This window comes from Podarcis pityusensis, assembly GCF_964106645.2.
Source record: "Podarcis pityusensis genome assembly, chromosome: 6".
NCBI classification, from domain to species: domain Eukaryota; kingdom Metazoa; phylum Chordata; class Lepidosauria; order Squamata; family Lacertidae; genus Podarcis; species Podarcis pityusensis.
This window is the reverse complement of record NC_138030.1, coordinates 48,589,413-48,733,591: the sequence shown is the minus strand read 5'-3', so window position 1 is coordinate 48,733,591 and position 144,179 is coordinate 48,589,413. Positions and strand designations below refer to the sequence as shown.

The following is a 144,179-nucleotide window of genomic DNA, read 5'->3' as shown; positions in this document are numbered from 1 at the left end:
GTGGGGAGGCTGGTAAATAAGAAAGGCCTGTGATCACATGGAGGAAGCTGCTGTCCTTGGTGTTGATCCTTCCATCCAGTTCAGCATACAGTTATAAATTATTAGAGAGACTGTGTTAAAAAGATGAGATTTGTAACCAGCACAGTGCTAAGTAACCATCCCATTAGCGCAAGAATTTCCACTTGTGCAGTGGATAGCTTATTTACTTTTCTTGGACACAGAGGGAAGACCTGTGTGCACCCCACACCTTCCCCAAATTTGCTCAGGAGGTTGGAGGAACCCCTAGAACAGACTGTGCAAAGTCCCATTGTACAAACAGAATCCTTGTGCTGACAGGACAGTTACGTAGTGCTGCATTTGATACCGGCTTATCTTTTCAACACTAATGCTGCAATAGATGAGACGTTCAGCACCAAGGACAGAATTCTTTCTCCATGTGTCATAATTTCCTTCTTTTGGGACAATGTAAGCTTCCTGTTTTACTGCATGCAGGCCATATCAGAATATGGACTTTCTTTTGTTTTCTTTTTGCCATACATCTCCTCATATTTGCCAGTAGCCCATCAGAAAGCTTCACTGATCCCAATTATCAAAATATAAGCATAGTAAGCTTATTAGAATGACCTACATTCTTACCATCAGCTTGGTTTGGGAAGTCAACCGCCAATACACCTTTTACTACCATCAGATCCAAAAGACTGTGCCTGGATAGCTCAGTTGGTTACAGCATGGTGCTGATAACACCAAGGTTGCAGGTTTGATCCCCGTATGGGACAGTTGCATATTCCTGCATTGGGGTTTCACTAGATTATTCACAGGGTCCCTTCCAACTCTACAGTTCTCTCATTCTGTGCCAATATCAAATGAACTGTTTTGAAGCAAGTCTTGAATCAAGGTTAGATGTCATGAAAAGAATATTATTACAATATAGCTATATGCCTGTAGCACAATGAGCTACATGGTTATTATCCCATAAAACATATTCTTTGTCTTCTGATGTCATCTGTTCCTGCAAACTCCTCCTTCATCCTGCTGTCTGCCATGCCATCCCTCTTAATGATGCCATTGGCTGATCTGCTCCAAAGTCCACATGGGGCTTTGTAAGTGATGTGCCGTCAGTCCTCTGGCTGTCTTCAACTCAGCTGCTCTGATGTTGCAAAGACAGCAGCCTTAAACGATGCAGCTGAGGGCTAAAGAGAATTCAGCAGACACAGCTGGAACCCCAAGGCCCACAAGCAACTGCTGTTACATTCAGCTATGTACGGTAGGTGTGTGTTATCACCATAAAACATATGACTAAGGCAGATTGAGGGTGGGGGTGCCTAAGGCCACTCAATAAATTCATGTGAGAGCAGAGATTTGAAGAGAGTAGTTTCCCAAGGCATGTTACCCTTGCACCAACCCTCTGCATGCTCAGTAAAGTAGACACACCTGGGGATACTATAGTTTGCCATGCTCATACATGGCATCTGATGATCTTGGCAAAAAAGTGCTACTCCAAACTGGGTCAGCTTCTGTATGAGAGGCATTGTGCTATTGTGCTGGTTGGCATTCCCAGTCTTAAAATGAGTTTTCCTAGTGCAGTTTCTTGCGAGGTCAAGCCATGAGAGCATCTGCTTTGCATGCAGAAGGTGCCAGGTTCAATCCTCTGCATCTCCAGGCAGGACGGGGGGTGCCCCCTGCCTGAAACCCTGGAGAGCCACTGTTAGTGTAATACAGAATGGACCAATGGTCTGACTTGGTGTAAGTCAGCTTTCTATAGTCCCACTGATCCTAATTTCTTACACTGATGCTGCACGGATGTGAATAATAGAAATTAACCCAGGGAGTGAGAAGAAATAGAGTTATCCTTTTTCATTTATTTCAGGCACAATTCACAGGGGAAAATCTCCTCTGCAAGCAGCACTCACTGAAGTGAGTAAGACTTGCTTAAGAGCAGAGCCCACTGTCCAGCTCGCACTGGTGCCTTACAATGGATAGCAGAGAAGTATCACAAGAGACACACTTTGTATGCTAATATGTGCAATGTTAGCACAGGTTCTCTAGTCACACCTTCCAGCTTCTTTGGGGAGGGGGATTGTTCCTTATGCTGGTGACCTTTAGCGCACAAACCACCCACAAAACTCACCCCACATGGCCTTGTGTCTGAATGGATATTGCCAGAGCTAAGTATATCCTTCAATGGTGTGATTGTATCTCTCAAGTGCAAAAATGACACTGGGCACAAAATTCAGCACCCTAAAAAACCCCACAGCTTTCATATGGGGAAAACAGAGTTTCTAGCTCTCAAGAGGCGATGAAGACAAGCTTGGAAGTAGATGAGTGGCACTCCCCTATCAAATATCAGGAGGAGGGCTGAGCAGGATTTCTAGTGCCTGGATTTGTTCTGTTTTCCCCAGTAATAATCTAAAACAGAAGCAATTCTACAGAACATGCAACAATAGTCAAATTGGCCTGCTTTAAAAAATTACATCAGTCAGACAATTCAGGGGTGTGATTTTTCAATAAGAACTTGAGCAAAATTGGCGAAGAATTTTGTTGCTGCTGTTGGTTATACTGCCCTAAACATTGTTAACAATATAATGGATCTTCTTTCCATAGACCTGCTATCGGATGCTAAAAATGGGCCAATGCCCAGAATCTTGGACCTTAGAGACTTGAGATCAAAACCCTGCCGAGCCATGAATTCACTGGGTATTGGGCACATCACACTCTCTCAGCCCCAATTATTCCGCTGCAAAACATGGATAATAACAACATATGGCACAGGTTTGTTGTGAGCTGGAATACAGGGGTGAGGGTGGGGAAATAGTGTTTTTGCATGGTGGCAGAACAATCCTATTGGGGAGAGGGAAGGATTCTGCAGCGGAGCTAAAAACACTTCTTAAACCCCGACAGCTTGCTGTCAGGCAAGGGTGGGGGTCAGGAGACTGCTTTTTCTTACCCTTTTCTTTGCCATTTCCCACCACCATTGCCGTCAGTGGGAGGAAATTAACCATGGCAGTGTACAAGCTGGCAAAGGGCTCCTCTTAAGGCCATGTTACGTGAATGAGGGTGCTTAGGATCCTGTGCATCCTCAACACAGAGACACCCAAGGATCCCTTTTCCCCCCTGCCCTCCCCCCACTGTGTGGGACATCCCAACATCAAGCCTCTTTCCACTTGGCAGCAGAGAAGCACTTCTGCTGCATCTAAGAGCTGCTCGGCTGGTCTGGGGTCACCTTTAGCATCTTAGTGCTATCAGGTAGGATTCAGCTGTGTTGCTGCACAAGCAGAATGAAGTCCACTCACTGAACAAGAATTAAGCTGCCTCTCCTCCCCTTGTGCTCCCTAAATCTTTGCTCTGGAGGATGGGGGCGGGGTACCCAAAACAGGAGCATGTGGGAGTTCCCTTGCCAAGCAGACCTCATCCCACTCACAGATACCCCAATTAATGCCATGTTGAATTCCACTTGTAGGCCTTTATTATTAATAATTTTATTACTAGTAATAAAAGACGTCACAGCTTACTCAACAGCACTCTTATGAGGGGCTCAAGGCAAGACTTATTTCACAGCATTGCATTTGGGAGTCTATCAGGGAGAGCTAGGGAGTCAATTACAAAACACATCTCAACTCTTCGTGTCCCCACATCAATACTTTCATAGATGTCTCCATTTGTTTTCATATCTCAAAGGAGAGAGAGAGAGAAACTTTGCACCATCATTGGCCAGAAAATGAGTAAAAAGGGGCTATTCATCCAATACAGGCCATGTTCATTTCTTGTTTGGTATCATAGCAGCATATATAAGTTATAACAATATGACCCTGTATTTGAAGGCAGTGAAAGCCAGTAATCATATGACTCCCTTAATGATGTGAATGCATTCACAAGGTGGAGTTTTTCTATTTAGAGCCTGAGGGCAAATTGGTTCTTTACTACAAAAACAGAAGGCTAATCTTCCCATGGAAATCAGAAGCAGGGGACTCAAGATTAAAACTGGGGGCTGCACCTTCATGAAAGACAGCATTGCCAACATAAACTATATTCACCATCTTACTGTCTTGCAGCAAAAGCAACAGAGTCTTGTGGCACCTTAAATTAGGTCAACAAAACTTACAATGGCACAAGCTTTCGTGGACTATGGTTCACTTCCAATATGTACCCGCAGGAATACGGTTCACTTCCAATACATACCCACTTTCTCCCCTTGCTCTGATATACATTCCCCTCCCCTCTGTCTCTGATCTTGGAGGGTTGCTGTAGTGATAACAAAGAAAGGAGGCAAAAAAAAATGGCTTCGCTAACTCCCCTGGGAGACATGAAGACAGAGGAGGAGCAGAGCGATGCAGGTGTGAGGCCCAAAGCTGCTGAAAGGTCACCCTTGAGGAAGGGCAAGAGGAGAGGGACAGATGGAGAGATGGCACTGCTGAATGATGTCGGGAGGACCCCCCAGAGGCCACCAGCAATGCATTCTCCATGATTAATAATGGATGTGGCACTTCTAGCTGTGCCAAGTGCCTTGCCATTTTAAAACTCATTTTAAATCTCTCATCCTCCTTCTGCACACGCACACACACACACACACACACACAACCTTGCGAGTTCCATCACTGCTGGGGTAGTTTAGTCAGTAGAGCATGACTCTTAATCTCATGTGGGTTTGAGCCCCATGCTGGGCAAAAATATTCTTGCACCCTTGTGGTCCATCCCAACTCTACAATTCTATGATACTATTATTCTTGTCACATTAGAAATGGGGAGCAGACCCAGGGCCACACAGAGGCTAAGCTAGGAATGGAACCCTGAACTCCTAGACCCAACATTCTGTCTGAGAGTCCCTATTGACTCTCAGCATCAGAGAATAAGCTTTCTAGAAGACAGGCAAGCAAATGGAAACTTTATTATTCCCTTGAGAACATCAAGATGGATAGAGATGCCCTTCTAAAAGGATGCTTCTCTGCAGCTAAAAATAAGTCACAGGCTGGGAAGATCCATATGGGCTGTGCAACAGAAGAGACCCTGCTGGATTATCCGACAGTTTTATCTAACCTTAGGATCTGTGAAACATATGTCCGCAAACAGGAAGGGCCAAAACCAGGGGAAGGGCCATAGCTCAGTGGCGGAGCATCTGCTTTGCATACAGAAAGTCTCAGGTCCAATCCCTTGCATCTCCAGATAGGCCTGGGAAAGACCCTTGTATGAAGCCCATGAGAGCTGCTATTAGTTAGTGTGGACAATATCAAGCTTTCTAAGTTCATTATTAAGTTATAGTGGCATGCTGCATAGTAATTCAATGTCATTTGTAGAGACTATGCTAGCCTTACAATTAGGTGGTCGTGGTGGAGATCTAGGAACATAGTTAATATGGAACAGCACTTCTGTTGCTGCAGCAGAAGAGGAAAGGTACATCCTGAATTCTTGGCACATGTGCTTCTGCTGCTTATGCACAACAAGGAATGAACAGAGGTTGGAGGACCTGATGCTATGAGCAGAGGGAAGAGTGGTCTGAGGCTGGGTATGAAGCATAAATGGTTAAGAAGTCATGGCACATCAAGGCATTAAGTGCAGGGCATATTGGAGGAAATGGAAACCAGATAGTCCAATAAGGGGTCTGTTCATCCAGCTGCAGGACCTGGAATGGTAGTGAAGGAGGCCTTATCAGAGACTGACAAGCAAAAGGACCAGGTGAGGTGGGATAGGGGATGATCCTCCAGCAGCCTGAGGATGGTGCCATTAAATGGTGCAGTAAGCACCATTTAAACATTTCTTCTGGGGCACTAAAATACCCACACAACTTGCACATAGCTCCTGAGATAAGAATTTGATTCCAGATTCACTCTGGTTTAAGCAAAAGTGTTAATGGAGCTTTGCACACATGCTTCCAATTGCAAATGCAAATCAGGAACAAACACCATAAACATAATCTATTTTTTAGGCAGTTATGTTACAGTCAGAAGGCTATTTGGATCTGTCACTTTCCACTTCCAAACCCCCTTCAAGTACGTACGTCAATAGCTGATGACTTGGATTGTATTTTAAAAGGATTTATTGATCATTTCAAAAAGAGCATACTAAAAAGGAAGATTCCATGCATAGGATTTATATCAAATACAATGGCATCTTTCCCCCCCCCACCAAGGCTAAAAGCAGATCCAGAACTGGCTTCCCAATGCAGCCAACATTTTCACAAATGCTCAGGGTTTTTTTTAAAAAAACAAAACAAGACAAACCTCTAGCATCCTCTCCCCCACCCTAAACCACAGCTTAGGAGTCAAATGAATGCAGCTTCTTGTGGCCCATCTTCTATACCCCTAACTTCTGTGATGAATTGCCCCAGAGAGAGGTGGGGCCAAGCAAGCCAAGATTCAAGCGCCGGCGTTTCATTATTCATGAGGACGGAGTGGTTTCTGCTTCCTTTCCCAATGTTACAATCAAGGTCACACTTCAGGCTGCGTGGATTTCAGGATGGCCACTGACGATCTATATACCCCGCTCCCCACCCCATACTTACTTAAAATGTCAGCTCTCCAAGCATCTCTTCGGAAGGGATCGTGGCAATCCCTCCGGGCTTCAGAAAAAAGCGATTTGCTCGTCTCCCGCCCCCCCCCCCCATCTATCTCGCCCAAACGTGCCTCCTTCCGTTCCGCATCGCTGGCTATTTTTAGGCTTCAGGTGACGCGCCTCCTCGCCTTGCTCCCTTTCCCCTTTTCTACACCCTTGGTCCACCTGCCTTCCTCCTCCCCAGTTGCTAGGCGAGATCCTTTTTCCATCCTCGCCTAGCAACCCAGAGTTTCCTCTCTCTCCCCCCGTGTCCTTTTGGTAAAGCAATGGAAACAAGCAGATCCTACCTGCGTACCGGGAAGAAACAGAGGGAAGACGAAGGAGAAGGCGCGAGGAGGCGCTGCACCTACCCCAAAGGGCTCACTCTCCCTTACCTTCCTTACCAGTGGGCTGCCCGCCCCGTCGGCGCGCCGTCGAGGAACTCCTCCGGGACGCAGGACGGAAGGCGGCTGCGCTGGGCCGGGCGGACCTGTGACAACTCGCCGGGGAAAGTGCTCTGGCGGCTGGGCAATGGGAAGAAGGCAAAGCCGCGCGCCCTGACCTGACGCGCGCCCCGGCTTCCCCAGGTGGCCGCGCTGCGCTCGGGCCGCTCTTCGCCCAGTTGCTCCGCTGCTGCCGCTTCTCCTCCTCCTACCGGAAGGCTCGCTCTTTCTGCGGCTCTCTCAGGTCCGTCGGCTCGTCGCCGTCGAGAGACCACGGAGCAGGCTGCGTCGTCGTCGTAGAGGCGAGAGCACCTTGGCGCGGCTCGCCTTTCCCCAGGCAAGGAGAGCGTCTTTTGGCCGGGCGCGCGTGACGTAGGCTTGAGTCACTCGCCGACGCGCGTCAGTGGGAAAGCGCGGGGCTTCGGCTGGCAACGGGCTGGGCTCGCCGCCCTTCGGGGATCCGGCGGCGGGAGGGGGTCGCGGGGGAGCAGCCAGCCGCCTCTCCCCCCCCCCCACACCCGGCGCCCCAGAGCAGTGGCATGGGGGCCCGAGCGGGGTTAGACGCTGCTGCTGCTCCGCGGACCCTCGAGGCCCCTCCCCGGCAGGGCCAACCAACACCTGATGCTTGGGCGAAAGGCGCGCTTTTCCCGGCATGCCTCAGGCGAGCCACTTGGGCACTGCGGGAAAGTGTCCGCAATCGCGAGCAGCCTGTGGTGTGGATGGACGTGCTGCCACCTGGGAGATCAGAAGAGTTCCAACGCATATAGGCAAGGCAGTATTATCGAGGGCCCAGAGTTTGGGTCTAAAGAATCAGGAACTTCCCAGCTCAGAGAGCTCAACCTCTGGAGCAGTCTAAAGGCCACACAGCCAGGGCATCCTCACCACACAGACAGGGATCTGTCTAAAAAGTTGTGTGCTCCGAGAGGAAAGCAGAAGGGAAGAAGCCCAAACCAAGGAACTCGTGCCATCGTCAGCTCCTGAAGTGGCACCAATGCCCTGAGACCGCTTGTCCTTGTTTTGGTGTTTTAAATGGTAAAGCGCCTTTGGCAGAATGGCAGTATTATTCTGAAGGATGCACTAAGCACATTGCATAAAACGATGCAATGTAAATCATGTTCCTAGCCACTCTTACACATTCCACTGCTCAGGTGGCATATCCTCCACTCAAAGTCTATTTTCATCTAGTCATGAGTGTGCCCACCCATTGACCTCCATCCCATCTCATTCCTCCCCCTCCCATTACTGGCAACTGATGGTTTGTTGTCCAGCTGTGAGCTTCTTAATCATTTTCCCCCAGAACTGGAGGCATTCAGTGACCAAGAGCAGGGAGGGAGAGCCAGCTGTGGCAATTGGTTCTGCTGCATGGTGGTGCAATTCTTACTCCCCCACCCCCCAGAATGGAGGTCTGCTCACTGCCGAAGGGCAGAGAGGGAGGGGCCAAGTTCAGCAGCAATCGATGTAATTAACCACTCATGGTTGACCAAATGCTACCATGACCCACCCAGCCATAAAACACCCAGTCTCATTCTGGCATCGCCCCCCAGTCTGCCAGATTCTGTATTGGTTCTATCTGATCCGCCGCCATCCCCAGTTTCCAGGGGAATGGCACTTTTGACATAAAAAGGTGGCAGCTCTGATTCCATACTGCTGTGCAAAGGACAGCAGAGCTTGTCCATAAGGCAAATATTCTGCTAATTGTGCTGCCAGTTTCATGCACCAATCAACAAAGGCAGACTACAAGCTTGTGGGTCCAACTTCCTTGTTCACTAAAAACCCTAAGGTCCACTTACCTTCAGCCAGATGCAAAGTAATAGTGCATATGGAGAGTGGAGTCAACTGCCTGCTGAGCCCCATGAGCTACGAGATAAGGTAAAGGTAAAGGGAACCCTGACCATTAGGTCCAGTCATGGCCGGCTCTGGGGTTGCGGCTCTCATTTCACTTTATTGGCCGAGGGAGCCAGCGTACAGCTTCTGCGTCATGTGGCCAGCATGACTAAGCCGCTTCTGGCGAACCAGAGCAGCACACAGAAACGCCATTTACCTTCCCGTCAGAGCGGTACCTATTTATCTACTTGCACTTTGACGTGCTTTCGAACTGCTAGGTTGGCAGGAGCAGGGACTGAGCAACGGGAGCTCACCCTGTCGCGGGGATTTGAACCGCCGACCTTCTGATCGGCAAGTCCTAGGCTCTGTGGTTTAACCCACAGCGCCACCTGCGTCCCTTTCTGAGCTACGAGATAGCCTGCATGTATAAGTACAAATCTACTACTGATCGGGAATTCTAAACCAACCCCTAAAACGGGTCAAAGGCAGACAAAGAACACCCTATTTTTTCAGTCAAGGAACACTGAAGCTAAGAGACAAGTGATTAGCCCAAGGCCAGCCATGGCAGATGATTCTGCTGCGTAGGTGCCATTTTTGTGCATCTAATAACACGCCAACTTCACTAATGTACGAAGTTGCTGTTGTTATTATAGTTTAAACACCCTCAGTGTTGTTCTGTACATAACAATATGAGGGCCGTCAATGAAATAACTTTATTTCATCTGTTTTGTAATCTATTAAAAACTGCAGCACCAGGAGCCTGGAGAAGGAAGCGAGTTCCTGAGCACTTTGCTTGCTCCCTGATGAGGCAGTTGGTAAGCGCTGCAAGGACTGGGGCAAGTGCCCCCTCCCTGTCTGATGCAGAGCTTGGAGAGAGGGTGCATTCAATCTTGCAGCCTCCTGCATGAGCTTCTGGCTGGTCAAGGAGCATAAAAGCTCAGCTCAACTGCTCGCTGGGACAGGATATTGCCAACACGTGAAGCTACTGGGCCAAGTTCCAGCTGCTGGTTTTGGTGTATAAAGCCTATGCAGCTTGGGACCAGGATATGTGAAAGATCACCTCGCCCCTTATATACCCAACCAATCACTGTGCTGTGCAGCTGAAGTCCTCCTGCAGGTGCCACATTATCAGGAGGGTCTGCTTCTCACAATTGTGTCTTAGTGCTATCCTTTAGAATTCCCTTCCCTTAAGTATTAGACAAGTGCCATCTCTGTTGTCTTTTCAGCACCTACTTCCAACAAGCCTTTAAGTCAAGATCTTTCCCAGTCTACATCTCTATAATGTAAGGACGTTTTATTGTTATATCAGTTGTTGGTTGCTGCCCTGGGCTCCTTCCTTTGGGTGGAAGGGCAGGATATAAGTTTAATAAACAAATATTAAATATAAATGCATTTGCACCCATATTGCAATAACCTCAATATGGGTGTCTTTCTTGATGGTGCTGGTATTTAAAAAGAAAAACTGCCTGCGGGTAAAGACTTCATCCAAGCACATAGCACATTGGTGACTCAGTTAGATTTTCATTATCCATTTTATCTGCTGGGCTGGGTATCTATAGATGGTTGTTACCTTTCCTTTCCCCTTCTTTTACCTCCACCCTGCCTGTCCAATAAAGTTATTTATATTTTGACATTTGGCTTCCTTGGTTTTTTAAATGGCAATTTATCAGAATTTTCCCTGTGTGCTTAAGACAGTGGGTTATGTCCCTTGAGACATCTCACAAAATACTGTCAAGTTCTGTGTCTTTGGAGACATAAATCAAATGTTCTCTTCTTGTTTATATTTTTTCTAAAGCAGTGTGGAAGGCAGGAGTCTGAGTTAGGGCAAAGTGCTGGGCAGCCTTAGGTGTGACAAGAGGTTCATTCTGTTTGGTGGGAGTCTTTTCTTTTCTCTCTTTCTCTTTTTGGTGGAAAGGGGATTATTTTATAAGTAAGAAAAAGGTCTCCACTAAAATACGTTCCAGCAGGGCTATCACCTTATTTATCCATTGTGCAGAACCTAGCTCATTTAGATGTTTAACAAATTTGTGATTCTACACTGACAATTTAAGGAAGAAAGGCTATGCAGCATTAAAAAGAGAAGCCATCTTTCCTATTGCTTCTCATGTCCTACTGAGCAGAGCAATCCTAGTCCCAGATATGTGCTGCAGGAGGGAGCCAGATGTTTCTCTCGGCTGGGGCACTGCTGCTGGTGGTGGTGAGGATCTGCTTCCACAAAAGCTGCTACTGTGCCCACTGATGGCACAAACTACTGATGACCTAAATCCTAAATAGGGTATAATGGGGGCAGGGCAGGGCTGGGCTAGCAAGGATCCACTGGATCCTAAGCTGGTCTAGCCTCCAGAGAAGAGTTCAATCTGCATCTCTCTGCTGTGCAAGCATGGAACTGGCAAAGCAAAAATTAAGAAAATAATATCCTGACACCTCCACCCATCTTTCCCCATGGCTGGTAAGTTAAAGCAGCAATAACCAGCAGTGGGTTAACTCTTTCCCCCTCACCCTCTCCCATTATTTTTCTGCTATAAGCAGTCCCCACCCCAAACTGTTATTTGCTCTGCCAAAGAAAACTTATGGATACTGCTAAGTTCTCCAGATCCAGATACAACTTTCTGCCTGCTGGATCACATTTTTCAAATTTTACCTAGGGGATAACAAAATGTTTAAGGTTGGGCTGAATAGATTATGTTCACCTTCTAAGAAAGGGGGCAGAAATGGGTACCTGTAGTTAGGGATGGGGGAGAATATTGATTCAGTTCACATTTAGAGGTGAATCCATCAGATTCTCACTTTCCAAAACAAGGCAAGAAACAAAACAGAACTAAACTTTGAAATTTGCACTCATCCAAATTATGTGATGCAGTTCCCAACCAACCAGTGTTTGCAAAATATCAAATATGCGGTTAAAGTGTGCATAAAAAAGAATATATTGGTGAAAATAGCAAACAAATATGCATCATATTTGGAAAGAATGTTTGCAAAAATGTGTACATCAGCTAAAATTTCGTTCAAAAATGTGTTTATTAGGAGAAATTTGCATTAAAATACTGAATAATTTTCATGACAATTTTTTTAAATTCAAAGATTGCTGCAGAAATGTGGTGAACTGAATTTAAGATTTGAAAAATGAGAAACCGAGCAACCAAAAATTCTCAGATTCAACCCTGTAATAGGTGATCCCACATCTCGCCTTGTGCTGGCTCTTGCTTCCTATTTGCATGGAAAAACCAAAAAGAAATCTCTTTGTTTAAGAAACGATCATGGGTTGCTGTATGGCTTTTTCATGGAGCAGCCATCAGCAGCTTATGTTCAAAGATGTGGTTTGACCTATGTATTGAGAAGTCTGAGTAGGTTTGTGAGAGGATCTCATGATGAAAAAATTAATGTGAATTTTAAACCAGCCTGATCTAAGCTTGCTCAGAGATTGTATAAGCTACTGAGAACCCTTCCTTCTCTGGATTAATTCATAGATTTGGGGGATTTGTATAATGCACGTTTGTAAAGAATAATGCCCTGGCCCACCGGAATCAGAGTGAATATGAAACATGATGCTCAAAGACAGATGTGATTCCATAAATTCACAAACAGCAACCTATAAATAACTTGCTGGTTATGCAGCCGCCCTCCTATGATCCTGATTCTTACATCTTACAGCTGCCATGTGTCTCCATGGTGATAGAATCACATGACCACCAGCCATTCATTCATAGCTGTTTCAAGCTGACGGAGAGGGAAGGTAGGATGAGGGCGGGGGGGGGGCACTAATTTGGAGAAATCAACATTTGGGTCTTTGTGGGAAGGAAAGTCAAAACACAAGGAGATAAAGACTGATCTTGGCAAGTATGGATGCTGATGAGAGAGGATTTTGCAGGCTGCTGTTTTAGGAAACAGGCTAGCATTCAGGAAAAAGGTGGTGTTTTAATAGTAACAAGACTGGGTCCGAGCTGAAGCTGCCATCTCCTCATCCCATGAGCCCTTTGAGAGTTGTATGCAGCAGGGAAATGCTCAGCAAGCGCAGTTTCTTTGGTTACGATGCAGACATCGTGACTGTCTGAGTTTTCTCTAAATTGTGCCTTTTCAGGCTTCAGCTGCCATCTTTAAGACCAGGAAGTAGCCCACCTTGTCAGGTCAGTAACCCATTTAGATGGCTGTCCCAGCAGCAGACACTGCTAGTGCTTTCTGAAGAAGCAACATGGTAAGTGGATGCCCCAGTGTGCTAGACATTAACACGCTAGGAATAAAATGTTATGCCTCCCTGCTCTGGATTGAAGCCCCTTTTCAATGGTACAGAGAGGAGGAGACTGGAAGCAAGGAAATAGCGTCCCCTTTGGAATCTGCACCCTCATGTTATTTTGTCTTTTAGAGATCCTGAGGATGCCTTATAAAATGCCAGTGAGAGTTGACAAAGATGATTTTCTTCAGGTTTCAGGTGTTTCTCTCTGAAGTTTCTAGAGGCAAGGGGAATGCCCCCTGACGCTAGTGTACATGCATGCAGTGCAACACTGGTATGCCGACATACAAAATGAGAAATAATTTGCTGCTACATAAAGGCAAAATGAGGAATCACTTTACACTTACAACTGGGGTGGTACAGAGAGTTACACTCTGAACATGAGTCATCATGATGCCATTACGGGAATAGCAAGTGCCGATTTATTTGAGAAGCACTAAGCTCAGAAAGATGTAGAAAACAATCGTGTAATGTTACTCTGCATTGACTACACTTCTAATTAGTACTGTGCTCTGTTCTAATTTTAGCTGAATGAAAAATGCAATAAGGTTGGGTTTACCCTATGGACAAACTAGGAAGAACTATTCCCTAGACTAGAGAAAAGAGCCTCTGTCTTTTTTTCCGGAAGTAAATTGCCCCCACCTTTGAATGTCCTGGATTTCTGTAGAGTTGTCTGGGGGCTCACTCAGACAACCATTTCTTACACAGGAAAGCCAAAACTACGCTAACTTTCCTGGCAGATTAAAGTGTATTCAGTGAATCCAGTGTGTATCCTGTTCACAATTCCTCACATCATGCATGGTCTGACTTACTTTCCACAATACTTTTCATGACATAAGTAGGGAGCAGATTCTGCAACAAGCATCAAAGCATTCACAGGACTAGTTCAGCTTCCCAAAGTTCATTATAGAGGCACATTACTGCTGCTGAAGAAACTACATCACACAGAATGTGACTGCAGGAACAAGCCCTACATTATCAGGGCAGATTTTAGCATGGCAACTTGCATGCAGATGTGGCACTGCCTTGCTCAGGGATTAGAATCTAGTGGCCCTCCAGTTGTTCTTGGATTCCAGCACCCACCGTTCCACACAGCCTGGTCAATAAGAAGGGGTGATGGGAGCCCTAGTCCAGCAACATCTGGAAGCCACTGGGTTCCTCACCCCTGGCTGGGTCAGAGCAAAAGCTCATCTTGCCCAGAACCCCAACAAACACAAGTCCAAAGACACACACACACACCACTTCCACTGTCAGAGGAAGTATGTCTCTGCTGGGAATCACAAATAGGGAGAGTGCTGTTGCATTAAGTTCCTGCTCACAGGCTTTCTACATACTTGTGGTTGTTCACTGGGGGTACAGGATGCCAGACTACATGGGCCCTTAGCCTGATCCATGAAATATCTTTTTGAGTTCTTATGTTCAAATGAGAGAGGTAGACACCACCACATCAACTACAGGCTCACAGCTTTTGAATATGATGATCCCATTTTCACTAGCCCTGTGCCAAGTCCTGCCTTTAAATTTCCAGATAATCATTATCTCTTGTGAAATAGGATGGTTTATCATATGCCTTTTATCTCAGGGTGAAATTCTAGGAACTTCTAGGTTTAGAAGAGATTGCATTTACTTACAAGTGGCTTTGGGGTGGGGAGGACATGAATTAATGTCCTCTTCCATGATAGAACCACCCCTGGGTGGCCTGTTGTCTTCCCATCCTGCAGTTCCTCAAAACCATATGTAGGGGCATTTGGGAAGGTTGCAGAGTGCAGACTACCAGGGAGATGATTTGGAGAATGAAAAAAAAACACTCACAGAAATACCCTCCAGCCACCTCAAAAGTAAGTTAAGTGCAGCAAAAACCCAGCACCCCACCCAGGAGAAAATCTTTCTTTATTTATTGATGGAGAATAACTGAAAAACACTGGACTTCCGGGTTAGCGCCACCGGCAATGGCGGGCTTCCTCTGATCTGGAGGAACCCGCTCCGTGAAAATTAGGGTCTGGACCGCCACGGCGAGGCGGAGACTCATCAAAAACCACAGGTGGGAGAATCCTGTGGACCTGGGATTTGGCTGGCACCTTTAGCGCCTCCCCTACTCGCGGGGAAACCCAACTACGGGGATCCGGAGTGACGTGGGGTGAGCAGCGCGGTGCTTCGAATCAACTGCTCTTTTCACGGAGTGAAGCCGCATTGCTGTTGTCGGAGAACGCTGACTTTTTTCCTGTGGACAATTGGACTCTAAACAAGTACCCATGAGTAGAACGGAAAATTGGATTACTAAACTTCGTAATCTGGCACCGGAGCGGGAAGGTCTAAACAGGAAGTCCACCTTCCGCTTTTGTAAACAGTTTGAAGCAAAGACATCGTAAGCTAGAGTCTGGAAAGTCGTTTGTAAAGGATTAAATTTTCATCATTTAAAATTACTGAACCCCCCTTGGAAGCAGGAGAAGAGGGGGGAACCTTTTTTAGACTGTTTAAACCTGCAGAAGAGAGAGTAAAGAAAGGTAAATTTCCACCGTCTTGAACCTGGGAGCGGGGTGTCAGGACAGACGTTTTGGGGAAGTTCATTGACTATGGACAAACGTTTTTGACAGATAGTCAAAAGAAGAGAAACATATTGACTCCATTGTTCCCTTTCGCATTTAAAAGGAACAAAATATCTGAAAAAGGAAAACTTTGTTGCTTGGATACAAGTAGAAATTGTTTCCCCTAGAGGGAGCTTGTGAAACTGTTTAGAATCGAACTGGGGAGCTTTGCAGCTGTAGAGATTAAAGATCGTGGGACCAGACTTCGACCTTGAACAAGAATGTGCTTAGAGGAGGCTTTGGTGCTTGCTTTTTGCAAGACAAGTGCTTTATTGGAACAGTTACATGAGAAGGTGGATTTGATGACTGTTGCGATTGGAAATTTTGGACAGGCAGTGGGTACCTATATAGAACCCACTCAGGAATTAGCCCAGGAATGTGCTTTGACAGGTCAGATAAAGGAGGAGGTTGTTGCTGAGCCTCAAGTGGCGGAGATGGAGAGAGCTGCGGCCCAGCATGAACATGAGTTGTTGGATTTGACGAATGAACCTGGAAAAAGTCAGATTTGGAGAGATGGAGTTCTGTTTGGCTTGGAGATGGGGGGTTAGATGGATCCCCCTATGCAGGGATGTTTTGACCTTTCGAGTCTGGCTTTGGGCTGGGGGGAGTTCGGAGTTGTGGGGGCCCTTAACTTTGGAGGGACTTTGAAACATGCTTTTAAATATCATATGGATTTCAGTGTTGACTATGGAAAAGGGGCTGACTTGTCGAGAAGGGACAAAGATATTGTCAAGTTGGAGTCTCCCCGAGTGAAAGGAAGGAAATTAAGAATAAGATCAGCAGAAGACAAAGTAAAGTACAGGTATAAACATGAAGAAGACCTGCGGAAGGGACATGGAAAAGACTTAAGAGCCTCGGATACAAGGTCACCAGGTTGATGGACCAGAAGGATGGGATAGAAAGGACTGACAAAACCCGAGACCAGGAAGAAGAGACGGTGGATGAAGATTGGAAGAAAGTTATAAAAATTTATTTAGGAAAGTATCGTAAAATTAATGAGTATTAGAAAAATGTTGGAATGAAATTATTTGGCTTTAGCAGAAATGTTAAAAAGAATTATGTATGAATAGGTTATGGTTAAAAGAATTTGGTATAAATAAGATTTAAGTTCTAAGCTTTAAGGTTTTTTATGGTAAGATAAGGTTTAAATAGATTAAGGTAATTTAATGAGAGAATATTGTGAAAGATGGAAAGGATTTGCTGAGATAATTAACAACTAGAATACAAAAAAGGGAGGTGTGAGGAGGTCGATGAAATAAGTTAATGAAAGTTAAGGATTTGGGAATAATGGATTTGTTTTTAAATTTTTTGTTTATTTTTGCTCTTTGATTTTGATGTATTGTGTGTTTTGTTTTTTCTTTTTGACTGTGGTTTTTATTGATTTGTATTGTTTAATTGTTATTTTTATCTACCTTTTTCTTTCTTTTTCTCTTTCTCTTGTTTTTTCCTTCTTTTTTTTTGTAGCTTTAAAATTCTTAATAAATATCATTTTAAAAAAAAGAAAAGAAAAACACTGGGAGGCTTTTTTTTGTTTGTTTTTTACACAGCGCTAATTCTAATGATTCTGGCTAAAATTCACAAAATATATAAGCCTTCAGCTAAACGAAGGGATAGATTTAATGTCAAGCCAATAAGCAAGCCGAGGCAAACAGTCCATAGTTAATTGCAAATAAGCAAGCAAGCTGAAGGATGCAGTTCTGAGCTCCATTCATCAACCAGCCGCAACAGCTAATAGGGGGCAGTCAAACATGAACCAGCAGCTGGTCCCTTCAATGCTATCCCTTTCCAGGAACTGCTCCCGGCTTTTATTTCATTGGCTGCCTAGCTGGGGCAGTTAAGCAAAGCAGATGGGGAACTGGTTAGCCAGCCATTTGTACAAAAAGGCCGTACACTGAATGAAATAATTCTGTTCTGGCTCCCTGGATGCTGCCAGAGCCTTCAGAAAAGGATGGAAAAGAAACAATGTTTTAGTAGCTGCAATTTTACTCTCCTGCCCTCACACCCTTTAATCTTCTGCCTAGGTTTGTGCTTCAAAAGGGCAGCTCATGTTTCACAACTGTCATGTGATTTCTTCCCTCAACCCGGGAGTATATTTTAAGCCTCTCCTTGACGTCACGCACTTCTCCATTTCAACAGGACCTTGTTTTGTCGGTTTTCAGAGATTAGACTATTACTGTCCGGCGTGCTCTCATTCTTCCCATCATAAGGCAATTAATGCTCACTAAACTGCAGTATGAGCAGATGGAGGGAGGGAGGTGATGTTCTTCTTCACCGTTGTCCTTCGGTGGTCATGAAAGCATCATTTCCTCCCGAATCACCCTAAATCAGGACCATACCACAGCAGCGTCTCTCAGCACGTGAAAAAGCAAGTGCTCAGAAGGGTGCTTAAGATCTATATTTAGTCAAACAAAATGACTCTCCCCCATTTCCCTCTATTTGTCTGTAACATCTGAATCCGGTGAGGCTGTGCAATTTCATACAAGCACCTTGGTGTATATAACGCTGGGTGGAACGAGGACCAATAAACTGAGACTGAATCCTGGCAAGAATGGGGCCCAGCAGCGGGTGAGCTGTTTGTGGTTCTGAGTGATAGATCAGTTGGCTGCTCTGGAAAGGACTGTTTTCCCTTAGCATCAGGTATATAGCTTGGAGGTAATCATCACTGGCCACCTCATTAGAAGAGAAGATTCCCTGGAAAAGACCCTGATATTGGGAAAGATGGAGGGCACAAGGAGAAGGGGATGACAGAGGACGAGATGGTTGGACGGTGTTCTCGAAGCTACCAGCATGAGTTTGACCAAACTGCGGGAGGCAGTGGAAGACAGGAGTGCCTGGCGTGCTCTGGTCCATGGGGTCACGAAGAGTCGGACACGACTAAACAACTAAACAACAACAATCATCATTGATCCATCATCACTGCTTGTGTGCCTTTTCTCACCTTTGGCTGGGACGCCAGCGACAACCATTCCTGGGCAGGAAAAGCTTGGACACACAGGGGTCTATGCAGCAGTAACCTCAACATTAGCTTACTGCAATGCACTCTATGGGAAACTGCCCTGAGGTCTGGTCAGGAAGCTGAAGCTGGGGCTGAAGGCAGCATCTAGTTAGTGGAGCAGCCTGTCGCCAGCATACAACAGCCCTGTTTGTTGAGGGGACACTGCCTGGCCAAAGCTCCCACTTTTCGTGTTCCTCATATAGGCACAGATGCAGACATATTAGCTCCAGTGTTGGCTATATTACTGACAGATTTTTCTCTCCCTCAGTCCTTTTTATGCGTTTCATCTCATTAAACAATTCCACCTTCCACGGCTACTTCAAATTTCATTCCTCTGGCTTTGGTGTTTACAAACAGAATTACTACTGCATGCTAATTAAGCACTTGGTTACTGCCAATTTAATTTTACCCCAAAGGAATGTTTGGTGGTTTGATGGGAACAGTGGAGGGCAGAGTGCCTACAACGCTGTTATTAGACCAGTGGTGCATGGTGCTGAGCTTGATTGTTTCAATGCCTAGGAAAAGCTCAATGCACAGCACTCTTGCTGTAACAGCCAGTATTACATAAATATGCAATCTTTGGCTCCTTCCCATATTACTTTTCCATATATGAAAAATCAATTTCCATGTAGCAGGGGTGGGAAGCCTGTGATCCTCCAGATTCACCTCTTATCAGTCCCAGCTCCCATCAGCCCTAGCCAGCATGGCCAAGGGTCAGGAATGAGGGCAGCTGGAGTCCAAGAACATCTGGGTGGCCATTGCACAATACAGGAAAAGGTGTGCATTTTGTAATGTATAGAGAAGGTGGATCCATGGGATGGGCAGTCGTGACAGACATGCATGTACCTGTTGCAAAAATGACACTCAGGCAACCCTTTATATATTACCAAAGGGACACTTTTTCTACATGGGCATTAATTTTCTCTTATGAAAAGACAGAAAATAATAATACCCTAGGGCTGGGAGACAAACTATGGTTCTGCAAACATAGTTGCTCTTTTTTCCAGTACTTAGTAGTAGTAGTAGCAGCAGATCATCCTCCATCTGTAGATCTCAGGGTGGTTTGATGACTTCTGCAGTCACTGAGTGATGAGAATAAAAAAGAATTAAGTTTTCTTGATTCTCTTCAGCAATCAATGTTTGGGCAAGCTCAAATGTTGTCCAAAATGTGGTGGCTGCAGACTTCATCATGCACTGAATCACTTCAGACAAACTATGGCTCGTCCTTTGATCTGAATAGCTCTATTGGAGCTGCTGGCACATATTACACCTTTGATTCAACATCTATACCTGAGCCTGGCTCTAATTATGGTCCATCACACTTTCTAAGATGGACTAAATTTACCATATATATGCCAGGTAAGAGCTGCAAGGAGACAAGGAGGTATTCTCCATGTCTATCTCTCAGCTGTGGAATATCCTTCCCCTTACGTGAATATAGCCCAAAAGCAATGTAAAACTCTTTTTTTAAAAAAAGGTTGGCTTTGGCTGACAAGAGATGTGGTGGCATGAAGATACCATTTTAACATTTGTAGGGTTTTATGTTTAAAGTATGTCCCTCCCCATGAGACAATTTGATGTCATGCGCATGTGAATCAAAAAAGTCAGACGAGACCTTAGGTCCTCGAGTCCAACCTGTTGCCTCAATGTAACATCTATAATGCAGGATGCAATTACAGCATCCATGAGAGATCCAGGCCCTGCTCAAATTCCTCTCGCAAAAGATAGCCAGCCGCCCCCCTCCCCAGCTGCCCACTTCTTGAGGCAGTCTGTTCCGTTGTTGAACAGCGCTTACTGTTAGGGTGTTTCTCCTCATTTTTATGCAAGATCTGCTTTGCTGCAATTTCCACCCATTGGCTCTGGTCCTGCCCTCTGGAGCAACAGAGAATAAGTCTGTTCCACTCTCTGCATGGCAACCTTTTAGATGTTTGAAGACAGCGATCTCATCTCCACAGCAGGGTGTAGCACTCTTCACAAGTCTGGTGCTTTAATTGCCCCACTACCTCTGTAGTGAAATGTCAGTTTTAATCTCCAGTTCTGAAAACATTCCTTCACTTCTGCTGAGTTCTTGGGTAGTTAACTCAGTGGAGGAACGCAATGACAAGCTGGGAACCATGTCAAAACGAGCATTTCAGAAGCAGCTTGCTGATACCAGCTTAGTATATGTGAAGAAACAACAACCCACTACTAATTGGGAGACTGCTTTCTTGGGAAGTGGAGTGGAATAGCTCTACTCGGAGGTAGGGGAACAGTCACTTTTCATGCAGAATCCAGTACATTTGCTGAGGGAAACATGTAAAATGGATCCTGGGAATGGTTCTTCAACTGTTTGCTTCAGCTCCAGAACAAAATTGGGAAGCTGCCACAGAAATGCTTGAATTCCTGCCTGTGGTCCTGGGAAGCCAGCCAGCCATATGCTCCCATATGACACACTGACTTTAAGAAAATGATGTTTGATTCAATGTACAGAGAGAGGGTGTACAAGGACAATTGTCCATCTCAACCAGGGCTTTCAGACTCAACCAGTTCATGTAGTCTTGCTGGAGATCTTCCACTGTTTGGACACCAGTATTTTAAATAGCCATGCCAAAGATGGAACCAAGGACCATGTATCAGTGAAGCACATGCTGCCTTACATGTACCTGGATACAAGCCTAGTTTGATGGTAGCGGGGGAGGAGATAAACCTATGATAGAGGCAGGTCTGAAACGGGGAGACTGTTTTCATAGGTGTTTTTGCACCTCCCTCAGAATGCCCCATTTATGGTGATTTTTCAGGGTGTGGCTCCCCCCCCCCAATAAAACCCTATTTGTGGGAGAAGACAGAACATATCAACCTGCTGCCAAGACAATGGTGCTGATGCATCCTGCCTTGCTGTGCTGTCAGACAATTAAATGGCCAGTGCAGTATGATAACACAGGGAGCACTGAGGCAATGCAGGCTTCCTTCACTCAAGAGTGAGTGTAAATTAGGGCTTCATTTGGCCTTAGGAAAATTGGACATCGCCAGCTCTGATTTGCTGTGTGGTGCCATGACATCACCACACTAGGAACAAGGCAGCCAGTTAGCTGGGATCACACAGCCAGAAATGAGATGCCTGGGGCGGGGTGGAGGGGGGGGGGGAATGGCACCAAAGCAGCAGTCAGTAAGGGTAAACACATTCAGGGGCTGTTCAGTGAACTTTTAGCCTTCCCTTTCATGCCAAAACTGTTTGCCTGTGAAAAATCTGGCACAGCACTAGTTTCAATACCAACTGAAGCTCTGGTCCTTTTAAAAATGGTCATCTTCATTTACTAAACCTCCTTCCTCCTTGGTACATAAAGACACAGCTCCATGTTCCATACACCATCACTATTTTAATTTTTGCTTAGACCTCTCTAAATAAGTCTACTCAAGAGTTCTTCCAGCACCAACTTCCTCCTAGCATTTCTTGTGGCTCAGTCTGGGTCGCTTTATCCTTCCTGGATTCAGACACTGGGGCTGTGGGGTGCCCCTTTTGCTGGGGAAGCTCACCTGTAGCCACCGGTTCACCTTCACCTTCCTCAGGACTTAGGAGGTCCCCTGCTAACTCTTCGATGTTTTCCAGGCTCAGCAAGCCAAGGCCTTTGTAGTAGTCGTTCAGCACCCGCTCGAGAACCCTCACTGCGTCGGAAGTTCTGAAATGTTTCTCCAGGACTTGCGAGAGTCGATACCACACTGAATGGGGCTGGGCAGCCGTCGGCTTTGAGGGCTCCTCAGGATGAGCTTGCTCAGGTTTTTTAATGACCAGATAGAGGATGGACTCTGGGCCAATGAGATAGTCTGATAATTTGTGCTCCCCCTCCAGCACTTTCCCCTGGAACAACAGGGTCTGCTGGTTCTCAGGGACATTGAGCTCTTCACACACCAGGCTTTTCACCAGAGAGATCCTCTCCTCACCAGATACCTGAAGGCGGCACTGCTGCCCAAGCAGCCTCTTCACTGTGAGCAGCATTGCCTTGTTCGATGGGCTAGTAAATCAAGCCCTGCCTGAATGAGGGAATGCGAAGGGACAAAAAAGGAAGGCAGCGATTGGCTGATTTTCCTCTGATGTCACAATTCTACCATGGCCGGTCACTGTGAACTTTAGCAGTTGAACAAAGGGGGGAAGTTTGGATGGGGGATAATTTCAATTCAGATTGCACTTTGATATGATTACTCCCTAATTTGCACTTCCTGATACAGCACAAACTGAAATCGATATTCTTTGAAATTCACACTTCTCTGCATTTTGCAATGCAGTGAAATGATGTGTGCCAAAATATATAAACATTAGGAGAAAGTGTGCATAGAAACGCACTATGTTAGTGAAGTGAGCATACAAAAATGTGTATACTGGGGAATGTTGCACACAAAACACTACATCTGGAGAAATGTGCACTAAAATGCTGATGAGTTGCCTCTGGGCCAAAGGAGCAGCCTGAGTGTGCCTTGTCTGCACTCCAAGTATTATTAGATGAATCAATTCATCTCTCAAAAACTGCTTATAAATTCCAGTCATCAATACATAATCTCTGGGCCTTTGCCTTTGTAGAAAACAAAGCAACTGAGGGGCAGGATCCATATGATATTAAGAACGTAAGGAGAGCCCTGTTCAATCAGGCCAAAAGCTCTTCATTCCATCGTCTTGTTCTCATAGTGACCAACTAAATACCTATGGGAAGCCCACAAGCAGGACATGAGTCAAAGAGCACTCTCCCCACTTGTGATTGCCCATTCTCTTGTATTATGGTGCATTTTTATCTTGATAGTACGTTAACTTAGGTATTTTGTAAAAAGGTAGAACATAAATCTTCATAATAAATAGAATAAACTCGCTGTCTCATTTCCAGAAAGGGGAACTGTTTCTTCTTATCTAATTACACTGCTATGAGACTCTTCTCGTTTTTCAACAAGGAAAACCATAGTCTGAGCAGCTTAGCAAGAATTTAACTTTGTACACTATTAGACCAATTCTGCTAGACACATTTCAGAAAGATTAGAGATCACACAGAAAAGGCATAAAACTGTTCATTGCCATTTAAAATTATTTCTGTTGAGATGCCCTGAGGTGTTGTTGGTGGTTTTTTTTTGAGGAGTAAGTAGGAGTAAATAATAAAAAACTGGGTTATCTAAAGTAACCCTGAGTAACATAACCCTCCAGCACAAGGATTTCCACTTGGCACAATCGGATCTCCCCTCTCCTCCCCTTGTGTGCCCCTTAAATATGTTCTAGGCCAGGCTTCCTCAGCCTCGGCCGCCCAGATGTTTTTGGCCTACAACTCCCATGATCCCTAGCTAGCAGGACCAGTGGTCAGGGATGGTGGGAATTGTAGTCTCAAAACATCTGGAGGGCCGAGGTTGAGGAAGCCTTTTCTAGGGGTTCCTGCAACCCCTTCAGGGCATGTGCAGGGGGTAAGTATAAATCCTTGTGATGATGGGACATGTTAGCTGGATACTGTCCACAGTTTGCAATTCCTTACTTTACCACAGAGCTTTCCAAACTGTGTCTTGCGACACATCAGTGTGTCGGCTGCAGTGTGTTGGCGTGTCACATGAATGCTCCCCACGCTGTTCCCGAGGCTAAAAAGAGGTTAAGTTTAACCTCTGGTTTGCTAGTGGAACAATTACTGTGTTGTGAAATGATGCAAAATGAATTTACTACATCGCAAAGTGATACCTGTCTAAAAAGGGTGTCACCAATATAAAAAGTTTGGAAAGCTCTCTTCTACCTGGTTAGAGTCTTCTATTAAAACTTTAAGTAGTGAACAAATCTACTACTGCAAGGGGACCGTGCTGGAAGGGATCTTAACTGTCTACATTCCTGGTTCATTTCTGTAGTACATAACCCAGATTGCTTGAAATGACCAAGGAAAATGCAAGTATCCTTCCTCTCCATCCACAGACATCAATGCACTTGTGGGGGAGAGGAAGGCAGCTTTCAAGTTTGCAGTCTGTCCCCATCATGCAGCTGTGCCCATCAGCGGTGTCACAGACCAGCAAGTGCTCACAGAATAATTTATCCATAATAGCTGGATTTCATTTTCACTGTAATTTAAACACAAAATCCAATAGTGTAGTGCTCCAGAAGGTAAAAATGGCCAGATGTTTGCCGGTATTAGAAATTTTACAGATAAGCTGAGCAAGTACATATGAAGGAACCACCATGCAACCAGGCCTCCCCCAAATACTCCCAATTCAACCTAGGAAGGCTAATCAGGTCTTCGCCCCCCATGTCTCCAGTTCTATCTCCCATTATGGTATAGAGGAATTGAGATAGCTGAGGTGTAAGCCAAGAGACAGGTTGACTGAACCCAGGGAAGAAGAGTTATTTATCTGTCAAGAGGCAACATCCACCCAGGTGCTAATTTTGCCACCAGGCTCTATGAAGTCTGTGAGTAGGAGGGCAAAGCCAGAAAGATGCTGTACTCACCCACTGAAGTCCCTAATTTCCAGTGAGCAGAAATTGTCTGGATTTCTTTCCAGGAGATACGTACAGATCTCAGGATTCATACACAAAAGTAGCCACTGTAAGTTGACAGGCGTTTTGTTGTTTTTAATGCTTGTTCATTCTTTTATGCGACCATGTGCTTCTGTTGCATGATCATGTCACCATCACACTGTTAACAATGCAGAGATGGGGAGGGGGGAGTCCTACGGTCTCAGTATGTTACACCTTGAAGAAGCTTGGAGCCCCATCTGTAGCTACGTTACAATTTGTGAGCAAATGTCTGCCTGGTGACATTTGCTCAAAACAAATGAATTGGCTTTGCTAAAACTTGATTCTTATTCTACGCTGACACTGTGTCTTGGTCCCTGCTGCTGTCTGCCTGAGAAACACTCTGTAACCTCAGTGATGAAAGTTAAACAGCTGGGAGTGTTTGGGGACAAGTAATCGAGGCTCAATGTGGAGTGCTGGAGCAGTCCCACCCACTCCCACAGTAGCATTTTAATGGCACCCCAGACCTAAACATATTTACTCAGGCGGTCTGTTCAATGGGGCTCTCTTCCAAATATGTTAGAATTGTAGCCTGAGCATGTAATCAGACTACAAAGCACAAACAAACAAATAGGAAAATGCATTCTACTGTATTGCACCTGGTGATGACCTACTGTACTTGCCTGTTCCTGAATGTTTATAAATACAACAGGCTACACTTAGATTTGGTTGTGAGTCTTCTCAGAGCAGATACCATCTCCTAGGGAAGTGAAAGCATCTACTTTATTGTCAGGTCCACTTATGTACTTAAAGTAAATGCCTTTACTTCTACCACATTCACAGTCCTGGTTTGCAGGAACCCAGAGACTAGGTTCTTACAAAACATCATTGGAAGTGGAAAACCTTTGTCTGGACTGACAGTACTATTCTAGATGGCTGTGGGTGTGACTTGCAGTGGGAAAGTCCAGACACAGGCTTGCCACTTCATCTTCTGTTTATGTGAACTAGACTGGGATGGAGCATCAAGGTAGGATGAGTTACTTGCCTGGGTCACCAACATCCAGACTGAGGAGACTAGGATTATGCGACATTTAACCAAGAAGCACAGGCACAAACAAGGTGCCCTGGCAAGGGGTCAAATTAAGCAAACTACATTGGCATGCACATCTGTGCAGCAAAGCTATTCAAAAATTGAGGCTTTCAAGCAAACGAAGGAAGAAAGAATGGCACATTGATGGAAATGGGAAAATGTCAAGAGTTTCTCTTTCCCTGGTGAAGCCTTCAAAACAAAAGATTGCTCAATGGAAAGAAATAGATATTAATATTCAATTATACTGGGACATGATCAGCAGTTGTTTAGATGTTTGGTGCCACTACAGGAACAAAAAAAGGTAACATCCCTGATCCAGTTAAATTGCCTTCCCTGTGAAGGGCCACCAGATGAGAGTGGAAGCAGCTGCTATGAACACATCCTATTCCCTGCTCCCGATCCTCTCAATTATACAAGGTCCCTACATGCACTAGATGGGACTCCAGATAGCTCCTTTTCCTATTAGTATGAACAACTGTATGCACCACCTATCTTTTCTCCTTTCATTCACACCACCATGATACTGTTTTCCATCCTAGCAGCTAACAGAGAAAGGGTTCTGTCCTTTTGGGATAAGAGTGGGGGCATAGCAGAAAAAAGCTGCCATACTACTTTTGGAACAGAACAGCTGGCCAATGTCAAAGGACAGAAGCCCAACAAGGATCACGTGAATAGCAATCAAAGCTGACAGTGGTATTTTGCTCAGCGTTTTTCAATTGATCCGAGTCTCAAAGTGAACTACTCTGAATCCATTTAGCACCTTCTAAACCAATCAGTAATTGAAGCAGCCCAAAAGATGTAGGAAAGCCATATTTGCTAGGACCTTGAGAGCAGTATAAATCCATGCCGCCACCTGGAGGAGAAGGAAAGAACGGCAGATTACAAGCCATATGAAAAACCAGTTTTATCTCTTCTCTCTATGCCCGGTTGACTAAAGAGAAGCTGACTTGTCCTTGGGCACACGTACTAGCTCCAATTCCCTCTTCTCAAATGTCATTGGAGCAATTCTTCCCAACAGATGGGTCTAGAAAAAACTTCCCTTTCCAGCCACAAGTCATAATTCATTTGGAAATCTTCAGGCAGTTCTACGCGCTGGCCCAGAACACTCTGCAAACAGTTATCCACAGGTAGAAAATCAGGATTGTTATGTGCCCGGTCGTAACGGCGAGAGTTGAAACGCTCTATGCTGGCACGCAGAGCACACTCCTCAGCCTGGAAGTCCCAAGGACGTGCATCCAGATCTGCAAAAGTCATGAAGCAAACAATCAGCTAAAGGAGCAGAAGAGCTCCAGTCATACCCCCACAATGAAAATGCCATACAATGTCATACAGGCAGTCCAGCATTATGTCATCCCATTTGGCAGATCTTTAAGAAATACAACTTCTAGGGATGAGATGCAAAGGGGCTTCCCAGCAGACACAGACATCAATAATATCTCACATTTCTATTCCAACCTTCTATGAAGAAGTATGGAGTGACTCCATCTTGTCCTTTATGGTCACTCTAGTACAATGGAACCTCGGTTTTCGAATGTAATCCGTTAAGAAGACTGTTTGACTTCCAAAACATTCAAAAACTGAATATCAATGGGCGGTCAGCAAAATCCATTGAAAAAATGGAAAAACATGCAGCAGAAGCAGTTCAACTTCCAAGGCGCATTTGAAAACAGAATCAATCACTTCCAGGTTTTCTGTGTTTGTGTTCCGAATCATTCAGCTTCCAAGATGCTCAAAAACTGAGGTTCCACTGTAGAAAATAGGTTTAAGGCTGAGACCCAGTGACTTGTCCAATACTACACTATATGGTTCATAGCAAGGATCTGAACATGTATTTATGAGGTCCAAGTTCAACACTATAGTTACTATACCACACTGTCTATCAAGCAACATCAATTTAGAAGTGGGGAAGCACATTCCTCAGCTTGCTCTGTTTAGGATAAGTGGAGCCATCACCATACGCTCCTAGCAATTACTGATGGGATCTGTTAACAGGAAGGCAGATGGGTGATTTAAGGGAACTGGCTTGGCATAGCAGTTAAAGGCTTATGAAAGACTTGGAGTGGGTGGAAAGAGGAGAGACAGATCCAGGACATACCATTGCCATAAGCCCAATCATCATTGAGCCGGTGCCGCACTTTTTGGTAGATTGCTGACATGGTCTTCATGTTGCTCTTCCTCCACTGTCGCCCCAAATACTTGGTCTGCACTTTGAGAAGCTTCAAAACGTAAAGCTGCATCATGGCTTGCTTCACTTTGAGGGCTCGTTTCAGAATGGGTGCAGACTTGAATACCACCAACATCTGAGAAAGCAAAGGAACACTCTCAGTTTTCCAAGACTTCATCTGTGCCTTGGTCACCATTCATTTGCTGAAGGCCAAAATGATGGTACATGATCAATAAAGCCTTAACAGCACTATGAAGAGGAGGCCCTTCTACTCACCATAGTCCTTGAGTGCTTCCACTTTGTTAATTTGTTCAGTATCCTAAGTAGATTAATGCAGGAAAACAGGTTTCGCCAGCAAAACTGATTGTTGTCTCCAGCTTCCTATAGGAAAAAAAGCAAAACAAAGGAAATATTACCAAGTAAGGAAAGTGAGAAATTGCCCCTTATTGACAATGCCATCTCCATCCCTCTGCTATATATGTTTCTGTCCAGGTAGTTTAGCTCACCAGACTCTCTGCAGTCAGCTCAGGCAGCTCATGCACCACACAGTATGGGTAATCCAAAACAGAGATGCTAAAAAACACAAAACACCCCAAACGGATCAGAATGGATGACCTATCTAGTCAAATATACCATGTCCAAAATGGTTGCCCCTGCCAGGTTCAAACATATGAGAAAAATGATTGTGACATCATCTCCACCTGCTGCTATTCAGTTGGCAACAACCAAGAGGCTTCATGCATGCACATCTTTCCATATCTGCCTATCCCAGATACTTACCTACTGCCAAGAAAAATAAGCAGATCAACCAACTGCTTAGTAATGTTTTAGCCCACAAGGGCAATGGTGTCTGTTGAGTCCAGTGACACTCATGGCCATGGGATCTACATGAACGTCACTCAATGTCTTTTCAAACAAGCACATTTTAAAGCTATCCATTTAACAGACAAGTAGTAGTGTTGGTGGAGATGAATAATTTCTCAGCAGGTTTTTTTTTATCAGCGGGATGAAACATATTCATTTCTGCAAGTTAAAATTGTGGAGGATAACTAGTTATTCTTAGATATCCCATCCGGATACCATCCAGGTGTCCCACTGCAAAAATAGTGTGTCACATTTCCTGTCACAGCGTTTTGGGATACAGGTGTGCTAGAGATATTCCCACCTACCTGTTCTTGGCAGTGATATATGACATGATGTTTTGATTGAAGAATTTCAGTATAAGGGGGATGCAGTTGGCAAACACTAGGTGCTGGGCCATGTATTCGAACTGGAGCAGGAAACAGATGTGGTAAGAATGGTTAGCCAAGCAAATTCCAGATTCACTTCCGTCTCTCAATTCCAATGCTGATTGCTCATGCCATTTCATGCTTACCTGATAAACATGGTTTAGCTTAAAATGCTTAAGCAGTAGAAGCAGAACAGCAGAAATGGCCTTTACAATTATTTCTTTGTGCCTATTCACATCAACGCCTAGTTTCATACTCTGCAACACAGTAGTTCTGGAAGGCAAAGCAGCAGTATTAGCTTTGACGGCCTGTGATGGTGACTGTGGTAGGGCAGATCTGTCTGTGCTTAATGCTATTATTTATATTTTAGGGCAATTTATATTAAAGGGCAATTCTCCTTTAAGTAGCACTTTATGGTCTCTCTTTTCTACAGGCCAGTGAAGAAGGTTGCTTTAATTTTAGTTAATATATGGGTGATCAAGGAAGAGATGGCAACTCCTCAATACTTTTCTCCAAGCCCTTCCTGACTCTGTTTAATATGTCAATAAAATGAAGAATTCAACAAGCTGTGTGTGGCTCCATTTGCCAACATAAGCACTTCGGGGTGTACTGTGCTGAACAAAAGTTTTTTTTTAAAAAGTACTGCCTTGAACCCATGTATGCTATGTGGCAGAACCTATTTACCAGTCTTATGAAATCTTTGTTGCTCCAGACATGGAGAAGTACTGTGCATGTATTAATGACACATTCAAATTCAGGAAAAAAAGGTCTTCTGTTGAAGCACAAGCATCACCACTTAAGCTGCCTTGAAGCTTCTCAAGAGATTGTTGATTTAACATCCCCCTCCATACTTAAGAGGCCTGCTATTTCTAAGGAGACCCATTTTAAAACAGCTTTCCAGGTCCAGTCCAAACACTTCTTTTCTCTGCTACCAGATCTCTTAATTCTAATTTTGCAAGGTTCAAGACAATCAAATGTTCCATCACATGAAAAGCATTTGAACAGCAGGAAAGGAATGTCTAAATATACAAATAAATGTCAGCCTGCCCACCCAACGCCCAACCACTGAATGTCAAGTAAACATCCATTCATTGCCTTTGCCCTTCATTCACCATATGCTTTCCCCCTAAGAATGAGACTCACGGCATCTCCTCTGGCAAAACATCTGCTAGGATATTAATGGAATCAGTCTTGGCCTTGGAGGTGGGTGCTGCAGCCAGAAGGATCTTCAGCAAGGCAATCTGTGGGTGAAAGTTGAGTGAAGCAAAGAAGGCTTTCAGAAGTGCCAAAGAACAGGAAAGAGGAGAAGGAAACTCATAACGGGAAGAGATGAACATGAAACATCAAAGGAAATAGCTTGTCACATACTGGCAAGCAAAGAAGAGATATATCAGAATGGGAGTTTGCATAAGCCAGCAGTGAAATGCAAACTGAGTCTAGCTATTTCTCCCATCTTGAAAATGGTAGAGAGGCTAGAGTTTATGAAATGGGAAAAGGGTGTGCTGAAGCCTTGGGAATGAACATTGGGAGGAAACTATAACTCACCATGTACTGTGGCAGGCTAGGAAGTAGACCCTGGTACAAGATTTCTGCAGGAACTTGTTCAACCTCCTCTTCCCCCTTTATTAACACAAAGAGATAATAGCATCATTCATTCCTACCTCAAGTGCATGCTAAGTTAGTCTGAATATTAAGAGCATTCATCCAGAAACTCAGCAAAAATTTCCTTAATAAAGAACTCCTTCCAGAGGCAGCTGCACAGCATCATACCACATAAGGGTTGGATCCTAAGTCTCTCTTTCCAATAAGAGTGTCTCATGGGCAGAGTTCTCATGATCCAAAGCCAATGATCTGATTTGCAGGTTAGGAATCAGGAGGGATCATCTCTTTGACCAACTCACAGCATATGCAGATAGCAAAGATCAGCCAAATGTCCAGTTCCAAATTAGAGATTCACACTTTTCCCCTTCCACTTTTTCATGCAGATGCTTTTTAAACCACAAGTCTTCCCCCTTTTGAACATTTGCCCTATGATACTTACCCCTGACAAGGGAGAACGCAGATACTCTTCTTCCATTTGTACTTGAATCTCAGCAATAGATGTATATTTGTGCTATAAAGAGAGCGGGCAAAGAAAGTTAACCTCATCATCTTGGCAGCACCATAAATTCAAGCACTTTTCCTGCTTAGGATATATTTCTTAGCCTGGACAAACAGTAAGTAATTAGATGAGATGTCTTCTACACATGCAAATTAAGAAGTCCACACAGTGAGTACTCACCAGCTTAAGAGTTTTGATGCTCTCATGAATGGGTCTAGGCAACCCCACGACTGTGTTAGTGTCACTAGAGGGGGTGAAAGCAAAACCAGTCAGCCAGTAAACATCATGAGTGATACAAATGAGCCATTTTGGTAAAATTGTGAAGAGAAAGCTAGTCAATCTGATTAAGAGATTTCACTCTTCTCTCTGTAATGCTTTCAAACAGCACATTTTATTTTTATTTATTTATTAAATTTCTATACCACCCTTCATCTGAGGATCACAGGGCAGCTTACAATACCTGCTAGGCATGTCCTGATAAATTGTCTAAGAAAATTTTTTTTCTTTCATTTGTGCAAGAGCTTCCTGCTCCTATTGAGCCAATAAAAATTGTTCATTAGTAAGTTCAGATATGATTCTCTCAGGCTACTAGCAACCTGAAAAACAGGAATGCTTGGAAATTATAGGAACCTTCCTCTCAACTTTAAAATATAAAAGCATGCTAGATTTTTAAGAATGTTCAGTTTGTGTAATTAGTTATGCATCAGGAACAGAACCTGAAATAAACAGGAGGATCTAATTGGATGCATCTAAAATGTAGGATTTTTTTCCTATTAAAATGCAACACTAATACATAATAAAGAAATAATTATTATTTCTTAGACTTGGAAAAAGTTTGGTTATCTGGATTCAATCTGTAGTTCATATGTACCCTCTGCAATATGGTTTTGTGACTTAGTGTAGCAGGTTTTCACCACTCCTATTAAGCTTTTAGTTGTACCAGCCAAAAGCCTGGAAAATGTCTGTTACCACTTGATATGCTAATTTATTTAGCAACTCTACACATGGTGTGTGACATGGTGGGTGTCCTAAGTCTTTTCCTGGTCCTATTCTTCATCTGTCCATAGCAATATTGCGTGTGTGTTTGCGTATACAGGCACACCTTATTTTAGTTGTTTAAGAATTTTAGTCCTTTTGGTTACTCAAATTACAACACAATACCATAAAACATTATAGCTGCATTTATAGTTTTGAGATGCATGCACAGACCTCCTGAGATTTCAGGAACTGACAAGATGGGCAGCAGAAACTCAGTGTCCGAACAGTATTACAGTAGTGGCTTAACACAGAATGAGAAACGATTATGTGAATGCTTAAAAAAATAACGAAGCCTGAACAGCTTGCTGTCTTTACTTTTTTTCAGGAAAAAGTCTATGCTGCCAGTTACCCAACACATTAACTGCATAGTAAGAAGAGATCCCCTACAAACAAGCTAAGCACAAGAGGCAACAAATTTCGGGCTCCATTAACTCACCTTCCCAAGGTGTAGCCAATGAATTTGCTCCGACTTGATTCCAGAAACATCTCAATGTCTTTTTCTCTGAAGAGAAGAGAAGAGAATCATATTCAGACAGAACTTTAGGGCTCCTCAAGATTACTGCATATTTCATTCACCACAAAGCCCTGGAGAGATGAAGTTCCTTTATATGCTAGACACACAAAAATGAGAATCGCTCTTCTGATCTCAAGCATCCTCAAAGACATCAAGGCTCCCAAACATCATCACAACGTCAATGAGAGAAGCCAGAGCACATATTTCATTATAGTTATAACATTCAGAAATCTATTAGGTGCACTAACCAAGTAGCTGAGCACTGGTTTGAGGCTGAAGATGAGAGCCTTCCAGTTCTGGGATTTTCTTTAGATACAACAATCCTGTATAGGTGCTCACCTGACCTTGGGTGCCCAAGGCAAACCTTTTGGGCAAGTCAGTCGGTCAGTCGGTGGGTGCTGGATAGGAGGGGGCATCACTTCATCTCTTTCAAGAGGGAATGTCTCTCCCTCAAGACTATTGTCATCATCATTCTCCTCCTCTTCTTCCCGGGAGTCATCAGCTTTGTAGGGATCTCGCTCATTGAAGGCATCTAAGTTATCCTGTTTAATAAGAGCCTGGAAGAATACACACACAGCAAATGATGTTATAGTCTGCCTTCTCCTTAAGTTCAGTGTCTTCCTAAACAAAGGACGATTACATCCCTCCCAGATTGTACCCTGACTTACCTTGTGCTCTCGACGACCCCGTTTTTGCTGCTGCTCAATCAAATCAGAAGCAGATGCTGGAGGGGAGGCAGCCCTCATGTTGCGAATCACTTTTATGCTATCCTCAGGAAGTGGGGGGAGCCCCAACATCTCCCTTTTCTCTGCTTTCATATCCTGGAGTTCCTCAAATCCTCCAAGGGTGCACTACGGCAAGAGGATAATTGCAGGTAATTCACTTCCATTATCTCTTTGGTCACTCATAAACCCTTCAAAAACCAGTTTGTTAAAGGCAAACCAAGACGGAGGAATGGAGGATTTGCTGCAGTTATAGGAATGTCCATCATTCTTCAAAAAACCATTTGTGTATATGGGAAGGCATAGCAGAGACCAAAGAACATAGCATTTTAAACCTGTCTTTGTGCTCATATGAAACATTTTCACAGCTAACTTTCAAACAAATGAAGTTAAAGACATTCGCTCATGAAGCTAAGAGCTCCACATTCCTAGCAGACACACATACAGTGGTACCTCGGCTTTTGAACATCTCCGTTGATGAACATTTCGGTTTTCCAACACGCCTTGGAAGTCGAACATGCCATGCGGCTTCTGCTGAGTGCAAGATCCTGAGACCTAGCTGGTGGCTATTGAATTTTCGGTTTTTGAACGTTTCAGAACTCAAACGGTCTTCTGGAATGGATTACATTCGAAAACCAAGGTACCACTGTATTTAGCATATCCTTCTCTTTCTTCAAGAAGTTCAGAGGGGCTTACATGAGACTTTCGGGCAATTCTCATCCACTCACTGACAGGGAAAGACCACCTTAGGTTAAACAGTAGCATATGATACCTGTCTGTGGTATCTGTACTATTATGCTCTTTACTCGGCAGATACCAAACAGCCAGAGGAACACCAAGAACTCTGGAAACGCCAGGTAGGCTTATCTGAAATAGGTGTGTTTAGCTGAGTGGCAGCTGGACCACATTGTACTGATCAGAGAAGTAGGTCCTTTGAAAACTAGCAACAACATTGCACTTTATTGATTTCATGATCATTTAGTCTCAAACAGCTGAAAAATATGTCCTTATCATCCACAAATGGATTATATTATAGCATCCTAGTTGTAGCACCACCGTCTTTAAACTATACATTTCAGCAGTTCAAAAAGAAAAAGAAAAAGCAAGCCAAATGTATGCATTACGAGTTTCATTATGGCACCAACTGGAATAACTTCTTTTATTCCTGTGCTCTTTTTAAAAAGATTATGCATTAGTGCACTGCAAGTCCATTTATTAACTAACCTGAGATACTTTTCTAATCAATATCCAGAAATCGTTTCTTTAAATATGAAAAATTAAAACAATTTGGTGTGGTGGGATAAACATTTCATAATTAAATAAAATTATGGACTGCCTGTTTTTCAAATTTAGGCCAGTAAGTGTGCTTCTTTGTCAGTCCTAGGATTCCCATGTAAACTGAACCTCTTCCTAAGATACTTTAGTTAGCAAGAAAATATTCATCTCTTTCTTCCGAGTTTCAAAATATCTATAAATTTGTTAATTTAAACAAAACAACCCAGAAGCCTCATTTCACATTAATAATGATTTTTTTTCCAATGTGTCAATGGCAGCTTGATTTGCTCAGGCTTGGATCCATGATGCCATCTGCTATTTTCAAGCAATCGAAAAGCCCTGAGGATACCCAGACTCAGCTAGCAGCCAGCATAAGAAACCAGCAGCACTGCTACAGGGATGTGCCAAATGGCATTATCAGGACATATATGAAAGGAGTTGAATAAGCCCAACAAATTACAGAGCAGCTCTCCTGTGTGTCTGTTTTGTCAACAGTGATGGAAAAGATCAGCAAGGGATTTTTTCCCCAAGTCACTATCTAAGATCCTGCTTCAACCCAGCACTGTTCATAGCTTGTAGGTGCACTGCACAGTGCATGAAAAGGGACTGGTCCTGTGCCTGTGGGTATAATATCCCCACCCCCAAAACTCCACTGCTGTGTATTGCAAAGTTTCCACGAGATTTTTCAATGGTGGTGACAAACTCAACCTAGGATATTATCATACAACACACAGACGTCCTTGTAGTGGTTTACATTTATTGGTTAGCTACAACAGAGCTTTTAATAATAAAAAGGACTCCGGACCTATGCACATCCTACAGCTTAAACGCTAAGCATGCTTGTCTCTGAACTGATCTCAGTCAAGAAATTAAAACAGCAGCACCACATCACTTTGTATAATCCTGGTTATATCCCAAGGGGACAGAGTTTTTAGTTACAGCAAAAGAAGCAATCTGTTAAAAGACCAATTATTCATAGGCAACAACCTCTTACCAGGACAGTCTTCCAGAGCAACAGCAACACCTTCTTCATAGGGAAGTGTGGGGCATGGCCACTGCAGAATTTGGTCACCATTCCAAAGAGCATCACGGAAAACGGCTCATTGTTATACAGAGGTGCCCCTGAAAGGCAATACATTGGCGATGGCCTTGTTACATGCAGATGCCTCAGTTCTAGCTGTATATATTCCAACCCCATCAGCTGTATATATTCCAACCCCATCCTCTGCTGTCAATTCACTAGTAGGTCCAACATAACAGCCGTTATATTGTCCATAACGACTGTATTTCTTCTGGTCTATGTATACACTGTCCCTGCTTCAGTTTAGTTCTAAACATCCTGCCCATTTAGCTCAAATGAAAAAAGATACCTTTCCACACCTGGCTAGGCAGTTTTTCTTGCAACAAAGTAATTGCACCTTACTGGCTTACTGATACCTACTTCAAATCAAGAGACTTATAAAACAGCCTTAACAAACACAAAATGGGCAGCAACAGAATCCTTACCTAGTTCTGCTCTAAAGGTCTGTCTCATGGTCTTCCACTCAGGCTTGTCTCCTTCACATTCCTGACGGACAGTCTCTACGATAAGGTACATAATATTCAGCAGCACCCTGCAAAAATGGATTGCAAAGACCAAGCAGGTTAGAAAGGCAAACTCTGACAATATGGCTCAGCTTATTCAAAACTGCAGGGGTAGGAGAGAGGGGGCTAGACTAGCAAAGTGTGCACAAATGATGTCCGTCCCCCCCCCCCCCGGCTTCATCAGAAGTAGCAACATTATATGCTTGGCACAACGAGAAGATGACAAGTTTTACTGAAAGAAGCCAGCATTTTCCTCCTGCTCCCAGTCTATATTGCCAAGGTGACTGTTGCTTAGCAACCTGTATTTCTAAAAAAAAAAATGTACTCATTCTAGTGGGTGTATCTTTACATAAACCACAAGCATCTCCTGGAAGAACTCGCCATTTTCCAGCTATAGAGGTTTCACTGCAAATGAGGTGATTATACTGTGCACCGCCACTAGCACACAGTGTTAGCTAGTACAGTGGTACCTCAGGTTAAGTACTTAATTCATTCTGGAGGTCCGTACTTAACCTGAAACTGTTCTTAACCTGAAGCACCACTTTAGCTAATGGGGCCTCCTGCTGCCGCCGCGCCACCAGAGCACGATTTCTGTTGTCATCCTGAAGCAAAGTTCTTAACCTGAAGCACTATTTCTGGGTTAGCGGAGTCTGTAACCTGAAGCGTATGTAACCTGAAGCATATGTAACCCGAGGTACCACTGTACACAGTGTTTCTTCCTAACATACTCTATTCAAAGCTGCGTTGGGTTTGGTTACCTATCTTTTCATACACACACCCAAGTCCATTAGATCAATGCAGACAACTTAAGGCACAACACTATGCTGCATCAAATCTATAAATCTCATTCTTGCACAAATGTCGGAGAAGTATTCAAGTAGATACTGAAAGCCAGGGTGGGCAACCTCAGACCTGAGGCCACATGCAGTTTCTCAGGCCTCTCTGTCAGGTACTCAAGTCTCTTCCTTAGCCATACCCCTCATCTGGCCTCTCCTTAAGTGTTTTGCCTAGCTGGAATATGTCCCTTGAACTCTGATCATGCTTCTTGCTTGCCTGGATGGAAGACAGAGGGATGTGTGTGAAGAAACTGCCTGGTATACAAAGGTATACAAATTCACATTAGTTGCTCTGCCCACTTTTTCCTCTGTCCTGTCCACTATTGGCATGTGACCCTCAGGCTGAAAAAATATTACCACCCCTGCTGGAAGGCTATGCTGTAGTTGCACTATATGGTGTAAAAGGTCCTTTCCACCTCTAAATGCCATGATTAAAAAAACACACAAGAGAATATGCAAATAGAGGAAAGGCTGCGGAGGAAAGGAAAGCAAAGCATTCTTTTAAACTCATGAGTCCTTCACAGGGAAATCTCATCACACCTGTGGCCTATATGCCAATATTCCTCACCTCAGATCGGTGCTGTCAGCCAGGGAGATGGCAGGCTTCCTCACAGCACTGCTGCAGGCAGCACTGTTGCTGAGAGAAAAGAAGCAACATCAACTTAGCTCTTGCTGCCTACAATCTGGGATCAAAGGCTTTTTTTACACATTAAGATTATAACATGAAAACAGCAGTGTACAGTTTGCATATCCTGTGGTCTTTCTCTGCAGCTAGGCACCACTCTGCACATGCTCTAATTCCTTTACATATCCAACAGCAGCTGCCCAAAACAGTTGCTATGAGATCTTACAAACTGGACTGAATTCAACTATGAGAGAAGCATCTGCTCCATAGAACCAAATTACTAGACATTCTATAACAACTTTGTGTTCCTTTTTTTTAGATAACTGAGTAGGAACATTTTTGATCCTACCGAGATCAAAGGAGTGGGCTAGAGAGGCATTCATCTGAATCCAGTATATACTAATCTTTCTATCGATCCGTGTTTAGTTTTTAGCTGCAAGAACAACAACGCCATCCTCAAAAGTAAGTGATTCTTGTTTGGTATTACAAAGTATTATAATATAGTATCATTAATAATATTAATACAATTATTATAAATGAATAATTAAAAATCAAATTATTCTAGATTACTTGTTTTATTTCCATTACCAGAAAGATAGCTTTTCTTAATCAGAAACTGGAAACGTAGGTGAAAAGAACTTGCAGTGTTACCCTACTGCCTTAATACTCCAGTCCTAAACTCTAGGGCTTTCTATGGAATCAGATAAAAATTGGATGAATACCAGAATGAATCTGGCATCTGATCATTCACAAGCTGTAAAAATATATACCCTGGTGGGGCAGATCATAACCAGGCTATCTAAACAGCCTACATTCCTCTCAGAGGCCCAACTCTGCAGCAACATGGAACTCACTCAATTTCCATGTTCAAAAGTTCCACCAAAGCATTGAATGTGCCAACTTCAAGCAGAAGGAAAATGTTGTATCGCATCCAGGACTGAACTTCAGCTTCAGAGCTGCACTCATCAAATGTGCCTGCAGCCACAAAAACAAAAATCATACCAATTTGCTCTCCATTTTACAGATAAAGCATGTTGTTGTTCTTCATAACTGATATGTTTTTCCTGATTCTTATGCCTAAGGGCAGAGAATTCACAAAATTAAAATAACACAAAAATTATAATACAGTACTATGAAAACAACCGGCTAGAATGTCAGCTTCCTGCAGCATCTGGAACCTGCTGCAGGACAGAGAACAAGAGTGTTACACAATTATAAAATGAAACATGGCTTCCAGTGGGACTTGATGGCACTTGATCACACCAACATCTCAATGGATAATCCCACCGAACAACCTCTGTTGCCTGAATATTTGGTGCAATGGAAATATGTCACTAATGCAATATCATGCATCTGTACTAATATGGAGACCATGCAAGCTCTGGACCACTGTCTGGACTTGGTGGTGGGCTGGATGAGGGCCAACAAACTGACTTTTAATCCCGGCAAGATGGAAGTGTTTTGGGTGGCAGGTTCTTAATAATTGGCCAACTCCCTACTTTGGATAGGGTTGTACTCCCACTTAAAGAGCAGGCTCATCTAGGAGTGCTCCCAGATCCATAGTTGTCAGTAGAGGCCCAAGTGCTCTTAGTGGCCAGGAGTGCCTTCTACCGGTTTTGGCCAATACGACAGCTATGGCCATTTCGGGACTGGGCCACTGTCACCCATGTGCTGGTAATCTGCAGGCTGAATTAATGCAATGTTTTCTATGCAGGGCAACCCTTGAAGTTAGTCCTGAAGTTGCAGGTAGTGCAAAATGAGATGGCTCGACTGCTCACTGTGGCAGGCTACTGCCACCATGTTACATAGCTGCTAAAAGAACTGCAGTGGCTGCCAATTAGTTACTGGGCTAAGTTCAGGGTGTTGGTTTTGGTGCATAAAGTCCTATACAGCTTGGGGCCAGGATACCTGAAAGATCGTCTTGCCCCTTATTTACCCAACAAATAACTGCTCTGTAGGTGAGGGCCTCATGCAGATAACTAACTGAGCATGGGGGTCAGTCCATTCTGCAAAATATAGGAATCAGATCTTTTGTGATGTGGCACCCACTCTTTGGAATTCCCTCCCATTAAATATTACAGTGGTGCCTCGCAAGACGAAATTAATTGGTTCCGCAAGTTTTTTCTTCTTGCGAGTTTTTCGTCTTGCGAAGCACGGTTTCCCATAGGAATGCATTGAAAATCAATTAATGCGTTCCTAGGGAAACCGCTTGCCAGGCTGGCGGTGCGGAGAAGGGCTTTTCTCCCCACCGCAAGCCTTCAGGACAGGTACGGGAACAGAGGGGAAGGCGCGCAGCGCTTTCCCTCTGTTCCCGGGGCTTGCGTGGAACAGATTTGGAACAGATTTGGCACACATATTTGGCAGAGAGGGAGGAGGTTTCATTGTACAAGTGGAAATCTCTGCACTAGTGGATCTATTTAATAGGATACTGCTCTCAGTCATTTATGCAATAAAGGTAGTAACAAACAAATTTCCTTCATCTCTGTTCTTTCTTTCTTTTTCAAAAAACAGGCTTGGTTTCACTCAAGTACCATGTTAATAAATATTCCATTAAGACATTACACAGCAACTAGCAAACATTTCATAACTAAGAATTTCCTCTGGCAGTAATAAAGGTATACCTTGTGCAACATAGAGGATGGCTCGGGCTACCCTCAGTCTTTTCTCCCGAGCAGTGACTTCAAGGCCATCAAGAAGCCTCATGGCATGGGTACGATGTTGATCGGTGTCCAACTCTGTCCATTTTTTATCCAGCACTGTAAAGTCAAACAGTTTGATATAAGGCTGCTTTCTGAAACTACAAAACAGACCCTCAAAGATCAGGGAGCTTTAGCCTCACAAGTCACAGGGCAACTTTGCTTTAGAAGAGTCTGGGAGGTCAGGCTGAATTCATAAGAACCCAAAAACCCTTACAATTCTTATGAGTTAAAAGCTGTGGTAAGCACCCTTCAGACTGGCACACTAGAACATTCAGAAAAATCATAAATAAGGATCCTATGCTATGATATCAGGCCCTCTCATTTACCTTAAATACCTTCCATCGCTTCCAAAAACTCAAGATTTGCTTAAAATGCAAACTATTAAATGGCTCAGGACCACAATACCAGACCCTGCAATCATCACCCGAGGCCCTTCTTTGTTTGCCTCCTCTATGAGAGGTCCAGGGTGGACACATGAGAATGAACCTTTTCTGCAGTGGCTCTCCATTTGTGGAATGCTCTCCATGGAGAGGTTTGCCTGAAGCCTTCATTACATACCTTTAGGCACCAGATGAAAAGGTTTCTCTATAACCAGGGCTATGGCTGTTGAAACATTCTATACCTTTTTAAATGTGTCATTGGTTTGGAGGGGTGCTATTGGTTTGTTTGGGGGTTCTTTATTACCGTATTTTTCGCTCTATAACACGCACCCGACCATAACACGCACGTAGTTTTTAGAGGAGGAAAACAAGAAAAAAAATATTCTAAACGAAACAGTGGATGTATGATTTTTGTGGTTCATGCTGTGGCCACAGACATGTGATCTGACAGTGAGTCTGGAGTAGCCCAATGCAAAAATCCCGAGGATCCATGTGGATCCATGCTTTGTAACCACGTTTTTGTACCACTGCAGCCCCAGGCAACAGTGGGTGTGTGATTTTTTTGGTGCAAGATGTAGCCATGGACATGCTATGTGATCTGATGGTGAATTTGGGGTGACCCAGTGCAAAAATCCTGAGGATCCATGTGGATCCGTGCTTTGTAACCACGTTTTAAGTGGGGAGGGAAGGAAAAGCACTCAAGGGACAAGAAGCATGTGTGGGGTGGGTGGAGAAGGATGCTGCTAATAATGAAGAAGAGGGGTATAAGGGGAGAAGGCTCCTCTCCTCTCCCGCGTTGCTCCTTTAAAGCAAGCAGGCTCTGCTTTTCTCCCTCCTCCCAGCTCATCCCCGGCTTAGCGAGCTGAAAAACTTTGCTGCTATTTAGCGAGCTGAGTGGGGAGGAGAGAGGGACAGAGAGCCTGCTTGCTTTAAAGGAACCAACCGGAACTGCTCCTTTAAAGAAGCAGGCTCTCTGTCCCTCTCTCCTCCCCACTCAGCGGCTCTTCTCCCGCTTTGCTGTTTCAAAGCGAGCCACAGAGGAGGGAAGGAAGGGGAACCATGGATCCTCTGCTCACGACTGCAGCAGATCCCCCCCGCCACCCGTAGGCATTCCCTCCATAACACGCACAGACATTTCCCCTTACTTTCTAGAAGGAAAAAAGTGAGTGTTATGGTGCAAAAAATACGGTATGTACGTTTTGTATTTTGTATTTTTATGTTGTGAACCATCTTTGGATGAAGGGAGGTATACAAATTAATAATAATAATAATAATAATAATAATAGATTAAAATAAAAGCAAAGTTTCATGGAAAGATGTAAGAACATACTTGATTTAGCAATCAATCCTTTGGTATTTTATTTCTATCACAAAGAGAAAGATCTTACATTTTGAGCACACAAAGATCAACTTCTAGAGCACACACAAAGCAACTCTACAAGACATTTTCACAGCAAAAAGACAATACATCACTCTTACCATGCAGTCTAAAATCTTCCTCAAAGCATTTTCTGTTGAGCTGGAATTCCGGACCTTCAGTGTAACTGTACAGTTCTGCCATGAGATAATAAATACACAAAACCAAGTTATATGTTATACCATACCTGAGCACGGTTTAAAGCAACATAACTGGAGACAGCTATTTGTCATGACAAGTGGAAGAATGTTCATAACACAGAGTGTTAGAGAAGATGGCATTATTTGAAAATTGCTACCATGGGTGAGCTTTCTCAAGCTAAGCCCTGCCCCTGTAGGGTGGGAACCACACCAATGAGGCCTGCTCATAACTTTGCAAGGGAAGATCCTGGAGATGCAGGGAGAACTAAACTGATTGATGTAGATGTACCATGGTTAATACAAAACATGGTTTACAAACCTACTTCAGACTCAGGACTTAACATAGTTTGCAGACAACCCTTAACCATGATGTAGGTATTCAGGTGTAAGCAACACTTAACTGTAGTTACAGAAACAAGCAATGGTTAAGCCTAATGGGTAGGATTCTGCATAGCGCTAAGGAAATTGTTCCATCAGTGAAAGGATTTCTGCTTGCCTGATGGAACCATCTTTCCTCTCCTCCCTCCCTGCACTGTTACTGGATATCTCCTATTACTGGATACCTTTCTGAGTGAATTTGGGAAGGTGCAGGGGGCTCACAGTGGAGGTGGAAAAGCCCCACTGCTCTAGCAGTTGTCCTTGCACTGGGTTTTACAAGCGGAACATGATAGATGAATCTGGGCAATGTCTGCACATCTCTCCTACTGAAGTAAAATAGGAACACATAATATTGACTGAATATTCAAAAGTACATATGTATACTTAAAGCAAAATCTAAGACACACTATTTATTTATAGCAGAATTATTTTTTTATTTAGAACACCTCTAACTTGCTCTTCATTACAAAATTATCCAGGGTGGGTCAGAAAATATAAACTGAGAGCTTTTATGTGGATATCACTTCCACTCGAAACAACTTTCCTCACACAGCGGTAATCACAAGATAAAACCTGAAAGCAACTAACAATGAATATAGGAAGCAGCAACTCAAACAAATCCGTTGAATTTTCACATAGGCTTGATTTTTACTTTGTAGCAACATCCATTATAATAAAATGAAACTGTTTCAAAACAAAGCACAATATTAGAGTAAAGCAGTTCACAGTTTACCTGACAGCTCAGCAGCCCACTTGTCTGTGTCTGCATATTCAAACTCAAAATCTGGAGATTCCGAATAACCCTGGGTGAAGAGGACAGTTTAAAATAAAACTTAGGCTCAGCATGAAAGGGCTCTCGACTTTCCCCACGCAGCTTCACTGTTACTATGGTAACTTGCAGATGACTACGGCAATGCTCCTCTCCCTGAAACCTGCTTTGCCACATTGCTCGGCAACTTCGCACTTTTAAGGCTTGCCTGGAACTCAAGTTTCGCAGACTGCCGTGCAACCTGGACAAGATCTGTTCAGAGTTACAAAACCCACGGAACTTAACTCCCAAGTAAATGTGTACAGATAGGACTGCCGATTTATAATCTTCCGGGTTGTCACCCTACAGGCAACCCTTACTCGAGCGTAAGAGCCCCTGGGCACAGGGCAGCTTACTTGTGAGCAAGCTTCTGCGCTGCAAACACCTTTGAAAAAGGCAAAAGGATGGGGAGGGTTTTCCCAAAAGTTGCACTTTTTGCAGGAGGAGGAAGCAGCTGCCTTGTGACCATGGCGGGCTCCTCTTCGTGATGGGGATGGGAAAGAGCCTTTATTTGGGAAATGGCTTCGCGTGAGTAAAGGAGGGGAGGGAAGCCAAGGCTTGGGTGGAGACTAAACATTGCACGTCCACTGTCAGCGCAGGGACATCCCGACCCCCCTCCCCCGTCTATTTCATCTCTATTTTTAAACCGCTGGTGACATGCAAGGCCCGACAGGTGAGGGAAGCCGGAGTCACCCAGAGGGAGCCGCTCCCTCCCTCCCTCCTCCCGGCTCCTTGAGACTTCGGTAGGAAGCGGCGAGTGGGCGAGGACACGTCCTTCCCCCCACCCGGAGCCCCTCGCCGCCCCGCCTGACCTCCGAGTCCTTGCGCTGGTTGCGGTTGGGCTCTCGGCCCTTCACCCCCGGCGTCGCCGGCGCCGCCAGCCCGAGCCCCGCGCCCCGTTGCTTGTTGTTGACAATCAGCAAGCCCGGACCTCCGCCGCCGCCTGGCTCCATCTCGACGCGCCGGCAGCTCTCGCGCGAACTGGGCCGAGGCAGCGCTAGGTTCTCGCAGGAAGCGACGCCATCTTGAGCGTGGCGGATGGGCTTGGCTAAAATGAGAAGCTGTTGTTTCATGGAAACGACAGGAACAGATTGAGAATGGCCAGCGGATCAAAGGACTCTTGTGACCTGGCGCGGCAGCCATCTTGGTTGCGTCGCGTTATCCTCTTAAAGGCGGCGCTGCCTCAAAGCTGGCATTTCTCCGGTTTTTGTAAAGCCTGTGAAATGGTTCCCAAGGCGACGGAGGCTCGTTTGGCTATAGCCGGGAGCTGTCACGTAAAGTCCCGCAGACGGTGCAAGTGAAGCGCGCTTATGCAGAAGGGTTTAGCTCTCAAATCGTCGTCTCAAAAGCAGCAGCTTCATGATGGACAAGTGCACAAGGGTGCAAGAAACACAGGCTGTACGCAGGGGCGGAGAGAAAAAATTGTGAACGCCGGAATCAAACGGCAGTGCAATACAGAAGGCACTTCCTGCATTTCACTGTCATTCGATTCCACTGTTCACATTTCCCCCACTTACGCATATATTCCTGCCAACTGAGGACACGTCGTGCATCTGACAGAGGAGACTCAAATAGAAATGCTTAAGGCACAATAAATTCGTTATGTGCCACAAGACTCTCGTTGGAACTTGGCTAGCGTTCTGAAAATTACGCATCTAAATAAAGGGCAAGAAAGAGAAACTGGACATTTCAAAAAGGGTCCCAGACGCACATCTGCGACACACTTTCTGGATCGCTCACTCCTACATGCACGTGTTGGAAAAATCTATTACAGCAACTAGGGCTGCACTTGTGAAGCAGCTGAATAAGGATTTTACGATTATTCATGCATTCTATTTAAATAGATAGGGCTTAAAAGGCCTAATGTTTCTTAGTGGAGTCTTACAGTGCCTTACAAAATTTCTATGAATCCAAACACATAGTCATCGGTGCCTTTAATACTGAAATGCAGCACTGTATTTAAATAGTTTCCATAGCAAGCCACTATTCAGTGTTAACAGTTTGCTGCATGTTTTTGACATCTGCCTGCTTACTATGTATCTTTAACAGCATCTTGAACTTGGAAAGAGGGAGGCACCATGGACATTCATTATTAACACTCTGCAAGCTGAGCCCTACGTACCAGCTCATGCTAGTATTTATTCATGTGCAGAAAAAAACCTTCTTGAACACTATGTGGATCCTATCACTTTTACCTACAGCTTGTTTAATCTTTTAATGAGCTGATTTTTAACAAAAAAAAAAAAAAAACCTGCAGTAGGGTAGTTGTTGTAAGGAGGACATTCATAAAAGCACTGTACAATCTTACCTTATCAAAAACATTGGCAAAAGCCACAAATGCTTGAAATATACACTTGTGATAGCATCACTGGCATATCTGTGATGTAGCACTGAAATGCTGGTGGGATGGCCTTTCACTTGCCTGCTACTTGAGAATACTGGGGACCACCAACCAGTATGCACATGACCAGGCTACTAAAGTATTAGTAGCAGAACAGAACAGAAAGGTGTGGTAGCAATAGGAACATCTGAGATTGAGGGGGTCCAATGGAATCAGGGAAAAGGATTGTAGATAATTGCAGAATGTTTTCGGCCATATTCAGTCACAACAATTTAACAAATAGAAAGCATTTAAGGTGTGAAATGTGTTCACAAGAAAGAAGTAAATGAGAGAACAATATGAACTGCCTCTGCCCACCACAATGAGAAGAGTTTCTTGGACTACAGCAAGCAAGTTCAAGATGTCTGGTATATCCATACACTCTTTTACGGACTGTGGACTTACAGGGATAGAAATAATGTTACGTACCATTTATTTAAAAAACCCAAATAGTTCAGTGTAGGTTATGTTAATGTGAACTCAACAACTAAAGCTTGCATGGAAAGCCCAACACCATCACTATTTTATTAGCAATGAGAACAAGCTTAGGTTTCTTTTGCATCCAGTGTGGCTAGACAGCCATAGAAGTGTGTTTGCTTCTGGAAGCTTGGATATAGGATTCTCTTTCAACAGAGTTTCTAATGCTAACTTAATGGCAGTTATTCCCTTCCTGAAAAGTAGGGCTGGGGCCATATCAACACACCAATCACACACTCTTAACATATACAGAGACATACAAAATGGTATTTCCTATGAAAACAAGGGGCTTTTTTCTTAGCAACTCCACTCAAATTTCCATTTTCTTTCCATTTTCTTTCCATTTTCTCCATAAGCTTTAAAAAAAAGTTTTAAAAGAGTAAAGCTCCTAATCACTGTTGTCTCTATGCTAATTGTGTAAAAGGCAAAGAGTAATCAGTAATTCCATCAGAGAAATGCAAGCAATGTTAAAGTACAGAGGAACTGCAAAGCTGTGTCTTACAGCTATTTGAAACCTAAAATTTCAAAATGCATCTGCATCCTGAAAATTGCATGCGTGCAACTGCAGATTGCCTGGACATTTTTTTTTTGCATCTTTGCAAGGAACAGTAATCTACCTTTCTGCTGAAACATTTTAAAAAATTACTTTGATCTTCTTCCAACAGATCTTACTTCAGAGGAACATTTTGAAAGTGTGCATTTCACCCAACGAAAGCATTTGCCCTAGTTAATTTATACAGAATTTTGTTTTCTCATAAAGATTGATAACATTTTATTAGGACTTACCCATATTTGCATAGTGTACATTTTTTGTATGTTTTGTTATGTTTAAAAAACCATGGCATTTCCCCCCCTCAGCTGCTTCCCACTGAGCACCCCCTGAAGGGCCAACTACAGGCCACATCTGACTCACAGAGTAGGGTTTCTCCATTCCTGCTGTAAGTCTACTTCGGGGAGGAAGAGAAGCAGGGATACCAATCTCTTCCTTGAGCTCTGACATCAGGGATTTGTATATGTTCTCAACTCATAGACATCCTATGAGATAAATGATTTGCTTTGTGGATGGAATAAAACTGGAATCTTGCAGTTGAAAGTGTGCTGGCAACTTGTTACCTTGGACAGCGCAAACTGTGGTGGCAGTGATTATTTAGAAGATTATTTAAAAACTCAAGCCAGAGGTATTTTTCTAATCATTTTATTTAGATTTTGCGTAATGATTTATTGCTCATCTGCAAGGAATAATATTGCATTCATTAAAAATCATTCATATACAAAATAAACCTATCCCCACCTGGGTTGATGCTATAACATGCTCCCTCTGACTGAACTGAGGTGTTGCCAGGCATGATAATTTATTCCATGGCTTATACAGAGATGAAGCCCTTAGCTAAGGTATCTATTGACACTGCAACACAGAGGCAGACAAATGGAATGAAGAGGCCCTCCCTGAGCTTCATGGAGGACATTTGGGAGCGCACTCTGTTTGGCGTAGAAGGATCCAAGCCAATTCCGGGATCAGAACTTGTAGTATTAGAGCTGTGAAATTGAGAAACAAAATACTAAGACGCCATCCTGATGAAGGAACTGAGAGGAAGCACATATGCTCAGGTCTGAGATCACTTCAACAAAAAGGAAGAACAGAGTTCATTTGGCCTGGCCAAATGTAAGTCAGATTCTGGAAAAGGGGGTGGGCAGGAGGAGCTGGAGGCAAAGGGATCTCCCACATTCAAGTCAGTCAATGGCCTGCAACCATTCTGCAAGGCCAAGTGGCCACCGTGTAGCTGCCAGAAAGGAACCAGACAGCTATCTGGGGCCAAAGGTACAAGAGAAAGGTCACCTAGGGCTCTGAGAAAGAGAGAGCAAGCATGAACGTGCAAAGGTTTGGTGGCTCAGACTCCTCATCAAATCACAGTTAAATTATTCTCCTCAGTGAAGGATATCAGGAAGGACCACAGCCAATGCCATACAATAGTGGAATAGATTTCAAGAAGATGGAACTAGGAATGTAATCTGTATTTACATCAAGTTTTCTGCAAAGGTTACATAAAAAGCCACAGAAATTCAAGGTTGATCATATATTCACTATGATTCACAGTAGTCTCTAGCTTTTCATCACTGCCCCTCGAGACTTCAGCACAAGTCTGAAGTGATCAGATGCAGGCAGCATTTGCCTGAACCACCTTCCTTAGCCTGATGTTTGCCTCTCTAAAGATGAGCTCCCTCCTCTTTCATGGCACTAAAATGTGAAATCTGGCTGCACCGTAGTTTCGCAGGAGAGGTACCAGTGCATCAAGATAACCAGACAGAATAGGCTAGCCTAAGCCAAGGTAATTAAAGCAGCAGAGCACTTAAAACAGCAGTGCCAATGGGAAGGGATTCCACCTTCAATATTCATTTGCTACAAATGGAGCCTGAAGATGGAGGGAAGGTGCTTTACACAATGAATAATTCTTTATAGCAGGTGTGGGCGGCAGTGGAGGGATGACATTTGGCCCTCCAATTGTTTGCTGAACTACAACTCACATCATCCCTTGCTGGGGCTGAATAGGAGTTGTAGTACAGCAACATCTGGAGGGCCAAAGGTCCCCCACACTGGCTTTGTAAGATATGAAAAGCTAAGCTACTACATCATCCAAATATCCCCGGTGCTGGACAAATGAAAGGATGGAGCACAGGAGATACCCATCTCAGCTCAGAAGGACTGATTTGGTTCTTAGTGGCCCCTACCAATTCTGCAATGTATTACTGATATCTTCATAGAATTCTATGATTCTACCTTTAAAATGTCCAAACTCGAAGGAAAAGGAATTCTCACCCATTGCCTTTTAAAATATGGTTCTGGTACATCTTCACTTAAAGAAAGAAAAAACATAACATATAAAAGCTATGGAAAAGTGAAGACAGTGGATAGTCAATAGCCATTTCAATTCAGATTAGCACCCTAGCAACTTAAAAAGAATGTTAAAGTCTACCTAGGATTGGTGTAACCAGGCATGCAGCTACATATTTCATGTAGGAAAAATAGCCTAACGAAAAATAAATAGTATTTGAAATTGTCCCACTGTTTTCTTCACAACACAATATTAGGCATTTGTTGAATATACACCTAACTGGCCACAAGATATAACTCTGTTCCAGTACAGGAAAAGGAGCACTGATCTAGCAGCTAATAAATTGGGGCTCGTTAAGGCAATTTAGAATTTGTAGATAATTCCACACAGAAAAAATAGTACTCTTAATATTTTGCAGTTCTACCAACTACAACTAAGGTGCTCCAGAAAGTTTTAAATTAAAAAATAAAATGAGCAGAGGACAGGAATGCCCTTCATTACCCAGGGAAATCCTTTCCTTAGTAATAGAGCTGAGGAGCTGAAACTGTACTATTTTAGTGGTGATGCAGCAGGGAAATCCCAGGTTGTCTGTAAAGTCAGACACAAAGACAGAGGAATATTAAAGAGAATAAGAGAGGGCAGTAAAATCACATGAATAAAATAAAAAATAAAAAAGTTTTTAGAAGTAACACAAAAAATATGTTCTTTAAAAATATTCTTGCTAAAGCTCTTGTGTAGATTATGTAGTCTGGTCCTTCAGCGTTATGGTCCATCAGTACCTGCAGTAAAGGAGAAAGAAATCCAGAGTCAAGCACTGGGTGCCCACCAAGACACAGGATCAAGTGGAGGCACTCCTGCCTTAGGTTATCAGAACTGCCAGTCCAATTCTAGTCTTCCCTTGCCTGGTGTATAAATCCATCATTAGCTGGCACTAGATCTTTGTATTTCCATTCAAGACAATTAAGATAGAAGGGTTTTCTATTTTGCCTGTATTTATTACTATTATCTGAACCCCAATCTTCCTTCCAGGATGTTCAGAGAAGCCTCACAACTACCCTGCTCATCACACTAACAAAACTATTCAAAAAATTACAATTCATGTTGTCGTATCTGAATTATAGGCAAGTCCCTATATGTTTTCTAGTTTCCCCCAATGGAGAAGGTTACCTATAATAGTTTGGTTTGAAGGGTCCATTTTTATTAAGCCCCAGATACTTCGCTTGATCATCTGTTAGCTCTGTCAGATGGGCATCAAATGAAGGCAGGTGCAAGCTGGCAACATACTCATCTAGAAAGAATACAGGAAGACGTGTTAGAATCTCTAAGGTCCTGTTTATAGCGCCTAGACATCTTTAACCAGTTACTCCTGAAAGCTTTCCCCACCAATGCTAGGCTCAATAAGGAAGGCCACTTGCAGGTCTAGCAAAGCTCATCTATAATTATTTCACACTATGGACAAATATCAGCGATTACATGAATACTGAGGCAGAGACAGTCAATAGGCAGGGTATATTTTTGGCTGTGTGCTGCCCCACAGCATTCAGTCTGGAACTTTGGCTTTTAACATTTTTACCCTGAAATAATGAGACAAGTTATAACCTAAGAGGTGAAATGACCTTGGAATCTCTCATTCTAAACTCAATCTTTAACAGGTGTTTTTCATTTAACAATTCTTGCCAGAGGGTACAGTAGATGCTTCTGCCTTGTATTTTTCATATTCAAGACATTCAATCAATGTACATGTAGAAAGAAATAACAAATATATGTCCCCTGAAAAGTATATACCATACGATGTAGAAGAATGTTAAAATTCAATGTAGTCCTTTTAGTGGATTTTGTATTTTGGTACTGGCAGACCCCTGGCATTTTTAATTTTATTTCAAAGGTTTATTTTCCCATCTTTTGATAGTATTATCCCCAAAATGGGACATCCCTAGCTTATATACCCAGGATTACAATCACAGCAAACAGACTAATAAAAATATAGCTATTTCAGACAAAGAGGGAAGTTATCTAAAAACATCTAAATTTCAACTCTGAAGCCTGATATGAAATGGATGGGCACTGCCCATAAGGCCTGTATATACTAAAATTCTCGGTATACTAAAGTTCTTAAAAATTCCTTCCTATTCTCAAAGCATGGCTGGGTCCAGCACAAACATGTGGTGAGGAAACTATGTTTATTACAGTTGTACATGCTGTGCTAGCCTGGTGTTCCAAGAGAGGAGGCTACCGCTCACTGATCAACAAGCAGCAGCTAAAAATTCTACCATTGTTTGCTCACCCATCTTTTTAGGCAGAAGGTACACATCTTGTTTGTATCGTCCCTCAGGAGCATTGTAAAGCTCAATCAAAGCCAGAGCCTGTGAAGATCAGAGAGATGCTGGAAGTAACAACTGCAGGCTTTATCAATTCTTTCCAGCACACTCTGAAAAGTTATCATTGTAGTTTTGACACGCCTGGTGGCTAACCTATTAGTCTATGTTCAGCACCGATACTTTAGACATTGAGCTTAGAGGTGGTTGTCCAAGCTTTTGGGATAAATGACACAACAGTTCTGTGGATCTAGCTTCTTTTTTTAAACTGCAGCGAGGAGTTTGTTGGTACAGAATACACCGAGTTAGTGAAAAGGAAATCTATGTGTTGCATCTTTGCTGAGCCAGTAGGAAAAAAAATAGGGAATGTAAACATGCTAAAATGTTATTAAGACTCACCCTAGTGCCTAAACAAACTAAGGTACATAGAGGCATTTTACTGAGGGGAAAGGCCAATCTCCCCTGTATGTGTGTAACACTATTCAGCTGAACAAACAATTCATCTGCTCTGTTTCCTTAGTTTTTAACCTCTCCAGACTGCAAACTCTGTTTTCAAAGTCATAAACAGATACCAAAACAGTGGACAGCTATGCTGCTTTTTTAAAACTGAAGAAGGCATAATAATAAGTGAGAAGCAGCAATTGTAAGTATTTCATTCATTTATAGGTTCACTATGAAAGGACACTGGATTTGGTGATCTTGCGAACCTTGATCTTTCATTGTGGGGGGAAACCTGAAACACATGTAGGCCATAAGGCAGGAAAAGTTCAGAAACGAATGGGAGATCTAGGCAGGGCTTCAAGTTGTAAAGGGGTGGGGCTTCAGCAATCGACACAACTTCCTCCCATGTTGACCCGTTTGCTCCCTCTTTAGCTTGATTGATCATTTGGCTCAGTTCTCCATGTCATTCCCTTCTAGTTGAGCCTTTGCTTCAAAATCCACATTTTATTTAATTTCATCTGTGATGAATACTTCAAATAAATATGCAAGTTCATATGCTCTGCATTACCTGTCTTGAGCACATAATATTCTCTAGAACTCTAGCTGACAATATTTTTCATACTATGCCTCTATTTAAAGATCAGAACTAACAGGCAAAATGCAGTTCAAATAAATCCTCAAACTAGGCTTTTACTCAGACTTGAGTTGGAAAACTAATATAAATATGGTATCTTATATTTTCCATCCCCACAAACAAATTATAAATACAGCATCAAGCAAGGCAGGGGAACCTTCAGGCTAAATCATGTACCTGAGTGGTAGCAGTAATGGACAGAACAAAGGTTGGAACTGTTGAACAGCTCAGATTCAGAAGTCTTCCCTAGAATGACAGGGAAACAACAACAGCAAAACTTTTTGAGAAATCACCTCTTGTGCGCAGAGAACACCATCAAACAGAAATGCAATATTTCAGATTCAAGTGCAATGCTAAATTCTTCAGGCCCAGCAAACTTGGGATATAACTGCATAGTTTGAACCAGGAGCAATGTGGCCAGACCAGGACTAATAACCACTGATGTTTTTAGATAGTTAATGGTTCCTTTCCTGGTGAAAAGTTAAGATCTATGATGAACTGAAAAGGACAGGCATGATTTAGCAGGGAGGAGGATAAAATCTGTTTAGCAAAAACTTTTGAGATCTTCATATTCCCACTGGTCTGGCTAGCTTTGGAACTCTGCTATAAAGCTCAAGTCAGACAACAACTCTGAACTGCCCAAAGGACACCTGAATCATCTTCTCTACTCAGCAGAACAGCTTCTCCTTGATACATAGCTAGCTGCCCATTTGATTAGCCTTCCAATACCCTGGGAACCTGAAAATAAGAGACACAATTCCTTATGATGAACCCTATAAAGGCTTCTGTTTAGGCCTTTGCCAACATACCTCAGCTAGGAGAACAACTCGCTTGCCATCAGGCCAGATTATATGATCGACTTGAGAACGTACACGCTCCCAGGTTAGCTCTGGTGTACGAAGACTAGCCTAGGAGAGATTGAGGCAGGGATCAACTACTAGGATTTATTAAGATGACTGAAAGCATAACTAAGATTAACAGACACTCACCACATCAATTTCAGTGTTGGAATGGCCCATGTTACATACAATGCAGCTATTCTTCATTCGGTCCAAGTGTTCTCTAGTCACCACATTTTTGTTTCCTGCAGTAAAAAGAGGCAGCTAAAGCAAGCTTCAGACAGGTGAGCCATCAAATTTCCCCTTATCTATAGCTACAACTTTAATCCCAATACAGTGAGTTGAGTCCCACCAAGTAATTGCATGAGTTACTTGCACAGTGTAATTTTCCCTCCCTCTTCTCCCCCACGCAAATGTTGCCTTCCTCCAAATCTGCTCCAGAGGGTTCATGGGGAGGAACTCAGAGCAGCTATGGTAAAGGTGCAGGGGGTTACATGAGCGGAACTCATTCCACTTGTATAATTACTTATTTGGATCCAACCTACAATAGAAAGCGATACAACTTATGTCCTCTTTATATCCTTTGCAGGTTTCCAGTTTGAGTGGGGAAATACTACTACATATTACTGAGCAAAAAGACAAAATCAGAAGGATTTCAGCGTATGGAGTGGGTGGGAATAATATGAACAAAACACGTGCACAGTCCTTCCCAGATTGGTTTACCTGTGCAAGTTATGACAACATCCACCTGGCGAATGATTTCATTGAGTTTCACTACCCGAAACCCATCCATGCTGCCAAAGAGAAGGTAAGAGATTAAAGGGACATCAAACATGGCAACATGAAACTGAACAAGCTGCTCTGGCTATTTAAGTTTTAAACCTCAAACTCTGTTCCCCAACATTTGATTGATGCTTAAGAGAATCCACTGACAATGTCACACTGTAGTTATGTACATGCATTCCTATGTAGCTGTTTGACTAAAACTGCTGCAATAGTTTATTTTCATGAATAACAATAATGGCAGTTTTCACCAATACATTTTTCAGAAGTGTTTTTTTCAGCTGATCTTTGAACAGCTATTAGGTGTGAAGATTTTGAAGAAAGGGGTCATTAATGTGCGTTTTCATTTTATTGAACTACAAGTTATATTGTTAATAATAAAACTTGCTAGATACCCATTTTACAACAATTGAACCTCTGCTTCTTTAAAAGCAAGACACAGTTAAAATGGAGATCATTATCTCCTTGTCTATATTTGGAAGAAACAGAGGGAGAAACACACAATTTATTTAAGGTTCATACTTTCAAACATTTCATATACATGTTTCACTTATACCTCACCCTTCTTTTTACCCACTGCCAATAAATTAATCCTTTTGACATGTATTATTGAAATAACTGACACTGCCTGAAACAACAGTAGCAACAGAAGAAATAAAGAGAAACAGGATATGCCATTTTACTAGTCGAGAGCAGCTGATCTTAGGGTAAGTTACAGAAGATTGACTTATTGGACACCGAAGCTCTTCCTATGCTCAGTAGGCAGGGACTAGAGAAATAACTTCGACATTTCCCAATATCCGTAGCAGTTCTAAAAAAGGACAAGTTGTGTGGGGCAGTCTGAAGAGAAATGGGCTTTCTGGAGAAAGATAAGAGTGTTCAGAGGTAAAAAAGAAAGTTCTGCAAGATCTATTAAAAGCAGCATGCTATTAATCTTTATGAGTTCAAAATTTAAAGTAGACATTCTATCCTACTTTTTAGAAAAAACCCTGCAAAGTAGTCAAATGGCATATCCAGTTAAATTTTACTGCTTCTATTAATCTTACTGGAGTTTCACAATTATTCCATCTTACATCAGATTAGTGCTGCTGGAGCTCTCGATGACTATCCTAGTATTTAGCATCTACTACTTCTTTAAGAGGATATTCACATGTTTATTTCCTCCTTCCCCCACCCCAATATTCTTCTTATTGACAAATGCATTTCGGCAAACTATTCATTAGCCATTATCAACAGAACAGTGTCAAACTTATGAGGGAAAGGACTCTTACATATGGAGTACAAGGTCACAATCACTTGTGGAACACTCAAATGAAATGGAAGGAAATGGAAGATTCCCTGAAGCTTTATGTCTTCTTGCACATATAGCCTCAGATTGTGAAGTTTTGGGTAGAGAGGGGCTCTTCTTTAGTAGGCTAATTAATTTTAACCTTTTGAAGTAGCCCAAAAAAGAACAGCAAGCAATACAAGAAAAGGCTTGTTCTCTCAGACAGCAGCATTTGTAACACCTCATTTCTCACCAGGCTTGAAGAGCACAGATAGGATCAATCTCTGTGATGCAAACTATGGCTCCCAGGGCCTTCAGAGCTGCACAGCATCCCTTTCCAACCTGGAATACACAAAAACAACTACAAAATCTAAGCAAATACAAGTGTTTTAAAAACAGCCCATCTCTGTCTTCTTTTCCCCCCACTTCTACATACACACAAGCACACACATGTGTAAAGACAGAGAAAATGTAAGCAATGCAGCCAAAGGACCATGAAGTGTGGTACAGTGGTACCTCTGGTTACGTACTTAATTTGTTCCAGAGGTTCGTTCTTAACCTGAAACTGTTCTTAACCTGAAGCACCACTTTAGCTAATGGGGCCTCCTGCTGCCACCGCGCCGCCGGAGCACGATTTCTGTTCTCATCCTGAAGCAAAGTTCCTAACCCGAGGTACTATTTCTGGGTTAGCCCGAGTCTGTAACCTGAAGTGTATGTAACATGAAGCGTATGTTACCCGAGGTACCACTGTATGCAAAAATGAAAATATATATAATCAGTTGATTCACTGATGCACAGGGTGAATTCAGACCAGTTTATCACATGGGAAATGCTGGAAAGTTTGCTGACTTCTGTATATACTCAACTATAGTAATACAGTCACCAGTGACTAGCTTTGTAGTATTTTGGTTTTAGGTTTGCTCTTCCTCCACCCTTAGTTGCTTCCCCCACTGCTGCTATGGCAGGGTTGGCTAACCCACAGCCCAGATTCAGCCTGGCAAGCTGTGGGAAGTGGCCCACCAGCTCCTGCAGCTGTAGCTTTAAGCTAAAGCTTAGCACTGAGAATAAAACTTAAGTCTACCCAAGCTTTTCTGGTCCCTGAGCCTTACTAAATTTTTAAATCCATGTTTTGTATAATGCTCAGTTTTATGTGTGATATATATACTTTTCTTTTTATCCTGTCTGTCTAGCTTTCATGCAATATTACCATATTGTTTTTTTTTCTTATTTAAATGCTTAGAGGAATAAATAAACAAGCCAACAAATAAATACAGCGTTCTGCCTGCTCTTTGGAGAGTAATCTCCAAGGGCAGACATAGCCCTTTATCTCCTGATCTCAGAACTGTGGCAATCAGCTCTGAGATCAGGAAACAAAATCTCTGCTGCCTGCTCTTTAGAATCGCAGGCAGAAATCATAGTGCTCAGATTGGGAGATAAAAGCTATCTGTCTTCTTTTTAGAGATGCAGAGTGAAAAGGCAGCATTTCTCCCCTCTCCTATCTCAGAGCCAAATAGGCAGGAATGGAAATGCTGTCTTTTTCTCTTCACAAGGTAAAATATAGCATTTCCTCCTTTATAGTCAATTTTAATGGCATACAGACACAGTCTCTTAACTTCAGAGGCATCATAGCACTATTTCTCAGTTTTAAAAAAATTCCTCCCAACCATACCAGAACAGCAAATACTTGAAGTATATAAATCCTCTGAATTATGAGATTTGAACAAAATGAAAGAAGAAAACAGGAAGCTAAAATATTCATTTTAACAAAATGTCACCATTCAACTCTCATCACTCAGATAAATGCCGTTTGTTTGTTTTGCTCACAGACAGCAGCGGCCATGGTTTACTACATTCTACTATGTGAAAACTTTTGCCACAGGAGAGGGGCAACCTTTACTACATTAAGAATGCATGGTATAAAAATGTATACTATGTTTCTCTAGTAATGCAGTGAAACACATGGTAGGAAACTGCCATGTGTTAAGACAGCCATCTGTACTGGTTTAGTTTGTCCACATATGAACACTAGAAAACAAATTATAGCCTAATATTATTTTTTTAAATTTGGATAATAGCTCCATTGCTCCTGTCTCTCTATATGAAAAGTTGGGAAAGAATCAGATAAGCACTAATAAGAAAAAGAGGAGTTCAGAACTCTCCCTAATATCCCTTTACACAATCCTGCCCCATAAGTGCTTTTCTTCCAGACAAGGTAACTTCAATACTGAGGTTCAGCTGCAAATATAGGAGCTGTGCAAAGATTCTCCACTCCACACTAGAGAACTCATTTTGCCATTAAAATCAGACCTCCCTCCATCCCCATAGGCCTATTAACATGACTAGAGTAGCTCCAATCAGGTTAGCATACAAAGCTGCCGCAGCACATGTAGTTTAGCCCTAAAATGTACATAATTCAATTTGTGCTATTCATACATTGCTGGAAGCACCCATGTTGAAGCACTGTTATCTGCGCAAATTTCAGCACACTTGAACCATAATGTGTGCCCTAATCACCTCTTAAATTCTTTCCAGATTTTACTGTTACAAATACAGCTGAGAGTAGAGACTCTTCTAATGATGTGAAAACACTTGCTAGTATCATCAGCTTGCAATTACCGTGAGAGCCATTGCAATTGGATGCATAATCTTCTGCAACACAAGTTGTTCCTAATGCTCCTTTATAGTAATCACATAAGGAGTCATTACTAGTAAAAGGTAGATCATGAATACAGAAGGTAATGAATCCTAAAGCTAAGGTAACTGTACTGTACTGTACTGTAAACTAATGAGAGCTGCTGAATCAGCCAGGCTACAACTCACCTCACCATAGCCACACACCACCACTTGCTTTCCTCCAAACATCACATCCGTTGTCCGCTTTAGGCTGTGGGAGAGAAAGAGACTCTTTTTGAGAAGTTAACCACATGCAAAATACATGCTTGACTCAATACAATGGCTTTGCTTAGCTGTCTCGATAAACTGTAACGTGCACAAGCCATGGGAAATCTGGAGCTTGCCTCTCCTTGTCCTGCATGGGCCAGAGGACTTCAGAAGCATTTACATACTTTTGATTTTAACTAACTGAGCCTTCCTGTTTCATCTGAACTGGGAACTGTGGTTTATGGAACTATGGCTGGCAAGAAGAAGAAGAAGAAGAAGAAGAAGAAGAAGAAGAAGAAGAAGAGGAGGAGGAGTTTGGATTTGATATCCCGCCTTTCACTCCCCTTCAGGAGTCTCAAAGAGGCTAACATTCTCCTTTCCCTTCCTCCCCCACAACAAACACTCTGTGAGGTGAGTGGGGCTGAGAGACTTCAAAGAAGTGTGACTGGCCCAAGGTCACCCAGCAGCTGCATGTGGAGGAGCGAAGACGCGAACCCGGTTCCCCAGATTATGAGACTACCGCTCTTAACCACTACACCACACTGGCACTAGTTCATGAAACAGGCTTGTGTAAACCAACTATCCTGAGTGTAAACTAGATCTTTGGGTTAAACGGGAAGCTGCAATTAGCTGAAACCAAAAGCAAATGCTTCTGAAGTCCTCTTCCCAGTCATAAAGGAGGAGGAGAGGGTGGAGAATGCGAGCTGAAGACTTGCCAAAGTTCACTGAGATGCCCTAATGTGGCCAATGTTTCTTAATTCCACAGTAGTATGACCCTATGTGGTCACCAGATAATACGATTACAGCAGTATTCAACTCCACAACACAAGGAGCTGAATAGGAAAAATATGGAAGCTGGGGGCTGATTCTGAGGGTTTTAACTCCCAACTCCCAAAGCTGAGTGCCAGACTCACCCATCCAAGATGGATTCTCTGCAACAATATAAGTTATCAAATTTCTGTTTGGTGACAGAGTCATTTACATTCATAGCTGGAACACAAAGTTTCCCAGCCTTTGATAACTGGTATAACCTAAAAGAGAGAAAGAGAAGATTTCAGAACTGAATACTGTGAGAAAAAACAGGATAATCAGCAGAACATTAATTTGTTCCCTGGGCTAACACCCAAGCTCCATATTTGTGGTTAATCTGCAGCCTTCCAGATGTTGCTAGATGACAATCCCAATCATCTCTGACCACTGGCTATTCCGGCAAGGCTGACAGGTGTTAAGAGTTCAATAACAGCCTGAGGACCACATATTAATCAGCTCTGCATCTTGTCTTCAAGCAACAGCAGAAGTACCAATTCTTATAATATACACTTGAGTCCCCCAAACATCTTCTGCTTCCAGTAAATATATAGTTCTATTTTTTAAAAAAAGAATAGGTGAATTTAGCTGTATTTAGGCCTGATGTACATAGCACCCTTAGTATCTTCCTACAGCCATCATATGTGTAATTAGCAAAATAAAAATAAAATGCTTCACATCAGTGAGTAAGCCAAAGTGATTAATGGACTACGCCTCTTGATTTCTGGAGAGAGAGAATTACATGTTCCTCCCCCGTATTATACTCAACTGTGAAATATAGTTCAGTGGTAAAAAATACAAAACAGTAAATGATCTAATAAATAAAAAGTCCCAAGTTCAATCCCTGGCATTTGCTGGTAGGACTGGGAAAATACTCCTACCAGAAACCATGAAGAACCACTGTAACTCAGTGTAGAGAATATGGAACTGGATGGAGCAATCGTCTGACTCAAAAGCCAGTTTCTTTTAAACCATGCTGAAAATCATGACCACTGGTAACTTAGCACTGAATGCATCTGTACCAAGTACTGGGCACTGAAATACCCATGGGGGAAGGAGGAAAGGAGAGAAAAGAACAAGCAGCAGCTCATGCAGTTTCTATGAGTAGCCAAAGTATAGGGAAGAATAGTCAGGCCAAAGAGAATGGTCAGTGGGACATTAAAATGCATTCCTCCTTCTTTATAAAAATAAGATGCGGCAAAGGGGAACTAGAGGAATGTTGCACGAAGAACATGTCAATTTTTGAGCTTAAACTTGAGAAGCCCCATGGCTCAACAGTGTGGGAACTAAAATGGTAGAAAAGGCCCTAGGTTCTGCCTTACCTCAGCCATACCTTTCTCTTTTATGGCGTTATTTATTCCTCCCCCATCCTTATTACCATCCCACAGGGTCATCATGATTAAAAGTGAGCTTTAATTTTTAGATGCTTGCTTACCAGATATGGGCAAGGCCCTACAACTTCCCAAAGCTTCATATTGAAGGAGGACAGACAAAGGTTTGCAGGATCCTTTGGGGTTGATTACCTGTGCACACCTGTCACACTCTCTTCTACAATGCCTCTGATCTTCTTAAATACATTTGGATATTTCTTATAAACCCAATGGGTCAGGTCTCCCCCATCATCCAAGATCTGAAAATAAGATAAATATAATTAGCTCAAAGATATTCTGCTATTTATACTGCATGCCACATGTAACTTCACTTTAAGGCACAAAGCAGGATTACTTCTAGGTAATTAAACTGTTAAGTCACATAACCATTAAGGGATCAGAACTCTGATATCGCTTCACAAACCATTATTATCGTGCACGATGTTGTCCAAGCAAGAAACCTGGCCTGGTTTTCTAACATATAAATAGAAATATACGAATTCTACAAGGTATACTTCCAGAGAACCAGTACTAGATTTTATCACACAAATTCAAGTGGAAGCTGGAAAACTGGTTCAAGCTGTACAGAGTAAGGATAATCTACCCTTTTCATAATTGACCTGACAGAAAAAGAAATAGGGGATGCTCATCTATAGCCGATAATCTTAAAAACAAAACCAAACCTGGAACAACAATCAATAGCTAAGGGGTTTGCTATACAGTAACAACAAAGTTTATTAACAAAAAGTTTTTTCCTGAGCTAGTGTAGATACATGAAACAAAGAAGTCATTGCGTATACTAATACTTTATTAGGAAGGGAAAACCACAGCAGAATTTCCCCTTAAAAATGAAATGGCATTGTTTCAGTACAGATTTATGCTTATCTGGTTTATCTAGCACACCAAGTCAAAGGGTATGGGGTCCTGCTGATAGTACTCTAAAAGACACACAGAGTTGTATCCAATGCTGCACATGTGGAATTCTGCTCATGCAGTAGCACTCCCCTTTCCTCTTCTTGCATGCACCCCAAATCTGCTCTGGAGGGTCCCCCAACACTCTGGAACAGATTTTGAGGGTGCTCAGGGGACTGCAGGGGAGAGGACAAGACGCTGTGTTGCATAAGAAAATATATGTTGGGCAAGCATAATGGCAGCAATGGACACAAGTCATGCAATTAATTTCATGTGAAGTAGATGCAAAGCACATATGAGAGGTAATTCTCACATTCTCTTAAAAATAGATAATCTAAGACAGATGAGCCACCATTTATTATACTATGAAGTGAGCAATCCCTAGTTGTTTTTTTTAATGTGAATGATTCTATCGTGTGTAAACATTCAGTTGGTTTCTAGTGACTCTGATCAGTCATTTAGCTATATGGCAATTAACAGAATCTACATAAGGGGGGGGGGAGGAGCCATTTTCTTTTCTTTTTTAATGATTCAACTTTGTGCAAGAAGTGTGATAACTGAGAGCTAGGGAACATTAGGCAGCATCCTCCTTTCAGAAAATCTCATTTTCTATATATATTTGTCTATTATCACGACTGCCTTGCCAGTGAAATTCTGCCCTTCTTCCAACATAGCTCTGTTTATCTCTGATCTTCACAACAACCCTCAGAGATGTTAGACTGAAATAGAGTGACTCGCTCAAAACCAACAAGTGTGCTTCAGTCCCCTGGTTCACCAGGCACATTCACAGTATACATTTAAAGCACAGGTCTTCCCCCCCAAAGAAGACTGGGAACTTTCTTTTAAGGGTATTGGGAATTGTAGCTTTGTAGTGAATAAACAACATTTTCCAGGATTGTTTTGAGGAAAGAGATGTGCTTTAAACAGAGTATGAATGTGACAATTATTGAGACTTGCAAATTTGCACCAACAAATTAAATACCCCATTTAAAGGTGGTAAATTTAGGAGTGGCATTTTACAGATTTGATACATGTGAAATTCACCGCCATGCTTGTGGAGGGTGGGCGCTGACCATGAGCAGCAGGTTTTTCTTTACTTATTTCATTATACTTATAAACCCACCCTTCACCATACTGATCCCAGGACAGGTTTTTTGTGACAGAAAAAGCTGAGTTCCTTTCCCAGCCATTCACCCTCAAGAATGCAGCTGCCATGAGCCACCAATCTCCCCCCTGCCCCCTGCAGAAAACACACACACAAACACGCACAGTGTGCCCAAGGCATTCTGGGGGAAACAAAATGGCTGCAGGGTTGAAAGAGGAGCTGTTGTAACTGGGAAGAACAAAATAATAAAGAAGCAGCAGCCCACTCCAGGACCCTGCTGGTAATTTTGCTCCAATCCCCATCATATCACCCAAACTGGCTGCCTGTTTTCGGAGGGTGAATTTCACCTTAACACCCCCCCCCCAATTTGAGCTGCAAATGGACAGGAATTAACTAGTATTGAATCATAATACACCTTTCCATTCTTTCAGCTAAGCCCCACTGAATGGAGAAGAGAGAATGGAGGATAAAACTTGAAAAGGGGTTGAATGTGGCTGGACAATGAACACTAAATACAGTGTGATCCCGTAGACTAGATCCAAAGAACCACTGAACTAGTTCTGCATGTCCAAAAAATGTCTTTCCTAAACATTAGCTCCACACCCATGTGAAAAACCTCTTTTGAAACAGAAAAATACACAGCTGAAAGGGATGAAGTCAGAAGTTCCAATGGGCATGTCAAAACCCTTGGATGTGCCTAAAGTACCTCTTTGGATGCCACCAAATACACTTCCAAAGGAGAAGTTAACAAATGTGTGAGAATATGGGAAACCTGGGAGAATGCTCCATTACCATGTTGGCCTGCCAGGTATCCACATTAACACAGCGATCAATGCACCACCAAAAGTCATCCTCGGATTCTCCTTTCCAGGCAAATACAGCAACACCTAGCGAAAGAAAATGAATTTGCTGGATCATTATTATAGCAGTGCTGCTTGAAGCAGACTCAAAATAAGCACAGTTCTGGCACAAAGCAGCTCTCGACCCCATTTTATCTAACCCATGCTGAAAGCTGCCCCACTGTTTTCTTCTGGATTGCCTTTTTTGTCATCTGTTTAGCATATTTAAGTGACCAGGCTATCTGAAAAGACTTTATCTTTATACAGCACATAAATAACAAGACACTTATCTCTGGAGGCTTTCTCTGGTCACTGAATTGTAACTAAGTTAAAGCACATCCTAGTTAAGAATTGTATTGTATTAAAAGGACTACATTAGAGCAATTTTTCTGTACAATCTAAAATCTGCTTTGGGATCTCTTGAAACTATACATGTAATAGCAGTTGCAGCTAGCTTGCTAGTTCTAAACTGTCTATCAGAGTGGATTTTTGGCAGAATATGCAGGAACAGAGCCAGTATAAGACAAAGTCCTGTGGCACTTTCAGCATAAGAAATGAATTGTGATAGAAGTTTCATTAGATAAGAGATGCATACAGAACATAATAAAGCAAAGCAAAGCCGAACAAGCTTCTCTTAGCATAATCTAGGTTCTCCCAGCAGGGTCAACGGAGTCCATCTGGCTATGGAATGTCTCTCTGACAAGGGTTTGCAAAATACCCAACAACTCAGGTATGCAGAGAATTTACAGAAATATTAGGACAGTGAAGTTGGCAACAGTATTTCCCCCCTCGAAGTCTGTACACACTGACATACGGGTTAGAGTTATACAAGCTTATAAAATTCAGCAGTGACAGAAAAATGCTAGAAATCTTTTTTGAAAAAACAGTAAATTTGTCTTCATTCTATTGTCTGCACCAGTTTTTGTGTTTAATTTCCACATAATTATGTACTTAAACCACTCATTTGCAGTAAGTCTTTGCGTCAATTTCTAACATGAAGCAAGTGCAACTGATACAACATGGCTATTCCATACATTTATATCTAATAAAATACAGTATAAGTCTACTAGCAGACTAACTGATGGCTCCACAGATAAAGCATGAACTTGTGATTTTACAAACAGAACCAAAAATCTTTCCACAAGGCCACCATGTGCATAAAGACAGACTACATCCAACTACAATTCTTTCAAATGAGATTGCACTTATTCCATGGCTGAGGAATTTTGCTTCAAAATTTCTGCTTATTAAGTAATTTGGTCCTTCTTTCAAAAATAATGCTTCCACCAATGGCTGCTAGCCATGATGACTATGTTCTTGCTCCACCATCAGTGGCAGTGTGCCTCTGAATGCCAGCTGCCTGGAATGTGGGCTAGCTATAGGCCTTTGGTCAGCCGCTGTGATCAAGCAGGGCTTTTCTTATGTAATTACCTGAAACAAAGTCGGTCTTATTTTGTTTTAAATGAATTGTTCAGAAGCTTGCATCGTTAGTGACAAGCTGTACAAATCTGATAGCAGAGCTTCAAACACAGCCAAATATTCTCGGTACATCATGTATTCATCTGTACTGAATAGTCTGACAGAAGTAGTAAGAGCTACCCTAATAAAAACAGAATTTGCATTTCTAATTCTGATACCGAATCTCTGTGCCACTGCCGTGTACTCACCAGCTTCAGCCAAGGCAGCAGCTACCTCATTCTGAGTCGAATAAATGTTGCAGGCAGACCAACGACACTGAGCTCCCAGTGCACACAGCGTCTCAATCAAGACCTGGGGGCGATGCAAGCATAATCAACCAAAAACGCAGCAGAAATAGCTGGCTCGATTTGGCCAATACCAGCCCAGAGTTATGACCCAACCCCAAATCAAATCAGGCATACCCAAGTCCATGCAAGACATTGCAGCCATCAGCCAAACCCAGCGGATACTGCTGACAACTTGAATCCTGGAACTGCCATAACAGCAAATGTCTTTGCCGAACACTATTATGTACAGACACATCAGGATGGTTGAGAAACAACAACAACAACAACAAAAATGCTCTTGTTTAGACCACAGAGACACTTTTCCACTCATCTCTTTATTCAGAAAGGGACAAAGGTGAGTGGCATAGGTAGCAGTTAAGATGAAAGGCAGCTGGTGTGCAAATTGCAGAGCACTCACCGCAGTCTGTGCTGTAATGTGCGTGCATCCCACAATTTTAGCTCCAGCCAAAGGCTTCTCCCCCTGAGCTCGTTTTCTAAGTGAAATCAGTGCAGACATGTCTACAAAAGCAGAAGAGAAGTTTTCAATGAAACTTTTGCCATCCACTGGCTGGTCATCCTCTTGGGTTCCCATAGTAAGTCAGCTCAAAGACATTTATATATGTGAGAATGTCTAGAAACGCAAAGATCAGTAATGGAAACTGTCTTGAATGTCAGATTGGATGTCAGTGAAGGATGCTGGCAACCTAACACTGCAGTCAGAAAAGGCTGGAAGTTGTCAAGGCTGCAACCTAAATGGAAAGGAATATAAGGAATACAAAGGCCTTTTAATTTGTCCCTAACACAGAAGTGGTAAAAAAGGACTGTTCATGTATAGACCATCAGCTGTTGTTCACAAGACTGAGCACATAGACAGTTGAAAGTGGCATCATTAGCAACACCTGTTGAAACAATCCTGAGAGGTTTTGTTTTTGTTTTAAGTTTACATTGCTTGCTGACATTTTGACACAGCTAATCTACTACCAAGGGGGTTTGCTGACGAACAGGATATAATTTGTGGTACCCAAAGGAGAAGGAAGCTTCAGCAGCTCACTCTTTACCTTGCTCAGCAATCTCTATCTCTCGGCGGCCAAACTCTGCCTGCTTGATATTCTTAACGCAGAAATTGCTACTGCCCTTCGAATTAGTTTGCTGTTTTTCTCTTGGGGAAACTTCATCATCAGAGCTATCTGTGTAGGATGCCGCTAGAGAACAAAACAGAAGTGTTTGGTAAGAAAGGAGTATACACGAAAGAAATAAAGACAATTCGTATTTCTTACTAAGGACTGACATTTTACCATCTGTGCTATTTTAACTTCATTCTGATCATTCATCTTAAAACAGTGGAAGTGTCCTGGTCAATCTGGTTTCCTGTTGCAAATTTTTCACTTCTTGGCTTATACACACTAGCATAAGGTGGCACCGTGTGTGCTTCAAATACTGCAGGATATCAACATTCTTTGAAGATTATTGGCAGGCAGATTTTTAGTTTTTTTTATTAAAAAATAGGCTTCCTTTCTAACATACCAAGTCCTTAAAACACCTTACAAGGATGCTTTACAGTAAAGGTAGAGCAGTGCATAAATACATGGGGTGATATTTATTGAAGTCATATTTGAAGTAGATCTACTGAAATAATTGGAATTAAATTTCTTAAATCCATGTCAACTACCATAGAACACGACAGAACTAAAAGGTATGTATTGTATACATGCACAAGGGATGCTACAAGGGATACTACAGGACTCTTTCAAGCTTTACGTGCAACTGAACAGGAAAAGGTGATGACTTGTAATCACTAAAACCAGAGGTATACAAAGGGGCTTTGCTTTCCAAGAGACCATGAAAGGGTACAAAAGATGGCAGCCACTATGGCTCATAGCTGAATGTGCCAAAGTTTTGAGAAAGAGTGGTGTTTCTCCTAAGAGATGCATCCCTAAATATAAGGCTAGCACTGCCAACTGTCATGCATTCCAGTATTTTGCAATACTTTTGAAAATCTTGAATGAGGTTGTCAGAAAGAAAGTTAGCAATTGCCTTTAGTTCTGGGGTCAGGGTTATTGCTCAAAATATCAGCTAAACAGGAAATAAAAGGTCTGGAAAAGAAAAACACCTACCAGAGCTGTAGCTGTCAGTGGAAGACTGTGAAATGGACCGAGAAAGAGACCTGCGACCAGTCTTGGTTGGAAATTTGCTGAACTCTTGCATATCATCCGCAAACTGGATTTGCTAAATGCAAAGGAGTAAGAAGACATACATAGTTATACCACTTTATTTTATTTATTTTATTCAGCAGGCTCACTTCTCCACACATTCCACAAAGACAAACAACTAAGCAATCCAGGGAAGAATGTTGTTTGCTAAAATTCAAACCCATTAGGAGAAAGGCTTGCTCTTTTATTCCGGTTTCTCTGCGCAAAAAGTGAATTTCCCTCCCCCGCCCCCATATACCGTATTTTTTGCTCTATAACACGCACTCGACCATAACACGCACGTAGTTTTTAGAGGAGGAAAACAAGAAAAAAAATATTCTAAACGAAACAGTGGATGTATGATTTTTGTGGTTCATGCTGTGGCCACAGACATGTGATCTGACAGTGAGTCTGGAGTAGCCCAATGCAAAAATCCTGAGGATCTATGTGGATCCATGCTTTGTAACCATGTTTTTGCACCACTGCGGCCCCAGGCTACAGTGGGTGTGTGATTTTTTTGGTGCAAGATGTAGCCATGGACATGCTATGTGATCTGATGGTGAATTTGGGGTGACCCAATGCAAAAATCCTGAGGAACCATGTGGATCCGTGCTTTGTAACCACGTTTTAAGTGGGGAGAGAAGGAAAAGCACTCAAGGGACAAGGAGCACGCATGGAGTGTGTGGAGAAGGATGCTGCTAATAATGAAGAAGAGGGGTATAAGGGGAGAAGGCTCTTCTCCTCTCCCACTTTGCTCCTTTAAAGCAAGCAGGCTCTGCTTTTCTTCCTCCTCCCTGCTCATCCCTGGCTTAGCGAGCTGAAAAACTTTGCTGCTATGTAGCGAGCTGAGTGGGGAGGAGAGAGGACAGAGAGCCTGCTTGCTTTAAAGGAACCAACCGGACAGGAGCCGCTTACACTCGTGTAAGCGGCTCCTCTCCTCTCCCACTTTGCTCCTTTAAAGAAGCAGGCTCTCTGTCCCTCTCTCCTCCCCACTCAGCGGCTCTTCTCCCGCTTTGCTGTTTCAAAGCGAGCCACGGAGGAGGGAAAGAAGGGGAACCATGGATCCTCTGCTCACGACTGCAGCAGATCCCCCCCGCCACCCGTAGGCATTCCCTCCATAACACACACAGACATTTCCCCTTACTTTCTAGGAGGAAAAAAGTGAGTGTTATGGTGCAAAAAATATGGTACTTGCACTATTAGAAGGTTACATTAGACACAACAAACTGCATGCTACTTTCTTGATGAATACCAGCTTTATCCTCCCCCCCTTCAGTAACCCAAAGATACAGGGGTTTAAGAACAGTTAAAACATTTAGATCATTAAACTACAGCCAAGTCATATGCCAACAACAATACTACTATTCAAGTCAATCAATCAATCAATCAATCAATCAATCAATCATGTATTCGAAGTGTGTAATGAAAACCAATGTGATCATAAGAAACCAAATATACTAGCTATTCCACATTAAGATCCCTAGATTAATTTAGATAAACCAGGAAAGAGCTGTGGGCTTAGAACATCTTGACAATGGCATACAGTCAGGAACTGCAGCTCACAACTGACAGCACAAGACACGTCTTGGAAAAACCTGGTTCCTGTTCTCTTACAATACCTTGGCTTTTCTGTGAGAAAAGAACTGTTTGGATTGTACCACCTGCAACTACGATACACTAAACACATGCAGCACCTTGGTTGGGAGCAAGAGAAAAATCTGTAGCGTTAGGCTGAGGAGAAACATGTAATATTAGAATGGCACCGTGGAAAAACTACAGTGGTACCTCAGGTTACATACGCTTCAGGTTACACACTCCGCTAACCCAGAAATAGTGCTTCAGGTTAAGAACTTTGCTTCAGGATGAGAACAGAAATCATGCTCTGGCGGCACGGCAGCAGCGGGAGGCCCCATTAGCTAAAGTGGTGCTTCAGGTTAAGAACAGTTTCAGGTTAAGAACGGACCTCTGGAATGAATTAAGTACTTAACCCGAGGTACCACTGTATTGAAAATGTGAATTTGAATGCAAAGAAAGAATTACTGCTGCAATTTGCTTACTATTATGAAAATTCTAGAGCAAGTAGATCAAATTTCCAAGTACTTATAAGACTCAAGAAAACAAAGAATTTGTACCAGGGAACAACTCCTCCCAGGAGTAAGTGGCTCAACAATAAGAGAAAACAGAATCAGAGAGGCTGAGAGAAGGAAACAAAGTGGAGTGACATTATCTTGGATCTCCACACTACTGGCAATTCAAATATTTGCTGCAAAACTTCCCTGCATTGTTTTTGAGATAGCCCCTGTCACTCACTCACTCACCAAGATACAAATAAAAAAAAAGTCATCTAGCAATTCTATTAAAAAGGCTTGTTTTATACATTTATAGTTTAGTTAATTCATAAAGCAAGTTACATCAAACTAGAACAGAACCTGAAGACCCCAACTGATTCAAAATATAGAACCTGCCCTGAATTCTACAAAGCACATAGTTCAAGGATCATAACAGTTCTCACCATGTGATTTGATTATTTCAACAAACCAGCCCCATGTGCTGCTTGTGTGGCCTTAAGAACAGCATGATAGCAATGAGATTGCCAAGAACCAGAACTGGAAAAACAGAAGTCTTGGATATAACGGAAAAGGCTTGCCTTTTATCTTTCAACCATTATGGCCTGAAGGGTGCTTTTCTAAGCTCTGAACTTCATAATGCACAAAAATTATTTTAATAATAAAATTTATAGCAGCCCCCCCCCCCGCCATTTCTCTCTCTTATATTCAAATGCAGGCTTTAACAATGTTTTTGGCAAAAATTAATGGATTCCCATCATGGCTTAGTGTCGTATCTGAAACAATTCACTAATGTCAAGCAGCAAAATAACTAGTGACAATTCAAAAACAAAAAGGGAGGTCATTAACTAAAACCTAATAGTAAAAAATAGGTTAGTAAGTTAGTAAAAAGTTCCTCCCCCTTTGCTGAAAAGAGTGCTACCAAGAGCCTACTTCAACCTTGCCCTCTGATTTCATCCAGGTCTAGGAACAAAAACAAGTGAACTTTGAACAAACCAATCCCTACAGACTGTGTCCAATGCTATTTTAAGTCCTAGAGGAACAGCACATTGTTCACCATGTCAGGAAGTATGTTTATGAGTGAGATTTAGTAAGCAATTCATTGTGCTGAACTCCCTTCTTCATAAACCTGTTCGCTTTATTTCAGTCTAATCCTTATTTAATAAATGCCTAGCATAGATCTTTGTAACTTTCACTGATAAGACCAACCAATAAAAACTAGGTTCAAAAGTATTTCCCGTGCTAAACACCAATCTATCATACTTAGCTGGTGAGTTACCAGAGACTCTGCACCGCATTCAGATCTTATCAATGAATGATACTCAGCAAATCAAATCCTGGATGAGAAACCCGAAGGGAGAAGTATTCCAGCTTGAACAAAGTTTAATGTTTCGGCCCTTTCAATTGTTGAAAGAATTAGTGCAACGAAGAATGAAAGCCAAATCCAGTAGAGGACAATGCTCCACATGTCTTCAGAATGTATAAAACTCAAATCTAGTGTCTCTGAAAATGAAATCTGATTATAATACAAACAAAAGTTCACATAACCTTTTAAAATAGAATCCATTAATTACTACAACAGAAAGAATTAAAGTTTGCTTTCCATTTAAGAAGGGGGGGGGGCGGCCTCTGATCAAGAATTATACTGATGCAGTAGTGTATGTATTAACTGTGGCAGAGTGTGAGCATTGAAGAATGTCAACTAAACAGGACAGCCAAGTTTTAAGTCCCATTAACTTAAAAAAGGGAGAGTATTAATTCAATGATTTACTCTTCCATAAAATTAAATGAGAATTAAGTTTTGCTGGACAATTCTCTTACTTTTCACCTCACAGAGAAACACTAATCTGCTCAGTAATTACTAACCCCAGCCTCTGAAAAGTTATTTGGCATTTAGCCATTACTCAAGTGTTCTTTCTTAGGGTCTATGCATACATACAATTGTGTTTATTTCACAATTGCCCAAATTTGCCCCTAAGGAGATGATCCTGTAGTTCACAAAGCATGTGTGCTAAACACCCAACTGTTTTGGATTATTCTTCTAGGTTTATAAGGAGTATGCTACAGCAACTAGTTAGTTTGATTTATACAACAGGACAAAATAAATAAAGTCTATTTTCTTTTGTGATTTAAAATAATCTGTTTACATTGGCTTGATTGAATTCAATCTACCATGTTTCTCCCCCTCCCCTGCCTGGCAGGCCCCCTGAGCTGTTTTCACTAGCCCAATAAAGGTACATGTTCTTTGCCACAGCTGATGTGTAGGAGCCATGCTTCCCTCAGAACAAAAGCATGACGAATAGGATTAATGAAGTGCTGTGACATTCAAAAATGGAAAAAGCACAATAAGTAGATACCAAAATGGATGAAAGAGCATTCAAAATTATCCGCCTAAATTAGGCTTCCCTCACATCACATCACCTACCATTGCTATCACCATAAGGGTACCACCACAGGGAGCAAAAGAATTTGTTCTTGTTAAGGCAGAGCTTCATTGGCCTCTGACATTTTAAGTACTGCATTGTCAAGTCCCATTAATTGCATGTTATATGGCAGTATTCAAGGCTTCAGTAGACGTCAGCAACTGTAAATGTTGAGCAGTCACAATTGTGAAGATCTTTAGACCAAAAGGGATATATTGGTAAATTAATACCATTTCCTTCAGTCAGAAAAGCACAGGAATACAAACTGTACTCTATAGCACTACCAGACAAGCCATCAGCTATAACATGAAGGCTAGCAATCAACAACTGGAGGCCACACAGAAAAACCAGTTCTCCTCTGAGAAAACGGAGAGTGGCCCAAAGTAAAAAATTGGCTCACAGGGGCTTTAATTGTTACAGCTTCCTTTTTATTCAGAAGGACGTCTATGTAATATCTTTACATTATTCCACTACTCCCATGACCAACTAGAGTGGAATTTCAGCTGCTATACTAGCACAAAACTATGAAGCATCTTTGACAATCTAAAAAACAACTTGGGCATCTCAACCACCATGAAATCACTCACGATTTAAGCACAAACACAAACTTCACTTCATTTCAATTGTAGTGGTATCAGAAGATGGATTTTCCTCCCAAGACTGCTATTCTTCAAACTATTTAATCAAAATGGACAGAACAAATGTATGGTTAGTTTAAAATGAAAACTGCTGTTTCTGGTTTCCTCTTCACCACTGCACCAGAGGCAGAGAGTGGAGGGGGGAGCAGACGTCTGCATTAGGTCTGAGAGATCAAATAACCACTTGGGGCCACCAAGAAGTCCTTAGAAATTTAGCTGCTAAAAGAATCAAGGACTACAGTGAGTATAAAATAAGTACACACAAGTTGACAGAGATACAGATTTATTTTGTATATAACTTTAATGTCTGCTTTATTTTTCAAACCGCTTAGAAGTTTTATTTATTATCAAGTGGTATATAAAGTTTGCTAAATAAATAAATATGCAAATGAGATTTCAACAAGATTTTACAGGCTAGGTAAAGCTGCACTCTGGTCCTGTGAACTCTATGTAACACAGACCACAAAGCTTTGAGCAATTAAGAGGGAACTGTGAACTGATGCCAAAGGCTCTTTTGCCTGCCCCAAGAGCCACAAAGCCTCCCTTCTGCAACTACCTAATCAGACAAACGATAGCTGTGCATGTGAGGAAAATACCCTCTCCTCCTAAGAAAAAGGGGGCTACAGAACTATGTCAGAAAAGGAGTGCCCTCAACTGGCAGGGCAGTTACATCCATTCTCAGCATAGGTGATAGGATGTCTGCTGTATGCATGCATGCTTGTTTATTTGTGTTTGTGTCTCTGTGTCTCTGTGTGTATACCACCTCTTTTCAGCTATACCTCAAGTGCTTTTGTTCTGTGGCATCCAAGCAAAGGCCTTTTAATCAGCATATCTATAAGGAAACTTGATCATTAGCCAGTAACTCAGTGTGGTGTAGCAGTCTGCAGTTACAGCAAGACCTAGATTCAATTCCTTGCTTAGCCACAAAACTTACTAGTGACCTTTGGACAGTCTGCTTCACGAAGTTGGTGTCAAGATACAATGGCAGGAAGACTGGCTATACTACTAGAAGCAGTTTGAGAAACGGTAGCTTAAATATGAAATTTCATAATAAACCTATGTGCACTATAACTGTCCCAATCCTATAAGGCAGAATAACTGTTCCGATCCTATAAAGCAACAAAGAAGTGTCTGAAGGGATCTACCGCTGATTGTGTTCTGTACTATTGGTAGTACAGCTGATCTAGAAGTGAGTGAAAGCTATCTTCAAGTGACTGCATGGACAACACAATGTGTGATGCAGGCTTGCTGATTTTTGGTGGTCAGTAGAAGACCTGAAGTTGAAAATCCAGACTCCTCTATTTGCTACAAATCAAGATGTTAATCTAAGCTTAGATGGGGCCTCCGTACAATGAATGTGTTTATATATGTGGCAATACATCAAAGGGGGTTTCCTTAAAAGCAGAACAGAAACTTTGAGAACTGAGAAAAGCACAAGGAAAAGGCAACAAACTAAGGTGGGTGGCAGAGGTAACAATGTTATTGTTAATCTGAAGTTCCAGCAAGAAGCATCTGGTACATGTTAGGCTTGCCATACGTTAGGAAAATTCCTGACATGTCCTGGTTTTTGGGTGTAAAAATGGCGTCGGGGGAATTTTGCTGAATTGGCAAAATGTCAGGAAAAATCCAGATGTATGGCAATGTGGTGGGAAAAGCAGCGGAAACAGCTCCAAAAGCTTAAAATCACTATTTTGGGGAGAGGCTTCCCCAAAAAAGTTCAACAACTTTGTGGGTGTCAGGAAGTTTACTTTTTGAAATATGGCAACCCTAGTATATGTGCAAGTCCTAACAGGTGGTTAGAATGTCAGACATCTGTCATACCCCAGTGGCAGGGCATCTACTTTGCATACAGGTCTCAGGTTCAATAACCAGCATCTCCAGGTATGTCCTCAGAAACTGCCTCATTTGAAAGTGCCAGTCAGTGTAGATAATACTGAGTGAGACAGACCAATGATCTGACAAGGCAGCTTCCTATGTTTTTGCTGTAAACCATAAATGTAACATTTATTTAAAAGAAATCAGGGGAACTTTTTTTAAAAAAATTCAGGACAGCCACCATAAAACTTCTAATTCAAAACCCAAGAGACATCATGCAAAAATAATCAATAATCCAGGTTACAGTTTGTCATATTGGTAACAAACTAACTTTAAAGTTTGCAAATGCTGTATGTCAAAACCAATTCCCACTATGTTGAGAAAGCATAGAAACTATAAGCATACCTTTTCCCAATGCTCCAGACGAACAGTGGATTCCCATTTACTCCCAAGAAAAGTCCCTGTTTATCCAGAGCAAAGATTCATTTGCTGAAAATTGGCCAGTGCTCCCATTTGTCACTACTATTTCTTCAGAATACAAAGAGGAACAAACAAGTTGCATTTGGATCTGGCTTTTAAGTTCTAAAAAGGACAATTTGGATCTAGGAAACTGCTTGCTAATGAAATCAACTGCTGAATTTACCACTGTAATCCCTGAACCGGCTTTAAGGGCGCTCATCTGAACTCTGCAGCTTAGTAAAATCTGTCCTGTCTAAAAATATTATCAAACATGGCAAGCAGCTTACTAATGAAGTGAATTACTCCAGCATTAAATCAATTTCAAACTTAGCCTGAAACCAAAATGGTGTATGACACGGGGCTGGAATACAACCCTGGGAAAAAGACAGGACCCAACTGCAACCTCAACAGTTGACCTCACAATATCATCTTCTTTGTTCATGTGCTGTGATCTCTAGATGACATTAAAAGGAAAATCCTCTCTCAAATCTCTCTGACACCAATATTGACTGGTACAGAGTGTCTCCTGCACACACAGCTGTGGAATGTAGACGTCCAAGCACGTGTTTTGGGGAAGGTCTGGACAGCTTGCTATATTCAAGGCCTGCTAGTTTGACTTCACCCAGGAAAGCAGAAAACTGCCCCTTTTCACCATGGGTAGAGACTGAATTTTTCCCAAAGCCAAAAGCAATCTTCACAATGTCATATTTTCATTGGAACTCACACGTTTCACTGCTGGAATTTGCTTTCCTAACCGGGTGTGGCACAGTATTTAGCAGCAAAGAAAATATTTTAGAACCCAATACTTCAACACCATGTAGGGGGAAACAGTTTAGATTCTCCCTCGACCTTTAATCCATGAAGCTCATACATACTTAAGTCAGCATCGCCCTTACTTTGTAAACAAAGGTTAACTGTAAGACTAATACCAAACCAAGCATTATTACTATTAAAACATACTATCCCCAGTATCAACTGAGAGTTACTAACATGATCAATATAAAATGAGTTTCTATTGTGAAACCTGAATTGTTAAATGCATTTGTTAATATTAGGAAGACTATTGGCTCTCAAGTCTATAAGATGGCACCAGGACCTACTTACCCCAGTTTGACCTCTGGAATGTGCCTGCATAGGCTTATGACATATAGACCTGACAACTGAACTTTTACAAAATTAAGGTTCTCATCTACAAGCCATGCAGCAGGACTTTAAGTACCCATTCACTTCAGGGAGTTTAAAAAAGATTAAACACATTCCAGCTGAATACTGAAAAATAAGAGGTAAAGGAGTAGGGAAGCAGAAGACAACAAAGAAGACTGAAATAGGAAAAGCTCAATAATGTGTTAAAAAAATAATGATTGTAAAGCCATTAGGGACAAGCAAAGAATGTTTATCTTGTGGAAGAGTGGTATGATTTTATCACCTTCGTTAGTTATAAAACTATTTCTCTCCTTCTTCACATTATATGAGGGTGTGGCCATCTTGACCCAAACTGCTCTTTTCGTATGTATTATTGTTTGCATGTAAATTCCTATTTCTTTGCTACACTTACCTGTTGAGGGGTAACGGGACATTTTTAAGATACTTGGAACCAAACAGTCTGTTAGTTTTGCCTCAATTAAACTAATTAATTGATTTTTTTGTTATAATAGCTCTGTGTATGTTTGTTTGCTGAGTGAGGGAAATACTATAGTGCAATGCAATTGTATCGGCATTCAACAGATAACTTATTCAACTTATGTATTCACTTTTTCTTGAAAACCTAATAAACACTATTTTTAAAAGAAAAAAAAAGGAATTGGATCTGCACTGAATGATTGATTGACTGAATTTATATACTGCCCTTTACCTGCAATTTTTTAAAGCTCATTTCTAGCATGAACACTTGAAAGAACAGTTCCAAAATACCCATGCTATGTCTGGTGACAATTCAGAAGCCAAGAGAGCTGGACAAAACTCCCACTGGGCTCACTTAGCCCCCAACCCCTTTTCTTAGTGACCATTATTAGTCCCCCTGCCTCTTATACTCTAGCCCTAATATTAATTCACCATGCATTTGTTGTATGTAACACCTTGAAAAATTTTCAAGTTTGAAGGCCTTAATCCTGACAGCAAGATTGACAGTGACAGTGCATTCCACCAACATTCTAAGTTAAACCACATATAAAAAAACTAAAACCAAAGCTAAACCTTATAGTCTCCACTGCAACACAAAAAAATGCAATATCTGACTGGCCTAGATCTCAGGTACTCGGTGTTCCAAAAAGCTACTCCTGGGGCTATTTAGACTAACTTCTTTAATAACTAACTACTTCATGAGTCTCTTCCTACAGAAAGAAAGAATGATACGTGTTTACTGCAGGGGGAAATGTTATAATTACCACATTCTGCTGCAATAATTTTAATTGCAGACTATTTGAATGGCTCAATATTTATTACTCTACAGCCTTTAATTGCTTTTGTGGGGGAAAGGGGGGGAAACTAATCAATGATTATTTATAGCACAATCCTAACCATATTCACTTAGAAGTTAGTCCTACTGAATTCAGTTGGGCTTGTTCCCAGGTAGGTAGATTAAGATTCCAGCATTAATATGTAGCTGGCCAACTGATGCAATGGATTTGCTGCAGCTACCATATTTGTCCTAAGGCCCAATTTGCTTCCCAAGAACTAAGCTACAACACTCCGGAGACAAGGAAAGATAGTATATCTCAAATCCTAACTTATGAGTTAATTTCCTACACTGAAAAGCTTTTTTTAACATTGAGTACCTTTAATCATGTTATCCACACCTTCGTTCTGAATTGGTACAATTGCAGGAGAGCTGTACCATATTATACACATCAGTAAATAGAACAGCCCTTACCCTAGTACATTATGTCAAGAGGAAGAGATTGTGTTCCTCCTTTAAGGTGAGGAAGGAAGATGGATTCTAAGGAGCAATGTCAAGTGCTACTCAACCCAAAGAGGTGATAAGCTAGTATTGTTGGCACTACTGCCATTATTGCAGCATGGTAATGTGTTAATATGGTAGACCAACATTTATAAACCACTTGTGTTACAAATAAGAGTCAAGGAAACACAACTGTAATTACAACCCTTTCTCACGGACAGACTTTCCTTAAGATGGACACTTCCTTCTGTTTTAGAAAGTTATGACTGCAGTTTTATGGATGCAATCCACAGGTTTTAGTTTTATTACCTCAGGTAGGACCAACATCACAATTTAACAAAGGGTTTTTTTAGTGTGTAGTTGGCACAAAATCTAGAGTTGGAAAAATGTGCTGCTGGAAAGCTGATAATGTGCAGTTGGAAAAATGAGGGGAGAGGAAGTAGACATCTTAGGCATATGTGTTTTATTAAGCCCTTAAATGATAGGTAGTGTCACCGATGGCATGTACGCCAAATATATATGTATAGAATGTGCTCAGTTTCCATATTTGAAACAAACTGCTCAAACTCAATTTAAAATTCCCTTCTTTTTGGGGGGCCAGAACCTCCTCTTCTTCACTTTCATCTTTGGGCAGGAAATACTTCGTCACATCCTTGTATATACCCTTAAAATACTCCTGTTTTTGCATCTGTTAGTCTAGGGCAAATAAAAAAAAATAATCAATGGATAGTAGATAATAGCTAGTGATTTCTATGGCAAAAACTTCACCGATTAAGGGTGTAAGCCAGGAACAGAGTGCCTTTGAGTTCATTTGCCTTCTTCTAGGGGTGGGGATTTGTACAGCTGGAAAAACCTGCATTTTAAAAGAACCAACCATTTAATTGGAAGTATTCTCCGTTAAAATGGTTTCGGGAATCACAGCCCAAATTTCTCATTATTTTAATAAATTTACCTTAGAGTAAAATATTACTTACAAGAACAATTCTTCTACAAGTTTTTCCATGACCATGATAAAGATGGGGAAGAAGAATTTACATTCTAGAGCTTGGATCCTTCTACTATTGACCTGCACTGCTGCACAAAAAGAACAACTTCTACATGGACATCTCAAGGCCTGCATCGACATTATTCCCATCCCAGCCTTTGGATGAGTTATCCTCCAGGAATGAAATGAATTAGGCCTCAATCTTGCACAGGCTCTTGCATTCCCTTACCTCAGGGGAAAGTGAGCAATAAATTGGGAGGTTCCCGTTTTGGAATGTAGAATAGTTCTTGATGAAAGAGAATGAAACCCTCAGAATAAAATCTCCTAATCTGGTCATTCACTTCTTTTAATGTTTAAAAGGGTGCACAAACCTAAGGCCCAACTCCTGATCTTTTCTGAAGATTATCCTTGGCTAAGAACCGAGGGCATAAAATAAAACATTCACAGGCCTCCAGATCCTTTAAAAACATGAACTGAAGAAAAAGCTCTGTAGGGTGCAAATTATTGCTGCTCAGCAAAAAAATTGTTCTCCGCATACCTGAGATTACTATACTCATTTAAGCACATTAAATTGCTTTTTATAGAAAAAAATAGAACACGTAGCTTTTTGTGGCTTATTTGTTCAGCACATATGGTTATTATGAAATAAACTAGAGCAGCCAGTCCCTTTGCTCAGAATTAGAGACTGGAATAAACTAATCTTGAAGAAACATATAAGCCCATAAAAATCTGCAATTGGAGCTATTTTGTCATTCTGATTTCTAAGCAACCTTATGTGAAATGCAGCCTTGTGAACAGCAGTTGGTTTTACTGAAGTTAAGCTTTACCTGAAACACACCCAAGGGGGTGGTGGGAGAACCATGTGGGAGTAAATTCAACAATGGAGTAGGGATATCACCCAAAATAGAAGTAGTCAAAATTCTTGATCCTGCAAAGTGGCAGATACCAAACAGAAGTGAAGAGGCATGAGGATGTCAAAAGCTAAAGCTAACATCCCATGGTTGTAGCCTCAGCTGTACTCTTTAAACCAGCCTTCCTCAGCCCGTTCTCCAGATGTCCCTGACCACAGGCCATGCTGATGGGAATTAGTGTAAAACAGCCTTTCTCAATATTGAGTCCCCTTATGCTGCTAGACTACAACTCCCATCATCCCTAGGTAGCAGGTCCAGTGGTGAAGGGAGTTGTAGTACAACAACATATAGGGTGCCAAGGTTGGGAAAGGCTGGTCTGAAACATCTGGGGGGCACCAGATTGGGGAAGGCTGTTCCACATGGTGCCATATAATGTTATCCCACCACACATTGCAACATGTGCCCCACAAAGGACATGGGTAGGCTGCTCCTGTAACCCCAATCACTTTCTTCTGTACTCATCACAGCTGAGTGACAGATCCTCTGGCTTTATGAAGATAAGCACACAACATTCCTCAATTGAACTTTCTTGGATTATTCTTGCCCCACAGCCATGACTCAAATTTCATTCTCACAAAACAAGCTTGCAGTTTGATTACTGTCTGGTCACTCAAGGTGACTGAATATTGCCTCCAGCAGAGGTACAATCCCACCTACAGAGCACTAAGATCTGTTGTTCCTACAATACAGACACACACCAGGATGTTCTAAAACTGCTAGTGCAATTTTGTGACAGTCTTTCCTGTCTAGCACATTTGGCAAAGACATGGAGATTGCTCAACATGCCAGTGTCTTTCCTTAAGAGGAAAAAACTTTTGTGGCGTTAAGGTTTTTGTTTTTTTAATTGTGTCATCATGTTCTATGCTTGTAAGTTGCTTCCAGACACTCTGTTGAGGGAAGCAATTTATAAGTGAACTAACTTGTTCTGCAATCTCATCCAAATTGGGAGAGCCAATCCCAGTTGCCAGCTGACTTAAGACAAGAAGGCAGGGGTGGACCTGTAAGATCAGCCACCATTCATAATAAAAAGAAAAAGCAACTTGGGCAAATAAACAGTGTGTGACTGAAGACTGTTTTGAAGGTGGGTGTCGGAATCTAAATAAATACTCATGAAAAGTGAAGAAGTAATTGGGTTGCAAAGCCGGACAGAAATGAAATTTGCAGGCATGGTATCTCCTTGTGCAGATCCTCTATATTTTTGCTGAATGGCACTCCTCTCCACCTCTAGAGTTCCTAAATCAAACAAACATTTCATTCATGTTACTAACTGCTGCAAACAGGAAACAGTGTCTTCACAACGTCCCAAAAGATACAACTCTAGAAGCAATACTATTGCTTGTCAGAAGATTTGAACAGTTTATTTGCATATCCCAAGTTTTAACATACTCACTCTGGAGAATCTGGACAGTAAGAGGTAAGGAGTCGGGATTATTTCAATTTATGCCGATTTGTTTCCTTCCCCCTTATAACCACATCTTACATGTCAGCAGACTCTAAGTACCAGCATGTTTGTTTCTGAAGTATGTGAAGAGCATTAGGCTGGACGTAAATGTCAAAACAATATGGACAAGTACCCGGGCCATCACCTCTCTGTCCCTTACATTAGTATATGGCAATTTAAAGGGTGGGGGAGCTACTAAATTGAGTGTTCACTGTAGTGAAAGTCAAGATCGACAGTTTAGAATACATCTATTAAAAATAATTAAAAGACCTGATATGACAGTGGTTTACTACTGGAGGCAGGGGGGAAATGACCAGATAATAAACTCTCCGCTACCATCCCTCATACAGGATTGACTGAAATCCCAAAGCAACAAAGTGCTTTCTCCTTTACCCCAGGAAACATCAGGCAAAGCCACCAGCCTGGAGTCTTTGTGCTAATCACATGTAGCATCCCCTCCAAGGTACTTGGAAGGGGAGACACTGACTGTCTTTGCCCAGGGCCCAGAGTGGGAGCCAGAGTGATCCCTAACAGGAGCTCACTTGCACTGAGGGGATACTAAATTGGCACACTGCTTTTTTGCTTCCACAGAAATTAAATGCCGCAGCATGTCCTAATATGACCTGTTCTTTTTGCTCATAACAGCATATTCATTCTGACACAAGACTTCTACATTTTATCAGAACAGAGCCAGCAATTGTCCCAAGACAGAGCCCAAGTAAATGATGGTTTTGCCACTTATATGACAGCTTTTTGTGGGTGCAATATATGAGTAGTTGAAATGGAACTTTAAAGCGTCTTATCTAAAGTTGCATGCACACTGCCTTATATAACCACATGAAAAGCCACAGCTGCTAAAATCTGTGATTTCTCCTTAAAGTTACATTATTAAAAATGGAGGAAAGGGTGAGAATTTCCAATCCCAGAAATTGCAGCACAGAAACTACCAAGTTAAAAAATATGTCTGTAACACTCAGTGAGATGAATAAATTGACGTGAACATAAATGCTGCACCCTGCTTCCCAGAGTACAAAATATAAGGTCCCATGTGCATTATACATTTAAAGAAGTATTGTGCTATTTTAAACATTTCTCCTCACACAACTACAATTTCCAGAATGCTTTAACAAGAAATTCCTCTTCCCAGGGAACTCTTTGCACCACTGGCTTGAAAGTTTCATTTATGTAAGTCTACCCAGACAAATAAATGCTGACACATTTTAATCTTTTGAACTGTTAATTCTAATTATTTTAAAATGTTTTAATTGCATTTATCTGCTTTTATTGATGATTTTATTGATGAGAAGAGAAGACACCCTGGAAAAGACCCTGATGTTGGGAAAGATTGAGGGCACAAGGAGAAGAGGATGGCAGAGGATGAGATGGTTGCACAGTGTTCTCGAAGCTACTAACATGAGTTTGACCAAACTGCAGGAGGCAGTGGAAGACAGGAGTGCCTGGCGTGCTCTGGACCATGGGGTCACAAAGAGTTGGACATGACTAAACGACTAAACAACAACAACAATTGATGATTTTACTATTTCTTATAAACTGCTTAGAGATTTTACTACAATCTAGCAGTATATAATTTTTTTAAGTACAAATAAAATACCTTAAGTACTTTTCACACAGTCTTTCTAACCAGAGAATTTTTTTTTTAATGTGATCCTTACTACTACAATTTAGGCTGCAGACCCAAACTACTTTGAATGACTATTGCCATCAGTAAAGATTGGTTACCCCATAGAAAAGATCATTATCTCAGCAGAATTTTCTCTTAGGAGCCTAGACCTGTTTCCTTGTAAGCTCCTGTAACATTTGTAAGTTTAGAGACTTTGGGATGTTAATTGTTTTAATTCATTTATTTTTGGAAGCAAGTTGTCATATTTAATAAAAAGCAGATTAAAGAGAGGGGGGGGGAATGCATCAGTTCTGCTTGTGTCAGTCATACAAAAGCATGAAAGCTCCTCTGACATCCTGGAACTGCAGGGCATTATCCCCCAGGGTCAAATTGGAGATGACTGACAGGAGTTAGCTTAGGCCACATATTTTAGGCTGCATTGTGATACTTTTCTGTAGAGCAATGGGTGTAAATCTCCCCTTTACTATTACTGTAACCCAAGCCTTGTTCAGCAATTGCAATAATGGAAGTTGGAGAGGAAGGAGAAAGAGAATGCCTGCCCCCAATTTCTAATTCCAGTCACTTACTTGAGCCCTGTACTAGTCAATGACTTGTGAAATTGACCAGACGGCATCAGAAGCAGCTTCTGGTCTAAAAATATCCACCCCTAATTAAGTTTTAAAGGGAAAAAGCGTTCTTAAATGAGGTGGAGAGGGAAACTGGGGGACTGCATTATAAAAAATATTTTAATATTATTATTGTGGCAGTACTGATCATGGTGCTCAGAGCCAATTTTGGCTCTTTCAAAGTATTTCTTGAAGCACTTCAAAAACCTGCAAAACATGTTTGACTAGAAATAATGTGTGTGTGTGTGCTATGGGCAATGATAGCAACATCAAGTCTTTGAAGTTACTATCTTTAAACAGCCTTGGATTGCCTATTATCAAAAGAGAACCCACCAAAAATCCCAGTTAGTACTGACAAATGCTACAACCCCACACATTTACAAAGGGAGGTCCACAGATGACACAGAACAGTCTTGCCTTAGGGCAGCAGTTAAACACCTACTTCTGAAGAATTCCTTGTGTGGCTTAAAGAGAATTTTCTGATAAGGCATGATTCTACTTTGAAAGAAACATGGAGAAAACGGATGGCTATAAGAAGGCCAATATCATCATATAACCACATTTGTACCATTTTGAACCTATAGTTTCCCAAGATACAAAATTTCTAAAACAAAGAACTATTACATGTTCCTGGCTACTTAGACACATTAGGCCAGGCATAGGCAAACTCGGCCCTCCAGATGTTTTGGGACTACTACTCCCATCATCCCTGACCACTGGTCCTGTTATCTAGGGATGATAGGAGTTGTAGTCCCAAAACATCTGGAGGGCCTACTCTGCCTATGCTTGCATTAGGCTATAAGCAAAATGGTGCTGGGAGAGGGGATATTTGTCATGCAATGGGGAGAAGATGGGAAAAGTTACCTTCAAGAGCTTCACAAAAGCTGATTGTCTAGCAGAGAAGCTCTTTGAAAGTATCAGGGGTTGGAAGGGGGAGGAGAATTTTAGATCTCCCTTATGCAGAAATTCTATCCCAAATATTACAGTGTCCGGCCCAAATACAACAAAGAGAATGGCTGCTGCTCCCTATTCTTATAACCTTGATTTGTCCAGGCCCTTGAAAATGGAAGCAAAGTATTGGCAGCAATGCAATTTCAGTGCTGCAGCATGAAGAAGACTCATGCTCTGTATGTGATTACTAGGGGAGCCGCTAGAGGATAATGTAATGATTAGTGGGGGAGCTGCACAGTTGCTATGGGAGTAGTAATTCCTGTTGCTGCATTTATTCTTTCAGTGCTGTTACTGTGTTAATACACCAGCAATTTATTAGGGTAGAATACTGATAAGTTTCAGCCAAGAATTCTAGCAGGGCTACTTAGAAGCTGATTTGCCCATGTCCAGCAGCTGAACATTATAGCCTTACAAATACTGCTGGGCAAAGGTGAATCGTTTCTGCAACTCATTAACTCCCACTTTTTAAAAAAAAATGCCAAAGGCTACCTATAAAAGGGAAGCACTTAGGAACAGAAAGACTGCAGAATCCAGAACTGGAGTTTTCAAGGCCTTGAATGAATTCACAGTGGTATTCTCCTATCCGTGACAGTTCATTTTTTGGTTGTTGTTCCCGTTTGTTTGTTGTTGTTGTTGTTGGTTGGTTTGTTTTTCTATCACGTTTTATTGTAATTCATATTTGGTATTAGCCGCCCTGAGCCCAGCCCTGGCCGGGGAGGGCAGGGTATAAATTATACATACATACATACATACATACATATATATGGACCCCTGGACAGTTAAGTCCAGTCAAACTTAAGACTATGGGGTGTGGCACTCAAATCACTTCAGGGAGCCAGCGTTTGTCAAACAGACAGCTTTCCAGGTTATGTGGCCAGCATGACTAAACTGCTTCTGGCGTGACGGAAGCCAGAGAGCATAGAAACACCCTTTACCTTCCCACCGCAGCGGTATCTAGTTATCTACTCGTGCTGGTATGCTTTCGAACTACTAGGTTGGCAGGAGCTGCGACAGAGCAATGGGAGCTACCCCATCACGCTTGGTACATGGCACCACTAGCTTAGTCAACTTAAACATCAAATGAATTTAAGCTATCTTGATGTGTCAGTTGCAGAGTTTCAACATGAAATTATATGTTCAGTTCCTCAGACTACTTACTTAGCAGAGTTCCAAATAACCCCCTTCCCTTTTGAGAGTAAAGTTTACACATCAATAGTTACATTTGAGGGTTTTTTTCCTTAACAATATAAAGAAGCATAGAAATGAAATGAATATTAATAATAGTTCATTTTGCAGTACCTGATAGTTTGCAAGAAAAAAGGGGAGGTCATGATTTCCCATCCATGCCAATGATTTTGCTCACTCTTATTGGCCTAGCATCATTTAAAAGCAGGGGCAATATCAAAAAGGAACAAGTTTAGGAATGGGACACTGATAATGACAGTGTTTGACACAGGGCGGGTGGGTAGGAAGGTAGTTTGGTTGTTCTAAAGGTGCAGTGGCAGCCATGTCATTTTGTGCCAAACACAAAATACATTTGGAGACAATAAAGGTGCATACTAATTGATTACCCAAAGGCAGCACCTGGAAGAGTCAAGAGGGGATCCAGACTGCCATTATTTCCAGCATATCCAACCCTTGGGCCACATTATAAATTAACATACTAATATTAAGTGTACTGATGCATGGACAGCAATTACCCCAAGGTCTTAAATAAAAACCAGCTAATTGCTTTTAAAATGGGGGAAAGATAAAGCTGTTTCTTGGCAAAGATCTTAATGGAGGTTACATATTCAGCCACAGGTTGTAAAGCAGGTAACAAGGTTTAAGAAAAACTTGGTGAGCACCAAACACAAAGCAAAACATCCTTTATTGTTGAAAAGATCACAACTCCTGCACACTGGAGGAACTTACCCCTTTCAGCATATACTAAAAGTTATGGACCTCATGAACAAATCCAAATAAAAATGACAGAAGCGATGTTCTGTGATCTTCTAAACCACCATTTGTTGGTTTTGGATGACACAAGCAGCTGTGCTCAATCCAAAAATGGAAGAGTCAAAACGTTTGAAAGTAGAGGAGAACTGAAATGGAGGCAGATTTTGCAAACATTTTCACCACTGTGAGATGCTTCCCTCCTCCTTTTGGTGATTTTTGGTACTTCTTTTCAAAAGGGTGCTAAACTGTTAATGAGAGGTGGTTGTCCTGTCTCTGTTGTATTAAGGGTGGCAATCCCTAAAATGCATTTTTGGTTGGTCTCATACAGGCTATAAAGTATTTTCAATCATGCCCTAGCTTAATTGCAAAATGCAATATTCAGCCCACACAGCTGCAGCAATGAGAACACAGGAGAATTAGCTTCATTGAGACAGAGGAAGGTCATGCTTTGTTATGTATACAGTCATTCAATCCAACTTTAATAAGAATTGGCAATACCCTCTTATTTAGAGCTTGCCTGGATCCAAATTAATCCTCTCCCTGTGGGGCTGGAAAAGAATGCACAAAATTCTGACCAGGATTCTTGTGTATGTGGGATGAATGGCTGAAGGTGAAAGCTTCCAGAATACAGGTTCAAATTACATAAAGAATTCTGCAAGAAGGTGAAGAAGGAATTCCCACTGATTCAACAATAAGTCTGATTCTGCCCATTTCTAACAGCAAACTCCCATGCTCTAGTTCTGATATCTATGAATGACAGCCCTCCCACCTCTAGTGCCAGGAGAGCAATGGTACCAGATATTTAGCTCGAGATCATCCACCTGTATGCAGAAATAGAGCACCCTGTCCCACCGTCACGCCTGGATTCTCAGCATACACCACCATGCTTCCAACTTGATTAGAATACCCAATCCATGGCCAGCTAGTTGATTCCCACCCCCACCCCACCCCGTTGCAAGCCTAAAGTGAACAGATTCTGCAGCAGCAATAAGCCTGTTACCAAGGGCACAGTATTGATCACAACACATAATATAGTTCAGCTAGCTCACTATGAAAGGGAAAAGGCAGTTCCTGAGCTCTAAGACTTGAACCATGTCAACAGGAAATATCCTTTCTAAAAAGCTGCTCACTAGATTCTTTTTAAAAAAGGATTGGCTAACGTTTTAAGCAAGTTGTATGACCACAAGTCAACCTTGCACTGTCATTCCTTCAAAATCACTTTCATGCTGTCACCATCAGGGACAGTTTTGAGTAGCATGCTGAACTGCGTACATCCTAAGGAAAAGGTTTTTAAGTTGTGCTACAAGACTACAGACGAACCTTTCAGTGTTTCACTAAAACAAACATTTAAAGCTACTTGGCCTCTGGTTGAGGAAACTTCACAATGGAACAGCACAAAGGGCAGCCAAAGATAGCAAGTTCAGTGCTGGTAAGCCCTGAAGGCTGCTATGTCCCCAAGAACTAATGGATTCAAACATAAGCTAGTACTTTTGGTACATAATATGCAATGACTTTAGAAGAAGTTCAGCACCTTATGAGGCATCAGCAAAAATTCAATCAAGTAATTGAAATATAACTTCTTAAAAATTCATTCAATGAAAGCAGCCTTGGAAATAACTGCAAAATTGCTAACCTATAACAGCAACACTACTACTACTACTACTATGACTACAACTACTATATTTTACAAGCCCTTCTACTCACACATCTGCATCAGTCATTTATGCCACACATTTCTCACCTGGAATGGAAAAAAGTGATATTCTTAAAGCTTACAATAGATTCTCCACCTGCGGAGTATACTGCCAGTGTAAGGGGGTCTCTCAAATCAGACAAAACTATTTTGAGTGACTGGATCCCAAGAACACCTAGTAGTCTATTTTTTTTTGTCCTGTTCCTGTATGGTTACTGAATAGATCACAAATAATTTACAACTAGAGTTTCTATATGCATAAACAAGATTGATATGTTCCAACCACACTCTGTGAGGTGGTTACCATAGCAATATTCAGAATAAATCAGGAAAAGATCTTTAAGTTTACACAAACTGGAACCCCCAAAAATGATTATCATAAGCCCAAAGGAAGCATTAGAACCTACTCTATAATGCAAAATTGGGGGGGGGGGAGAGAGAGAGAGAAATTTATACGGCTGTTTCAAAATCTACAGCCCTTCAGCATCCCCCAGTATGTCTTTCACAGACTTCACAACCGGCAAAATAATCACATCTCCATTGTTGCTATGAGGACACGCAACAACAAAGATATGCAAACTTGAGAATTTCTAGAGCTGATCATTTCATCAACAACTGAAGCACTTATTATAATGAGACTCTTGGGAAACCCATCCGAGTTGCTCCAAAGAATCTGAATCTGAAAACTTTCTTCTATTAAGGGATGTTGAATGACTATTATCAACTCAAGTTCTAGTAAGTCCATTTTAAGTCTGCACATCTGTCCACCTGTAGAACTCCTTGGATTATCTACCGTATGTCAGGGTGCGCTATCAGGAAGTTGAAAGGGGAGCATAGTAGGTCTTTCCTTTTCTAACAGCTATTTGCATTACTACAAACATTTTAGCACTAAGTGGCAAGCAAGTACCATGTACAGTGTACCTCGGGTTATGAACTTAATTTGTTCTTAACCCGAAACCATTCTTATCCTGAGACGCGCTTTCACTAATGGGGCCTCCCGCTGCCGCCGGTGCGCAATTTCCATTCTTATCCTGGGGCAAAGTTCTCAACCTGAGGTACTACTTCCGGGCTAGTGGAGTTTGTAACCTGAAGTGTTTGTAACCCAAGGTACCACTGTATTCTACAATGCTACTTCTAAAGGTTGCCTAGCTATCTTCTAGGATGAACAACCCTGTCAGCAGCAGCTTTTGGCCAATTCTGAAAGACACAGAACCAGTGCTTTTTTTCTGGGGGGACGCATACCCCTAAACATTTTGTGAATCGTTGTACTTTTGTCCATTCACTGTATTTATTTTTCCCAATTTGAACTATAAAATGGTGATTTTTCTTGAGTCAAGATGAGAGTACCCCCAAACATTTTTTTAAGAAAAAAAAAAGCACTGCTTAGAACCAAACAATGTTGAACACACACAAAAAATGTGCTGAGAGATTAGGACCAGGAAAACTAGAGACCCATACACACTGAAAGACGTTCTGGGCAACAATTTCTATGCATAACAAAAATGAAAATGAATAGTCAGAAATCAATGTGGGTCTGCAGGGGTGAGCAACAATCTCAAGGGCAACACTAGCACAGCTACTTCTTAGATATAATTGAAAGGCAATGTAGGATTTTCTTTGGTGTGTTTATTCGTTGTTGTTTTTTGGTTTGGTTACTGAAAATTAATAAAAAGAATTTAAAAAAAAGGAAAAAAAAGAAAGGCAATGTAGGATTGGGAAACAATGGGCATACAGTGGTACCTCAAGTTACAGATGCTTCAGGTTACAGACTCTGCCAACCCAGAAATAGTACCTCAGGTTAAGAACTTTGCTTCAGGATGAGAACAGAAATTGTGCGGCAGTGGCACAGCGGCAGCGGGAGGCCCCATTAGCTAAAGTGGTACCTCAGGTTAAGAACAGTTTCGGGTTAAGAACGAATTAAGTTCTTAACCTGAGGTACCACTGTATAGGGTTTGGCCAAACTAAGGCAGGGGGGAAATCTTTTCCCAAGCAATTTGGCTGAGAATATTGTTTCTAGTCAAGATATAAATAAGCTATTGGTCAAGAACCAATGAAAACTGGAGAAGTTGATTGCATGTTAGGAGGAAATTTATCTGTTTCTCAAGATGGCATATGTAGATTTGAAAAAAGATGATTTTTCATATCCATTCATGCAGGGAAGGAAAAAGGAAGGAGATTCTTGTGTTAAGTGGACTGTGTTATACAAAATATATCCATGTTCTGTATTAATGTGGAGAAGACATCGGAGCTTGAATTCTGTAAATTTATGCAAAATAAATACATGCAATTTATTCAAACTGCAATATTTCTGCAGAATTGTGACTTTGACAAATCATGTATGGAACATATGCTAGAAAAATAGGAAGGAACAGGGAAATATACAAATATGCATTGTCACATTCTGATTCCTGATTATTCAGCACAGCAAACTGTACATTTTCTAATTTCTTATTGTTCGTTTAAGAAAAATAAGAAAAATAGTTTGAGTTTTCTGTTGCAGTTGTAGTGCACATATAGCACTAGAGAAATACCATTTAGGATAAATTAACCGGCATATAAAGTTCTTTTTTTATTAATATCTTAATAGTAATATAATATCAGGGGTCCCTTTACCTAGTCTATTTTCTATTAGCTAATTTTTCCAATCTTCAGATCCAGATATTATAATTTCATTTTCTCTTGCATGCAAAAAGTCCATAAGAAGTTTCCAATCCTTAATAAACGTCAATAATGATTTTTCTCTAATTAAACACATTAATTTTGCCATCTCAGTTAAGTCCAATAATTTTATCAACCATTCATTTATAGTAGGTAGGGCTGTATCTTTCCATCTTTGTGCCTATAGCAATCTTACTGCTAAAATTCTTCACCTAAGATTCTGAAACCCAAAAGTATATTTACAAAATTGACAGTATACAATTGTAAAGCAGAAAAAAACACATCACTACGGAAAGTGTCAGTCCAATGTGTATATGTAAGCATAAGGAACATACTGGAGGGAGCTACAATGAGCAATGAAGCTGAGAAGCAGAAATACTGATTGCTGAGAAGCACAAAAAAGAAGTAGGCAGAGAGGAAGAGTAACACTTTTTTATACTTGTTAATATGTTGTCACTGGAAGGGATTCTGTAGAGTGGGAGTACATGACTCCACTTGCCTCAGTCTGCTACCTACATGAGTGGCACGATTTTGGGGGGGGGGGTGGAAATCCAAGGAGTGACTAAAACTTAAAGCTGTTTTTGAACGTTAATCTCTGTTTTGTAACTCCTAACCTCTCTTTGTTTTCTTTTATTACATGCTATTAACATTTTTTTTTTAGCTGTGATTAGTATTCAACGCTAGACCTACTTAAATTAATGGACATGACTAACTTAGGTTTATTAACTTCAATGGGTCTACTCTGAGTAAGACAATAAAACACAACCCTGTGTCCTAATCACAGAGTTGTAGAGATGGAAGAGACCCTGAGGATCATCTAGTCCAACCCCCTGCAATGAAGGAATATGCAGATGTCCCATACAGAGATCAAACTTGCAACCTTGGCTTTATCAGCACCATGCTCTAACCAACTGAGCTATCCAGGCTGACGATGGTAAGGTTGGTTTTTTTAAAAGGCAAACAATGAAACACAATTTTGCATAGAGGGATTGATTAATATTGATGCAACTAAGAAGATCTATGAGCCACTTGTAAATATCTGAAGAAGGAGTTATTCATGATATGAATGTATAAAGACTCAAGGGGAGATTTTAGCACTGTGGTGGTAAGAGCTTTGAGGCGGGGGAATAGGCCACAGCTTGAAGCATTTTAACGGATTATATAGGAGTGCTAGAATATGACAGTACAATGAAAGGAAACAATCCTATATTTGGTATGGGTGGAAGAGCAAAATATGCTTGACCTTCTACTTTCTTTGACCAGCTGTTAGGAAGATGGAGAGAGGAGATAGAAAGAAATGCAAAAACATATTCTTCTTGAATCTATCAAAGCAGCCATGAGGGAGCTTTGTGGCATTCATAGCAACCCAGGAACTCTCTTTTAATGGGGGTGGGGGTGTTGTTGTACTCTGCTGTAGACTTATAGTGACTAAGATACTACCCTATCTCCTCAGTCTGTATGTAGGAACTCAAGCTGTACTATGGTAAAGCTGCAGCACTATACTATTAGCATTCTAACTGCTGTAATATAAAAAGTGTGCCTTAGCCCATTGGCTAAACAAGTCTTCTCAGTTACACCCTTGGCAGTTTAAGTGGCCTGCACCCATAAGTCTTGGCTTATTTATTTTATGAAAATCAAAATATAATTTGAGCACTAGTTTTCACTCATTTAAATTCGTAAAAGCAGAGTTCAAAGGAGTCAGAAGCAAAAACTCTTGCCTACTACAGAGCATTGTACCCACGAAATGGCCATTCCCTGAACATGGACAAAGCCCCTTAAATGAGTCTTTTGAAAATAAAGAAAGGGCCATCCATACCACCAATCCGACATCCTAGCTGTAGTCATCACTGATCCTCTGGGCAGGCTAACAATGTATGGGCAATAATCCATCCTGATGCCAATCGACACAAATTAGGTGACACAATAGTCACAACAATCACAGTAGGAGCAATGCTAGCAACTGGAACACCTGGAAGGCTTGGCAAGAGGGGTTACATCACTGATACTCTCCCAGTAAGTCCCTTTTACTGATGCCAGAGTCCTCTGGAGGAGAGGTGGCCAAGCTGACTTTGAACCATTTGGTGGGGGTGGGGGGAACACAGCCCCACCCACTCTGAACCGTATTTAAGCCAGGCTGCTGTGGCCCCTTGGGAGGGCAGCAAGACTATAACTACTAGCACTGGTTAGTCCTATTATTACTAGCCTGTAAATACATATATACAGGGCAATATCAAAATTAAGTCTAGACTATTCTACTGCAACACTAACTTATCAGGTTAATTAACTGCTTTTAGTTTTCCTGATATGTTTTCTAATAAACTGTTTTCAAATTGCAGACCACTTTGGGCATATGTTTACAGTGGGGAAATGGCATATAAATAAACTATGCTTAAACTTAAAAAGATACCTTATGTACACCTTCTTAAATAAACAGACAAGGTTCTGGGAATAGATGAGGGCAAAGAAATTCACAGATCCAATTAAACCTCCTTTCTGTTACATTTAAAAACATTGATAAGGAAACTGTGTAACAGGAACTCCACTATTAACATTACATATCGGATAAGATTTGAATAAACGGTAGCTGAAAACATTAATTTATGTCCAGATCAACCAAGATTTAACGGTCTTTTCTGATTTATGAGTCTCAGACATTAGCTGCACATTCTATATTTCTCTAAGCAATATTTCAATCAAACTGTTCTTGAGACCCATATAAGTAGCATAAATGACGACATTGGAGTTAAATACAGGCTTAAAGTTAAAGCAACTTTAAAGAGCAACTATTTGCAACCAGAAATTTGAGAACTTCTTTCCCTGCAGTGTTCTTCTAAACCACTCGAACCAACAACATAGCACGTTATACTTCAATGGGATATTGAGGCACATACTGAGGCACACACATATTGAGGCACACACATATACAACTAAATACAATACAATGCAGTACGTACTAAATACACTCAAATAAGCAAACTGGCTGTAACAGTGTATACCAATGGCATAACTATATCTGGATAAAGAAAGTTTACGCAGGCATGGCCAAACTTGGCCCTCTAGATGTTTTGGGACTACAACTCCCATCATCCCTAGCTAACAGGACCAGTGGTCAGGGATGATGGGAATTGTAGTCCAAAAACATCTAGAAGGCCAAGTTTGGCCATGCCTAGTATAGCATTGATGCCAACCCCTTCACAGCACTTTTTAATGGGGGAACACTCATGAGGTAGGTTTGGATGTCTTTTCCATAATCTGAGATCTCAGATCAGAGGGAGCGTGTGTCCAGGGCTGGCCCAAGTTACCTTAAGGGCAAGGCCCCTGCCCCAGCCTCATTTCATGTACAGAAACTGAACAGAATGGCTAGGGACAGGACAGCATCATCCACCACAGCCGAGGATAGCAGGTTAGTTTAGAAGGTGTAGTTAAGTTCATGTGGCACCTACAGCTTTGTCCTCCAACAAAAGGATACAACTGGAGGGCTGCTGACACCATCCCCCCAGCATCTGCCACCTGAGGTCGTCCTCCCTCTGCCAACCTAATATATGCAGTTCTCCATCCATGTCTGGATCATCAAAAGTACAAGGTCACAGAAACAGTCCTGATAGGTACCCCAACCACCAACTCCACACAAATTACAGAAACATTATCAGAGATGATGTGTGTCTGGAATAGGTGACCATATCCCTTTTCTGACAGTTGATTTTGGAGGACAGGAATGCTTCCTGTTGGAGTTCATGGGCACAGCAAAATAAGTATGTATGTATATTTTTATTAACACACTTGTGATTATTTTGTAACTTAGAATTTGCCAAAGCCAAAAGGAATAACATCTCTAGTTTCTCAAATTTCACTTTCTAAGGTGGAACTAATGGTTTTGCATTATATTCAGGTGGAGCAAACTGGAATGTTATAGGCGTGGTCCTTGGGCACCTGCTAAGCATGAAGTTTGATCTTCCAGCTAGCACCAAAATGTTTCTGCTAGTCATTGAAAGGTTGGGCTGTACAAAAGGTTTCACAAAAGGTTTCAAATGTGAGTTTAAGGAAATAAACTTTCTTCACAAGTTTAATTCTGCTTCAGTTCAGCCATCAAAAGGAAAATGCCCATTCTCCCAAGAAAAGCTTTTGCGCCATACTCCATTCAGGTTTAAGTTCAGAGCCATGCAACACAAAGCTAGGGAGAATGCAATGTTCAGCCCAGAAGGACTTCCTACAGGAAATCTAAGCCGAGAATTCTGGCTATATCTGCCCATGCATAACTGAAGAGTTCACAGTTACAGCTCCACTAACAGCAATGATTACTAACAGTTACAATCACTGAGGCTGCAGGAAGATGGTTTTTGAAAATCCTAAACCAGGTAGGAATACAAAGCAAAAATAGCCCTTCCCACTAAACAGCACTTAGGAATAGCACGAAGGCGTTTTCTGATCTCTGGATTGACATTCTCAATGACGAACAAAAAGTTGAGAGCATATTCCTGGTAGCACAAGACACCATGCCTCTATCTGAAGGTACATTTGCACAAGTCAAGCAATAACTCTTGTGGAAGCTCCCCCAAGACTGCCTGGATTAAGCCTGTACTGCTATGCTAGGACCGATAATATACTGGAAGACTATAGTGAGGACTTGTGAAAGAGAGAGAGAGACATAATGATATGGAAAAAGCTACAAGCCGCTTTTAGCTTGCACAGCATCCATAGCACCTCGTTCCCAGGGGCAGTCTTGACAGACAGCAGTCAGATATCACATATGCATGCTGGGCTCCACACTGTTCCTAGCTAGCCAGGTGGATGGAGGAAACCAGAGTCCAATCTCCTCTGCCACTGCTAGACGGAAATGCTTTCCACTGGCAGACATGGGGATAGAGACCTTCGAGGCAGACAGTCCAGCCTTTCAGCTGCAAAGAAAAGTGTTCGCACGAACACCGCCCAGGCCTGCCAAGCTGAGGATCCGTGTCCTAAAGGACCTTCCTTCCCAGTTCTTACAGCTGCCCAGAGCTGCCACAGCTGAACCACAGCTCCAGACTCCTCCACATCTCCTCCTCCTGGAGTTTCCCCCCTATTTCCTCCTCTTCCCCAGTCCCCGCTCCCTGCCGGAGGGGGTCACGTCTGCATGCCTTAAGCCCCGGAACCAGTTTCCAGGGTCAGGTCTCAGCGCCGGGACACGAGAAACGCCGACGCAGAAAAGAGTTCCCCTGGGCATGTGCAGAGCGCCCGCTGAACCTGCAAGCGCGTCAGGGGTCAAGGGGAAGGAAAGGCTTTTCCCCACTCAGAGGGCGTGACTTTCAGGGGTGGGGGGCTCAAGCCCCGGCCCCTCTCCCGCCGGAGGACCTGAGGCGCCGAGCCCCGTCGCTGCCGCCCCGCCCCGCGAGCGCCCCCCGAGCTCCCCGCTCCTCCGGCCACCGGCCCGCACCTTCTTGGGCGCCTTGGTGAGCGTGGACATGAAGGAGTACTTCTCGGCGTCCTCCATCTCCTTCGTCTGCTTCAGCTCGTCGCCGGCGGCGGCGTCCGGCACAGAAGACATCGTGAGGGCGAGCGCGGAAGCGTCCGGGCGCCGAGGCCGAAGGCAGCTGCTGCTTCTCACCGGCTCCGCCGCGACCTCCCTCTGCAACCGCCAAGACTGCGGCCGCCGCGCTTCAGCAAGGGGCGGGGCCAAGGGGTCCAACACGTCACCGCGCACGCTCGGAGTCGCCCACGAGCCGCTCGCACACGCACAGGTCGTGCACGCGACGCCTTCGCGCAAGGATCTGGCGGAGGAGTCTCGCTTGCGGGAGCTGCAGCGCCACCTGGCGGAAGGCGCCGCGAAATGGTCGTAGCCTGAGCTTCGGTGATTGCAGCCAGTCCTTGCGCATTGTGCCTCCCTAAGAGCAGGGCCGGCCCAAGGCATCTTGGACCCCAAAATGGCATTCCCCTCGCCACCGCAGCAAAAAGGGGTGAGGGGAGATCTACATTAGGAACAAGGGGGGAAGTAACATCAACATAAGGATCTGTTGCCTCATGGATCCTGCCGCTTAAGGCAATTGCCTCAAGTGGTTTTATGGGTGGGCTGGCCCTGCTAATACTGTAATGTACTATTAATTTATTTGTTGTTATACGGAGCAAGAAAAGCACTCTCAAAGCAACTTACAAAAATGTAAATATTAACTAACACTTAAAATGTAATAGCATTTAAAATATTAAATAGCGCTGCTCCTGGTGGCTGTTGGATGACTGTTTCAAGTGGCTGGAAGAGCTGTCAGATTTTTTCCCTCAAGCTGGTACAGTGACATTGGGAATTTTGCACTTTCGGAGGCATATCATCAGTCTGATTCCTGGTCAAGCACAACCCCAATGCCTTTGAAAGGACACAGTTCTATTTTATCACTTTTATTTACGATTTGTATTTATTTCATTAAATGTATACACCATTTGATTGTAACAAAGTTCAAAGCGGTTTACAAAAAAGATCAAACAATAAAATCAGGGGAAATTCACAACCATACTTTAAAACATACAAAAGTTAAAATACAGATTAGAATTACCTCAACTTTCTAAGCATCTGCATAGGCTTCTCTAAACATAAATGTTTTTAGCAGGCAACGTAAAGAGTACCATGAAGGCAGCAACTTGATCTCATTGGGCAGGAAGCTCCAAAGTGCAGGTGTTGCCACACTTTTTATGAACTCATCTGTCAAAGGCATCTGTGCTCTGGGGCATTAGGGATCTGTTTGGAAGGACTCACTAAGGAGAACTCTGCTCTCACCTTCCCAGGATTTTGGGTGCTGTTCCCTCTCCCGCCAGCACCAACACCTTACACATATATGAGACCAGATGTAATGTTTTAGAGTCTTCCAGTTTAATCATTTCTCTTTGATTTCCCCATGCTTGTTCATGGTTTAAAGGCTATAAAATAAATAATGAGGATCATACAAAAAGTGATCATACACTATTTAAACATATTAATTTATTCATAGTTTATTAAATTTGTCAGTTGCTTTCTCTTGCCCAGGGCAACCCAAAGTAACTTACAATCAACCAAACAGACCCCACATAAACTCCACATGGATACATTACAACCAAGAGGGAAGAGAAACCCATTAAAAACATCCCGCTCACTTCTAAAAGGCGACAGACAGTCAAAGGCCAAAGACCTGTTTATAGAGTTTTTGCTTGGCCCCTAAAGATATATAATGATGCTGGCAGGGGAACCTCCCTGGGGAGAACGTTCTACAGACGGGGAGCCACTGCAGAAAAGGCCCATTCTTGTGTTGCCACCCTCTGGACCTCTCATGGAGGAGTCACACAAAGAAGGGCCTTGGATGATGAATGTAGGGTCCAGGCTGGTTCATATGGGGAGAGGTGGTCCTTGAGGTATTGTGGTCCTGAGCTGTCGGGCCAGGAATCACATTATACAGGGTGTTCAAGCTGCCTGCTGAATTCTACAACAGCTGAAGTTTCCCAATCATCTTTGGAGGCAGCCTCATGATTAATGGGTTGCAGTAATCTAACTTAGAGGTTACCAGAGCATAGGCAACAGAAGTTAGACTATCCCTGTCCAGGTAGCAACAGGGCCACCAGCCAAAGCTGATGCCACCGAGGCCACCTGAGCCTCAAGCGACAGCAAAGGACCTAGAAGTAACCCCCAAGCTACATACCCACTCATTCACAGGGAGTGCAGACCCTCCAAGGGTCCCTATTTTCCAGGGATATCCCTGATTTAGAGAAGTCATCCTGGTTTCTGATTTGATCCCAGAATGTCCCGCTTTTCCTTAAGGTGTCCCTATTTTGTGGCTTAGGGCCCTCGTATTTACGGGACCGCCTCTCCAGAGGACCTTAAGGTCCATGAATAATCATAGTTTAGAGGTCCCGGGCCCTAAGGAAGTTAGATTATCCTTCACCAGGGCCAGGGCCTTCTCAGTGATGGCTCCGACCTGGTGGAATGCTCTGTCCCATGAGACCAGGGCCATGCAGGATTTAACTTCCTTCCGCAGGGCCTGTAAGACAGAACTATTCCACTTGGCTTTCAATTTGAACTTAGCCTGATCTTTTATTCCCATTTCTTCCTTCCCCCTCCCCTTTTTATGAAGATTACCCGCTCTGGGATCCCACAGCTAATTCTCCCCTGGTCTCCTTGCTGGCCCAAATAGGACTAATGTAGGCAGCTAGCCCTGGTGATCATCTAATGTTTATTGGATGGATTTCCCCCCTAAATTGATTTTTGATTTTATTGTTATTCACATTTTATACCGTATTTTATGCTATTTTTTGGTAACATCAATTAAGTGTTTTAAATTTGTTGTTAGCTGCCCTGAGCCCGATTTTCTGAACTTGGAAGGGTGGGGTATAAATAAACATTTATTATTATTATTATTATTATTATTATTATTATTTTCATTGGAGAAATGTTGGGGGTATGGTTGGATGTCCCTATTTGCATTGGAGAAATGTTGGAGGGTATGAAGTTATTCGACTCCCAAGCCGCCTGAAGGCAATTATGTATAAAGAAGGGGTTTTTTAATGTTTAATATTTTATTATGTTTTTATAAATGTTGGAAGCTGCCCAGGGTGGATGGGGCAACCCAATAAGATGTGTGGGGTATAAATAGTAAAAGTATCATTATGGAACGGGACGTCCCTATTTTCATTGGAGAAATGTTGGAGGGTATGGCAGTGTAACCCTATCAAGAGCAGCAACCTCCCATCAAGTCTAGGGAACTGTCCACTAACAGTACCTCAGTCTTATCTGGATTGAGCTTCAATTTATTGGCTCTAATCCAGTCCATTACTGAGGCAAAACATTGGTCCAGCACATCCACTGTGTGTCATCAGCCACGATCCTATGCATGTTTATTCAGAAGCAATTTACACTGAGGCTTTCTCCCTTATAAGGGTTGCAACATGAGGTACCATAATATTTTGGGTCAGCCCTGAGGGCAGAAGCATCTGGTCTTGAGAAGAAAGAGAAGATGTAGTCAAGAGCAAACAGATCACAATATACTGAAATAAACATCTCCTTGGACATTACATTGCTGACCTTAAGATGGCAATGTTGCACTTCTCTATACAGTTTCTGTCAAGTGTTGGTCCTTTAGAAGCCACGGATGCTCCCAGAGGCCTCTTGGTCCCTAATAAGACATCTAGATTCCAGGTCTTGAAAATGAAATGGACACATGAGCTTCCTTGAGCATGGTTCTACTCTTCAGTGCCTTCACTCACTGCTTTATGACTTTTCAAATTTTCTCCCAGTAAAAGTGGATAGGATGGCACCCTTTCCAGGTTTTGATTTATTAACCAAGGAGAAGCCTTTGCATTTGGTCTCATGAAGGCCCAGGTACCATTTATGCTCCTGATCCTGAAGACATTTGTGTTAGCATTAGTTTCAGTTAAGAAGGATTTATGTTCATCAATAAAAGTCATTCAGTTGTACAGATTTCCTACACAGAGTTATTTCTCTGGGGTGAATCAATCACTTAAATCTTTTCAGAATCAACCTGACTTGCAGGTATGTTATGTGCATCCGAATCTCTGAGCGGTAAGAGATTCCGAGCATCCCAACAGAAAACCTTGGATTTGATTTCTTGAAATTAGTGTCACTGGAGGTGGATAGCATTTTCTGTGATATGAGGTTTATTTACACATATGGAAGATTCATAGCACCAGTGCTTTAACTCAACCTGCTTCACCATTAGTTTTCTAGGAGGTGGCACCAAAGCCACAGCTTTGCAATCTCAAAGAAAGCAAATCAGGCCTCTATGTCTTTCCAGCTCCAGGACTGGCAGCTCTTTGTCTTTTTGATCTGTTTCACACACACACACACACACACACACACACACACACACACCCTCTCCAGCAAGGGGACTTGCCCACTTCAGCTCATCTTCTAGAAATATCTTCAGCTTACATAATGAAACCAAACAGTTAATTTACTGTATTTTGACAGTGTTAGCAGTCTCTTTTTCTTCTGTATCCCATCTTACAGCTAATAGAAGCACAGAAGGGGACCCCAAAAGCCCATTTAGTATGTCCCCCACACTAGAATTGCAGAATTGGCCTGAGGCCGGTTGCCTGCAGTGAATTAAATCACTGGTCCTTTAAGGGAATGCAAAGTATTTCTTTATCTGCACTTCCCACGAACCTGTTCAGAGGTAAACCTAGGCTCCCTTGCACCCTTGGCAAGGAGCTGTATGGGTGCCTCTGATGCCAGGAGAGACCATGGACCAAAAACTCTTAAAGTTTGCTTTTTGTCGCCTTTCACACTCCACCAGTGACTTTCTCTCTTTTTTTTTTAAAGCAATTTATTAAATTTTACAATAAAAATAGACATAATAAACAATGTAACATCAATCTTAACATATTTTCACATTTTCTTTGGACTTCCTCACACCTCCCGCTCCCATTTTCATCGTTAAAACATTTTGTCAGCAATTTATCATCTTGTTTAAATTCTTATATCCCTTCTATATTTCATAATCATATAATTCTCAAAAGGAGCTAATTTTTCACAATCTTACTTATTTTCTTAAAAAAGCTTCTGAATTTAGTGGTGCTCAGTTGTTTTAGTCTAGCATCTTATTTAGCATTCACTCAAATTACAATACTTTTGTAAGTAGTTCTTAAATTTCTTCCAGTCCTCCTCAATCCTCTCTTCTCCCAGGTCACGGATTCTGCCGGTCATTTCAGCCAGTTCCATGTAGTCTATCAGTTGTATCTGCCATTCTTCCAGTGTGGGTAGATCTTGGGTTTTCCAATGTTTTGCGAGAAGTATCCTTGCTGCTGTTGTTGCATACATAAAGAATGTCTGGTCCTTCTTTACCACCCCTTGGCCGACAATACCCAAAAGGAAAGCCTCTGGTTTCTTAGTGAAGGTATATTTAAATACCTTTTTCAGTTCATTATAGATCATTTCCCAGAACGCCTTCACTTTAGGGCAAGTCCACCAGAGGTGGAAGAACGTTCCCTCGCACTCTTTGCATTTCCAACACTTATTATCAGACAGGTGGTAAATTTTAGCAAGTTTGACTGGGGTCATGTACCATCTATAAATCATTTTCATTACATTTTCTTTCAGGGCGTTACATGCAGTAAATTTCAGTCCATTATTCCACAACCTCTCCCAGTCCTCAAACATGATATTATGCCCAATGTCCTGTGCCCACCTTATCATAGCCGATTTAACCGTTTCGTCTTGTGTATTCCATTTCAACAGCAAGTTATACATCCTTGAAAGTACCTTAATCTTTGGTTCTAACAATTCTGTTTCTAGTTTCGATTTCTCCACCTGGAACCCTAATTTCTTATCATTTTTAAAAACTTCTTTGATCTGAGCGTAATGTAACCAGTCTCGCACTTTGTCTTTCATTTTCTCTAAACTCTGCAATTTCCATTTGTCTCCATCCTTTTCTAATATTTCCCAATATTTTGGCCATTTAGCCTCCATATTGGGTCTTTTTCGGGCCTTGGCTTCCAAAGGTGAAAGCCACCTTGGTGTTTTATTTTCCAGCAAGTCTTTATATTTTGACCAGACATTAAACAATGATTTTCTGACAATATGGTTCTTAAAGGCCTTATTTGCTTTAACCTTGTCATACCATAAATATGCATGCCATCCAAAGGTATTGTTAAACCCCTCCAAATCCAGCACATCAGTGTCTTCAAGAAGTAGCCAGTCTTTTAGCCAGCAGAACGCTGCGGCTTCGTAATAAAGTTGCACCAGTGACTTTCTCCATGGCCATTGGGGTCGGGTCTGCTCTGCTCCACCTCCCTCTGAACCTGTTAAAGAATTAAGCAGTAAGGGAAAGGGAGGAGAACATAGCATGATTCCAGAGGTTGAAATGTAAGGGAATTACATTCAAGATGGCCTGTGAGGTCAAAACCATTCATGTTTGGAAAGAAGCTTATGGACGTTTCTGGGAAAAAAGGACTGCACAGTTATGGGTTATTTCCCGCCCCCCCCTCCAACCCCAAAGCAAGCCCTGAGGCCTCAGCTGATAGCACCTTAAAAGCAAATAACTAAGTGTAAAGCCACAGAGAGTCTCCAGAGGAAACCACAGAGCTGTATTCTTGGAAACAGCTTGTCGCAGCTACTCAGAATCTGCTGTGATCATTATCATGGACCAGTGTCATGATGTGCAAGCCTGGCTGTTTCAAGCTTTCTTGTCAGCTGTGCAAGGCTTTTTAAGGTGTCCAAGGGGATCACCTTATGGAAACAGCCAATATTCACTTATTTCACAAATGTTTAGGTGCTAGAATCCCAGGGCAGTGAACAATAAAGCAATAAAAGTCAGTAGAATAAAAACTATATTAGGTCAGTGTTGTTACAGATCTGGGGTAACAGCATTTAGGGGTGAATGTTATAAATTAATAAATGGTAGAATTTAGATACTATTTGTTTAGAGTATTGAAGGGAAGGTTCCAGGCCACTGAAAAATACAGGCTGAACTGCGTTTCCAGGCCAGGGCCTCACCTGGGATAGAAGAAGTCATTAAAAACGACAAAAACGGTCCTGGAAGCAAGTCAATAACCCATCCATGAAAACCATCATCCGGGCAGAGAGGGCAGTTCCCATGGTTACCGTGGACAGAGAAGGGTCTAGGATTTCAGCTTCCATGACTACAGGGGAGAGGGAGGCTGTGCCCACAGGAGAAAGGTGTCTCGTGGTTTTTCTGGCAAGGGTCTTTGGCAGGGAGAAGGGTGGAGGCAGAACTGCATGAGCTGCTGCTACGAAGGCCAGAAACATATTGGCAAGTTGGCACAGAGATGGCGTGAGGGATGCCTTGGACTCCAATGCTGCACTGCTGTGGGGAACAAGCCCTCTTGAGATTTGATGCCAGGGCCGTCTTAAGCATATCCGGCACCGTGGTGCAAAGATTCCTCTGGCGCCCCCCCCTTTCCAGAGTTGTCGACCTTTTTAAGGGGGGCGGACCCCAAAGTTGTTGACCTGAACTTAGGAATTCCACAGATTTCACTACAGGGAAGGAGAGGCAAGAGCTGAGGGTGGGGGGAACCTACCCCTTCCTTTACTGGATAGAAAGTGGGACAGAGGAAAGCAGGAAGGAGAGGGCATTTAACCCACCGATGGAGAGGAGAAGAGAGGAGGGTGGTGGTCAGGAAGCTGTCAGCATCCCCGCCAAAACTGTTCTCACCCGCCTCTTCGGGGCTCCCCTCCCACGCTCCTGCCATGCACAGGAGGCTTGGGAGGCAAGCTGGACACCTGGACCATGCAACTGAGCGAAGGAGAGCGCAGCTAGGAAAGAGGGAGGAGCAGGAGGGCAAAAGCAAGCCGACCAGATGACCGAGAGAGTGAGCGCAGCGCAGGGGAAAGGAGGAGGAGGAGCCTCATGTGTGCCTCCTTTCGTTTCGTTCCCATCCCCAAGAAGGCCTCAGCTCCCTAAGAGGGCGCGCTAGGGGAGGGTTGCCATGCGCTGCGCTGCGCTTGCTCAGCTGCCCAGTTTAGAGAAGCACACACACAGAGAGACACACACACAACCTCACAACACCGCCAGTGAACAACTATTGCGTCGCCCAGGATGCAGGAGCACTGTGCGTGCACGGGGCGAGCGGATTCTAGTAAAACAGGAAGCCACTGGCAAAGCGGCGCAGCTCCCCTACTCGCTGGGGCGCCCCTGAGAGGCCAGTGCTGTGGCGCAATGCACCACTAAGCCCTATGGGAAAGACGGCTCTGTGTGATGCTCTTAACTCTCTCCAAAGTAGACCCAGGTGTGAATATGTGTACAATAAACCATATTTCTTAAGGGCACTCCTCTCCCCTGCGTCTTGATTTCCCAATGGAATCTCAACCCTGGGTGAGTTCCCAGAACCCCCGGAATCTCGTGCAGCCATTCAGTGGAGATTGCAGTGGCTTGTAACAATATGAATCACAGCAGCAGCCCAAAGCTGGTAATCCCTAAAATCCAGCAGCCCATTTTATAAAACATCCATCCACACCTGATCAGCTACAAAAGATCCAGAATTGCCTGGGGATAAATAAAAAAAAAAAAGGGCTTGGCAACAAGGAGGTTGCAAGGTCGGCGCTATGTATGTTAGCAGACCTTACCATTAGGCAGAAAGAGGCAGCCTGCTCAGGCAGTTTAATTTGGGTGTCATGAGGAATTGTTAGTAATTTAATTTATCATTATATGTTTGCTGCCAGGAAAGGGAGAGGCCCTTGTGGAATTCTGTCTCAGGTGCCAGAATAACAATGACTTCATTCATTGGCTGAAAAGACTGAAAGGTGCGAGCGGGCTCATATCCCACAAAGCAGTTGCTTTGAATGCTGCCTACATATTTTGCTTTATAACTTTCATTCTAAAGGGATAGGGCCAGACCTGGAGGTCTGGCAAACCTATTCCTCTGCAAACTAGAAAGCACTTGAAATATACCACCAGCTAGGGTCCAGATAAACCAAGAACTTCATTATTACAAAGTAGGCTAACTGTATGGAGTTTTAAAGATTTATGGCTCTGCTGTAGATCTTGAGTCACGTTCTTGTAAGCAGGAGAAAAGGAAACACAATGAGGTCTGATTGCTGAGAAGTCAGGGACTGTGGCAAGAACAGGCAGTTAGTGGCTTAGCAGAGTGGGATAGTAGAAAGGAACAGTACAGGGCCAAGAAATGTGAAATGGTTACAAAAAGGAGAATGCCAAGCACAGGGAATGAAAGAAAGATGGAAACAGGGAATGAGGAAGTGGAAAGAGGAGGATGCCCTTTGGAGAACTGGGGCCATAACGGAGAAGTAGGTCAGGTTTACTTAATGTGCCCCAAAGTCTGGTGCTAAACATGGTATCACTTCCTCAGTGTAGGAAGTGATCCATTGTTGTGTGAGGAAATGAGAGATGCAATTAAAATTCAGTGTGATTGTGCCACATCCACACTTTGCATTTACAGCACTGTGGTGCCATTTTAGCAGTCATCACTTCCACCACAACCCCCCCCCCCCAACTGTAGTTTTCCTGGCCTGCACCACCACCAGTTGCCACTGCTCCACCTCCAACTCAAGGGCTCATATGAAAGACGTGTGCCTTTTGGTGCTGAGCTCCTGCAGGAACCAGTTGACTTGTGCAAGAGCTCGGCACTGAAAGCGGGGCATGTAATCAGAAGCCAGGATGGCTTCTGTCATGCCAGGGTGTCCCATTCAAATTAGGACTGTTGACAGGTGTGCAATCCTAGACCCACTCACCAGGGCCAAGCTATTTATTTATTACCTTTCTGCACTGCCCATATATATTGTTATAATATAATCATCATCATCATCATCATCATCATCATCATCATCTTTTATACCCCACCCATCTGGCTGGGTTTCTCCAGCCACTCTGAGCAGCTTCCAGCAAAACACAATAATTCATCAAATATTAAAAGCTTCCCTAAACAGGGCTGCCCTAAACATGTTATATATACAGTATATTGTTGCAGATATGAGGTAACAGAGTTTATTAGTGAATAGTAGAAAATAATAAATGATTTTATTATTTCAGATCCGAAAGGAAAATACAAGCTGCAGAGGAATTCCTGGGTTAGCCTATGCAAAAAATGACCTGGGCAAGCTGCATCACACATCAGTAGACCAGTTTAAAACATCAACATCACTGGATGACCCTTTAGGGGAAAACTGGGCTGTGATAATAAAATTAGAGGTGGTGGTGGCAGTCCCTGCGTTTTGTATAGGCATAAAATCTTCTCTCCCAGGCTGAACTCAAGGGAGTTTTTCAGCAGATGCCACAAGCACACAGCACTCATTGGCTGGAGAACCACCTCTTTCCTGAAGTGCCTTTTCCATGCTTATTATTTTTAAAGATTGCATTTTTTTTTAGAAAGGGGTGAGGAATCAATACACATTTGATTGAGTAAGTGTAAACATGGTACTTTAGTTGAAAATAAAAAGGCAGACTGACCCCCCACATACTCTCTGGAAAGGAAGGGGAAGACAGACTATGGGATCTGCAGGACTAATTTGCGGACTAATATGTCAGTCAAACAAATTTGCAAGAGAAGCCAGGCTCAAGCAGCAGGAGAAATTTTAAATATGCAGCTACTCCTGATTTGCATGTATATTGCTGGCAACTGAAAGCTTGGAATCCAGGTTTTGGATTGAAATATGTGAGAGGCAGAAGCCCACAAAGAAAAGAAAACACTTGATATCCATCTTCAAGGCAGGGAGCCATATCTATCTTCCCAAGTCACTTGCGGCAGAAGCTTAGCCTATGGCAGCCCTCCCAACACGGGCCATGTAAAAAATGAGAGAAAGGAAATCAGCCCACTTCAGGCTCCAGGCAGGCCCAGGTGGCTGCCCAGATCCACTCCAGAACACACCAGGAGGGAGTTTAAATAAAGACAGCATGAGAGAAGGCCATTCTCTACGTTGAAAGGATGTGCAGTTGTGAAACAGACATAGAACATGAAAATTATGGCATCTTTAACTGAATCGTTGGTCTTTAATTTTAATAGTTGGGGCTTTTATTTACTTATTTGTTTGGTTTACAAATTGCTTCCTATGAAACATCTCAAAGCGATCTCACAATACAATAAAAGTACATGTAGAAGGACTGCATAAATAAGCTGAAACAAGTGCAGATATAAAAACCACCTCAAATCCAACACAGATACCCACTGGCATAAGAATTTCCATTCAAAAAGCTTGTTGAAAGAGGGGAGTCTTCAGCAGATGCCAAAGAGACAATAGAGACAGTGTTTGTCTGATATGCAATGGGAGGAAGTTCCATAGCATAGGTAGCACCATGACAGTGGGCCAATTCTGGCATTGTACAGAATGGATCTACTGATCAGATGCCGTCTCCTGCAAAGTGCAGTGATTGGTTGGGTGTATAGGGAGCGAGATGATCATTTAGGTAACCTGATTCCAAGATTTATAGGGCTTTGCACACCAGGACCAGGACCTCAAACTTAGCCTGGAAGCTAGTGCAATTATTTTAACAACAGTGTAACATGATGGTGGAGACACGCCTTTGTATCCTGGCCTTTGCCACTGAGAGATGTATTTTCAGCCTGTTTTGGGGACTGTTATCTGTTTTAACTGTTTTTAGTTCTGAATTTAAAACTGTTGTAACCCACCCAATGAATTGCTGATGAAGGGTGGGTAATAATGAATAAAATAGATCATAACTATAGTTATTATTAGCCCCAGTGAGCAGCTGAGGTGCTGTATTCTGCACTCGCTGCAGCTTCTGGGTCAACTTCAGATAGCCCCACAGAGAATGTATTGCAATAATCTAATCTGGACAACAGAGGTCAAGCTTCCAACTCTACAATTCTATGAAAGCTGGTAAAAGGGCACTCCTGGGCACTGAGGTCACATGGCTATCTAGTGGCAGAGATTGAATTATGGGGACTGTATTGAATACCTTGTCATTGTTTTCTATCAGAATAGTTTCCTGTGACTCATTCGGGTTTCCTGACCCTTATCCGATGCTACAGCAACTTATCTGCACCTGACTCAGCACTACTCTTAAACTGCTCTTAAAATTTTCAAACCATCACTGCCACACTGATTACAGGAAAAAAACAACTGTAAGGAAGTGGTATAAGCCTCAGAACGACACTTCAAAATGACCTTGACAGATTAGAGAACTGGGCAAAAACAAACAAGATGAATTTTCGGTATGAGCTTTCGTGTGCAAGCACACTTCTTCAGATACACGAAAGCTTGCACACGAAAGCTCATACCAAGAACTAACTTAGTTGGTCTTAAAGGTGCTACTGGAAGGATTTTTTTTATTTTGATTATGGCAGACCAACACGGCTACCTATCTGTAAAGATGAATTTTAACACTGCAAAACGACCTTGACAGATTAGAGAACTGAGCAAAAACAAACAAGATGAATTTTAACAGGGAGAAATGTAAAGTATTGCACTTGGGCAAAAAAAATGAGAGGCACAAATACAAGATGGGTGACACCTGGCTTGAGAGCAGTACATGTGAAAAGGATCTAGGAGTCTTGGTTGACCACAAACTTGAAATGAGCCAACAGTGTGATGCGGCAGCTAAAAAAGCCAATGCAATTCTGGGCTGCATCAATAGGAGTATAGCATCTAGATCAAGGGAAGTAATAGTGCCACTGTATTCTGCTCTGGTCAGACCTCACCTGGAGTACTGTGTCCAGTTCTGGGCACCACAGTTCAAGAAGGACACTGACAAACTGGAACGTGTCCAGAGGAGGGCAACCAAAATGGTCAAAGGCCTGGAAACGATGCCTTATGAGGAACGGCTAAGGGAGCTGGGCATGTTTAGCCTGGAGAAGAGGAGGTTAAGGGGTGATATGATAGCCATGTTCAAATATATAAAAGGATGTCACATAGAGGAGGGAGAAAGGTTGTTTTCTGCTGCTCCAGAGAAGCGGACACGGAGCAATGGATCCAAACTACAAGAAAGAAGAGTCCACCTAAACATTAGGAAGAACTTCCTGACAGTAAGAGCTGTTCGACAGTGGAATTTGCTGCCAAGGAGGGTGGTGGAGTCTCCTTCTTTGGAGGTCTTTAAGCAGAGGCTTGACAACCATATGTCAGGAGTGCTCTGATGGTGTTTCCTGCTTGGCAGGGGGTTGGACTCAATGGCCCTTGTGGTCTCTTCCAACTCTATGATTCTATGAATGCCTGCTATATCTTTGTAAATGCTACTTGGAAATATAATTTACTTCCTTAATTGTTGTAGTTTGTGAAGGACTGAAGCTCTGACGAATCCCAATGAACACTTAATTTCCTTTCCTTTCCTGTTGGGCAGAATTTGCTCTACAGACACTCCTTAGAGCTTACAAGGACAAACCTAGAGAACTCACAAGCTTGAACTGGGTCTTGAAGATAACATCTCTGTGTTGCTGCCAGATGCACAAGGTACTGTGCTTCAGGGAATGAGGGTGTGCAGCTATGCTCATTTCCCATAGATTATCAGCTTCTCTGGGTTCCAGGAATTCATCTGGAGAAATCTGATCCACTTGTTTCAAAAAAGCTCCACAACCACTTTCCCTCTCTAGCTTAGCCATGCCCACAGACAGCAAAGGGCCTTCCTACATAATAATCCTCAGCTATGAGTCTCTTTTTCTCTCCACTTGGTAAGCTAATTTGCTTGCTTTGAATAATCAAAGAATGGATCCAGCTACAATTATTTGTCTTGGTGCCAAAAAAGCATCTGACAAGATTTATTGTCAATTTATGTTTGTTACTTTGGAGAGATTTGGATTTCCCTGAAGAATTTATAAAGCTAAAACTCCAGTAAGGACAAGTAGAATCCTTTTGGGTCCATTATATTTAGAGAAAGGCACAAGACAGGAACACCCGCTTTCTCCACTGGTGTTTGATTTATGTTTAGAACCACTGGCATGTGCAATTAGCCAGAACAGAGAGATGCATGGCTTTGTGCATGTGAAAGTGGAATTTCAGAGCAAACAATAAATTGGCCAAAATCTGAACTATAGTCAGTGGGCAAGTGTAAATTTTCTGCTTTGTATACTGGTTGGTGTTTTCGTTGGTGCTCCTGTTTAGGAATTTGGTTTTAAATCAGATTAAAACAAGATGGTGAAAGACTTCTGGGAGAAGATTTATAATGAATTGAAAAAAAATGTTGAAATATACATTTATTAAGAAACCAGAGGCCTTTCTTCTTGGAATAACAGGTTTAGAACTGTCCAAGAAAGATGTTAAACTATTTTTGTATGCCACAACTGCTGCTCAAATTTTATTAGCTAAGAATTGGAAAACGCAAGAAGTACCAACAGTGGAAGATTGGCAGATGAAGATGATGGATTTTTCGGAGCTAGCTGACCTGACTGGAAGAGTCCGTGACCAGAAGGAGGAGGATTACCAGGAAGAATGGACAAAATTTAAAGACTATTTAGTCAGATATGTTAAGTTAAATTAATTGGAAAAGCTTGCAAATACCAGATAGGCTTAGGATTTAAATATGTAATGTGATGAATTAATATGTTTAATGCTGAATTGGAAAGAAAGAAAGATGTTAAGCGATTAAGTTAATTTTATAAGAATATTGGTTTTGGAAAACCGTTAAAATGATATACACTGAAATTCAACCAGCGGGATACGAGGAAGTCACTTAACAATGTTACAAAGTTTGGTTTAAATACGGTTGAGATTTATGCTTGTTTGTGTGTTTAAAAAAAATTGTAAAATCAATAAAAAAAATTGAAAAAAAGAAGATTAAAACAAGATGGTAATGGAAATCCCTAGGGACTTGGAAAGAGGAGCATTATTTAAACTTACTATTTGAGTTTAGGTTAATACACTTAAGATAACTGTTCTGTCATGAATCAGAAATGTGCTGCATGGCATTTCTTCCTATATACATAAAAATGTAAGGTGTCAGCATGCTGCAGGTAGCACAACCACCAATAGGTGGCGATGCCACCTGTAGTGTGAGGGATGGCAGGCAGGCAGGCAGGTGAGCAAGAGAGCATGCAGCCTGGGTGACAGACAGTCCAGGTGAGCTGTTTCATGGAGTCCTCGTTGGGGAGTTGCTGTGAACTGTCTTCATTAAACACACCTGAGTAAGGCTTAACAGAAGGAGAGACACTTCACCCAGCCATGTAGCAAACTGCTCTGTGAAGGCCCTCCCTCCTCCTTTCAGGTCCTGTGGGCACAGTTGCAAGCTGCATAAACTGTCTTCGGCACCATGCATACACAAGCACACAACACAACCTTATTCTGTTGGCTACAATATGCTTCTTTTAAGTGTAATTTCAACAGGGGGAGGGGACCCTGTGGGTGCCAGGGAAGGCCTCCGAGAACACCAGGAAAGGCCTCTGTGGGCACATGTGCACCCATTGGCAACCCGTGTCCTATTTTTTAAAAAAAATAATATTTATTACTTTTCCAACAATTCCAACACACACAAAAAATAAGAAGAAAAAAGAACAACACAACACAATACAAAAACACTACACAACACACCAAACTAACAGAACAAAAACAATTTAAAAAAAAATCAAACAACTTCCGTATCTTATCTTTCATTCACTTATTTCAGGGACCTCCTCACACCTCCCTTTTTGTATTCCACTTCTGATAATTTTTTCAGCAATTCCTTTCCATCTTCCTCTGCTTTCTATCTTTTAATTATCCTAACAGATTCCAACCCTATTTTTCCCCTTAATACTCTATTAATCTATTTATACTTAATTCCTTATAACATCTCTACTAAAGCCATATAGCTTCATTCCAACATTCTTCCAACATTCATCAATTTTACAGTATTTCTGTAAGTAGTCTTCAAACTTTTTCCAGTGTTCTTCCACCGACTCCTCTCCCTGGTCTCGGATTCTGCCAGTCATCTCCGCCAGTTCCATATAGTCCATCAGCTTCATCTGCCATTCTTCCCGGGTGGGTAAATCTTGTGTCTTCCAATACTTCACGATAAGTATTCTTGCTGCTGTTGTTGCATACATAAAAAAAGTTCTATCCTTCTTTGGCACCAATTGGCCGACCATGCCCAGGAGAAAGGCCTCTGGTTTCTTCAAAAAGGTATATTTGAATACCTTTTTCATTTCATTATAAATCATCTCCCAGAATGTCTTAATCCTTGGGTATGTCCACCAAAGGTAAAAGAATGTACCTTCAGTCTCATTACATTTCCAACATTTATTGTCGGGCAAATGGTAAATTTTTGCAAGCTTGACTGGTGTCATGTACCACCTATAAATCATTTTCATTAAATTTTCTCTTAAGACATTACATGCCGTGAATTTCATACCTGTGGTCCATAACTGTTCCCAGTCAGCCATCATTATGTTATGTCCAACATCTTGTGCCCATTTAATCATAACTGATTTCACCATTTCATCCTGAGTGTTCCATTTCAACAGCAGGTTATACATTCTTGACAAATTCTTGGTTTTTGGATCTAACAATTCTGTTTCCAATTTTGATTTTTCCACCTGGAAGTCAACTTTTTTGTCCAGATTGTATGCCTCCATTATTTGATAATAATGGAGCCAATCTCGCATTCTGTTTTTCAATTTTTCAAAGCTCTGCAATTTTAATCTGTCTCCAACTTGTTCCAAAATTTCCCAATATTTCGGCCATTTGGCCTCCATATTGAGTTTTTTCTGTGCCTTCGCTTCCATTGGTGACAACCATCTTGGGGTTTTCTTTTCTAACAAGTCCTTATATCTTATCCAGACATTAAACAATTCTTTTCTAACAATATGGTTTTTAAACGCTTTATGTACTTTTACCTTATCGTACCACAAGTATGCATACCAATCGAATACATTATTAAAACCTTCTAGATCCAACACGTCAGTATTTTCAAGAAGCAGCCATTCTCTCAGCCAGCAAAAAGCAGCTGATTCATAATAAAGTTTAAGGTCTGGCAGGGCAAATCCACCTCTTTCTTTGGCATCAGTTAGTATCTTGTATTTTATTCGAGGCTTTTTGCCCTGCCAAACAAATCTAGAAATATCTTTTTGCCACTTCTTGAAACAGTCCATCTTATCCAAAATTTGAAATGTTTGAAAGAAAAACAACATCCTTGGCAGCACATTCATTTTTATCGCAGCAATTCGGCCTAACAATGATAACTTCAAATTTGTTCATATTTCTAGATCCTTTTTCACTTCAATCCAACATTTTTCATAATTATCCTTAAATAAATTCACATTTTAGCAGTCATGTTAACCCCTAAATATTTCACTTTCTTAACCAATGTTAGTCCTGTCTCCTCCTGAAACTTCTCTTTCTCATTCACAGTTAAGTTTTTCTCTAACACCTTAGTTTTCATCTTGTTCAACTTAAAACCTGCTACCTGTCCAAATTCTTGAATCAGTTCCAATACCCTTTTAGTACTAAATTCTGGCTCCTGTAAAGTCAATACTAAGTCATCAGCAAATGCTTTCAGTTTGTACTGTTTAGCGCCCACTTGTATACCTTTAACCTCTTGGTCCTTCCTAATCATATTTAACAAAAGGCAACCCTTGTCCTAACAAGTGCTAACACTGCCAACAATGTTCAGCATGGGTATCATAAGAATCTGCCCAAACAATCCTTGTATAGGGCAAGTTGCTCAGTCACCATGTCAGGTTGTGGGAACACACATTAAGTTTCCCATCTACCACACCCATTGCAAGTGGGGAGGGGCATTTTGCTGGAATCTCTACATATTTCTCCAGTCTTCCCAAAACAAAACTGCAAACAGATCCCTGCCTCAGATCCCAAAAATCATTCTGGCATTAAAAAAAAAAAAGTGCAGCCTTCATTTACATAGGATCAAACTACTTTCTTCAAGTTAGGCTGCATTTCAGGCTGGTTCCAAGTTGACTCTGCCTCCAGTCAGGGCCGGATTTAGGTTTGATGAGGCCTTAAGCTACTGAAGGTAATGGGGCCCTTTATATGTCCAGCTGTCCTTTGTCAACAACAAATTGTCACTGTTTTTTTGTGTTGAACATATGCTATATGGTAATTTATGGACCTAACAGGTATCTAAAGCCATTTGCACATAACAAAATATGTATTTTATCAAAGTAATTGTTGGACTGAAATACAATTAAGAAGTAGTATATTAATAGTGAAATAATGATTAAGCTCTAACTGTATGCAGGTTTTATTTTATTTGTTTTTTATCTTATATTTTGGAAATGTACATCCAGGTTTTTTTTCCCTTTAATTTTTTGGGGGGCCTCCAAGAGAGTGGGGCCTTAAGCTATAGCTTGTTTAGCGTATACGTAAATCCGGCACTGCCTCCAGTTCTCATTTTGCAACGTTTTGCAACTCCAGCTTGTTATAAATGAATTGTCAGTTTCTTTCTGTTGCATTCTGGAAAAGTGTGTTGCAATGTTCACATTCTATGCCCCACCCTGCGTTGACACACAGAGCAATAAGCTCTGGCTGGAAGCAGGCTGCCCACATCACTGGTCTCAATATAAGCTAGGATTGCAGTTGTCAGCCTGCTTACCATGAAGTGGCCAAGTTACACACAGTGCCATTCTCGTCAAGTAACACGCATAGGACTGGGATACACACTTTTACGTCTTCATGTTGTTGTGGCCTTTCTCTGAGCACCTGATCTGGTAAAGGCAGTTTTCTCTCAGCAAGCAAAGTATTTGCTGTTGTGGTTGGTGCTGGAGACCAGGGTTCAAATCCCCACTCAGGGAACAAGGGCCAATGGGTGACTTTGGGCTAGTTCCTATCTCTCAAGCCTACCTTACAGGGCTACTGTGAAGATGAAAGGGAGTGGAAAACCATATACACCACCTTGAGCTCCCCAGAAGAAAGGTGGACTATAAATTTTACAAGTTCATTTGAAGTATTTGTTTCAAGAGGTTAAAGGAGGATGGAAACTACTTTGAAAGCGTGTCATACGGCTTCTCATTTTGACATTCTGCACTGCAGCATAGCAGCGGCTAACACCCCCAGCTCCTCAACTAAGCCGTGAGGTTTTAGACTGAGTTTGGGCCAGACAACTTCTCAGGCTAACCTGCCTCACAGGGTTGTTTTGAGGACAACATGGAAGTGGGAGGGAGGGAAAGAAGAGCCCACAGGGAATTGTAATAAATTTCTCAACTGATGAGGTATGCTTTAGGCGTGTTCACTTTTAAAATCAGAATGTTTTCTGGCAAATATGACAAAATTGCAGCCCAGTTTTGTGTATTTTGCACCCCCCCCCCAAAAAAAGCACAAGTGTTTAAAATGCCTCACACCTGATACAAGGCAGATGGCTTTTTTTCTTACTCCGTTTCAAAAGGCCAAATAAAAATTGTTATGGGGGGGACTACCCCCTCCCAAAGCTCCTTATCTGTGCTTCCCATTCCTGAGCAAGAACTTAATTTGTTCATAAAGTGAGAACATATGTTCAAGGAGCGAGGGAGATATGTTTCGCAAGTCTTCAAGTCACTAACATGCCTTTTCTTTTAACAGCGATGTTTGCTACTACAAAGCTGAATGTTGTTAACATATGCCATATTAAAATGCCCAGGTGCTGACTTATTCATCCCAGAGGCATCTGGCTGCTGTGGGGATAGGATGCTACACAATCCATCAGGGCTCTTCCTTATCTCCACTTCTTGTTCCCGGAAAGTTGCCTTTTCCCCTACTAACCATGATTTTCTATTAGTGCATACCTGAACTCACCCTCTGCATGCCTCGTCCATCTCTATGCGGTGCTATATCCCTAGAACTTCTTGTTCCATCCTGGAATTCATGTAGTTTCTGCTAGGTAGCGCAGAAAATGTGACAGTACAAGATGCTTGGATGCTTAAGCTATGCAGCTCTGGCCCTGTACAATGTCTGGATGACTGACCGCCTCCAAGCTGCTTAGGAAGCATGACTTAATAATTTACCCCAATAAATTCCTTGTAAACCCCTCCTCTCCAATTGTAAAAACGACGTCACACAGAACTTTAAAAAGTGTTACACACATTCGTGTTTTTATTATTAAATACAAACTTTCCTATTTTTAAATAAACATTTAAACAGCGTTTTTAAAAAAAGTCTTTAATATAAAATATTTCATTGTTTGTAAAAATATATATATAAAAAGAACACAGTCTGAACCAGAATTGCAACTCCATTTTTTAAAAAGGAACTCCTCTTCATTGGTTTTTCCCTATATTAATAAAAAGAGGCAAGGGAAGGGTGGCTGTTAAGGCATTAAGGCCAGATCCTAAGTTTTGCTATGCTGGTGAATAAGTGTGCAAGATGGAATGTACTGACTGCTGCATCCAAACGCCAATGCAAACCTGGCCACAGGGTGCTAAAACAAACAGGGACTGTTCTTCATCTGACGCATGTCAAAAGGTAGTCCTGTGCCATGGCTCATTGACCTATGAAAGTAGCTAATGCTTGGTCTCTGCCAAAAACAGAGAGGGAACTTGTCTGCCTCTGAGGTGTGAGCAAGCTGCCCATGAGCACTGCAGCTAAACTAGGAGCAAAGAAGGGGAGGCAAATGATGTTTCTCTGAAGGCCCCTTTGCTGCAATGCAAGTGCAAGCAGAAACAAAATAAGGCAACTTTTACCAATTTTGCAGTGATCATTGAATTAGCGAGATCAAAATTAGTGTGTGCAAGCCCTGAACACCAACCAGGCCATATGCCCTCAGGGTCTCCGAGTGCTGCACACAAACACACACACAGTATAAGGCATAAGATGATGCACTGGCACATTGAACAAGAGAGTCACCAGCATTTGGTGCAAACATGGAGGCCTGCTCACATCAGTGGAGCAACAGACATGGCACAATCAGGCCCTTACAGAGCCTGGCTAGTTGCACCCACACCTTCCTCCAATACAAACAGTTTATCAACATTTCATCCATTACATTAAAGCACAAATGGGGAAAGGCTGTGTCGTTACCCTGAGGCCAGCTCAGCGTCGCAGCTACAAGCAGAGATGGAGAAAGCAGGGAGGGCAAGAGGTGAGGCAGATAAGGGCTGCTGGTTGTGGCGCGGACGGATGGAGAAGAGGCATGGAATGGCAAGAGGCTGGACCAGATGCACTCACTCATCGACACTCACTCATTCAATCAATCCAGGGTGGGAATGTTCTCAGCACACGGGAGGCAAAACATGTTAAGTATACAAAGTGCAAGAGCTTCGCTTCACTTCAGAGCTGGGCTGCGGCAACTCCCATTGGCCCTCTACACATCAGCTCTCCACTACAACATGGAAAGAGATGCACAGGGGAGCAAGGAAAGTGTGGGTCCTTCTGGAGAAAGCTTCCAGTAGCAGCTCCCGGGTTGGCAATTATTAAGCTTCAGAGCAGAAATACACAATAAACACAGGGTGGTCCTCAAACCCATGATACGTTTGGCAACCTAAATTGAGGGTGTAGCACTGCAGGGGAATGGCAGGTAGCCCCCAGTAGATTCTCCCCTGAAAATGCCTTCACACCATTAAAACAACAACAACAACAATTTAACCCTTGCCTGCCACCCATCTTCTCAAATTCTAAGTAAACCCAGCTGGGAGGAAGAGAGCTCGCAGGGGCATCTGGAGGAGAAACAGCAAGTTTATGTTGTTGTTATGTACACCCCAACTTTCCAATGTTTCCCTGCAAGTTTCCCCCACCATTCTGCTTTAACTTGGAAAATGTAGGCATGGGAACACAAGCCCCCAAGTTTCCTAAATTAATTTGTGGAAGATGAGAGGGGTGGGTCTTAACACTTTCCTTCCATTGGTACAAGAGATCAAGGGTGCGGGGGGGGGGGGAGAGAATCAATCTCTGTAAAATGGCATAGCTTTGGCAGTTCCAAGGGCCAAGCTCACCTTAGTGCAGAGGCAGGTAACTGAACAGGGCCAATATATTTAACTTCTGTACTGCTGAACTTCCCTGCAGTGCCCTGCATTGTTCAGCAGGCTCTGGGAAGTGGATAATCTAAACACAGCTGGAAGAGGCTGCATCTCTCCTATGGATATAGTTACAGCTGCAACCACTTCAGTGCCAGATCTGCTCATGTCCTGGCTTACAAGGCATCACTTCCTCTCTGGGTCAAGACACAATGCAGGTAGGGTATGGGGAACTGGGAGTGGTGCTATATTCTACATTTTCTCACAATATTACCAGAGTGTGTAACACACTGGATTTCAGTTGATGGGTTGCATCAGTGATATAAACACATCACTTTTCCCAGGCAGATAAAGGTTGTGGTTATGTATCACCCCCAGTATCAGAGGCACTATGCCAGATGCTGGGGAGCAGCAGGAAAGGACTATTCTGCTCACAGCCCACTTGCCAGCTTCCCGTGGGTTGGCTACTTGGGTCTGATCCAGCAGGGCTCTGCTTATCTGATAAAGACAGAGAGATCCATTCATAAAGCCCTGCTAGAACAGAGATGGGGCAGAATCCCAACAGAACAAGGATTTCTATTTGTGCAACTAACTACCCACCCTTCTCTCCCTTATTCTGCACTGGAGAGTTGGGAGATCCCCAAAACAGTTTTTTTTTGGGGGGGGGTGCCATTGCACAAGCAGAAATCTTTCCACCGATGGGACAGTTGCTTAGTGCTACATTTATCTAACCCCATTTTTTAAAAAGCCGTCTTAAGCTAGGAGACCTCATCATAAGACTGTGCTGTATTCCTTAACTAGTCTGCCCTAAAGTGCAACTAAAATCAAATTTTATTAAGTGACCCCTGCTAGTCCTGGTAAAAAGTTAAAAAGTTAAAAGCGGGTCCCATTTTGTAGGTTGGGATTAATAAAAGGGGGTCCCTGGAGTGAAGACATAGAAGGCCACTGGGATAGCAAACTCTCAGATTAATGCATTAGGCTATTTGGGGAGTTAAAAATGGAGGATGTTTTGCAGGGGAGGAGGGAAAATGGGTGTCCTTCCTTGGGCTACATTATACACATGGCTTAAAGGCAGGTGGGGAGAGAGTGCCCATTCTCTCTACAGAACCACAACTTGCCATTATTCATATCTATGGGGAGTTATGTCTAGGAAAATATATAGATATAAGGCCCAAGATCCTAAGTCTTCTCCAAAGGAGCTGGAAGCCCTGGAAGAGAGTCTTCTTTTCCAGATATATAGCTGTTCAAACGGCAGACTCAACATCCATCTCTGGAGAGGATGTCACCCTTTCCACTCTGGAAGGCAGTAGGGCACAGTGGTTCTTAGAAACTCCCTCTCTCACCATCAGAAGAGGCCTTTTGAAGTCCAAAGTCAGCTTCCAAACAGTTTCCATCCTTCCCTCCAAGTTCCAGCTTGTTGTCTGACTGGCAGAAAGAGGGCAGCTTGCAGTTAAGTGTGAAAGCCAACCTTGAATGCCAGGAATAAATATAGCGTCCATTTCCCGATGAATCCCTTTCCGTCGCAAAAAAATTAAAACATGTCTGGGAAGAGAAAACACTCTTCGTGAGAAGGGACTGCAATTGCTTCAGTTCCCAGAGTCCAGTTTGTGTTAATTTCTCCCAGTAGTAACGAGAGGGCTGTCCTTTTAAAAAAGAGGGGCTTACTGCCCAGTCCCCACGTGGCTTGTCATCCCAGAGGGAAAGGGGTCCAGCTGGAAAGAAGAAGACAAACATTACAATGACACAATGTCTAACCACAAAGGGGGCATGTGTGGCTCAAGCATAGGCCAAGCCACTTTGCAGGACTCTGCCAAGGCAGATTTCCATTTTAATAATTTTCTCTTCAGGGAAAATTAAAGCAATTTATGAACAGAACACAGTTCATATTTACAATATAACAACAACAAAAATGCAACAATAATATTAAAAATCCATTCTCAGCCGACAATCACAACAACGGTAGCACCATAGGAAGGATCAAAGCACTAAGACAGACTACCAAAATTTTTGTGTTTTTTTTAAATAGAGTCCGATTTTTGAAAGCAATATTGCCAAATACACATTTCAAAACTAAGCTAGTTTACTAGCCAGATTTTGCTTGCTTATAGAGCTGCCTCAGTGTTTCTATGAAATGGAGGACTAACTCATAGGATTTTTCTTATTTTGCCTCTTGACAGGTATGAAATTTTCTTACCTTCCCCCAAGTGGGAAGGCAGTTTTAGGAGTGCACTTTTAAACAGAAGAGGAGAAAGCTGAGCAGTTATACCTCCCCCCCCCCCCCAAACCCTGAGCTGAGCCTAGTGTCATGTGGGGCTGATCTAAATGAAGCCATTGGAAGCAAATCACAGAACTTCAGGGAAATGTATTCCAAAATCCATATTAGAGCTATACCTTTATTAGGTCAACCAAAGTATGTTGACCTAATAAAGGTATAGTTTTTCCCCCCAGAACTTTCTTCTGGAAAGGGGAGAGGATCTGACGATTTATTTATTTATTAAATTTGTATACCGCCCTTCATCCGTAGATCTCAGATGCCACAACAAAAGTCTGCATCTGGCCAAGAGCCTTAAACCGGAATGTGGGGAGGAGGCAGCAGACCTTCAAATGAGGTTCATTTAGTCTTGGAAGCAGGGCAGGTTTTAATGACCAGCAGCTTTGACTCTGGTACATCCTACGAGGGCCACTTTCTGCTCCCACATTTTACACAAGGGTGACTCCAAACGTTACAGCAGCAGCAACAACAACAACAAAAGGAAAGTCCTGCAAGCAAGTGGTAGTTCTCTAAGCCGTTCCTCAGTCCCCACCCCCAAACCAAGAATGCACCACAAATTGCATAGATCCTTATCTGCGGCTGCCCCCAAGGACAAAGTCACATTCCACTGCACTTAAGACACATTTGCGGGAAACATGTCCCTACGCAGAAAGGAGGTGGTAGGTTGCATGTGCCCAACGGCACTCGGCTGGTCAATAAACCAATTTCTGAGCCCACACACAAAAAGCACAGGAGCCATGGGAAACCAGATCAGAAGCCCATCTACTCCAACATCCCATTTCCAGCAGTTGCCAGCCAGACACATCTGCCAAGGCACCACATGCCAGGCAAAAAGGTAATAACCTTGCTCTCAGTCTGTCCCCAGTAGCTGGGAATCAGAGGGATGCTGCCTCTGAGTCTAAAGGTCCCATTTCCCCCACGCCCATCCAGATTTGTTTGTGGCATAGGGATCTGCCTCAGCTCCATCCACGAACACGCAACCCCTGCAAATAGACCTTCTCTGGGAAAAGAGGGCCAGAGTGGACAGGGAGCTTCTCTCACAGTACTAGAATCTGAGATCATCCAGTGAAGCTGCGTGGTGGGAGATTCAAGGTAGGCAGAATGAAAGGAATTCTTCACGCAGTGCAGTTACAGCTACGGAATTCGCTTCCAGAAGATGTAGCAATGGCCACCAACTTAGAAGGGGATTAAGACAAATTCACAGAGGATAAAGCTATCAGTGGCTACTAGTCAAGATGGCTAGAAGTCTGGCTGGCCGCTGCAGATACAGAATGAGGGAGTGGGTAGCCCTACTGAATCAGATCAAAACCTGTTCTTACCTCATAGTTCCTCCTCCTGTATCTGCAATTCCAGATCTCCCTCCCTTCTATTCAGTGGCCTGGGGGGAAAGGAGAAAAAAAAGGATTAGAAGCCCAACACTGAAGACTAAAAGCAAGAACTGATACATCACGAGACTACATCTCCCTCTGTATGGTAGAAATCCATCTGGTATCTTTTCCTCTCAACAATAGTCGGTGTACCCAATAACTGCATTTTGTGGGGAACAGGCTAAGTTTTCAGACATGGGCTCTACAACTCACTGCAACCTCCCAAGGCTGATGGAATCTCAAGGAATTAGCTATCTGAGAGCAAGGGGCCTATTTCACCCTAGTTATACATCTGAGTTATGCAAACCTTCTGCCTTCTTACCTTCCTTCTTGTCTTTCCAGGTTTCTCTCATTTCTCTGCAGTCGCCTCCTGGCTAGCATCTGTGTGGAAGAAAGGAAATATTTACTACTATAAGGAATGTTGATATGAAGCAAGAGTGAGGTTGCATGGCTAGTATTGTCAAACTGGCTGGGCAGTTTGAGATGCTATGGTTGTCCTAGGACAGGCATAGGCAAACTCCAACTCTCCAGGTGTTTGGTACTACAATTCCCATCATCCCTAACCACTGGTCGTGTTAGCTAGGGGTGATGGGAATTGTAGTCCTAAATACCTGGAGGGCCGGATTTTGCCTATGCCTATCCTAGGAGGACAAGCAGGCATGTTGCCCCAGCAAGCTCTCATTGTAGTTTCGAGGGCTAGGAGGCCATCAGTTCACCCACTAACCAACAACTTTACCAGTTGCTGGTAAAGGCCCATCCCAAACCCCAAACCCCAAACCCAAGCATAACTGGAATTTCCTTGGGGCAACCTAGTCAGATGGGCAGAGTACAAATAATAAAATTATATTTATTATTTATGCCAATGCCATTAGCATCCATAGAACTGGTGTCACAGGCACAAGTGAAGATATGCCACCAGGTTCCTGCCCTGTCTTCCCATACCATTTTTAACACTTTGCCTTTTAAATCTACTTTTCCCCATAAGAGTTCCATGAACACCATCTCAACCACACTCTTCCTACACCTAAAAAAAAAATCTCTCATGTTCCCCCTGTTGTTACATGAGACAGGGATCTCACTGTAGATGGTGAACAATAAAGCAGCATTAAAATAAATTTGCTATTAGGACTGCCTGCCTGAAAGCATAACTAATATTTTAGCATGCAAGAAACAACTACACCCCCTCTCCTAACAGTAGCGATAAGAGTCGACCTTCTGAACATATACACTGACTGCAAGGCAGCTCCACAAATCAAGAGATGCTCTCAGTTTTCTATAGGGCTTCTTAAGCAATGGGCATGAATCAAGCGTGTAAGTGGGAATGGTTAAGCCCTGTCCAGAACCGGAAGAGGTGGTCAGTCACCACTGGCAAGATGAAGTACAATGGACCTTGATGGTCCACTGCTACATATCCATTTGGTTCCTACTGGGAAAGGAATCACTTTCAACTCCCAGAAGACTTTCAGTCCATTTAGGCTGGAAAATGTGACCATTGTTACTTAAGACAGATGAGAGAACTATGTCACAGGAAGGAGAACTCATCCGCTCAACATCACCCATCAAGGACAGCAGCGTTCACCCCCAGCACTAGGCTCTTACTGCCAAGAACTCTTCCAGACTTTGTGGTGCAGAGCCACAGAAGTTTTCCCTATAAAAAACATATCTAACTTGTGGCTGTAGAATTGCTTGACTGCTTGGATTGTCTGAGATTGCATTCAGTTGCAGGACACAGCGACAGTGGGAAGTATGCACCGGGAGACGCATACCCCTTAAGACCTAGCTGGCTAATCCTTTTCCTCATCCCAATAAAAGAAATGCAGGTGGATGTTTGCTCACATCCAATAACGTTCTACCCTGAGAGGAGGGAGTGTACTTTGAGTTCAGCCACTTCTGCCTTCTCCATTGATGTATTCACAAGGTATCGCTATGCCCCACATTTGCAACCCAAAGAGAATAAAGGAGAACAGTTTGTCAGGTCTGGACCTTACCCTGGATTTATGGAAGTAGAAGAGCAGGCCACCCACAGCCAACAGGATTCCCAGGACACTGGGTACCACCACATAAGTCACAGCCATCCCTTGGGTATTTCTGGCTTCTGGCTTCTCGCTGTGCTTGTCTGTGTTCGGAGGAATGAAGCTCAGATCAGGGCTGGGACCTGGCATGCTATCCTCCGGCTCCCTGCCCTTGGCTGGGCCCTCTTCTTGTTCCGCTCGTCTCTCTCGGAGCTGGGTGCTGTGCGGTACTCCTGGGGCTCTACCCTCCGCCCCCCAGGAGTAGCTTTCTGGGGGTACCTGCCTGTGAGATGATGGACTGTTTGTGGTCACCACCAATCTAGAAAGCTGTTGTGCAGCAGAGACAGGATCCTCTGAGACAGGGAAGAGTGTGGGGTCACTGGGCGAGAGGGTTGCCCCACTGCCACTGGAGGGCACCCCTGCGCTCTCTGCAGAGTCCAAACTGGCAAGAGACGCCAAAGTTAGGCCAGATGTGCTGCTTTTGTCAGTCATAGCCCAACCAGATACATCCATTTTAGTTGATTGAAGCCACTGCTTTCTGAGGTAGGGTTTGGTTGAGCCAGAGAAAGGGGAAGAATGGGAAGGGAATTCATGGGGCCATGTCTGGCTGCTGCCAGCCCCAGAACCAGGGAGAGGAGACCCTGTCCCCATAGGTTCAATGCGTTTTTGGCTAGAAGGAGGGGGAGAAATGTTTTTGAGCCTGGGGGACCAGGAATCAAGGGTTACGGCTGAGTCCAGGAAGGATGCAATGTTTGTGGACAGAGGGTCAAGTCCTTGGGACACAGCTGCCAACGCTAGTTCTTCTGGCAGTGAGGACATGACAGCCTCAGTGCTAGCTACGAAATCCGTGGGCGCTGGAGCTCCTTGGCCCCTTTGGGTGCTCCTAGGCATCCTGGGCCTAGTGCTACCCTGTGACCCGCCTTGAGTCTGCATGGTGCCAGGCTGCATAAAGAGCTGGAGAGTGCTGGCAGCTGCCTCTTTGCTGTCCAGCTGGTCTGCAATGGAAGAGGAGGGCTCAAAGGTTGGAAGGAGAGAAGCTGAGCCTCTGCCACTCATGGGGCTTGTGGCTGGACACGGGCAGTCCTGGTCAGTCACCACACCTGAAAGATCCAGATAAAGAGAAGAGAATGGCCATAGAGTAACCAGCAAGAAGAACAGAATGGATGCGTCAAGCCGAGATCAGCCCCTTCCCTCAAAAACCACCATGCTAAGGCGGGGCAGACCAGTGCCAAAAAAGCAACAAAACAAGTAAATGAAGCAAAGGCAGCAAGGCAGCCACAAGGCTTCCAGGGGACCAATGAATGGAACAAGACACTGCAAGGTCAGCTAGGAACAGCAACTCCCAAGAGCATCACATGCAGCCCAAGATTCCTGAGAGCACACAGGATATCAAAGAGGCCAGAGAACCAACTATGGAGGAACGGCATCGGATCAAGATTCAGCTAGTTTAGCAAGCCAAAGCAAGGGCAACCACAGCTTTTGCACATGCCTCCATGAGCAGAACAGCAGAGGGAGCAAGCTGGTCAAGCAAGAAGCAGCTGATCAAGCAAGAATCAAGGGAGGAAGCATGGTGCTCCTACTTCACTGTTCTTCCCAGCATTGCAGGTGATGTGCACACAGGGACAGAACATAGAATATGGACTCAAGAGGAAGACAGTGACTGCATTCTCCACACCGGCAAAACCAAGCACCACTCAGAGAATGGGCAGCGTCATTGTGCCTATTGGACCAGATGAGCAGGCAAACCAAGCTAGGAAGTGGTTCACTTGAGGCCAAAGCAATAAGCCTGACCACGTGAGCATCTTCTAAAAGGCAGACAATAGGATGGCTTTTTCTTAAGGCTGTTTCTGAGAGTTGCATGTATGTGTATAAGAACATCAACAGCAATGCAGTGTCTTCTCAACTTTGTCTGCGTAGCCCAGTGCCTCCCTGCCTGGCCAATCTGTTTTGAGGGCCACCACAAGCATGACATCTCCAAACCTCTGCCCTGGCAGAAGATCCCATTTCTGCAGGTCACATATAGACATGGTATGCCAAGCCACTTCTGGGATTTCCTCATGGTCTGACCACAAGCAGACAAGACTGTTATTTGTAAAGGTCAGGGTACATCAAGAGGGTACTTTGCATGAGCAAAGAACTTCCAAGGTTAGAAGAAACCCTTCAGAAGGGATCTTTGAACAGCCTTTGTCAACACATTTTGAATCTTCTCTTAAGCCATGTGGGGGAAATACATATTTTACTGGGAGAGGGGGAGGTGAAAGCTAAAAGTCCCACTGTGTCCTGATGAGCATACAGAGGGCCTTGAATTGATTGCTGGACTCTTAACATAGTCGGTTTTGCCCTTGCCACAGATCAAAGAGATAATGCTCATTTCAAAAACATGAAACTTCTGTTTACTTAAGGCTTTAGCAGTTAGTAACCGCACAAACAAGTGTAAATACACAGAAGCACACAAACAAATGCGCACAAATAGCAGCTCTGGAATACCCTCCCAACCCGGAATGTTCCATTTACCTCAGCCTTCACCAGTGCACTGACACCCCCCCAGATGGCTAGGGCTAACTAATGGCAGCTGTAGCCCCAAACATCTGGACAGCGCTAGTTTGGGAAAAGCCAAGTTACTTGGAAGCTTCCTGATCCTCAAATGCTGCCCCAGCAGCTGCCAGGAGATGCAAAAAACCCCAGAATTTTCTGTTACCTGGAGATGTTGTACTCTTCCCTTTTGAGTCGGAACATTTCTCAAAGACACTGCTGCAATCATGGCTGAAATTTCCTTTGGACAAGATTTCCTTAGCTTTGCTGAAGTACTCATGCACCAGCTTCAGCATCTGCCTTGCAGTCCGGGAGAATGGCCTGGTGCAGTGCTATAAGAGACAAAAAGAGAAAGTAGGGGGGTGGGAATCAATGAGCCACTATCTGAATCCACCAGAACCAAACAGCCACCATAAAAAATATCTGAGGTAGCATGTGCAGCAAGAGGCAGTCACTGTGACCCAGCAAAGGCTATCTGACTACACGAAGCAGGCTTCCAGCACCTCTGAATTCTCAGCGATGGATTCTGAACCTCATTTGGAGAGCACTCAGCAGTATAAGAGTTTTAAGAGGTTCCAGTAGTGCAGAGAAGAACTTGCATCACTTGTGATGCTGCTAGAACTGTCAACAGTTTTCCTCCAGCTGCAGATAACCAGCATAGGTGCTGCCTAATTTTTGTTACTGCTGTTATATGTCCCCCCTTTTCTCCAAGGATCTCAAGATTGTGTACATGGTTCTCTCCCCTCCCACAATAGCGCTGTAAGGTAGGTTAGGCTATGAGGCAGTGACTGGCCCAAAGTCACCCAGTGAATTTTATGCCCAAATGGAGACTTGAACTCTGGTCTCCCAGGTCCTACTTCAACACTTCACCCACTGCACCATACTGGCTCAGTAATTTGGATGGAGGCATCATGGATTAAAACTCCGTCCCCTACATCATGGTCATGATCTGACTCATGGAGTCCTGCACCCCAGAGCTAAAGAAGTGAGTAGCATCAAGTGTAGAGCAGCCCTAACAGACTGCTGTTTTCAAAAAGAGCACTCTAGCTCAGGGATGAGGAAGCTGTGGCCCTCCAGTTGTTGTGGAACTCCCAACTACCATCAGCTCCTGCCAGCATAGGCAACTGCCAGGAATGATGGGAGCTGTAGTCCAGCAACATCAGAAGGGCCAGAGGGTTCTCCACCCTAGCCAGTAGTGCAAGTGCATATGTCACACAAGTATTATCAGTCCCCAGCTTCTTTCCCACTTTCATAGAGTGCACGTTTCAGCTGCCATTTAGTCTCCTAAGTCTCACCACAGATCTGTTAGCATCCGTGAGAACTGCAAATCTGATAAGTAAGAGGTTACCTTGCTCTCTTCTTCATCGCTGCTATTAATTTCCATGCAGTCTCCAACTTCTATGTGCCAGTCCTTTACCTCCTTCATTGTGTCAGAGTTCGGAGTATTTTGCTTGAATTCAATACTTTCAAGGATGTTTCTTAGAGGAGAGTATGCTGCTCTGAGAAAGCATTTGGGGTCATCCTAGAAGGCAACAGGGACAGGTGTCCATCATAGAAAGACTCATGGCTGGTGTCAAAGATCAGCAATGCACGGCATCTACCATCATCAGCCCCCAGTTGCTACTTCTCCTTGTTGGTGCTGCAGATTCCACCTTCCCTCTCCAAACAAGTGAATGGTGGTTAGAGTGAAAAAGAGGAGCAGCTTCTCTTGATCTGGCTTCTCCCTCTGAGTAATTGGATTGGGTCCAGAAGAACAGGCCAAGAGAATGGGCAATAGCAGCTTTGATGAACTCCCAAGCAAGGGCTGCTTTAAAATAATTCCCCCAAAGCCTGAAGCCAGCAGAAAAATTTCTCCAAGTGTCCTTCAGGATGAAATACCTCATGATACAAACTGAGAGACTTGTACAACATCTTATAAGGTGCTGGGATCGGCAGGAAGACCAAGTCTCCCAAATCCATGACTGCTGACTTAACCACAAGGTCATCTATGCAGGATTTTAGCTCCCACATTCTCTAAATAAGTGAACTGAGGGTTTCTCAGAAGCTTCATCAAAGGTGCTTCAGTAAGAAGATCAGGAGTGAGAGACAAGTTGCTGGAAAGGCAGCACATCTTCTGCCATTACCAAACTTCCTCTCAAACAAGCTGTGCCAATACAGCACAGGCATGTGTTTAAATCTCAACAGGCCCAGCCAGAATCCCACAGGAAAAGTGTGTCTGTTCCAGGATATGCCCCAGAACAGGCACAGGCAAACTCAGGCCTCCAGATGTTTTGGTACTACAACTCCCATGATCCCTAGCTAACAGGACCAGTGGTCAAGGATGATGGGAATTGTAGTCCCAAAACATCTGGAGGGCCGAGTTTGCCTATGCCTGCCCCAGAATAATCTATAACAAAATGGAATTATTTGGCAGATACACAGAGATTCCTCAGCTAAGCTAGTGGCTCAGTTCAACAGTTGAAGTATGGTTTAGAGCATGGGTAGGCAAACTAAGGCCCGGGGGCCAGATCTGGCCCAGCTGCCTTGTAAATCCGGCCCATGGATGGTCCGGGAATCAGCGTGTTTTAACATGAGTAGAATGTGCCCTTTTATGTAAAATGCATCTCTGGGTTATTTGTGGGGCATAGGAATTAGTTCATTTCCCCTCCCAAAAAATATAGTCTGGCCCCCCACAAGGTCTGAGGGACAGTGGACCAGCCCTCTCCTGAAAAAGTTTGCCGACTCCTGGTTTAGAGTTTTATGTGTGCTGTGCTTGTGCTTGTGTTTGCACAGTTCCTTCTCACCTAGAACAGCCACAAGGAAGAGATTGGAAGCACCTGATTCCAAACCAAAGTTCCTGATTTATATCCAAACTCAGGGGAAGTCTGCTTAGTTTAAGCAACGAACAGACAACCAACTAGGATCATAAGCCATCATTTGATTCTTAAGATCACGATCATAAGTCAGGATCTTCACCACACCATAATTCCCCTGGGTTTCAACATAAAAGTGGTTGGTTTGCAACCAGAGATGAAAACTTCCAAGGTACCTGGTGACTGTGCAAGAAGGAGGGAGGTGGGGGGGGGGAGCACATGAACCTAAGCCTAAGGCTTGCACAGGCTCATAATGCTCAAATCATAGTATAGTATTAAAAACACAAACAGCACAATAGCGCAAGGTATTCCCTGAAGGTATGCTGTTCAAAGCCACTGTTCTCAACTGGGGGTGGGGAGCCAGCCCAGCTCACAATCCCTCAATGTCCTGCTCTGTTCTCCTCCTCCAGGGGTGTTACTTGGCTGGAATGTGCCCTTAAAATGCAACCACCTTGATGGAAGATGGAGAGTAATGTATGTCTGGCCATTCCCACTTTTTCCTCAGAACATTGCCCAACAGGGATGAAAAATGCCCCCCCCCCCCCGTCTAAACACGAGGCATTCCTTGGTAACACACACCAAGTCCAACAGGGGTGTCAGCAGCACAGCAGATGTGTGTCTCACAATTCCAACTTACCAGCTCTCTCTCATCCACATACTCAAAGGACAGCTCACAAGAGGGCTTCATCATCTGACTATCAACCTGTAACAAAAAGGCACAGTCAAGTCAAGGCAACTGTAGTGGACTTTTAGTTTAGTTTCCTTCATCAAGGAATCCAGAATACAGGAAAGAATATCCCCACCAGCCTACACTGCTAGGAATATTTTATTGACAAAACAAACCCCTGTGTTGCAAAGAGAACGTCAGCAATGTCTAGGCAACACGATGATCATGTACATACGCAATAGACAATCTTTATAGAATTCCTTCAAACCATAACAAGTACAAAATGAAATCTTTAGTCTCAAAGTCTCTTAAAATCTTTAAATGAAATGAGGTATCAGACTTTGTACGATGAAAGACAAGCTGTGAAGCTTTGTGTATTCAGCAAATATGATGTCCAACACTGAACAGTGATTCCGGATATTGACTACTGTTTCGTAGAATTCTTCATCAGCCTGGTGGGAGGGTATAGAATTGCTTCATAAACCCATCTTATTTCAAATGAATGTATGTAAATGAAAATATCAAATGCAGTCACAGAGATTAGGGTTAGGGGCAGCCAAGTAGTGATAGTATGACAAGATTTAGAAATGAGTGCTTGAGTATCTAAGAACTCTCTTCTTTTTATGGTTTTGCAGGACTGATAATCCAAGTGCCAACTCTGTCAGCCAGCTGCGTCACTTTGCTGGGAATCTACCGCCTTGGCTACTTGGCCAGCTAAGATTCTGCAAATACATCCAAGCTTCTTTAAAAACAAACAAACCCTCCCCAAAGGTTTCTGGGTAAATTTGCTGCATCTCAGCTGACTAAGCAGCTGAGGCAGTGGGGGCTCCCCCATCACATCCACTCAGAAGAGCACATATAGTTTAGATCATAGAGGACACCTGCAATGTGCACCCTGCTATTTTCTGAACTGCAATTTGTTAGAAAACACACACTGCACATTAGAGCAGTAGTGGAAGCATGCGCACAAGCATATTCTGCCCTGACCGGTGTCAGTGCACCAGGGGCACCAAGCTCCATGCTACGAACCAGCAAGAACCATGTTGTGGCCATTGAACCAGCTCTGAGCTTTGCAAATCCTTACCAAAGCAAACAGCTGGCTCTCTTTGCCCCGAGGCAGAAGTCAAGCATCTACCACCCTGTGCCTTCCAAGTCAAGTGCTGACTCAGCACTTTAGAACACCTTCTCCAGCGATCTCAGCCTAGTGCCGGCAGGGAAAAACGCCAGGGAATGATTTGGAGCTTCTGCGGCAGGCCAACACGAGATGGGACTGCCAGGAGGGCATGTCGAACTGCAAACAATTGCTTCATTATCTGGAGAGAGCAGCCGCCAGCAACATTTATTCATCACAGAGAAGCCCAGGCAGAAGCAAGCACAACGAGGGCGGGGGAAGGGGCAAAGTTTAGGTTCACTGCCCTAAAAGACGAGGGAAGCATATGCAGCAGTAGGAGCATCTCACTTTCAGTTTTGGTTTTACAAACGTGATCCCGTTTCCATTTGGCCAAGAGATCACAGGATTTTGGATTCTATAGAACCAAGAAGAATAGCTCTGGGGTCAGCACAGCAACAGCTAGCTAAACAACCTAATCCTTGGCAGGCAGTACAACATTTTGATTTGCATCCTGGCTTCTTGCACGGAAACTTAAAGGGGCAGCAGCAGAACCTTTAAAAAAAAAAAAATTCCAGCACTTTGCAAGCCAGACCACACATTTTAAAAGCAGAGCTCTCTCCTGAGCATTTTCTTAAATCTGAACAAACTATTTTCATTATCTAGGTCTTCATTCATTAGTCTCCCAATTAAGGTTTATTGCTCCTTTAAGATAAGCAAAGTACACCAAAAGTAAAAACAGCTTTGCAAAAACCCGAGTTACTTTTTTCAGCTTCTTTTTTAAAAGAGGAAATCATTTAATGGTTGGTATTTGCAAGCCCAAATTACAGCTAAGTAAGAATCTCAATCGTGGAGCAGTGATGAAATGTTAGCTTTGACCAACTATATCAAATTACTTTTAGCCCAGAAGAGACTTTGTGAAGAGAAGTTTATTTGTACAAGTCAGACACTGTGTTATCACTCTCAAACAAGCGATAATTAGTACCAGTTGTGTCCTTGATTCTACATAGTAATTTAGGTAATGTTAAGGCTTTAGAGCTTTCTCCTCCGGCATCTTCGGAGGGGAAATGAGTGGTATGATTCTAAGACCCCTAATCTCACACCAAAACTCAGTTTCAACCTCACACCCTGACTATTACACATTGTAGATGGCAGTAAAAACCCCTTAATTACTCTGCAATGGCACCGACCACCTCCACTGCTTGGAAATGTCAAGAGAGTGGTTTGCTATAGCCTAAAGAATGTACTTGAAATGCAGAGTTACTCTTTGATATACCTCAGCATATGAAGTGTGCTAAGTGGCAAGCTGTGCGCTGCACGGTGCTTTAGCATTCCTCAACTTGTGTACTAGAGACAGAATGTGCCCATCTAAACAGCCAGAAATTAGCTTTCCAGGGGAGAGAGCTGAATCCTAGAAAGTGACAATACCTACAGGTCTTGCTATTCAAGCATAATGCATTCTCAGGAATTTGTTTGTGAAGCGAGCATTTACATAACAAGCAGAAGATTTCCACAGACTCCTGTGGAGGAATTTCTAAGGTGTTCCCAACCACAGAATTTCGACACCCAAATGAAAAAACCCAGGGAAACCTTGCAAAAGGCAGACAAGGAAGGAAACCAAATGCTCTCTTAATTGTCTGATCTCTCCCTCCCTCCCATCATGGTTTCTGGCAAAACAGCTGTCACTGACCGGCAAAACACAAAAAGTTAAAGGCTTGTTTAAATGGCTTCAGCCTTGTATACCAGAAGGAGTGTCTCCACCCCCATCACCCAGCCCAGATACTGAGGTCCACCTCTGAGGACCTTCTGGCTGTCCCCTCATCACAAGACGTGAGGTTACAGGGAACCAGGCAGAGGGCCTTCTTGGTAGTCATGCTTGCCCTGTGGAACGCCCTCCTGTCAGATGTCAGGAAAACAAACAACTATCTGAATTTCAGAAGACATCTGAAGGCAGCCTTGTACAAGTTATAATGTTTGATGTTTTACTGTGTTTAATGTTTTAATTTGTTAGAAGCTGCCCAGAGTGGCTGGGGCAATGAAGTCAGATGGGATTATTATTATTATTATTATTATTATTATTATTATTATTACTACTACTGCTGCTGCTGCTGCTGCTGCTGCTTATTTGTTTACAGTACTTCACACAGGTCCAGATATTGGGGCATCTGAATCTGCGTCATGTATAGCAAGGTTTGGATACTAATTCCTCATGTTTGAATAAGTGAATTTTCTGTAACAAGTGTTTGTGTAGTAGTGGGACCTGCATGTACTAGCAACTCATAGCAACAAGCTTTGCAGAAGGCATCTCCAGTGACGGAGCTTCATGCTATGGCACCGGGGGGGGGGGCGGAGAGCAGGCGGTGGTGGGGCTGGTGCGCATCCCGAGGGCATGGTGCGCCACCCGCAGGGGCGGGGCACGCGTCCTGGGGACAGGTCACGCCGCCCGCAGGGGCGTGGCACCCAGCCCGGGGGATCACACTGCCAGGGGCGGTGCGCTCCCCCGGCACTCCTCTTCCTCCACCAGTGGGCATCTCCCAAAGGCAAAAGGATGGGGACAGCCTGTAAGCATTTAATTTTATCTCGCCATTTAATTTATGAATTTCTCCATAAACACAAGAAAAGGTTTTTAAGGTAGCTGACTAATGTCTTACTAAACATGAAGCAGTTCAAGGGTTGCACTTCTTTAGCTACATGGATGTCAAGGTGGCAAACCTATTTCTGAGCACAAATCAAGAAATTGTGGCAGGTGAAAGACTTCAGAGTGAGGCTCTTTTTGGAGGACCACCTCAGGCTTCTGTGTCACCCTATGCAGTCTTGTGGAAAGAGGGAGATGCTCTTGATCAGCATCTTTGGAACCAAGACTATTATCTTAGTGCCTAATGCATGTCTGGGCTACAGAATGAGCAAGCTGTTATGCAAACCTAGAAAATGGAAGAGGGTCCAACCAAGGGTTCTGCATAATGCTGCAGGTACAAGAACTGTAAGCTTTGATCCCAAGCCACTCCAGCCTTCTCTCAATATAGTTACACCAATTATCAGATACCCCACAGCACCTTGGTGGGCAGCAAGGCTTATGAGGTTATTTTGATAAGGGGATGGAGGATCTGAGGTCTTCCTAAACTTCTGCAGGAAGTAAACTGCCAGCAGGTCCCATTCCCATAATTGCCAGAACCTCCACAGACTTTTCTCAAGTTATCAATCCCTAACCAGGATGCCACAGAGAGCCAAATTCTCCCAATGATTAAGCCCTTGAGTTGGTCCTGTGAAACTTTCTTTTCCTGGTTGCTTCTAGTTCTCCTAACTAACTATCATGCTTTGCTGCCACAATCACTCGTGACTGACAGTGGAAAAGAATCTTGATTGAAGCCCACAGAATTCCTTGTAGGCAAGATCAAAGCCAGGACCTTTGACAGTTAACCACTGGCAGAGACCTCCCAGCAGTTCCCAAGTGATCCAGGCAGGATCAAGAGTCAGGAAAATTCCAGGCACTTGTTCCCAGAATGTTGTGGTTCTGAATCACCCCAACCTGCTCTCCCCATGACTAGAATGGTGCATTCCAACTCTAGCATTCTATAATTGCATTAGCACTTCCTGCTGGAGCTATGCTTTATTACCCTCCTAAGCATCTGTGGAGTGGCCCCCATGCCGCACCTCCCTTTTTAGCTACTAAAAGTCTTCATCGGGGAAGCGCTGAAATGGGTGTGAGAGAGTGCACACGCACACACACAGCTGCACTAAAAGCTCTTTAGCCCGCAGAATCAAGCACAGTCCAGGCTGCATCCAGGTGAACCACCTCCTCCTTAGTAGCATGCTCAGTGTTAACACTCCCTCCTCACAATATTGGCTCCATTTATCCCCAATTAAAATGGCACTATTTATCTCAATTAAAAGCAATCATTCAACTTCCTTCCACTATGTCTTCTCTACTTTCATTTTCTACCTTCCCCCTTCTCAACTTCTGCCCTCAGGGCAAGAACAGCTTGTGAACAGAGAAACAAACAGTTCCAGGCACGGATGGATTAATATATTTCCTGTTGATTTTTAGTAGTTTTCATGCATTTGCTTAAAAAGGCAAACTGAACAAGATCATCCAGCATCCCGACTCAAACTGAACTAACAAACAGCAGGGGCACTGCCTTCTGTTGACCAAAGGAACTGGTAGCTTTATGCCATCACCATGTTTTGGGCCTGAACCCAGGCTCGTAGTTTGTCTCCCCCCAGACAAACCACAAGTGGTAGGCCAAGAACAAACCTTGGCTATGGTTTGTGGCTTGTCTGCAGAGGTGCCTCTGCCCAGCATAAGATCCAGGTGATTCATCTTCTGATCCATTCTTTCCTGCCACCTTTGCTGTACTAATTGCAAAGAAACTCACCAGGTCCAGCAGGCGATTCAGGTGAACATCATGGATTAAGCGGCTGCAACCTCTGTTCTTCTGCTCTGTTCCATGGATAGCAAAGGCCACAAGGAGAAGAAAGGCCACTGCAATGTGGGAGATCATCTTTTTCTGTGCAACAAATGAGACAGAGTCAGGATTAAACATGGGGGAAGCCTGCACCTTCATGCACCCTCTAGCCTTGTGGACATAAACATAAACCTAAGAAAATATGAAGAGCCCTACTGGATGAGACCCAAGGCTCATCTAGTCCAACATCCTCCCACCACACACATTGACCAATCAGATGCCTATAGGAAGCCCAGAACTAGGATCCAAGTGGAACCCCTTTCTCCCCATGGTTGCTCCCCAGCAAACTGTATTCAGAGGCTTACCAATTCCAATACTGGAGGCAGAACAGAGCAACCATGCTTAGGAGCCAACCTCATATCCCATGAATTTGTCCGAACCCTTTTTAAACCATCCAGATTGACAGCCACCACTGCATCTTGCAGGAGCAAATCCCATGATTTAACATATGCACTAAGGGACGAAGCAGTTTTCTCTGTCATGAATCTACTTGCCTGATCTCATCTGATCTTGGAAGCTAAGCAGGGTCAGGCCTGGTTAGTACTTGGATGGGAGACCACCTGGGAACACTAAGTGCCATAAGGTTCCTGTCAACCTAGATAGCTCAGCATGGTGCTGATAATGCCAAGGTTGGAAATTTGATCCCCATATGGGGCAGCTGCATATTCCTGCATTGCTGGGGGTTGGACTAGATGATCCTCAGGATTCCACCCAACTCTACAATTCTATGATTCTACCGACATTCAGATTTGTTGGGTAGCCTTTGTTCTAGCATTATGAGAAGGGAAAGAAAACACTATCTGCTTTCTCCTCTCTCATTCAAATTCTGTTTCTGCTCAACATAAATCCACACTACACTGCAAAAACGCATCCCAAAGCATGTATGTCTGGCTAGCCCAGGGAACTGCCTATTTTGCTATTTTTAGATATAATACAGTGTTGTAGAATTTACTTAACTCTTTTTACAAGAGCATCCAGTGCTTTCTCCCCTGCAGTGTGGTCTGCCGCACATTATCCTTCCAAGCCACAAGTGCTGGAAAATCAGTTGCTTCCCCCAACTCTGTCCTCTCACTCTTGCCCCCCCCCCACTGCCAATACCTAGCCAGGATATCTTACTATAGGGGATTTGAGTTAATTGCTATGTATAGGAATTATTAACATCTTCTGGATGGAGACTTTATAGCTATGACTGCACTTCACATTTTTTAAATGAAGAGAGATGAGGTTTTAACTATCATCTCATTACTTCCTTCTGAGACCCATATGCTTCACGCTTTCCCACTAGGCTTTTTGGTGCTGGGACTCTGCCATTATATAAAATAAATAAATACATTACAATTCCACACTTTGGGCATGCCTCCAAAGATAACCGTTTCCTTCTGCCACCCATGGTGACCTGCAGAAAGCGCTACACTTGGGCATCTATTTATGTACGGAGTCTGCACCACAGAGGTGTCCTATTTCTCCACGGATGCTCCCGTTATGCGTAAGAATTAAAACAGAAAGAGGACCCTTCCCAGCAGCTTTGGAAGAGTTAAATCTGGCCTGCAAGCATTCCTTTCCCATTCCTCCCCACACCCCACCGCCTTTTCCTCTTTCTTATTAGGAGAAGGAGAGGTCAGCTGTAGCCAAGCTGGGAATTTCCCAGTTCTTAGGCCTCAGCTGGATTCTGCACATTCAGATAAATATGCCTTTGCCGGTCTGTGACAGCACTGGCTTCCCCCCCCCAGGAAGGAAACAAAAACAGCTCTTGCTTCTCCGCAATATGTTGAGATTTTATTGCTCAAATTCTCTCACGATTAATCAGCCTTCCTTTCCTCTTCCAAATTATTTTATCCTCCCTTCATTGCTGTCTCTGTCCCAATCCTCTTTTCTTCCACAGCACCAATTTCCATTTTCCTAAGCAAGGGTCATACGGCCAGAAATTGCCCAGGTGCCACTGGAAGCGACCAAGTCTCATTTGTCACCCTTAAGCCTTCCCACCTGGAATTTCCCCTTCACATCTTTGGCCATTCCATCAGATCATGAAGGCATTTTTCCTTTTCTTTTTAAAGAAGCATTTATCTCTACTTCCTTCCATAATGCATTTCAGTTCTGGAGCTCAGTGCCAGGAGACACTTCTGCTCACGTTAACAGGCTGTGCAACTGTTTCAGACAGAGGGCAAAACTAAATAGCAAAACTAGGGTGGAGGGCTGTAGTCTAACTTGGGTTCAAGCATCCACCAACCTCCTTGAGGTCATTTTATGTAAGCGTCACATGTTTTCTTCCCCCAAAGCAGCCAGCACTGGCCACTGCCGTAGATGGAACTTTGCCACTGTTTCGCTACTTCTCTCCCCGCCAAAGCGTTCTGGCAGCTCATCTCCAGGAGCTCCCTTGGACAGCTGGGCACTTGGATGATACTCAGCAGTCTGCTAACCAGAGTGCTAACTGCCTTCGCCCACGTGATGTTGATACTGGCCTCCGAGGTCCTGCTCATTGTCTGTGGCAAGGCAGAGACAACCAGTCTCTGGAATTCCCTCCTCGGGAAGGCTTTGCCTAGGACAATGTGGTGGGTATCCTATGGCAGGCAGGAGGGGCTAGTTTGTAACCCTCTCCAGCTTCCTTGTGGTTCTGTTGCAAGGAGAGTTACTCGCAAATAACTTCCAGGGGGAAAACAAGATCTCCATAACCAAAAAGGGTTGCAACCATTGTTTGTTCTATGCAAACCCACAAAAATTAATGGACATGACTAACAAAGGTCCATTAAACAGGTGTACTCCAAGTAGAACTTTTAATACTGTGGATTGTATCCAGCACAGAACAAAACCAGTTGTCCAGCCCAATTTGGGTGCAACACACACACACACAGTCAGGGTGTGTGTGATATAAGAGACTAGCAGATGGGGTCCCCCCCCCTACATCTGCCTCCCTGTCTCTTCTCAAGCAATTGTATTTTGTGTTCCAGCAACAGCTGTGAAGCCTCTGGTGCCACCCTAGCGAGACACTAAACCCACCTTCTGCCTAGTCTGCTCTCATGCTCTTCTTCCACCTAGTCCAGGCCAGCCTTCCCCAACTCAATGTCCTCCAGATGTATTGGACTACAACTCCACATGTTTTGGAATTCAGCTCCCATCAGCCCCAGCCAACTGGAAGGCACAGGGGTAGGAAATGCTGGCCCAGGCATTTCATTCCTCCTTCCTTCCTACTCAAGCGCAGAGTCTCCCCTTGACATGTCCTTGCCTGTCCACCCACCGTTTTCCTTGGCATCTTCCATTCCACAGTTTAAAAAAGACACTTTGCTCCCAAGCTCACATGAGCCTCATTCTATGCCATGACATCCATTAGCAAGAAAGCATTACACTGAGTCCTGGGAAAGTCCCTCAAATGCACCTAGCTGCCGGTCCAGTCACTGGGCACAGAAAACAGGAAACATAAAAGGAGGGGAGGAGGGAATAATAAAAACATCACACATAAGGTTTGGAAGAGGCTTCGGAGTCATGCTTTGTTTCTTTAACCTTGCCCAGTCACAGAAAGCTCCGGAGATTAAAGTTTCTATCCCTTCAGCAGGTGAGCGCATGCAGAGCACATTAGGACTTTCCCCAGTATTTCAGTGTAAAATGAAAGACTGTAATCCTCATCTAGCTCAGAATCAAGACATGTTGCTATCAGGGAAGGAGGACAATATTCTGCTCCCCAAACTCACACATGCACTCTGCATACAGATGCTGACCAGAATGACAGCTGAACCTTCTTCATCACTAGGAACAGGATCTTAACCTCAATTGCATCCAAGGGCACAGAGGAGGCTGTGTGTATGACACACACAGCTCTGCCCTCAAACACTTCAGTGCAACTCAGCATCTGCTGCCAGTCGCCTCACTCTGCCCAGCGCTAGGGCTGTCCCTGCTTGTTCAGCCTAAAAGCCAAGAGGGAGCATTTAATTGCATTGGGAGATACTGGAAGCCAGGTCTTCCTAGGAGTCCCACCCTCTGAACCGGATGCCCCATCCTCTCACTCCAAAGAAGTGGAGATGCACAGCTATTAATCTGCAGCAAGGGATAACAATCTGCATATGCTTAGAGGGCACCCCTGGTGTTTCTGTGTTGCAGGAGGCCGAGCCCAGCTTCACACCCAGACCTTCTCTGAGTGAGCACCCTCATATGAGCATCATAAAGCTTCTTCTGCAGCTAGAGCATAGAAAGGCAGAGCTGCAAAGCCAGCACACTTGTTACCGGAGGACAGTAATCCACAAGGATCATGTGGGCAGCTCCACTCCAGCCAATATTTGCACTGTTAATGTCTCGTGGCAGATGGCACTGATACAACAACCTGAAGTATTGACAGTGCGGCAAGTTGAAATATCATGCCAGAGGCAACTGAGGCTGCAATCCCAACCGCACTTACCGGATAGTAAGCTCCATTGAATCCACTGCGGCTTACTTCCGAGTAGGCATGGGTAGGATTGCACTGTAACTACTCAAGGCTATTTAGCCCTGTGCTTGCTCGGGGAGTAGAACCATAGCATCGTGGAGCTGGAAGGGACCCCAGGGTCATCTAGGCCAACCCCCCGCAACGCAGGAATCTCAACTAAAGCATCCAAAACGCCGCGGGCCTTACTTCCGAGAGAACACGCGCCCGAGTTGCGCGGCAGGGTCAGACCTCCACCCCGCCCGCCTCCGAAGCCTGAGATTTATAACCAGCTTGCAGCGTCGGCCGCGCAGAATGACAGGAGGGCGTGAAAGGGAGGTGGGGAGGCGGAGAGCAAGCGGCGCATAACGCAGGGAAAGGGAAGCCTCAGTACTTGGATCCAGGCAGCGGGTGGGCGCAAAGCAATGCCAAGGGTGCCAACTTGAATGGGGGGGGGCAGGTAAGCTCCACCCTGCATGATCGATCACATGACGGGGCTCACCCATACAATTTGAATGGCAATGCCCATCAACTTGTGGTGGGGGCGGGGGGACCCCTCGACCCCGAAAAATTGGCTCCTATGCCCTATGCACAAACCGGGACACTTGGATGGGAAAAGTTTCTCACACACACGGATCAGCAGTAGCGCTTTGCGCGTTAGCAGCCAAAGCAGAATACCTGGCTGCAAAGTTTGCGCCAAGCCCTGCGGCCCTCCTCGTGTTTGCTACGGAGTAAAGCGCCGCGTAAACATGCCACACATCTCGGAGGAGCAGGCTGCGCGGCTGAAAGGGCAGCCACGGACTTACTCGCGAGGAAGCACGCCCGCCACCCCCCGTCTCCCAAACGCAATTTGGGGGGGGGATCTGCGCCCTTGGCAACTCCAGACCCTCTTACTTCGGCTGCTGCCTATCTTGCTAGTCTTATAAACTCGAATATATTTTTGTGGGAGGGGAGAGAGAAGAGACACAGGCAGTACCCTCCGGACGGGCTCCGCTTTTCCGCGAACGGGGTGCCTGGCTCCCTCCTTACCTTGGCCCTGCACGCAGCCTGCTCCGAAAACGCCCCAATCCGCCGCCTTAAGATCCGGGTTGGCGAGAAAGCAGCGTCGGCGGGCGCGCCTTCTTTCCCTCTTGCAGGCTAATCCCGTTTGCAGCAGCGGCCGGCGAAGGGGGCTGGGACTGTGTGCTTTCAGTTCGCGCGAAGCCCAGGAAATGCTGCCTCCGTCCGCTCAGTGCCGCCTGCCTGACTCGTCGGCCTTATAAAGGGCTCCCTCCGGAACATGTGGTTTACGGGAAATCACCTTGGATCGGCGCCACGCTCCCTCCTCTCGACGGGCCCTCCCCCACTTTGTAAAAAAAAGAAGAAGAAGCCTCTTTTTCCCCCTTGCGCTGTAGTCCCCTCCCCAGATTTGTCACTGAGAAGCTGCAGAACTAGGAAGCGCTTAAAGAAGCCTCTGCTGGACCCCGTCTCGCCTCTTCAGACGACGGGCCTCCTCCGCATCGCGATGCCCGGGTGGGTGTGTTTTCACCTGGGAATTTCCTTCCTATCCCTAACTCAGACGTCCCGAGTCTGGCAAAGACGACATCTCTCTCGTGGCAACAACAAGTTGCCAAGCCCCATCCGCATATCCCGAATTGCTGCACTAGGGACTTTCCCCACGCAATCCAAGGCAAGTCCGCTCCGAAGTAAATCCCATTGAGTTCAATGGGGCTTGCTCCCAGGTTGAGCCGGAGGCTGCAGTCCGATCACCGTTTAGTTAAGGCCTCGCTCCTGCAACCTCACCTGTAAAATGAGGATAATAGTGGCCTAGCGCACAGAGAAGGGTTAATAGCAAGTCTTGGCAAAGTAACACCTTGGGCCATGCTGGATTAAATGCACATGTCTTTGAGTAATGGTTTTGTCTTTTCTGATATTTTTGGGGTTTTTTGCATGCCAGTGTTAATTGTTATTTTATCTCTGGCATAACACAATCATCTCTCTCTCACACACATCACTTTTGTCATTTTTAAAAAGCACAGGTGTTCATTTGGGGAGTGTCATTTGGGGCCCGCCCCATGTTCCTGAGCTCCTCTGCCACCAACTACCAGCTGCTGTGCCATCCAAGCTGCCCTTGCCCATCTTCTAAACCAGAAACACTACAGGCACTTCTATAGCCCTTGAAGGCAGAATGGAGACAAAGAGGGCAGCTTGTGCTGTTAAACATAAAAACAGGGTTCTATTTCCAGCTGAGAAACTGCAGGGCGGCCATATGTCACATGCTATGAAATGCAAGCACTTCAAAACCAAAAGTCAGGAAATGGGTCAAGATGGGCACCTGCCATTTGGTTAGTGTTGTGGAAACAATGACATGTGGTGGCTGGTCCCCATATTAAAATTCCAGCTGCAGGAAGGAAACAATACTGGGAATTTCCAGCAGATATGTTGCATCCATTTATAGTGAAATTCTCTATGTGTTCAAGAGATTCACTGTGCAGAAGATTCCCACAGGGTGTAGGGTGGTTATTTAGGGTCTGTATTTATTATGCATAAATAAGAGGTTTCATATCTGTTTAAAACAAAATGGAACAAAAGTTGTCTTGAACAACTGTACAGATTTAGAAAACAGCAGTCATAGTAATACGTTTACAAAGAGTAGCTAAACATCAGCTAATTTGATGGAGGTCCAATGTGCAGGTCGATATATCACTAACCTCCTCCACTTGTTGCACCTGTCTATTCTACACCCAATCATTTCCTGTATAGTAAATATTGGAAGAATGAGATGGAGGTGTATTATGAATCTTTTGTAGCAATGTCAATTTCAACTACATTTGCCAAAATCAAAATGATAAGTAAGCTTCTTGTGGTCCACTTCTCACCAGCTGAGATCATCTTATGCCTCTATATTTACCTTGTACTTCTACATACTTTCAGGATGTGGGTGGCGCTGTGGTCTAAACCACTGAGCGTCTTGGGTTTGCTGATCAGAAGGTCAGTGGTTCGAATCCATGCAATGGGGTGAGCTCCCGTTCCTCTGTCCCAGTTCCTGCCAACCTAGCAGCTCAAAAGCACGCCAGTGCATGTAGATCAGTAGGTAACACTGTGGTGGGAAGGCAAACGGTGTTTCCATGCTCTCTGGTTTCCGTCACAGTGTTCCGTTGCACCAGAAGCAGTTTAGTCATGCTGGCCACATGACCTGGAAAGCTGTCTGTGGACAAACGCCGGCTCCCTCGGCCTGAAAGCAAGATGAGCGCCGCAACCCTATAGTCGCCTTTGACTGGACTTAACCATCCTGGGGTCCTTTACATTTACCCTACACGTACTTTCCTTGTAGCCAAATAGACAATTGTCAGTTCCTTACAGCATCCTTTTCTATAAAGCAGAAGCAAATAAGGCCCGCTAATGAAGAGCAGTGATGGCAAGATGAGATGAAATCTGGCTTCTCCGTTTTAATGCTGACGACACCACAACACTTATGCACTATAATAGGGTTGTCACAATTTTTCTTTTCATTTTTGACATTGGCAAAACTCCTACACAAAATCCGGTTTGAGTCTTGGAGATTCTGGTGTGGTGCATGAGTGTGCTTTTGCAATGAATGTGCTGCTTACAAGAGTGAATGGAATGCATGCATGATGGTGTGTGGGTGGGGGTTGTTCTGCATTTCGTGTTTCCATACGTGTGAAAATTTTACAGAATGTAGGGAGACAATGAGGAATCTCATGGAAGAACCACTGTTTCAAGGCCCAACAAAATTTGAGCTTAGGCTGCTAGAGAAAATAAAATGCATGCAGAATGAAGGGGAAACTACATTGATAATTATTACTGCTGTTATGACACTAACATGTTTGCATGTTAAATGAATGTGATGTTTAAAACTTCATCATAATACGCTTTTGGATTTTCCCAGAATGTGGAAGCGTGGATATAAGGGTTTATGGTAGAGCTATAATCTTTTTTCTTGATTTTACTGTTTTATCTTTTGCAACCCACTTTGAGGCTAAATACAATCAAGCAGTGTAATATTTAAATGATAATAAATAAACATGAAATTCCAATTTGGCTCAAAATCTATTTGCTGTGATAACAAAAAGAAACTTAGTGCAATCCAATGTGTTTACTCAGAAGTAAGTCCCACTATATTTTGGAAAGACAAAATAAGAATACATATTTACAAAGGGAAAGAAAGAAAAAAGTAGCCCAACTGAATTCAATGGGGCTTATTCTGAGGTATAGGATTGCAGTCCTGTAGGTAATGTTATTTGACTGATTGAATTCTGCTTTAATAAAATGGAGTTGAACTCAGGGGGAAAGATCCCTTTGAACCAATTTGCTGCAAAAGCTAGTTGTCTGACT

General features: G+C 43.1%; 4 protein-coding genes and 1 long non-coding RNA gene across 8 annotated transcripts; 1 reads left to right on the top strand and 4 right to left on the bottom strand.

Moving 5' to 3' along the window:
- Positions 1-21,933: 21,933 nt before the first annotated feature.
- UBL4B (ubiquitin like 4B) lies at positions 21,934-22,628 on the bottom strand. The gene has a single exon (XM_081010616.1). The coding sequence runs from the start codon at positions 22,568-22,570 to the stop codon at positions 21,989-21,991; it is 582 nt and encodes a 193-aa protein (XP_080866742.1). The 5' UTR covers positions 22,571-22,628; the 3' UTR covers positions 21,934-21,988.
- Positions 22,629-25,125: 2,497 nt separating this feature from the next.
- On the bottom strand, positions 25,126-45,019 carry STRIP1 (striatin interacting protein 1). Of its 2 annotated transcripts, none has more exons than XM_081010613.1 (21): positions 44,846-45,019; positions 43,959-44,028; positions 42,770-42,844; positions 40,833-40,967; positions 39,066-39,186; positions 38,155-38,217; positions 36,673-36,779; positions 36,161-36,288; positions 33,838-34,020; positions 33,509-33,726; positions 33,092-33,157; positions 31,798-31,861; positions 31,558-31,629; positions 31,062-31,136; positions 30,660-30,757; positions 29,663-29,789; positions 29,457-29,557; positions 28,794-28,860; positions 28,564-28,668; positions 28,219-28,423; positions 25,126-27,364 (listed from the first exon to the last, which is right to left on the bottom strand). In XM_081010613.1, the coding sequence occupies exons 1-21, from the start codon at positions 44,984-44,986 to the stop codon at positions 27,117-27,119; spliced, it is 2,469 nt and encodes an 822-aa protein (XP_080866739.1). In that variant the 5' UTR covers positions 44,987-45,019; the 3' UTR covers positions 25,126-27,116. The 2 variants fall into 2 exon arrangements, with proteins under 2 accessions (XP_080866739.1, XP_080866738.1); XM_081010612.1 differs by having other exon boundaries at positions 38,155-38,223; positions 44,846-45,018.
- Positions 28,868-33,129, top strand: LOC308479766. Its single transcript, XR_013987815.1, has 2 exons — positions 28,868-29,240; positions 32,988-33,129. It is a non-coding gene; the product is annotated as an uncharacterized lncRNA (long non-coding RNA).
- Positions 45,020-48,069: 3,050 nt separating the features above from the next.
- AHCYL1 (adenosylhomocysteinase like 1) lies at positions 48,070-96,611 on the bottom strand (the record flags this gene model as incomplete). Of its 3 annotated transcripts, XM_081010614.1 has the most annotated exons (17): positions 96,379-96,610; positions 67,773-67,884; positions 66,717-66,860; positions 66,077-66,177; positions 65,581-65,683; positions 63,867-63,961; positions 61,211-61,317; positions 59,795-59,911; positions 58,821-58,884; positions 56,254-56,342; positions 54,674-54,744; positions 54,101-54,195; positions 53,921-54,019; positions 53,289-53,357; positions 52,006-52,084; positions 50,889-51,009; positions 48,070-50,500 (listed from the first exon to the last, which is right to left on the bottom strand). In XM_081010614.1, exons 1-17 carry the CDS (start codon positions 96,487-96,489, stop codon positions 50,494-50,496), a joined length of 1,584 nt encoding a protein of 527 aa, XP_080866740.1. In that variant the 5' UTR covers positions 96,490-96,610. The 3 variants fall into 3 exon arrangements, 2 of the variants coding, with proteins under 2 accessions (XP_080866740.1, XP_080866741.1); XR_013987814.1 differs by lacking the exon at positions 52,006-52,084 and having other exon boundaries at positions 96,379-96,611; XM_081010615.1 differs by lacking the exon at positions 48,070-50,500 and having other exon boundaries at positions 50,885-51,009.
- Positions 96,612-116,299: 19,688 nt separating this feature from the next.
- Positions 116,300-141,668, bottom strand: CSF1 (colony stimulating factor 1). Its single transcript, XM_081010811.1, has 9 exons — positions 140,874-141,668; positions 135,368-135,499; positions 129,857-129,922; positions 127,716-127,889; positions 126,534-126,699; positions 123,812-124,935; positions 122,146-122,204; positions 121,776-121,834; positions 116,300-119,896 (listed from the first exon to the last, which is right to left on the bottom strand). The coding sequence occupies exons 2-8, from the start codon at positions 135,491-135,493 to the stop codon at positions 121,777-121,779; spliced, it is 1,773 nt and encodes a 590-aa protein (XP_080866937.1). The 5' UTR covers positions 135,494-135,499; positions 140,874-141,668; the 3' UTR covers positions 116,300-119,896; position 121,776.
- Between the last annotated feature and the right edge of the window lie 2,511 nt (positions 141,669-144,179).

Coding starts and splice junctions, on each gene's coding strand:
- UBL4B (XM_081010616.1), bottom strand. CDS start 22,570: ATGCTGCTCACAGTGAAGAGGCTGCTTGGGCAGCAGTGCCGCCTTCAG.
- STRIP1 (XM_081010612.1), bottom strand. CDS start 44,986: ATGGAGCCAGGCGGCGGCGGAGGTCCGGGCTTGCTGATTGTCAACAAC. Junction 31,862..33,091: donor ATTGGCTACACCTTGGGAAG/GTGAGTTAATGG, acceptor CACCCCCTCTAG/TGACACTAACACAGTCGTGG. Junction 31,630..31,797: donor GCATCAAAACTCTTAAGCTG/GTGAGTACTCAC, acceptor CTCTCTTTATAG/CACAAATATACATCTATTGC.
- CSF1 (XM_081010811.1), bottom strand. CDS start 135,493: ATGATCTCCCACATTGCAGTGGCCTTTCTTCTCCTTGTGGCCTTTGCT. Junction 127,890..129,856: donor ATGTGGATGAGAGAGAGCTG/GTAAGTTGGAAT, acceptor GTTGCCTTCTAG/GATGACCCCAAATGCTTTCT. Junction 122,205..123,811: donor TCTACTTCCATAAATCCAGG/GTAAGGTCCAGA, acceptor TCTTCCACACAG/ATGCTAGCCAGGAGGCGACT.